General features: G+C 37.7%; 1 protein-coding gene and 1 pseudogene across 1 annotated transcript; one reads left to right on the forward strand and one right to left on the reverse strand.

Moving 5' to 3' along the window:
- Positions 1–20,828: 20,828 nt before the first annotated feature.
- LOC149162226 (cysteine protease XCP1-like) lies at positions 20,829–70,251 on the reverse strand. Its single transcript, XM_089435123.1, has 4 exons — positions 69,774–70,251; positions 67,668–67,879; positions 21,228–21,365; positions 20,829–21,092 (listed from the first exon to the last, which is right to left on the reverse strand). Exons 1-4 carry the CDS (start codon positions 70,249–70,251, stop codon positions 20,835–20,837), a joined length of 1,086 nt encoding a protein of 361 aa, XP_089291249.1. The 3' UTR covers positions 20,829–20,834.
- LOC149162227 (14-3-3-like protein GF14-C pseudogene) lies at positions 26,305–26,806 on the forward strand (annotated as a pseudogene).
- Positions 70,252–144,179: the final 73,928 nt, after the last annotated feature.

Consider the following 144,179-nt stretch of genomic DNA (forward strand, 5'->3'; position numbering starts at 1 on the left):
AATATTTACTTGTTGATTTCCATTGTTCCCTCAGTTATGTTTCACAGAGGGAAATTTGCTGACAATGGAAACTATTGATTCTTACTCCTTCCACAGTTGTGTTTTAGGGGGGGAGTGAGATGGTGACACATAATGTTGTCATTTTTTGTGTTTGATCAGTGTTGTGGTGACAATATTCAAAGAAATTCAAGATTGTTTTTGTGTGTTGTGTGAGTCAAGTTGCCATTGTTGGGTGAAAATATTGTAGTTTAATTCTGTTGTAGTATTTTCCCAACTATTTAATTTGTCAAATCGAGGTTCGTAGGCTTACGAAGCACATGCACTATATATGCAGGACTGAAGTGGAACTAATCTAATCTAAATTACTGAAATCAAATTAATCTAGAAAAGAATTGAAACACTAACTAGGAAAGCAGGAAATTTCATAAGGGAAAAGCAATACAACATGTGAAGAGCTTAATGACAAACAACATATGTGACCTCACAACAATAAAACTATCTCAAATTACATTACAAGAATCAAATGACAAATCATGAAAGTGTAACAATAAAAGAATATGAATCAAAGCTAAGAATTCCCTTCTCCAAATTACAAGACTATCTCTCAAAACTCAAAAAACTAATGAAATGAAGAGAGAGCACTCTCTTATATACATGAAGATGATAGCCATCTCATAATGACAGATCCACTATTCTCTTAACCACTCTCAACTACTTTCCCATTATTACAAGATATGATCCCTTCAAATCCTCCACACATCTCTCACATATCTTGGATAAGATATGCCAACCAAATCCTCCATGATCTTCTTCTTAGGAATAGGCTTGAATAATTATCTCCTTAAAATGGTGGAGGAGATATTTGAGAAGTCTCTTGGAATTAATCCTTCACATATCTCCTACACATTACAAAGCTCACATATTCTTGAGATATATACAAAAACATGTATATTTTCTAATATTTGATCATAGATTTACTTATAATACAAAATTGAATAAAGTGGAATATAAGAAGGTGAAACCCAAATGTATTTATGAAGATGATATGATGAAAGGTTAATGGGATGATGAAATGTAAGGAATAGTGAAGGGAAAGGCGGATGAAAATACGATATTTTTGAGTGCCAACATCCCCCCCAACTAAACTTGTTGCATGTCCTCATGCAACCATGCATGGATCTCTTTAAGAACGTTTGGCATCTGAACTTTGGCTTTACATGATGATGTCTTTTTAATAATGAATGTTTCCAGGATATGTGAAAGACATGAGTAACAACTTATATTTTCTTATGGTTGGTTCTTATGTGACAACCATGAATACAAAGGATGTTGGTTCTTGTGTTAACAAAATTCATTTCGTTCTCTACTCTCCTGCTGCAATAATAATATAAACACTCACTGGAAATCATAAGCTATCAATGTGCATAAGAAAACATCACTTGGCATAAGAAATCCCTTTTGTAATATTCATGAAACATGCCAATATGTATATCAATGTGTATGAAGCAAAGTGCAACAAAGTATCGTTGGAAAAGAAATGTTGGTGAATGGTAAATGAGATAAAAAAATATGGAGTGATAGTGGTGGAAAAATCGAATCATGGTTAGTGAATATAGTCCCCGCCCCCCAAACTAAATTGGTTTCATGTCCTCATGCAACTTGGCATGGGTCATGAAAGGAAAAGGAGCATGGTGAGGGAATTTTCCAAAATATTCAAGTCAACATATAAGGAATTGCATGATTAAAGATTAGAAAACAAAAGACCTACACTTACCCAAGAATGATGAACTATGTAATAGGAATGGTTGTTGCCACTGCTGGATCAAGAAAACGGGACTGGTGTGGGAGCTGCAACTGCAGTGTTGTAACTGCAACTACTGTAATAGAAACTGTTGTAATTACTGTAATAGCAGCTGTTGTAACTACTATAATAGCCACTGTTGTAATTGTTGTAACTGTAACTGCTGGACTGCTATAATAGCAACTGCTGTAATTGTTGTAATAGCAACTGCTGTAACTACTGTAACTGCAACTGCTATAACTGCACTGTCAGGACTGCTAAGGGAGTCAGGGAAAAGTGTATAGCTTTCACCTACTACAAACCTGATGGTACAATTCTAATCATGTGAATGAATGTGTCAATGTCGAGCATGAATAGAAATCATTGGATTACCGTCCATTGATGGATGTCGTTAACCAATGCGAGGCAACTCACCATTGATGCCAATGAGTGCCAAGGTACCTGAGTACATCTTTCGAAGTGCGAATGGATGTGCTGAGGTCGAGCCACTTGCAAGATCTGAAGCTCAAGGGACATTTATGTATTCCCATGATCGTCAGTGAGAGAACTTGCCATTAAGGCATGCAAGCCTCTAGGTACTCAAAATTAACTCTAGTCTATATCACAGATAAGATACTGAGTCGATGGGGTAAGACTTGTTGAAAGGTGGGCCTTGAGAAATCCCACATCAGTCAACGTGAGTTTGTACAAAGAGATTTGGTAGGACTATAAATGGAAAGAACTCATAGGCAAGCAGTATGGATCAGCATGACAAGGAAATGTAATCATGGAAAGGGAATAAGTTTTATTCAGAAGGAAAACTAGAAGGCAAAAAAAGTAAACATAAAAGGATAAAGGAATGTATGCGATTCAGAAAAATAGGCGTGCATGAAGTTGTGAAGGATAAGGCAATGGAAAATGGGCTTCAACACTAGGATGGTCAATCGGCTTTGAAGGAGAAATGTTACAGTGTCACAACATGGATAATGGAAAAAGTGGAAGTGTTGGTGTATCAGCGTGGTTGTTGTGTAACATCAAACATCAAGAGATGCAAAAAGTTTTAAAACGTCATGATGTTTATGATGAGTTATAGCTCCTTCAAGCTATTTATGAAAACATGTTTCTCAAAAAGTTCTATGATCTTTGAAAATCACTTCAGCAGCAAAATGTGATCATTTCCGAAACCTGAAAAAACTTAGTACAAATCCTATATGAAAACTTCGTGAGAGAATTGTAAAACGTAAGATGCGAGAATAAGTACAAATGAGAGCAAAATAAAGAAAGTGTGTGTTAACCTTTCCCCCACGCTGATTTCATCATTGATAGCTGTCAAAGTGACTTCAAGAAAACAAATTCGTAAAAACATGCATTCGTATTGTTTTCAGGAATTTATTGAAAGGTCCATTTGCAATTTTCATGGTTTTATAATTGTTATGGTTTTTTATTTATATTGATAATACACACCAAAAGAAAAGGCAAAAAGAAAAACAAAACAAGAAAAATCAAAGTCGAATCTCCATTCCTTGGCATGCTTTGCAAAGTATAGCAATACTGTCTTGGCACTAGCAAATCTTCAGTTTCTTGTTGATTCATGTCACTAAAGTTCTGAAATTTAAATAGGTTTCTTAGATGCACTTTTAAATTCCTTCAAGTAATTGGAAGTTGGGCAGAGTATGGTTCGCATCAATTTGTTGCTATAATCTCACTTACTTCTCTGCAAGATTGGACCTGTACATCGTCAGATATAGTGGAATATTCAAAGCATTCAATTGTAGCGTTCCTAAGTATCCAATAAAAATCATCAAGCAGACGACCCTGGCATCATGAACATTAGTGTAATGAAGCAGTGTGAAATATGGAGATAGTGAGCATGAGAAAACAATCAGCTTCTGGCATAAAATCCAACATAAGCATAAGAATCGACATAAAGCTCATGGGCCAATTTCCAGTTTCGTTCTGGTGCAAAATCCTTTATGAGTCAAAGATCTCCTCTGAGTGCCTGATGTCAGCATGTCATCTCTAGGCATAAAATCCTGAAAGCAAAATGTTATAAGACAAGATATATCAAAATAAAATGCAACTCGTGGCTTGACTCTTGGCTTGCAGAAGGTATTAGCAATTTCCTCTCCCTATCTTTCATAGTACATTCAGGGCTCTAGACTAAGTTTTTCTTAAAATATAATCCAACCCAATTTACAAGTGCGCCGGACAAGAAAGGAAATATGGGTTGTGTTTTGATTCTCATCGGTGATTTGCATAACGATGCCAAAATGTTCGGTGAAAATATTGTCGTTTAATTCTGTTGTAGTATTTGCCCAACTATTTAATTTGTCAACCTGAGGTTCGTAGGCTTACGAAACACATGCACTATATATGCAGGACCAAAGTGGAACTAATCTAATCTAAATTACTGAAATCAAATTAATCTATAAAAGCATTGAAACACTGACTAGGAAAGCAGGAAATTTCATAAGGGAAAAGCAATACAACATGTGAATATTTGAATGACAAACAACATATGTAAGCTCACAACAATAAAGCTATCTCAAATTACATTACAAGAATCAAATGACAAATCATGAAAGTGTAATAATAAAAGAATATGAATCAAAGCTAAGAATTCCCTTCTCCAAATTACAAGACTATCTCTCAAAACTCAAAAAACTAATGAAATGAAGAGAGAGCACTCTCTTATATACATGAAGAAGATAATCATCTCATAATGACAGATCCACTATTCTCTTAACCACTCTCAACTACTTTCTCATTATTACAGGATATGATCCCTTCAAATCCTCCACACATCTCTCACATATCTTGGATAAGATATGCCAACCAAATCCTCCATGATCTTCTTCTTAGGAATAGGGTTGAATAATTATCTCCTTAAAATGGCAGAGGAGATAATTGAGAAGTCTCTTGGAATTAATCCTTCACATATCTCCTACACATTACAAATCTCACATATTCTTGAGATATATATGAAAACATGTATATTTTCTAATATTTAATCATAAATTCCCCGGATGCGGGTGATTAATTGTCCAAAGGACATACAGGCGGCGTATCACATGGGCAAGTGTCAGCCCACATACGCCACGAGTCAGGTCGCAAGGAAAGGGAGATGGGCCTGCACAAATTCTTTAATGCGGCCATTACTGCGCTCATCCGTCGTCTCGCACGCCGCGTCCTGCCGCTCCTTAAACGCTCTTTGCATAACAGCTTCAATGCATTCCACTGTCGAGTTTTTGCTTCCAGTTCTGGGCGTTTCTCTGAATCACTCTGCAGGGGTTCATAGACCTGTTAATGTGCAGAGTTTGTATGGTTATTGGGAAGTTCCGTTATTACCCAGCTCAGAGCAAGCAAAAATGTCGCGCGAAAGAGTCAGGTTACTGAGCAGAAGAGGGGGCTCCGGTGGTCGAGCAGTCTCGCAGCGATCTTCCGACACTCTGGAACCTGAGCGGCGCAGTCCACCGGCTACGAGGAGCGGAAGAGGAAGGGGTCGTGGCAGATCTGGAGATGCAGTATGTGAACATGCTGCTCACCATACTGCGCGGTATCGTTTCCCTTGCTCGCTCGATAATGCTACTTTCATTATTTCAGTCACTATCGAAAAGCGTGAAGACAACAGAAATTTGGGAGCGGCCCAAGCTGAAGCAACTGCAGAACAACGGACTGTAAATCTGGAGGATCACTTGAGCCCAGTCATGGAGAATGCTTCGACGCTGAATCCGGCCAACCCCGCTGGCCCAGGTGCGTCCGTGCGTGGCGATCCCACCGGCTCGGTGGCTCCTCATTCGGACTCGGAGGACTCTCTACGGTATGGGTGTTTGGTTGTCGAGGAGGCCTATACTACAGATGATGACTAACCTAGCATAATTCTTTGTGTCTTCGTTGCTATGATTTTGGCTCAGGTTCCTGCTTGTCAATGTGTCGTTACTACATACACCAGTTGTTTATGTCTGTCTCAGGGCACAGTCTGTCCATGTTTCTGTCCGTCTCAGGGCGTTGTCTGGCAAATGTAATGGTTTTGTTACTGTTCAAAACTGTAATGTGTCGTAAAAGAAGTTTACACACAACTGAAGATTCCAACTGCACTGATCTTATGTGTTTTTTTGTAAAATGCCATCAACAGGCTGAAATTTCAAGGCCAAGGCCTTGCTGTAACTTTTTGTATCAATAATAGCAATAGTCATATTGAGAAAAAAAAAACATTTAATCATAATTCACTTATAATACAAAAATGAATAAAGTGGAAAATAAGAAGGTGAAGCCCAAGTGTATTTATGAAGATGATATGATGAAAGGTTAATGGGATGATGGAATGTAAGGAATAGTGAAGGGAAAGGTGGATGAAAATACGACATTTCTGAGTCCCAACAGCCATAGTTCTTGTTTGTCGGTTTATGGTGTTGCTTCTATTTAAATCCCTTATCTTGGTTATTTATTGATGCATATTTTCTCTAAAGCATTTTGGGAGAAGTTAACATTGTTTCTCGCTTGTGTGCCTTTGCAGAATTCCTACTTGAGAGATCGACCGACCTCATTAAGGTTTCACAACTCTCATATTCATAATTTTTGTACTTAAACATTCCATACTTCTTATTTGGAGCAGGCCTATGTTCTTTCCATTTAATGGATCGTTATGAGATCTACAATTTTGGCTTCATGATAATTTTAGCACTAGCATATTTCTCTATTTTGAGGGGGAGTTATTTGATAAAGTTTTTTCTCTCTTTCTCTTCTTATGAGAGTTTGTACATGGGTTGCTAATCAGGTCTCATTGGTTAGACCCATTCTTTTTTTTATTTCTTGTTTAGTTACTCCCTCTGTTTCACTTAAGGGGGGTTGTTAAAGTTATGTTTTCCAACACTTCATTTCCCTATGCATTGAGTATGGTGAGTTGTAATCTCACATAGTGACTTGCATCTGTAAAATAATCATAATTATCGTTAAGTGACACTAGGTCTCCTCCATTTCTATATAATGAAGGTATTTTATCTACTTTGAAAAAATATTAAGAGTAACAAAATACTCTTATAAAATAATATATTTTAATGGTGTAGAGATATATAGATCCATCTTAAAAAAATATTTTGGAGTGATCAAATTCTATCTGAATATATCGATGAGCACCACCACTCGAAACAAGTATAGTCTTAGTTGAAGCCTTGATTGTGTGATGATCCTCTATTTAAAGAGGAATTTTTCCATATGTCAACAAATTCCTATGAATTTGAATAAAAAAATAATAATTCAAGTTGGAGATATGTTTTAATATATTTAAATGGCATAGTTATTTGTCATTTAGCAAGTAGAACTATGATTGGGAAAGAATAAATGCAAGAAATATAAATGGATAAGTTAGTTTAGATTGACGAAAGTGGACAACATTTTGGTGCTGGAAGTACACTGATAGTTTTTAGGCAAGTGGCCAAACCAAAAAAATCTCTCCCTGAACGAGCACAAGAATGGAACACGCGAAAAATAAAGGGGAAGTATATCTGGTTAAACGTCTAGCAGATCCCGAGGCAGATAGGCAGATTGTCGTTCATCTTTGGCTGACTGACCACTAGAGACACTTCAGGGAGGAAGCTTGCACAAATAATACATGGGAGCCACCCCCTAGAGTTGAAAACTCAGCGGGGAAAGATCAGTCGATCGATGGCCCAAGTTAACTTCAGGGAGTTTGGGCTTGATCCCACCTCCTGCTCCCTCACCTGCTGGAGAGAGGTGTGGACCACACCCGCCATGAATCCAAACATTGACAACCCCAAAAAAGAGCACCGAAGGGAACGGTATAGTGCCCCCTCTCATTTTTCCACTTGTCATCCCTCCTATCATCTTCCACTATGTGTATACCCAAGCTGACATCATATGACGTCAGATGACTATTTCTCCCTGCCTACAACAACCCCTCTCGTTTAGCTGTTTGAATTTAAATTTGTTCTTCCTATAGCTAATTTCTCCCTCTACTCGCCTTGTCCACGGATGACGTTCATTCAGTGGATTGCTCGAGAGATCTCACCAATGTCGTTCATAATCTCTCATCTAGTCAACCAGGTAACTTTCCAACTTCCCGCGTGCAGTTTTTGTATCCATGCTAAAAATGAAGAAAACAGCCCCAAAGCCCAGGAAGTCAAACTTGCATCTTATGTTGAGCCACATATAGACATGGAGGCACAAATCTTCGACCCATCGTGTCCTTACCACCTATTAGATCTCTGGTTCTACCAATATGGCCACCACGAGTGGGGGAGACCCTTTAAAAGTAATTGAATCAGGGCTCTATTACCAAATTGTGCCTTCTATCTATCATTTCCCTGAGTTGATTTCATTGTTGGTTATGTATTACATGGAGAAGGAGAATTGTTTCATTTCTTCTACTAGAGCCAAAATCTTGGAGGTGAACCTAGAGTTGATTCAAAAATATTTATTATACCTAGTCTATGTTGAGCTAGTAAAATTCACTAACACCACCTTGTTTTACAGTTATGCTACCCTCTCATCTAGGGAATAACAAGACTTCTTGCAAATGATTTTGGCCCCTCCACACCAATCCTTGTCGGTTACCAATACTTTTCAAGTATGTACATTTACAAAGGCAGTGTGTTCCATCCTCACTATAATTTCCCATTTGTTTGGAGAAGATGATGCAAATGTTTCTAATAAATCCACTATAGGTTTTAAGAGAGATATTATGCAGCCACACCATCTATTCGACATACCTTATTTCCTCGCTAAGTCCATCAAATTCTAGTTGCACCACCTTTCTATCACATCGTTCTTCAGATACTATTCCATAATGTTCTACTTGTTCCTCTAGACTCATGTTGATGAATTTGAGTTCCTGGGTCTTAGTCTAATGGATTCAAAGTAGCAGAGAGAGTTTGTCTTTGATTATAATGTTTTTATCAGGTAGAAAAAGAATAATGAGGGCTACTCTCAATTCATATCCTCTTATATGTCTATTGCATATAAAATCATTCATAATGTCTACCCACCAAGAATCATGCCTCAACAAAAATAGATCCTCCATCTCAGTAAGGACTCTAGGGTGGCTGATTGGTATTTGCTTGAGAATTGCACTTAAATCAAAGTTTATGGGTGTGAGCGTACTCCTTATCATCTGCCTATATTCATTCCAATGAGGATATTTTCCCTTGAGTTTATCAAACAGAGCCTACATGTGAAGAGAATCCCACTTTGTCCCTGTTAAGGAAGGATATATGTTCAAATTAGGCAGGCCTATAGGTCCTTTCATTATCAATACCAAATAGGCCTTTTAGTTAACTAAGAATCCGTTGAAAGAAAAAAAAAAAAAAATTGGAGATGTTTGGTATTATGATCCCCATGGTGTCATTGCAAAGAAAATAAAGAGCATCAATGATTCAACCTATGATCATGAATACATTTCAGAGATTGAGCGGAAATATAACTTTTATTCATAGCCTATTAACATAGAAATGGAGATTGAGACTCTAGAAGCAAAGGACAAGACACAAAAAATGAGTGTGGATGAGACCGAAGATGTGGAGATTGAGGACATTCACAGCAGCAAAAGAGCCAAGATCCAATAATCAGAGGAAGAGGAGATTGAAACTAGTTGATGGAGATAAAGCTAGACCAACCAGGCTTCCAGGTGACCCTAGAAGACCCACAACAAGCTTCTTCTTCCTCATATACAAAGGTAACCCTTATGATTTCTGCAGTGATTTCAACAATGATAGAACCGGATCATCCTACAAGGAAGGCAATAGATGAAACTAACAATAAAGTGAGGGAAGAGATGCAAGAACAATTTGCATCACATTCGGTCCCCTTCTAGACTAAACTCTTGGCTACCATGGACCTGGAGAGGAACCCGATGAATTTTTCACTTAACCAGCCCTTGGCACAGTTCCTCCCGTCAAAACTCATAATTTAAGGCTTTGGATGTGTCTCTAGACCTATGAAGTGTCCCTCTACCTGATAAAATCAACTTTTAGAGGTAGGTATCATAAATGCTATATAGTGAGCTAAGCAAGAATGGTATGACCATTAGTAAATTTGAAAATTTGTTGGAGAAGGGTGGAACGAAGTTGAAACAAGAGAGGGCTAACTCTAGAGTCTCACATACAAAATGATAATTTAAACAAATTGATTTTGAAGCTCGGGGTGAATCCAAAAGACAAAGTTATCTTAGAAACTCTTATACAAGGTTCACATGCTGAAATCGAATAACTAAGGCATAAGATGAAAATGCCTGCCAATGAACATGTGTAGTCCAAAGAAATAATATAAGTGGAGGAATAAAACGAGACCCTTGCTAAGGAGATAATATACAAGAATAATGAAGTGGTGTCCCTAAAGTAACATGTACATGATATGCAACACAAAATCAACTCCCACATTTGTGTAGTTCTCATACTAGGGAATCCCCAAAATCCTATAGAAAATCTCACTAAAGCTCGTACTCAGCTGCAAATCTCATAAGGAGATCTCAAGAGTTTCCAATGACATGATTCCATTTATATTTTATGCATGTATTCTTTCCCAATCGTAGTTCTACTTGCTAAATGACAAATCACTATGTCATTTAAAGATGTTAAAACTTATCTCTAACTTTATATTTTTAATTAAAATTCATAGACATTTGTTAACATGTGGAAAAAATCCTCCTTCAATAGATGATCATCACCCAATCAAGGTGTCAATTAAGACTATACTCATTTCAGGTGGTGGTGCTCACTGATATATTCAAATAGAATTTGATCACTCCAAAATAAGTTTTTAAGACGGATCTATATATCTATACACCATTAAAATATATTATTTTTGTAACAATATTATATTACTCATAATACTTTTTCAAAGTACATAAAATAACTTCATTATATAACAATGGAGGAGACCCACTGTCACTTAAGGATCACTGTGATAAGTGTACAGATGCAAGTAACTATGTGAGCTTACAACTAACCATACATAGCTCATAGGGAAATGAAGCGTTGGAAAAGATAACTCTAACAACCCCCCTTAAGCAAAACATATGGAGTAACTAAAGAAGAAATAAAAAAAAGAATGGGTCTGAGCAATGAGACTCGATTAGGTACCCATGTACAAACTCTCATAAGGAGAGAAAGAGAGAAAAACCTTTAGGAAAAAACTCCCCCCCAAAATAAAGAAAAATGCGAGTGCTCAAATTATCATGAAGCCAAAATTGTAGATCCCATAACGATCCACTGAATGGAAAGAACGTAGGCTTGGACCAAATAATAAGTATGAAATGTTGAAGTACCAGAATTATGAAGATGAGAGTTGTAAACCTCAATGAGGTCAATTGATCGCTCAAGTACGAATGTTGCAAAGGCACATGGGCGACAAACACTGCCAACTACTCCCAAAAAGCTGTAGAGGAAATAGGCGTCAGTAACTAACAATGATAAGGGACTCAAAAATAAGCAACACCGTCAACCAACAAACAACCAATGTTGCAACTCGACTCACATAGTGTACAACGATACTCTTGAAGTTATTTGAATATTGTCACCATCATAGTGATCAAACACAAAAAATGACAAAAATACATGTTACCATCGAATCCTCCCCCCCCCCCCTCAAAACACAACTGTGGAAGGAGCGAGAATCCATAGTCTCCGTTGTTATAAAATTTCCCTCTGTGAAACACAGCTAAGGGAACAATGGCAATCAACAATGAGAAACTGATACAAGAGATGGATATGATGTCTGCAAACATTGGTTCAAATTAGGGCATGACGATCCATCGATCCATCCACAAATGATCTTGATGGTCGACATTGGTCCATGATTCATTCTCTCATGTTTCTTTTGTAACAATTAGAATGCAAGACTAGTAATTAACAAAAAAATTTGATGCTTGGGTAATTTCTACTCATGAGGATGTGCAGATAACTCATTTTTTTGTTTTTTCTCATACTTAAATTTGGGTGCCATGAATGAAATTAGCAACCATCTCATCAATATGTTTATCATAATTAATAGGACCACTTTCTTCAAGTACCTAACAGTTGGATGTAGGCGATGAGCCAGTAGCAACACAATATCCAAGAGTCAAGACCTGCTCTTGATGTATGCACTACAGGATTAATATGAGGAAGAATTTTGTGTCCACTCTTCCCAAGTCCTCCACTAGTATATCCCATTTTTCTCAGCATTCGAGACCCAATACTAGTAGTATGCTTTTCAAAATGGGGTGCAACGATTGTGTGATGATTCATGATCATCTATATCATCCTTCTCACATTCAACTTTGTCAAGTGTGGAAGAAGGAGAGTCTGAAACCTTAACATTAACCATCTCCATCTCAAATTTCTGAAGATGACTAACTTCCAATTCAAGTTGATGCTTAGACTCTTGCATCTTTTCAATGATCTCATCCTTCTCGATTATTTATTGTGACAATGCATCATATTTTGTTTCAAAAGTTCATATTTTTTTTTCCACTGGAAAAATCGTAATTTTATTCATTATGAGTACAATTACATGTTGTAGATGCTGAATAGCATATGTTGTAACAAAACTTGTCCTGCTAATCAGGAGATAATAATCAATCAAATAGTCAATCTAGGCTTTCCTACTCTTCTCTTTTTCCACTTTCCGCCAACCTTCATTGTTAGGTGGAACTGTTACAATAATCATTTTTGTTTCATTTGTGGCAGCCATGATGTCCTTTTCAGAATCTGTGCTTGTTGGTGAGCATGCTCATTTGCTGCCTCCTATTTCCTGCTTGGAGTTCTCATATTGCTGCTGAGGGTTACCTGCATTTGTGTCTATTGTTCCTTCAATCATATTTCCATTGTTCTGTAGGTAGCATGGATAGTTTTTTTTGCTGATTTCTGGGTTATTCCTTCCTTCTTCATCTTCTTGTAGATTGCTGGTGGTTTCTGCATTCTTTTCCTCTTCTATATCCTCTTCTATATCCTCCGCCCATGTGGCTGAAAATTGCCATCCTTTCGGCTTTGGTGGTTGTCTCCTTTTCCTATCTTTTTTGTTTTGTGGGCATGCATTCTGAAGATGACCTGTTTGTCTACATATGCGGCAGCGGAAGGCGGTGTTTTCATAATCCAGTGGTTGTGCCCATCGTTTTCCATTATGTATTAGGATAATTTGCTCTGGTAGGCCTTGACTGAGGTCTACCTCCACGCATATCCTGGCAAATGTGTAGATATCCTTGGATAGGCGCTCATGATCTACTTTTAAAAAAGATCCTAGGGTATTGCCTATTCCTTCCAGTACTTTGTAGTGCCAAAAGTGTATAGGAAGATTAAACAGTTTTACCCAAACTGGCATTTTGGTTACCATCATGCTGTTTGGATCGAAATCCGGGAACCAAGGTTTCAAGAAGAGGCCAGCGTTTCCCCAAAACCATGGTCCCTCATTCAAAGCATATTCTTTGTCCTTTATGGTGTCAAATTTGACAATAAATAATCCTTTTGAACAGAGGTGGATATCACAGTTTTCTGTCCATATGGAGTAGATCCATTGACGAAGGGCTTCCGGCTTGGGCCAAAATCCATTGAACCTGCATATCACTGCTTTAGTTGAGTAATCAGTTTGTATTTCATTCACCTCTGGTATGGAGATTGTTAATGCAGGGTTCTGTGTTGTCTGCTCAACAATGTATGCCCCTGGTGCTGTAGCTTGCTGTTCTGGTTTCTTTTGTGGTTCCATCTTCCCTTTGACTGCATCTTTGAAGGAAACAGGTCCTTTTGAGCTTGTGCCGGGGCAGCCTCCGCGCAATCTTGTGCTGAGACAGATGGTAGAGTCCTTTGCTATACCGTATTCCATTAGTTTGAACCCCTCCTGAATTACCTTCCCTGCATAGAGGAGGAGTTGTTTGCATGGTGGGATTCCAGTCTTTTCATGTATCCTCTGTTTGAGGATTTCTGTTGCCTCCCATATCCCTATTTCGATGCATATTGTGTTCCCTCCCATAGATCTAATAAAGAGAGGGCTTTTTTTATCTTCAATCGTCTTTGCCGGTGAGTGTATTTCCAGATCTGACCTGCATAGGGGTAGATCTGCTCTACAGGGGTCTAGATCTGAAAGCCTATGACCCGATCTGTGCCCAAGTACTGTAGATCGCAGAGGATCAGTCTGCCGGATCAAATTCCTGTAGACGCAGGCGCTGCTTCCTATCCAGGGCGTAATCCAAAATGGGGGTCGTTTAACAGTGCGCGGTTCTAGATTTTGGATCTCGTGGCTCGATCTCAGCTCCATGCCACGGATCAAGTAAAATAATGCCCGATCTGGGCTCAATGGCGCTTGCTCGAGTAGGTTTTTAACGAGATCTGCAGCCTGTAGAAACAGATACGGGTTCTGATGTGCAAAATTTTTGAGATTTCTTTTTCTTACCTCCAGGGTTTTGTCGTCGTGGGCTTCTAGTCCTCGGATCTGTATCAGTATACCACTACATATCAAAACGCAGTGATTGAAAGCCCTCCCCTCTGATTCCGGACGTGCTTCGCAGACATTTACGTTGCTAAATTTGTTGGGTGCCAGATCTATTCGATGCTCAGGTCTTGAACTGCGCCGGAAGCCCTCTTTCACCTGTGGAGCGATAAGTAGGTACAGGGTTCTGAACTTATCCGTCGCCAATCTCGCCGATCTCGCAGCCTCAGGATCGAATCTCGCTGTTTTTGCGCCTGCTTTCGCCATCGCCCCGGCTTCAGATCTCCCAATTGGTTCTCTTCGTTTCAAAAGTTCATATTGTTCCAAGATTGTTTCTTTTAAATAATTAATTTTCATAACATGTTGATTGTTTTTCTCTTCTAGTTGCTTCTTCAAATTTGAGTGAGAAAAAGACTCAACTTCCTCCTCCAAGTCATCAATTAGGTCAATGTTCTCTTGAAATTAATCTACAAGAATCTGGAAATGTTTTTCCATGGTTGAATCTAGATATTCAACTTTCTTGATTTTGTGAGCTATTGAAGATTGCAACCTAATTTTAAGAGTTGAATTCTCTCCTTGCAATAGTTGCACAACTTGCTACAATTGAATGAACTCTTTACGAAGCTCATCTATTGCCTTCTTCTCATAGAGCTCCTGCAATTTTTTACCCATCTTGAAAAGACTATGTTGGCAAATTGATTTCCACTAGTCACAAAAGCGAGCACGGCTGCAACAGAGGACTTATAATGGCAACAATAGCTTGAAGCTTCAAATTACCATGCAAATAAAAGAAATTCACTTAGATTTAGATGACTAGCCAACAAGCAAGTCTTTCATAACCCCAACCATAAAGATACCAAGTATATCAACAAAATGCATATGTGGTCATTCTTGAATAAGCATTAATTACAAACACTCTTAATATTAAAAAAAAAATCCTTAAAACTAGGAACTGATATCCCTTTTTAAACTTTTGGCCCAAAATCACTTTTAATGAAAAAAAACTATTTTTTTTTAAATTATTTATAACAAAAAACCAATCATCCAACACCTTCATTTGTTGGATACAACCAAACTTCACACCTAATGCTTTATAATTGTGCCTATACGTATGGCCACATCACGCTACTCAAATTTCGGGTTTGACAAGGTAGTGGTAGTGACTTTATGGGAACTAGTTTTAGAGTGTCTTACCATCCAAGGTTATAAATCAGCATAGATTCATCTTAAGTACTAATTTAACATGAGCCCAGAGGGATAAAATTAGTTCACCTACAATTTTTTAGAATGCAAAATATAATGTGTTATTTTTCATTGTTTAAATTGTATTTTTGAATTCTAGATAAAGTATATGGCACCATATAAAAGATTCAACCATAAAAATTTCATTTGCTTTTCAATATATATATAGATATATATAAAGTGATATCACATAAATTAATTAGTATACATTTTCAAATATTTTGAATAAAATATTTGTGAAAGATATAAAATTTAGAATATATATTTTTTAATTAAAACCTATGTTGCCACGAAACGTGGGTGCGGGGGCGGAGACAGGGAAGGGGACGGGATTTTTGGAAACAAGGTGCGTGGGTTCGTTGGGTAATATAATAATATTAAATTTTAATAATTATATTTTATAAATTATAAATTTATAATTAATAATATATATGAAATTTGAATTTGTATATTTTTTCAACTTTAAATTTTAAACAAGAAAACTTTAATGATAACCATTTAAACATGCATATTATTAATTAATATTTCATATATATATAATTAATAATATATACGAAATATATTAAAGTTGGAAAAATATAATTAATAAATTAATAATATATATGAAATTTGAATTTGTATATTTTTTCCAAACCCATTCTCATAATGCATAAATGGAGTTGCTTACGCAGTTGTCTATAACGCGACTTTTTGGAAGCCTTTCCGGCGGGTTTTTCTGGTCGAAATCCGGCAGGAATTTATTGGAATCGCAAGTTTGATAGCTAGTTTCTGCACAATGAAACCGTCCCAGGGGTTTTCGAGGGTGCTGAATCCAAATATGCAGTTAAAAAACCATTTTAACTGCAAGAAATCAAGATTTAACCTCAATTTCTTCCGCCGGATTCCGTCACCGGAATCTCCAAAAAGTCGCATTATAGACAACTCCGTTGCTTACCATTTTCATCTGATGGCAGTTTGGCACATGCCTTGAGAATAATAGTGAAGATCACCTGGTTTGGATTTATGCCAAACCAAAGCATTTTGCCACAAATTGGAAAGCATTCATGCAACAATTGTGGTCAGCATATTCTGCTGTCATTGAGTTCCACGAAACCGCATACCATGCAATCATCCTATCAAATACAGTTTTGCAGGTCAAACTTGTTCCCTAACTCTATATTGCCATATTAACATTGCAGGCATCATTGTTTGTCATCACACTGCTATAATGTCCATCCTTTTCCATGCTTCCAATTTCTCTTCCTATGCTTATCTTTCATTTTATTTTCCAAATCCAATAGAATTTTAGAGCTTTCTCAATTGTTATGTTCCCTGTTTGACCCTCAAACACAAGTCCCCAGTATTAGCTACCATAAAAAAGAGTGAAGATATTAACTATTGTTTTATACAGACAAGCATAACATCTGTTGCTTGATGCAATTAACTTATTCAATTTAGAGCTGCACCATATTTTCATCCAAAAATGAAACACATGAAATCAGCACAAAGTCAATTATACAGCTTACTGGCAAGCGTCTTTTGTCAAGCCAACATATGGAATAATACATTACAGCTATAAACTATAATTCTTGTGTGCATCTCTCTATTTCCATTAATGTCTGTTCTCTCTATGTCCATTATTGTCTGTCTATGTCTATGCATCGATTTGTGTGCATACATCTACATCGTATATGTATTTATGTGAGATTTGAATTTCAACACTTCTCATCATGAGAAAAAATAGAACAAGAGTGTCTCTAAAATGCCTTTACTGCTATTTATAAGTCATTACCTGAAGCTCCAAGGAAAAAAAAGGTCTCTAACTGAAGCCCGATCCCTATTCTGCCCAGACAAGCTCTCTGCAATCATATATCCAAGGAGGTCGACAGTCCACTCACATCTTTTGTTCACTTGAATATCTTGATGTAACTTCAACCTAAAAATTTTGAAAATACCCATGCTACTTGAAACTTGTTGTATGGGCTCTTGTCCTTGAGAAATGCCCTAGGGAGATATAGCCTTTGGCATGATACATGAAAACAATAAACAGTCCTCAAACCTCCACTCCCTTTGTAGAGACACCAACAGAATAATATAGCACTTCCAGCTAACTTATTTTACTTAAGCCTCAATATAAATCCCAAAAAAACAAAGTTGAGGAAATAATGAAGTGGATTAAATCACTCAGGACGGTTTCCTGCATGGTGACCTCATTTATGAACTTGGCAGAATAGTGGCAATTATGACATATGCAAGTCTGCGCTTTTGATGAGACTTCAGTGGTCTTTACAACTTGCTGAAAAGCACAAACAAAATATAAGCTCTTCCTCTTGTAAAACAATGCAGATTCCCACCACTCCTATTGCACATCATGTGATGATCACTACCACCTGCTTCTGTTTCTTATCATGCAGCATAAAGTGCACATCAGGTACATCCCCTGCTTCCTTCATCAACCCTGTGAGTCACTGCAATTCTGCATAGATCTCATCTGTCTGTGGGTGTGATCTAACTCTTACAACAAATGTATGCACTTTGTTCTTAACCTCAATCCAACTATATATTATTAATTATATTTTTAATATAGTTTTTTTTATGAAGAACCCAAAGAACCCAAGAACCCGTTAAAGGAAAAGAACCCAATTTTTTTTTGAAGAACACGGTTCTTCATGGAAGAACCCAATTCTTCTCGTTCGTCTGGGACGAACCCGTACTTGGGTGCGGGAACCCGGGACAGATTCGAGAACCCCATCCCCGGGTGCGGGTACCCGTGCAACACAGATTAAAACTTATATTATTTTTCTATTTAAAAAATAAATTTTTTAATTTTTGACCTGTCACTCACACACTGACACACAATGTAGAATAAACTGAACTGTAGACTCGTGGTAGAACGAGCCTCTATGCTGAACCAGGATCTGCCCAGAATCTGCAGGTTGCACCTTCTATCTCCATTGAGGGTAGAGGCTTCAGCCCAAGTTCCTTATGGGGATCGATGGTTGCGAGGTTTACGATGACGAGATAGGAAATGGCGCGGGATCCGCCACGGATCTACAAAGGTGGCCGATAGCCAGTGTCGTTTCTCAGGTTCACAATGAAATTTGACAACCTCAGATCTGATGATGACAAGGCCCAAGAATCTAAATACCCATGCAGCTAAGCTAGAAGAAATCAGTCACCAATCTAAATAATTAAAATGGCCCGACTACTTGAATCAAGTAGTCAGAGAAATTGGTGCTACACTTCTCTACAGGTCTCTCTAACGGATGTCCACCAGCAAGACATTGACCCTCTGAATTGATTGTTTCGAAACCCTTGCGCATCAAATTTCAAGCAGAAAAAACCTAAATGCTCGAATCGATCACGTTCGATTTTCCTGAGATTTTGTAGGTTTCTAACCCGCAATCTCATGTTCTTTTGAAACCTTTCTCCTGTGTTTGGCGGATCATTTTCCCACACCAGCACAACAGCATCCCGTAACTTTATGAGAGATGCGCCCTACTAGATGATATTTTCATAACCGAGGGCTACGGATAAATTCATTCATTCCTTGCAGTTTCGAATGAATGGAGCTTAAAGAAAAGTCTTTGGCATTGCTTGGAAGGTCCACATTTATATCAATTGGGTTACGGGAAGAGAGAAGCTTTAGCTCACAAAAGGCCCCGTATTATGTGGACGGCATAACTTTGATCAGTGAAGTTTCTGTGCAGCTCTGGGGCTGGATCTTCCCAAAATCCGGTGATAGAAAGCTCCCTTGGAGGGCATAACTTTGATCAGTGAAGTTTCTGTGCAGCTCTGGGGCTGGATCTTCCCAAAATCCGGTGATAGAAAGCTCCCTTACGCAGGTTCACATAATCAGAAATCCCATTCAAAACATAGATTTATAGAGCCTCCAGACCTCACTGAAATAGAAAGTCCATGCAAGATCATAAAAAATTTACTGAAGTAAAAAATAATACAATAGGATAACAATTTTTTCTATATCATGTAAGAGTATTTTAACATTCAAAATATTTTGTAGAAGACCTCTATTATATAATTCAATACTATAGGAATCTTCCTCTTTGATACCATGTAAGAGCATTTTATTACTCAAAATATTTTGTTAGAGTACATAAAAGACCTCCAATGTATAACAACGGAAAAGACCAAGTGTATGTTAAAGATAACTACTACCACTAGACAAATCCAAGACCCTATGTGAAATTACTATTCACCATACTCATCTCATAGAAAAATGAAGTGCCTGAAAAGACAACTTTAATACTTTTAATATTTTATATATATATATATATGGGTTTTTTTTTAATTTTAATTACTTAAAATTAAAATTAATTGTTTTAATTTTAATTATTAAATATAAAATTATATTAAGACATATATATAACTCATATATTTTTAATATAGTCTACCTTATTTAAAAAATATTATATTTTTATTTTAAGAAAGACATACTTGCACACATGGCTTTCACACTCTACTATCAAATAAGCCTTAGTGTCAATGGAAGAGGATTCTAGAGATAATTTTCTTATTATGCAATTATTTTATATATGTCAAGAGGAAACACAGACTGTAAAGTCATATCCCCACTGGAAGAGGATTCTAGAGACAACCTCTGCCTACATTAAATCATTTTCTTGTTATACAATTATTTTATATATGTCAAGGGGGAACACGGACTTTCTGTAAAGTCATATCCCCACTGGAGCATACAACTCACATAGTTTTCTTGTTATAAAATTATTTTATATATGTCAAGGGGGAACACAGACTTTCTGTAAAGTCATATCCCCACTGGAGCATACAACTCACATACTACGGCCATGTTTACCTATCGTCTACCCTACTTTTTCAAAGTTTGGCTCTTGCGTGAGCTCTCGGTAATCACTCTATCCTCCACCTGCCCATCCAAAGCATTAATGATAACTACATGCTCAAATCCATGAACAGCACAGTCCAGGAAGGTTAAGTTAGATTAAGATCCAAAAATTTTGTATGGAATTGCTGCATGCTAAGCATTAATGTTAACTACATGCTCAAATCCATGAACGAAGGTTAAATTAGAGTAAGATCCATTATTTTTTTTTTAAATGGAATTGCTGCACAACTTGAAATTTGGTAGTAAATAAAATTGCTGCACAACTTGAAATTTTGTAGCAAATAAAATTGCTGCACAACTCGAAATGTCCCACGATAAAATAACGAAATTAGAACATAAAATCTACTTATTAAATAGCAGAATTGGTTTATTTTATGTGATTATTCTTCCATGGAAACTTTTGATGAGAACGCTTACGCTTTTTCGCCTCCACTCGCAAAATATCATCACTACAAATACATAATTGATCTCTAATATATATGTAGAGAAATATTAAAAACAAATGTCCAGGCCCTGTGAGGGCTCGTACAAATATAGCTACACAGCAGGGGCTGGCTCGGGACTGGGCGAGGTTTCCTCCTTGGTGGGATAGGAGGCCATTGCATTGATGGCGCAGACGCCGTATTCTATCTCTGTGTTTCTCTGTATGTAAAAGTATCCATTCATTCCCCAGTCTGTACCCCATGAATTCTTGACGATCCAGTAGTCCACTTCTCCTTCATACGAATATCCGATGATGAGTACCGCGTGGTCGATGATGAATGGATTATTCGAGCAATTGCCGTTGTAAATGCCCTGCCAAAACGTCGATGTCGAATGTTAATAGGGTTTATGTCGATGTCGGATGTTATTAGGGTTTATGTATATGTCGGACGTTGTTCAGACTTATGTATAAATAAAGAGGTATTATAAACGTTGTGAATGTCGTACCCCAGCGTAAAACCGAAAGTCCATGCTCGAGGAGACTAATCCAACGCTGACGGGTTGTCGGGCAACAGCGCACAGAATTGCGCAGTCTGAGCTTGGCACATTGATGTAACCGTCTATGGTGACCATTTTGTTTGTTCCCTGTTCACATGGCCAATTAGACAAGTAATAGTTTAGTTGGAGTAACAATTTATCTAAAACTAGCACACCCCTGAAGAGAACACCTTTAAAAAATTAAAAAGACATTGTACTGTGTGAGAGGATAAATGATGAGCCAAAAATAAGATGGAGAAGTGAATGCAGTAATAAATTTTTCTAATGATATAATATGGTAATAACAAATTATGTTATATGTAAACTTTTTAATTCCAACATTGTCTCTGCCTATTTATTACTTACTCAGAAACAATTTTTAAGAACATTTGGCTACAAGTGTTTGACACGGCATAATTTCAATAATTTGTGGTTACAATATTATTTAAATAAAAAGGCTCATTTAAATATGTGGTTGGTATGCACTTCAGGTTGCAACGCTTGAGGTTGCACATAATAAATTATAATATTTGATACATTTGCAATTTGATCTCTTGATACACGGGCCATGCCATTTTCACAACATTGAGGTGGATCTCATATTTGGGTTTAGATAAGATTGGGTTAGTGTTTACATTGATTACACCAAAACCATTATTTTATTTCGGTTTAGTGTATACTTGTGTTGAGTAATAAATTAAGAAAAAATTATAGGTCATTTTAATCTAACAAAAATATAAAACCATTTCCATTTTTCATTAGAGAAGGAGAGAGATGCACAAGAATAAAACTATTTTTTATTGATCAAGTTGTTTGGACAACAAGTACATTGTATAGGCACACATAACAACTTTTAGGACAATCTAGATCCGAATAATTCGAATCACCAATTCACAACATAAACTACGAAGACACGATTCATGACATATAGACTCAAACACTAACTACAAGAACACAACTCATCAATTCTATATCTACTTACCATTGCGACATTATTCCAACATCCCCCCTTGATGGAGAAATGGATTTTCAACAATTCCTAGCTATTGTCTACATATTTCAAAGTTCATCTTACCAAGAGGCTTGGTAAAGGTGCAAGCTACATTCTCACTTGTATTACAATAGAGTAAATGAATCTCATTTGATTATATCTTTCTCCTTGTAAAATGATGCTGGACTTCAATATGTTTAGTTAGTTCTCGCATGGTAAATTGGATTATTTTCCGGCTTAATGGAACTCTAGTAGTCACATTTGATACTTGTTGGTCCTTTTTTTTCTCAAACATCTTCAAGAATCATCCTTTACCAAATAGCATCACAAGTTGCATTGGTCAAGGCTTTCTATTCTTCTTCTGTGGGTGACAAAGAAACAATTGGTTGTTTCTTTCTCCTCCATGATATGATCCCCGATCCTAAATTGAATGCATATCGATAGGTTGATCTATTGTCATCAGGATTTCCAGCCCAATCTGAATTAGAAAAATCTACCAACTCAACATCACATTCATCAGTACACAAGATACCAACATAAAGTGTTGCTTTCAGATATCGAAGGACTTTTTTTGCTACGTTCCAATGGCTTTTACAAGGCTTAGCAATAAACTCACTAAGAATGTTGATAGAATATACTATATCTAGCCTCGAAGTGCTAAGGTACTTCAAACTTCCCATCAGTTGACAATACAAGGTTCCATTCACCTCTTTAGATCCATCATCACTATACAACTTAGCATTATGTTCCAAAAGAGTAGACATTGGCTTGCATTCACACATACAAAATATTTCAAGAATGATTTTCAAACACACACATGGCAGCAACATAATATTAAAGATAAGCAGGAGAGTACATCTATTACTTGACAATGATATACATTTATAGTACATTCGTGTGACCGTTGGGTTCCACATCCCAAGGTCTCTTGGACTTCCTTAGTCTATTCGGCTTCCACACCAACCCTTAGAGGATTAGGTGTCCAACATTCCCCCCCATAATCCGAAGGGTTATGTATGAGTCCAAGAAGAGAGCTATAATACAAAATGTGAAAAAATGCATGGCAGCACTAGGCTGAATGTGCTGTCTAAAATATTGGTATAAAGGGAGGTGGTTTAAGGATGACCACCAACACTGGAATGCTTAGTGCAGTTCCTGGAACTCTTCCAAGTCTGGCATGAAGCTCAGGTCTTCTGCTAGAGGAAGTGCTCCTGATATTTTGAAGAGGGAAACCTTCAACCATGAAAGGGAGGTCTCACCCAGGATAAAAGGGAGAACCTCAACCTGAAAAGGGAGGTCTCAACCTATGATGGTTTAAGGATGGCCAATAACTCTCGAATGCTTAATGCAATTCCTGGAACTCTTTCGAAATTGGCAAGAAGCTGAAGTCTTCTGCTAGAGGAAGCGTCCCCAGTTCTTTGAAGAGATATCACTGATTGAAGGCATGCTCAGGGGAGCATATTTGTCTCTGGCTACAACTCTGAATTTGGTATGCCAGGTAGTGGCTCAGGCTCGCTTGATGTGGCTTTGAAGCTAGTAGATGACCATCATTCCCCCCCTGTCAGATATAAGGTGAGAAGATGAAGAGATCTCAACTGCAAGACTTTTCAATATTCGAGAACAAATCCTATTGTATGAGAGAAATATCTTCTTAATTGTTGAAGCCCATTGCCAAGAAGCGATCCATCTAAGATGAATCATTGTTCTTGCAGGATGTTTGTTTTTGAAGCATCTGTTTGAAGAATGACTAGTTTTATGACAATGCTTGCATCAATGAAGATCAAAACAGTGACCTTTCAGATGGCCAACTTGGTCATAGTGTTGGCATTTCACAATCTATTGTTGTTGCTGTTGCTGTGGAGGAGGGGCAGAATCTGGAACAGTTGAAGGTGAACTGTCACGAAGGAATTCAACACTCTAAAACTGAATGGGTTTTGAGTAGTCTATAATGTGAAAGAACACGTCCTTGCCATATCCAAGACCAGTTATGTGCTTGTTGTGGACAAGCTCTTCCCAAGGTCTGATGATGGGCTTGGGAAATGCAGGCTGAATTTCTGCATCTGCGTGTAACCTTGCTGCTTCATTGGGTACTAGATCTGAATCAAATATAACATTATTGTCTTGCTGCTTATGGGAGTCTGTTTCGATCTTATGAACAAAAATAGGTTCAGAATGACAACTGAGCTGTTTTAATTCACCTTGCTGGAATTGAGATTCTAGCTGAAAAAATTCAATCTTTTCATGTGCATCTTGTAGGCATATATGAATATTTGTGAGAGTGATTTTGCCAATTTCAACTGTATCATGAACATTGGAGTAGATTAAAGTATTTAGTAACTCTAATAACTCAGTAATTCTGGTCATTTTCTCAATAACTCAAGCTTATGAAATGAGGAGTCTCAGCTTCTAAATGGTGCATATATTGAACATAACTCATTACATGTGATAATGCTAATGTTGATAAGGGAAATGCTAGCCAACAAACTAGTTCAAACTAGCAAATAATCTTCTTATGATTCTTGCAAAGTTACCTTTTAACAGTGAAGCACACAATCCTCTTATGAGAACCTTCACATCTCTTCTATACATGTAGATGCTCTAGATCTGATGGTAGGAGTCAAGATATGGTGGCACAAATCGATGCCCTGAATCGAATTGTAATTTAGTTTGACCAGCTACCACAGCATGGATGAGCTCCTCGAATGAGAATTTGAAATGAGAAACACCAACAATGGCTTTGATATCAATCTTTTGTCCTCTTCATTTTGTGTGAGTCTCTCTGTTCTCCACGCCGCTGTGAAGTTGTTTTGTGGTGCTTCTGATTCTCCAAACTCAGGCATCCGTTTTTGTAAGAGAATTTAGTTCATCATGGGAAAGGATAAAACACATATCAACATTGTGGTTATTAGCCATATCGACTTTAGCAAGTCAACAACCACTGGGCATTTGATCTACAAGCTTGGAGGAATGCGTGTGGAGGTAATAATGCATATGGTATTAATGCATATGGGAATACAACATTTGGAGTATGGTGAATAGACTATGTAATAGTATTACAGTCAAAAACTAGGAGCTGATACCAATGCGGGAGGATAACACAATTGTGGGAGAAAACGCATGCAATGGGGATGTGAGCAGATTATTCTTTGTGCTCAATCCAGGAGTCGGACTGCTGGGAGCACGTCTCTGCGTCCAGCATCGTTCTCAACAAAGCAGAGCATATGGCAGCCAAAGCAGAGCGTATGAGAAAGCAAATGTAAGAGGTCACTATTGGTGATTATAGAGCATTCATTACTGCAACTGACGCTCCTAGTATACAACTGTATGCCTAGATTAAATGGCCAGTGCCAACAACTAAAGTTTTTTCAGTAGGCACGCGGATAAAACTATAACCAAGGACTAACAGAGGAAAGGATGGTTGTTGCTTCACCGAAATACATGAAATACAGTGTCAAAAATGAATACCTCATTCTCGGAAGCCGACCTCGCGACAATACCTATATATCATGCTCTCCCCCGTCCCTCACAACCATTATCACTCAGTTATCTTCTTCGACATACCTCTTCACTTCATTTCTAAGTAAGCGAAAAAATCCACTCTATACACTTTCGGTGACACAAATTTGCACTTTCAGAACTCCTACTTTTACATAACATGGCTGGATTCAATACACTTCTCTGCTTCGTTTTCATGCTGGGATTGATGAGCTAAGCCTCTCCCGCATGGGCACCAGCACCGTCGCCCATTGCAGCTGCTCCCAATATGTCACCGGTTCAATCTTGTGAGATCTCAAGGAGAAGATGAAGAGAATGTGGCAGGAGACGGTGATAGAGAAGATGTATAGGTACAGGGGTGTTATCTTTGTGGTCTCTGTTCCTCTTCTTCTCATTTTAGTGGGTTACCATATGAAATAAATGCACAAACAAATATTATAGTCATCTTTCTTAGCACATGCACCACTTGGCCTCTCATGTCCATGACACATAAAAATGGAACCAACACAGCAACAAATTACAACAGCGCAAACTAACTGAAACTCCACATTATTGAGTGGGAAATGAAGAACACGTTACTATGATAAGAGAATACAGAGGCAAGGTTGAGTCTAAGCTCAGTAATATTTGTGATGGCATTCTACGTCTTCTGGATACACATCTTATCCCGTCATCCACATCTGGTGAGTCCAAGGTATTTTATCTTAAGATGAAGGGTGATTACCATCGATATCTTGCAGAATTTAAAACTGGTGTTGAGAGGAAGGAAGCTGCTGAAAGCACGTTGCTTGCATACAAGGCAGCCCAAGACATTGCGATTGCAGAGTTGGCTCCAACTCACCCTATCAGATTGGGACTGGCCCTTAACTTTTCTGTATTCTATTATGAGATTTTGAATTCACCAGATCATGCCTGTACACTTGCCAAGCAGGCCTTTGATGAGGAAATTGCAGAGCTTGATACTTTAGGTGAAGAATCTTACAAGGATAGCACTTTAATCACGAAGGTACAAAAATGTTGTGTCAGCACTGACAAGCTGACCAGAATGGCATTTTTTTTTTGAGCATATTACTATAGAGAAATGGCTGAGTGAAACGACTAAGAACATTCAGAATGGTAGGACAGAAATGGCACAAATAATGCTGAGTGAAGGAGTGTTTCTCTGCACATAAATGAAATAGGAGAATATATGGACCAAAAGGTCAGAACTGATTGGCAGTGTGGCAGAGAAGGCACAAATATGTTAGGTGAAGGATTGTCAGACCTTAATCAATGCACATGAAGGTTTTCTAACTCAACACTGAGATTTAATAGCAGGCAGCTTTAATCATATTTTTTGATGCATTCAACACACAAATGAAGAGCACCATTTAACACCAATATAGGTCCAAGTCAGCACACAAATGAATCAATGAGCCATACAAAAAACTGATTTCTTTGTCTACAATAGAGCCTTAATCTTCAGCACATACAACGCACATATTAAGAGCAACAACCATCACAAAAAGGAACGACCCTTCCAACCAACGCTCAGGTCTGACAAACACACAGAGAAAGACCACAAAAATTAGTGGCTCAAATATGAGCAGGGCAAGATATCGTCTGCTCTGATACCATATTAAACAAACACATGGCAACAATAGAATATTAAAGATAAGTAGGAGAGTAAATATATTATTTGACAATGATATACATTTATAGTATGTTCGTGAGACCGTTGGGTTCCACATCCCAAAGTGTCTTGGGCTTCCTTAGTCTATTCAGCTTCCACACCAACCCTTAGAGGATTAGGTGTCCAACAATTATCTTTGCATATTTTCTTTGTGTGATGAATGTCTTACCATATTCCCTCCAAATTTCAAGACCTAAGAAGTAATGCAATTCATGAAGATCCCTAATTTTAAATACCTGTGACAACTGAATTTTAATTTATTCAATCAAATTGAATGCACTCTGTGTTATGATAAGATCTTCAACATATAAAGATATCAAGGCAATATTCCCATCTTCCTCTTTCCTGATGTACAGGTTATGATTACTTTTGCTTCTCACAAAACCTTTTTCATAAAAGAATGAATCAATTTTCACATACCAAGATATTCGTGTTTGCTTCAAAGCATACAAAGGTTTATTTAACCAGCAAACAAGGTGCTCATGTCCCTGCTTTACAAACCCTTCATGATGAACCAAATAAACTTCTTCTTTTAATTCACAATTCAAAAATCCAAATTTGACATCTAACTCATGCATTTTCCAATTTTTTTTGTAGTTAATGCAATCATGATTCTAACAGTATTTAATTTAGCTATAGGTGTAAAAATATCTTCACAATCAATACCTTCTATTTATGAATAGCCTTTTGCAACCAATCTAGCTTTATACTTATCAATACTACCATCAACATTAAACTTACGTTTGTATAACCATTTTCATCCTATGGGAACTTAATTTCTAGGAAATTTTGTTAATTCCCATGTGTCATTCTTCATTATTGAGTTATATTCTTCATTCATTGCATCTCTCCATTCCTTATATCCTTTAGCTTCTTCATAACTTGGGGTACTACAACATTCATTACATGAGACACCAATGCATAATCTTTATACCTTATAGGTGGTTGAATTTGACATCATGCCTTCCTTAGATTTTTACTGCTTTGATCATTCTTTATGCCTTGTGGAGGCTCTTGAACTCTTCTTGGAATGCCATGAATGCTAGATGCCTCCTACTCTTGATCCTATACATGTTCTTGTACCTATTGTTGTACTTGTTCCTGTTCTTGTTCAACACTTGCTTCTATTTTGACATAATCATCAGTTTTCCATGCACTATTATTATTTCCGTCATTTGAATTCTCATGAAACACCACATCCCTACCTAAAAGTAATTTAAGTGAACTTGGATCAAACTACTTGTATGCTTTTTTATCATCACAATAAGCAACGAATGTTCACTTAATTGATTTTGCATCACGTTTTTGTCTTTTATCTTTTGGAATACGAGTAAATTTATTGCATCCAAAAACTATTAAATTATTCACTTGTGGTCTATATCCATAAAATGCTTCAAAAGGTATTTTCAAGTCTAAAGTTTTGGTTAGACTTCGATTTTAAATAAATAGTAGTATTAATGGCTTAAGCCCAGAAACCAATAGAGATATTTTTTTCCTTGAAGAATCTTGCTGCACATTCCACTAATGTTCTATTTTTCCTCTCAGCAACTCCATTTTTCTAAGGTGTATGACACACTATAAATTGTTGTAGAATCCCATGAATCTTACAATATTGATTAAATTATCTTGATTTGTATTCTCCCCCTTATCAGATTTGATAATTTTGATGTGTTTTCGAGTTTGTTTTTCCACCATGTTTTTGAATTCCTTAAAGTATTCAAAAACATCACTTTTCTTTCTTATTAAAAGACCCAACTATATAGATAGTTCTATCATAAATAATAAAAAAATACAATGCTCCACCAAGAGATTTAGTTTCAGGAGCTCCACATACATCAGTATGAATCAATTCAAGTATTTCTCTTTGCCTTTTTTCTTCATCTATAGGAAATTCCTCTCTATGTTATTTTCCAAGTCCACATGTTTCACATTCAACATGATTACTTTTCATAACATGAATACCTTCAACCACTGTTTTTCTTTCAAGTAACTTTAAATCATTGTGATTTAAATGCCCATACCTTTGATGACATAACTCTTCTATTAACATCGTTGTACATGCCAATGCTTGATGCCTTGTCGTGGTCACATCCATCTTATACAAGGCTTGAACTTTGGTACTTGTGGTAATAACCTTGCAACGATTGTGGATATATTTAACAACTCGCCGTGATTTATAAATTCCACCTTTAGATCTTAATTAGCAATAATATAAACATAAAGCAAGTTATTTTTGATACCAGGAACATACATCACATCATGGATCTGTCTTTGTTGTCCACCAGGCCACATCACACCTATTATTCCATAAAATTGAACTTTAATGGATATTTTATCTCCTATATAAACACATGTTCCATCAACATTCTCATGATATTCATCAAACCAATATTTATTACAAGACATATGGACCAATGCATGAGAATCAATGAACCAAGCATTCACATCATCAGTCTTAGTAGACAATGCATCATCAAAAACAAACAATTTGATATTTTTAAATCCATCATTGATTGAGGTGTCTTTGTGCACAAAATCACCATTATGTCTTCTATTTCTTTGTTGAGACTCATTATATTTTATTTTATAGTAATCTTTAGTATGATGTCTAGGTTTTCCACAATAATAACAATCATCATTTCTCTTACAATGAACTGGAAATTTAGATTGTGCCATACCTGTGTGCTTTTCTTTAAACTAAACTCTTTTTCTTTTGTCCCATGGATTTCCTTTGTATGGTTGCTTATCCTTGGATACCAATGCCAAATTTGAGCTAGTAAAGCCCAAATTGAAGTTATTAATCCTTTCTTCCTCTTGTAGAAAAATACCTTCTAATTCATCTAAGGTAGGAGGCTTCTCTCTAGCTGAAAGACTTAAACAAAAAATTGATAATCTTGCACTAAGCCATTCAATGTGACAATGACCAAGTCATTACTAAACACTTTTTCACCAATGTTTCCTAACGTATCACTTAGCTCTATAACACACGAAACAAAATTTCTTATAATGTCATTGGTTTCCATTTTAATTGACAAAAGCTTCATCTGTAAGAAAAAATATTGTTTGTAAGAAAAAAATCTCGTTGGTCTTAGATGTTTCATAAAAGATTTTGAGAACATTTGATGTTTCTTTGGATGTTTTACAATCCCTTATATGAGGAATAATGGTGTCCTTAACGAAAATTCGTAACAACACCTTTTCTTTTTGTTGTAGCAGCTACAACCACCCTCCAAAATTTTGTCTTGCACCAATTTTGGAACCTCCCTTGAAGAGTTTCACTTCATGACTGCACACACTTGGGTTCACTCCATGAGATTGTGTGAGTCTTTACATCCACCTTTATTGTTTATTGCATTCAATTCCCTGCATGTTGATGTCTAAGTCATGCTTGTGACCATGTTCTTATTATGCTCAAAGTCTTTGCTTCATATGTGTTTGTTATGTTCACCATGAAAGCATCTGTCACACTCACACACAGAGTCACATTCACTGTCTCGCAGGCATCGTCTCAATCAGGAATGATCATTCATGTGTGTCACGCTTTTCGCTTACACCATCAGTCAGTCATGCTGAACATGTGTATCTAGATGGTTTGTTCGTTTCGTCGTCATGTCATGTGAGTGTGTGTTCATATGATCACCTACACATCTTTCGACTGTTCACACACTTACTCGTTTTTGCTGAAGTTATGATGACCAGTCTCATCACTAACAACTAAACCATCACCCTACTTTCGACTCGATCAACTGTCAACAAGAACAATGCAAAAGCACCAAGCTAGTCCTTTCAAGTTACGCTACCCACAAGCAACTCAATCAGTACTCATGCTAGCCACTCAAACAGTTGGACTCTCCTAAAACATTGCGAGAGGCCATTGGCCTTACCCACTCAACTAACTGAGGAAATTAAGCAAACAGACTGGATAGACACCAAGTGCCCGTCCCTGTCTCCTTCAAAAAATTGCGTAGTTCTCCCAGTCAGTCATCCAGACAGTCGATTTACAATTCATCTCAAAACTTTTGTAGTGCTCATGAGAAGGACTTTCGCTGCCCATCAGTCAGCTCAGCTCAAAAATTGTGCAGAGATGGTTAGCAGGCCAACCTCCAGACCTTGGTGCAGATTTCCCAGCCAACAGCTCCTAGCAGCAGACTGCATGTTCCCTCGAAGAATTTCACAATTTTTGTTGTGAGTGACTAAGTAGCCAACTACGAGTTCACTCTGGGAATTGCATAGTTTTAGCTGCAAGTGATCCCAGCATCCAACTGGAAGTTTCCTCTGGAAATTGTATAGTTTTGGCTACCAGTCCTGTTATGAAATTGCCACAAAAAGATAGAAAAGATAGTGGCAAGTTTGTGGCAAATTCTTCCGTAAAAATTGCCTAAGTGATAATTTGTTTACGAGAGAAAAGCCATTGATACCATACAAACTGATTTGGTTCCAAATATAAAGTTGCAATACATACCTTTTGTGTGTTTTGCACATTATTGAGATCGAAAAATTGCTCCATCTGTAATATCCATGTTGCGGGATCCCTGCCATCAAACTTCCTCATATCGATTTTTGGAATATGGTGGGTCTTCGATCGAACATTAGATTCTATGAAATCATGATTAACATTTCTTTTGTTCTCATCATGAGATTCCTTTACTACCCTTTCACCATTACTAAGCATTTCTTGTAGAAAATTTGTCAAATCTTTCTTCAAATCTTCCATGCCTGTCTTTAAACAATCCATCTTAGCTCCTACACCTTTCTTTAAACCATCCATATTAGCTTCTACATCTTTCCTTAAACCATCCACCTTAGATTCTGTTACTTTTTGTGCAAGTGACACTTGTTGCACTTGGTCTTGTAATTTTGATATATCATGTTGCATTTCTTCCTCTTCTTCATGAGTCATGCTAGAGCTTTTAGGTTGCTTACTAGGCGTTTGCACTTTCTTTCCTTGGGTCATCAATTACTGATAATAATGCTTTACTATGCCCTTTTAATTCCTTCAAACTAATTTTTCAAACCAAGCTTATGCAAAAATTTAAAAAAAACTACACACCTTTTTTCACTTTGTAGGAGCTTGATATTGAATCTAATGTATGTATGTAATTTTGGATCATCCAGTTTTGAATTTGTGATCTATGGTAGCCCTCTACGTCCTCTTTCCAATGCCACCAGTCTAATCCAAATTGGATTCTCTAGGGAAGAGTTATGCCAAATCTCCCACAGTGACCTGATTATAGACTAGTTCAGTAGAGCGAACTTGTATGACATGCCACAAGTCACTGTTTCAGCCTTTGGCTCTGAATAATATATATAAGAAACTACAATCTATCCTCTTTCTGTACCTTCTTATGAAATTTCAATCCAATGCTTAGGGAGAAAGTTATGACGATTTTCCCCAAGTCACCTATTTGGAATGTAATTCAGGAGTCTGCAAAAAGACCAATTTTCTCAGATCATATCTCCGCAAATATAGTGCAAAAAGCTCTAAAATTTGGACCCGAGGTACAATGCGATTTCGTATCAAATGGGATTTTTTTAGCTTCTGAAATGTCGTAGAAAAAATTTATAGCAAACATTCCACGATGACCTATTTGGAGCAGCGAAACCCTAGAATCCAAAGCTCTTATTCCAAATGTTATGAAACCAGCTCACAAAAAGATAGAAAAGATAGTTGAACGCCTTAGAATTTAGCCTCTTCGAGGGGGCACCCGCATTTACATTACACAAATGAACAATTTTTGGATGATTCAAAAGACAAAACCTCCTTTCTATATATAGGAGTCTAAGGAGTCACAATATAACGCATCCGACCTAACAATAATAATATAAAGCCATAAAAATAACACTAGAGGGATTCTATGGGGCACAGTAATAACAACATGGGGATAATCGGGGCACAACAATATTAATAAGGGATACAACTACAATAGTAATTGGGTAATCACTAGTATTATAGGGACCTAACAAGTCCCCTGTAGTAGTTCCCCAAAAAAAATATGCAATCCCTGCTTGCTGACCCTTCATGGAGCCCGACTTGTTCCTCTGGAAAATTGCACAAATTCAGCTGTCCAACCCCTCGTGACTGTTCATTATAGAAAATGCGTAGAGCATGCCGACCTTGCCCTCGTGTAGCCTAGACTGTCCCTCCCAAAATTTGCATAATTTTGCCTCCCATCTAAACTAGACCTTGCAGACAATCACTATTGACTCAGATTGTCTGTCTCCATCCCTCACAGACTCTTGCACAGTTTTCATTAGCAGTTTCCTGGAGCCATCACCCTGCATCACAGCCCTACTGCCTCTTCCAATCACCTGCATCTGAATGATCATGTGTCATGGTAGACTAGGAGATTTTGGATTTGATGTCATCTTGTCATGAGTGATTACACGTACAGGTACACCAACAAAAATGTCAAGATGACAAATGGGATGAACGAAGGGAGCACATGGGGATGGACAGGTTCACCAATGGACGAGTGAATGAAGCATGCGAAGTGGACGAATGCCATGAACATGTGGAAGTGAAGCTATGATACACTATGAAGACATACATCACTTAGCAGCACTGTAGCTCAACATGCACTCTAGCAGCAGCACGAATGTACCAACATTTTCATGTCAAGTCATGTCGAGTGAAGTCATGATTCATGTTGCCCACATCTCCATTATGGGCCTGTTGTCATTCAATGTGATGTAACATGGAAGTCCAAGAGACCCACTTGTTGAACATAGAGTCATGTAAGTCAAAAAGTCATGGAAGTCGAACAGTCATGAGGGTAGTCAAAAAACCACAAGGGTAAGTTTCACCCTTGGCTATAAATACCCCTCTCATTTGTACATGAAAGGAATTTTTCACCTCAGCTCCTCCCACATAGAAAAGAGAGTCTATAATCTTTTCTTTGAGGAGTAAGTAGTGGCTCCAATTCCCCACTAACGGGGTTAGTGATGTATGGTGTAACGATGTGTCTTGGAAATTTCACTTAATTCAGAAGCCTGTTAACAGGCCAACACGTTTTCACGCATGTATTTTATTTATTGTAAGACTAATCTTTAACGCTTGTAATGCATGTTTCTTTAACCTGTGTTCTACATCTGAACACATTCATTTGTTGTAATGCATAATCTATTAATGGAAATGTGTTGTATATGCTATTAATGTTGTCCCATCCATGTCAACTACTCTACTAGACATCAGACAAACCTTTCACATGAACCTTGCTGTAACAACCGTTGCACTCGTGATCCGGATTTAAATAGGAACGCAATAGATTACAGAGATAACCATAAATACAGAGATGCGATAACCATATACACAAAGATGCAGCGGAAATAATACTTCATTTCATTATTGTAAATACTGAAATATGCTTACAAACAGAAATGGAAAGAAACCAGCTAGGGCGATGGTAGCTATCTCTGAGAAGAGATGTGCAGCTACATGCCTCTGAACTGTTCTGAACTGTATTACAATGAGGCTCGAAGGCCTATTTATTGTTGAGAAACAATGGAAAACCCTTCACATACCGAAACCTAACCCTAGAAGATGAAATGCCAAATTGTGGGCCCCGTTTGGGTAAATTGGTACATCAATTTCCCGGGGTCGTAACTTTGGCATACGATCTCCGTTTGACGCGTACGATAGCTCGTTAGAAAGATCTATCCGAGTACTACCACTTTGGGAGTCAACATAGGGCTCAGTCGCCCCAGAATTCCAAAAAAACGTCGTTTAGGGCCTCAAAACGGCTCCGGAAGTTCAGGACCCGAAAAACTGCTAAAAATAGTAAATTGTGCTACAATTAAGGAAACTGAAAATGCTGAGAGAGATAGTTGTGGGGGTCCAAATGGGTTGGTGGGTGGCCACCAACATCCACCTGGATCATTCCTCCCCCCTTAGGAAGCAATGGTCCCCATTGCGTTGAGTTCCTCCATCTGCTGAACTTGGTCCCTGGTGAGCTGTTCTGCAATCTCTGATGTGTCCAGTGATGGTGGGAAGCATGGTCGATGACGGTACCCATTGAACACTCGGTGCAAGTGAAGGAATGGAGGAATGTTGTGCTCCAAAGCATTGTTTCCCGTAGCCTTGGTACCGGTGTAAGGACCATGTCGGAGCGGTCTGAGTTTCTGATGGGTTCTGGTAAGGCGTTCTCTCTGCATATGCAACCAGACTTTGTCGCCCACTTGAAGCTTTTGTGGTACCCCTGTGCATGAGAAGTTGTTCCTGTGTTCTGTCATGACCGTATCCCTTTGCTGCTGCTGCTGCGTAGAGGAACCCTTTGCAGGGGTCATGGATGTAGCAACAATCTTCCCCTTACTTTGGGAGTGAACCAGACATATGAATTTCCTAGTCTGTGATATGAGCTTGCTGCCTTTCTTGGTAGTGATCAAGGATGTGGCAGTAGGTGGGGCTACCTCCGGTATCCTGTATAATGAATTATTCAAAGAAATAATGACAGCACGAGGCCTGGACTCATACACAGCATGTCGCCTCTACAAGTATGGTTGGCCTAATAATACATCGCAAACATCCAGAGGTGTAACATCACACAATACCTCGTCTGTGAAGGGCTTGATGCTGTAGGGAAGGCGGCACTGCTGGCGAACTTTGAGATCTCGTCCTTCATGAAGCCACCCGATACTGTACGGCTGTGGGTGTGGTGTAGTCGGTAGGCCCAACCGCTTCACGACCTCTGCTGAAATAAGGTTCTTTTGGCTACCACTGTCGACAATGAATCGCAGCGGTGAACCCTTCACCCACATCTGTGAGTGGAAAAGACGCTCCCCCTCCTCTGGATCTTCGGGTTCATTTTTCTTGATCTTGGCGGTGGCAACAGTGGCACTGGGATCTGCATCAATGATCTGCTTCCCTTTGCCATTCCCCTTGTCGGGTTCTGGCTCAGGATCGGAACATACATCTGATTCGGAAGCCTTCAACTCGGCCACCAGCGACTGCTTGGTCCGGCACTCACTTGTGTTATGAGTGGGACTCTTGTGGAACTCACACCACTTTCCTGTGTCCTTCATCGGCTTCGTGGTGTTGTTCTTTTCTTGCGAATTTGGCGGGTTGTCTTGGGTCACCCCGCCTTGGCTTTGTCCTTTGGGCTTCGGATTTGCAGATCCAAAGTCTCGCTTCTTCTGTTTGAACTTTTGCTCGATTTTGACAGCGTATCGGTATGCTGTGCCAAGTGAGGAGATGTTCAAGAACACCATCTCTTCCTGGATGTATCTGTGCAGGCAGCCACGGTATTTGAGTACCAGATGCAACTCAGAATCTTTGATACCCAACTGTGTGCGAAGGGTATGAAAAATGTTTGTGAACTCTGTCACATCTTGGTCTCGTCCCTGCCGCAGTGTGGTCCATTTGATGTACTTGTCCTCATAGCTTCCGACAGGGTAGTACTGCTCCTTGATGGCATCCCGGAAGTCATTCCAAGTGGGTGCGGCTGAAAATAGTGAGCCTGTACTTTCATCCTTCTGCTCGCAGTAGGTTTCCCACCAGTCCTTGACGTGGGGGGCTGCTTTGAGAAGAGCAAAAACAATCTTTTCCCGACTTGAAAATTCATGAACAGAAAAATACCCATCTAGCAGATTTAACCATTTATTTACGGCATCTGCGTCTATTTGACCCTCAAAGATGGGGATTTCAAAATTAACTTGTACCTTGAAGGGTGTGGCATTTCCAGAGTCGCTGTTGGAAGCTGATGCGTCGCCTCTGGGTAGCCGCTGAAGGATCTGCGCAAAGCTATCCATCATCGCGTTCCTTTGCCGCTCGAGCGCTTCTTCGAGCAAGATTTTGATAGGATCTCCTGCCCCCTCGTCTTTCTTCTCATCCGCCATGGGAGGCTGTCGGGATTTGCGAGGCTGATCTTGCAAAGGTTCGACCAGTTCAAGCCCTAACTCCTTATATCCCGACCTCGTTGGGGACATGCAAAGAAAAAGCAGACCGCTTTGATACCACTGATCCGGATTTAAACAGGAACGCAATAGATTATAGAGATAACCATAAATACAGAGATGCGATAACCATATACACAAAGATGTAGCGGAAATAATACTTCATTTCATTATTGTAAATACTGAAATATGCTTACAAACAGAAATGGAAAGAAACCAGCTAGGGCGATGGTAGCTATCTCTGAGAAGAGATGTGCGGCTACATGCCTCTGAACTGTTCTGAACTGTATTACAATGAGGCTCGAAGGCCTATTTATTGTTGAGAAACAATGGAAAACCCTTCACATACCGAAACCTAACCCTAGAAGATGAAACGCCAAATTGTGGGCCCCGTTTGGGTAAATTGGTACATCAATTTCCCGGGGTCGTAACTTTGGCATACGATCTCCGTTTGACGCGTACGATAGCTCGTTAGAAAGATCTATCCGAGTACTACCACTTTGGGAGGCAACATAGGGCTCAATTGCCCCAGAATTCCAAAAAAACGTCGTTTAGGGCCTCAAAACGGCTCCGGAAGTTCAGGACCCGAAAAACTGCTAAAAATAGTAAATTGTGCTACAATTAAGGAAACTGAAAATGCTGAGAGAGACAGTTGTGGGGGTCCAAATGGGTTGGTGGGTGGCCACCAACATCCACCTGGATCAACTCGTTCAGACTGTTTCGTGAGTGTTATACGTGCTATCTTACCTTGTATTTTGTGACTACCACATCCAAGTGGAATACTCTTCCAGAAGATGTGTATGTCCTTTGTGTTGTGTGTTCCTAGCTGAGTTTTTCAACTTGGAACTCACCTTCACATTATTCCCCTCACAATAGAAGAACCATTGACACAAGTACACTTACACTCAACAAGCATGCGAACCTCCCTTCTCGAAGACAAAGCGAACCACTTTGTTGCGCTGACAAGGAAGAGTTGAGGAAAATTCTTAAGATAATGGCAACTGGGCCATCATACCAAATGGGACTCCCACACCAAATGGTGTGAGGTCTAGTTGTGACTTCATACCGGGGTGATCCCTTGAAAGTTGACGGGTCTAGCACCATCAACATTTGTGGCACTAGAAGGAGGGAAGCTAGTTGTACAGGGCTGAAATTCCCCTCACACTAATTCAAAAAACATCTGGTCAAGGCAGTAGCTCGCACTCTCTCTCACCTACACGCGACTCAGTGATTACTCCTCACCTCCCAGTGTTGAGCATGAAACTTCAGATCAATACCTTCGCTCCATTCGTCCCATCACTCGCTAGTTCGCAAAAGCAGTCAGACTGATCCCATCCATACAACATCTACCAGGCATAACAAGGAATCCAAAGGCCACTCCCACGAGTGTTTTTGTGTCACCAGTGGAAGAATAAACCCTTGCCACACTTTAAGGTCTAGGAGAAGCTATCAAACACGAAAAGAAATCTCCCATCCTCCAGCAAAGTGAAAAAGGAACTATTGTGATCTTAGGATCAGAATTTGGTGTAGGAGGCGGAGAGGAACGCAGCAGAGGAGGCAGAGGTGGAGGCAAACCAACAAACTCAGAGTTGGAAATATTAGATTCCGAAGGAGATGAAGAGTGTGAAGAAGATGAACAGGGCACTGACCCATATCTTCAATGGATGAATCAGTGACCATTGGCTCTCATGGCCATCTTGCATAATATGCCGAAGCGAGCGGAGAGAATGAATGTCAAGTTCAATCCTGACAACACAGTAAAGGGAGTAGACCACCTAGACAACTTCTACCTACAGCTGCAGACCCTCGAGGTGCATTATGATGATGTCGCATGTAGATTGTTCCCATATACCTTGGTTGGTCACACAGCTCCTTGGTAACACAACCCTCCACTGAACTCTATACACAACTGGGTCGTATTCAAACACATGTTCCTTAATAATTTTTCTGATGACAAGACTTCAGCCATGCTACTCAAAGAGTTGGGAAGCCTCAAGATGGAGAGAAAAGAGAAAGTGAAAGATTTCAATCACAGGTTTACATGTATATTGAACAAGTTCCCAGCAGACAATAAGCCTCATGGCTCCATCACCACTGGTTACGACACGTCTGCACTCCCAGCAAGCATTGCGCAGTTCATCAAGTGAGCTGCGAGACCGATACTATTGGAAAACTATGAAGATTCTATCATTGTTGAGAAATACATGCATACATTTGGAGTTATCAAGGATGATGAATCGGAAAAGGACTCCAAGGATGTGAGCAGGATGTCCTAGGGAATGGCGAGAAAGGGTAGAGACAAGGAAGCAACCGATATTGAGACCCTCACTCACCTTTTCAAGAGCTTGACCATTGAAGTTTCCCTGTGATACCCGTTAATTCAACTTCCTTTCCTTCCGAAAAAATTTTGATGAAAAGTTCTTGAAAATTAAAATTTATTCTATGCAAGGATTGTCGCCATTGGACTCCTAGTACAACAAACACCACCCATTGGAATGGAAAGCATTGGGCTACTCAGTACATATTCTCCCATGGATAGCTAGATATTATGGAAATTTTCAGACAAATTTATGGTTCCTCCACCTGCAACCATCACTTGACACTCTCGTGCTAGATATAGGAAGTAATTCAATTCCTTGGCTAGCTTACAATGAATAAAATTATGGGTACTAACCGAATCAATCAACACTATTACCTTTTTATTCTTGATATGTCCTTCTATCGTGATAGTTTGAGGAGTGGTAATTCCGTCCAATTCATTACAATATATGGTCGGATTCATTTCTTCTTTCGCTAGGGTTTCTTCTTGGTGTATATCCTCTTCTTTTAACTTTTCCTATTCCTTTTCCTCCCCCTCTTCACAATCTATGTAAAATAATTTCTTCTTAGCGCACTTATCACCTTTAGTGTATTTTCTATCACAACTATAACAAAGCCCTTTTGCTCTTTTTTCTTCCAATTGTTTTGGTGTCAACGTTGTAGGTTGTGGAAGGCTAGGGGTAACAACACTTCCATCTTTATAGTTGTGAGTGGTAGGCTTCCTTGTTTCCATAATTTTTCTTTCAAATTTCCTTGCCAACATGAATGCCTTCTCCAATGAATCAAGTTCCCAAAGGAGAACATCATGTTGGATGTTATCCTTTAAAGTCCCTATCAACACATCAATCATATGCTTCTATGGAATTTATTTTACCCTTATATTCAATTTTTGGAAGTCCTCAATGTGCTCCATCATTGAACACTTTTGTTTGAGATTTATCAATTGGCTAAAAAAGGTTTTTATTTTTTTATCCTCATAATGTGCTATCATTTATTCTGTAAACATTACCCAAGGGACAATTTGTTTATGAGAGAAAAGCCATTGATACCATACAAACTAATTTGGTTCCAAATATAAAGTTTCAGTGCGTACACTTTGTGTGTTTTTCACATTATGGAGATCAAAATATTATTCCATCTGTAGTATCCATGTTACGGTATCCTTTCCATCAAACTTTCTCATATCAATATTTGGAACGTGGTGTGTCCTTGTTCCAACGTTAGATTCTATGAAATCATGATTAACATTTTTTTTGTTCTCACCATGAGTTTCCTCTACTACATCATGAAATTTGACAGATCTAGTGTTAAAAAGATAGTAAAAAACATTAAGAAACTGAGAAAAGAAGAAACCCTAAGCTAAAAATTGAAGTTCACCGAGGTCTCTACATCTGAGGTAAAAACCAGTGGAGTTTCCAATTTTGTTTTACTGTTTTCTCCTCGAAGGTGTATGAAAAGAAAACACTTAAGACTGTGGATGACAAATAGTCTCAACAATGTAAATGCCTGCTAAACATTGTAGATCTACAGAAAATGATAGAAGAAAAACTTGTCAAAGTCCTAATCTATGCCACAATCATTGTTAAACAACAAAATGAAATAGCAATAACTCCAATAATGCAATGGAAACCACATATACAAAGAATAGATTTTATTATAACACTTGTGAAGGGAACAAATAAACGTTATGAGTCCCCCTCTATGGGATGGGTTCTTGGCTATCCTCAAATGTCTTCAAAATTTTTAGTCTCTCTTGTCTATAATGTGTAAACCCAGCAAATAAAAATTTTGAGCTCAATGGGAACTAAAATAGAAGAAAAATGGTGTGCGAGAGTGATAATAATTAGAGTTACAACAATGAGTGTAACTATTAAAATAATCAAAAGTGAATAATGAATGGAAAACCCTTCTATTTATAACAAAATATTGAGTCATCCTAGAATAATGAGTAATAATAAAATATTATTAACCCCATTCTTGGAATAACCACCTGGAATATTTTATTAGATTTGGTTAGGAGGGGAAATGTATTTAAACTTTTTTATAGAAATAATAAATAAATAAATGATTTATTTACCATCTCAAGAAATATGGTTAAGGAATAATAATCATATAATGATTTATTTAATTATTCCTAAGGGATTTAGTCGAACTTGACAAGGAATAATAATTAATTAGTGATTAATTAATTATTGCTAGAGAAAAATAAGATAATTAATATTTATCTATTTATTTTTCATAATTGGGTCAAATATGACAAGGAATATTAATTAGAAAGTAAGAAAAAAAATGCTTCTAGAATATAAGGCCTATTGTGAGTTGAAGGTATTTGAAATGCGGGAGAGTTGAAGCGACTAGGGTTATAGAAAATTGCAGGGATCATCTCTAATGGAGGGTGGCAGAGGAGGGAGCTCGGCTCCCTCCTACAAAGATGATGTTGCCAGCAGAGGTAAAACACCGATGGTGAATAGCAAAGGTTTTGCAAATGAAAGGAATATGGATAATGAAAAGGAGACAGATGGGACCAAAACCAAGGAAAACAGCAGCACAAAGGACAAAGAGGAAGAAGACAAAAGTTAGGGTTCAAGAGACAAAAAAAAAACGGACCTTGTAAACCAAAAGTAGAAATCACTCCTAGAGTAATATTAAATGATCCTACTCTGCAGGTGCACATGGAACACATGGGGACCTATGCCATTATCTGTAAATTCATGGGACTATGGCCCACTGAAAGAGATTTACAAACGTGGATCAATTATCACTAGAAACCCAAAGGAAGCATTGACCTACGTCTTGGGTCAAAGGGATTCTTCACGGTGGTGTTCTCAAACATCGAAGATAAAGACAGAATATTCGAAGGAGGACCCTACTTTTTTGCAGTAGCCAGTCTCTATATGAGGCCATGGAGGACGAAATTTGTCCCAGAGCGGGAGACGTTCTCTTCGGTTCCAGTTTGGGTAAGGAGATATTCTCTACCTCTCTATTATTGGCAAACAGAATCGCTAGCTACCATTGGCAATAAACTAGGACATTTTTTCAAAGCTTCTGAAGCCACAAGAAGAGGAAAATATACCTCCTTTGCAAGGATATGTGTGGAAATGGATCTATTAGGAGCGCTTCCGGATGAAGTTATCTTGGAAGTTTTTTATGAGGAGTGGGTGCAGACAGTGGACTACGAGCATATCCCATTCAGATGTCGTAGATGCCATGAACATGGACATCTGTTCAGAGACTTCCCTCTTAGTAAAGCAGACAACAAAAGTAAACTTAATACAACGAAGGACACTGAAAGCTTTCAGAAAGTGGCAAGTAGAGGAAAAGGAGGAAAAAAGGGGCTAAAGAAACAATATAACGAGGGGCAGAAGGTTAGTCAGAACAAGTTTCAAGTGTTGGAAGAGAATGAAGAAATCACAAGAGAAAACCAATATCAGGAGGAAGGTACTAATGAAAAAGAGAAAGAAGAGGACAACACACAATCTCAAGATATTGGTCCTCAAAAAGAGGTGATGATAAGTGAAATAGAAATGGAGGGACTAGGAAATGAACCAAAGTGAAACAGATCTAGAATACCATGAACTACAAGAAATTCCCAATAAGGAAAACGTAGATCGGGAAGGATTCTTGATGCAAGGAACCAAAGGAGAAATAGATTCACTGCCTCAAGAAGAATGCAACAGAATGCAATAGTTGTTTTTATGGAAAAATCAGGAAAGAGAACTGGATAAAGGTAAAAGCATTCACAAATATGAGCACAGAGGGGTGAAAACAATGAAATCAACTCCAGGATTAGCGACTAGAAATCCAGGAAAGAAGAGGGGTAGGAAAAAGCAAAATGAGCTCTTGATGGAGTGTGGAAAGCTAATGATAGATTCGGGTAAGATGAAAGATCTACCCAGTTACTCCTTTACAAATCTTTAATTATGAAGCTCATATCTTGGAATATCATAGGTCTAGGTAGTAAAAGAAAACAAAGAATGCTAAGTAATAGAATGAAACTGGCAACGCTGGACATAATCTTCATTGAGGAAAAAAATGCTCCATTTAGCAATTAAAACAAATCCATAGAAAATGGCGTAATAGATTTGAGTTTATAGAAGTTAAAGCAGAAAACACAGCTGGGGGCATTCTCACTCTATGGAACCCCCAAAAAGTTAGCATAATAGATGCGGAGGCATCAAGAAATTATTTATCAGTAATTATTCAACCAGTGGGGGTTTCAGACACCTTCCTAGTTACTAATGTTTATGGTCCTCAACGGGTAGATCTTAGAAGCAGACATGAAGAAATACCTTGGGTCATGGGAGGATATTTTAACATGATTAAATCTCTTTCGGAGAAAAAAGGAGGTACCAGAATGCTAAGTAAATATTTAGTAGTGTTCCAATCCTTCACAGAAGATATTAAACTGGTTGACTCTAAAACGCACAATGGCCTTTTTACTTGGAATAACAAAAGAGGAGGTGAGGCCTAGGTCACCTCCAAGTTAGACAGATTTTTTATCTCAGAGGAGCTGATGCTCACTAATAGAGAAATAACTACTAGTGTTCTCCCCTTTGGAGGCTCTGATCACTGGAAAATTCAATTAGATATCAAGGGGATTGATTCTCCAAGGAATAGACCCTTCGGATTTGAGAATATCTGGCTCTCCCACCCAGATTTCATCAGCAACATTGGAAAATGGTGGTCTGAAGATCTGCAGATCTAGGGCACTAAAATGTTCCTCCTTCATAAAATAGTAAAGCACATAAAACTCAGACTCAAAGAATGGAACAAGAAGCATTTTGGTAATATTTTTGTAGACAAAAAATCAGTGGAAATTAAACTATAGGAACTAAACCAAGCATTGATCATAGATGGTTTTGATAAAGTCAAAAGTGAGCAAGCTGATAAACACAACCAAGAATGGGAGAATTTATGCAAACAAGAGGAAATCTTTTGGAGACAAAAGTCTCGAGTTCAATGGCTCAAAGAAGGTGAATGAAATACCAAATTTTTCCATAGATCCACCATGGCCAATAGAGCGCACAATAGAATCTCTTCGATATTGAATGAAAATGGGGAGCTCCAGACCTCTCATAAGAATATAGAAGTTGTGTTGGTTCAGCATTTCAGAGGCATCACTAAGGAAATTAATCTAGACAGAGAGCAATGCATTAAGGAAATTACAAAAAATATCCCTAAAATGGTGTCTAGAGAGGACAATTTTAACCTAAATAAACCAGTAATTGAAGAGGAAGTCAGTGAGGTTATCAAAGATATGCAGAATGGAAAAGCTTCAGGACCAGATGGTTTCAATGTAGACTTTTTTAGGGCCTACTGGAATGTTTTCAAACAGGATATTATGAATGTTGTAGAGGATTCTAGAAGAAACAAGACTATTCTGAAAGCCCTCAACACCTCCTTCATCTCCCTGATCCCCAAACAGGATTCTGCCTTGACTCCTGATAAGTATAGACCCATTTCTTTATGCAATGTGGTATATAAAATTATATCCAAGATTTTGGCTAGCAGACTCAAACCTCTTCTTCCTTCTTTAATTTCAGGGGAACAATCTAGTTATGTGGAAGGAAGACAAATCCTGAATAACATTATTGAAGCCCACGATGTAGTTCACACGCTAACCAACAAAAGGTAGGTTGGTATGAACATGAAATTAGATATTGCCAAAGCGTATGACAAGGTGAATTGGATTTACATCAAGAAGGTCCTTATTTCTTTTGGGTTCGACAACAACTGGGTCAGTTGGGTTATGGCTCTAGTAACTTCTTCCAACTTTTCAATTTTGGTCAATGGCTCGCCCTCAAAGATCTTCACTCCTTCCAGAGGCCTCAGGCAGGGAGACCCACACTCTCCCTTTCTCTTTATCCTCGTGATGGAAGGACTGGGCAGATCCATTATGCAAGCCAAAGCCTTAGGAAAGATTAAGGGCCTCCAATTAATGGAGAATGGTCAGGCAAAAACTCACCAACAATTTGTGGATGACACCATGCTGCAAGGTACTACCACAGTCAAAGAAGCTTCATCGTAAAAACAAATCCTAAATGACTTTGCCCTGGCCACAGGTATGGAAGTTAATCTCTCCAAATCAAATTTTTTTTCTTAAATACTAGCATTGCAATTCAGAGGAATATCTCCAGAATTCTGGGCTTTCAAAGGGATTCCCTCCCTTCAAAGTATTTGGGAATTCCCCTTACAGCTAGACCATTGCACAAAAGTATTTGGGAACCGGTGATCAACAAGATGCAAGACAAAGTCAAAAAATGGACTTTCAGATCGTTGAACCTAGCTGGTAGGTTGATTCTAACAAAGGCCATTTTGCAATCTATCCCTGTTTTCTTTTTATCAACCCTCCCAGCTCCCAAAGGGGTCTTACAGCAATTCAAGAATATCCATAGAGACTTCCTTTGGGGCAAGGAGGAAACAAGGAAGAAATGGGCCCTTGTTTCTTGGGATAAAATCTGTAAACCCAAAAGTCACGGAGGTCTAGGCTTGGATGATCAGGAGATTCTAAGTAACGTTTTAGGAGACAAGCTCTGGTAGAGATGGGTTAAAGAACCAGAGGCTCAACGGGCTAAAACCTGGAAAGAAAAATATGCAAGCTCTTGGCAAACAAGTGATCTTATAAGAATGTCTGGAAACATAAAAGGCTCTTACATCTGGAATAAAGCCTGGGAAAACAGAAGCCTAGTACAAAAAAATAGTTTCTGGGAAATCAGAGCAGGAGATCTAGCTCTCTTCTGGGAAGACAAATGGAAACAAGAACCAACGCTGATAAGAGAGGATTTTATGAGCCTCAAGTAGGAAACAGACTCCCAAGGATTAATCAAAGTTAAAGATTTCTGGAATCTTCCTCATGACTCCGGAAAGTGGAGAAACTGGAGAAGCATAGACTGCAGAGAGGACAGCCACATAAAGATAAGAGCAGAGGAACTCATGAGCATGTTAAAACAAAGGAAGATCTTGGTAACATATGGGCAGGATCAATTAAGATGGGGCCTCAATAAAGAAGGTACCTTTAATATTAAGGAAGCAAAAAGAATTATCTTGAACCTAGATCCCTGTGTTTTGGCGAAATCCTGGCAACAACTTTGGAGCCACCAAGGGTGGATGAAGATCAAGCTTTTCATGTGGTTAGTTCATCACAAGAAAATCTTAACTTGGGACAATATTCGGAAAATGGGGGTTATTGGGCCTTCTAGATGTTAGTTATGTGAAGATCAAGAGGAGACAATGGAGCATATTATCAACAACTGCACCTACACCACTTGGCTGTGGGATTCTTTTGAAACCATTTTTCAACAGACAGACAGAGATAAGGGAAGTATCATTAATACCCTAAACAAGTGGAGAAAAAACTTTTCGGAGAATGAGATCCTTAATTTGGCCTGGACCTTTACACCAAGCTTCATTAACTGGAATGTTTGGAAAGAAAGGAATAAAAAAAAATTCAAGGAAGAAAACACCACTCCTCTTCGCCTGATGGATCTAATCTTGAAACAGATTAAGGAGACAGTTTCCACCACTATTTGAAATTATCCCAAGAATCCTCCCACAAATAATGAATTGAGAACTCTCAGGCATCTGGGAATGCAAGAGATCATTCACCATGGACTAAACAAAAAGGAAAGAGATTTGGAAATGGAAAAGGAGTTCTGGCATCCTCCACCGAAAGGTTATCTGAAATGCAATATTGATGGTGCTTCAAAAATAAACCTTGGAATAGCAGGTTATGGGGGATGTTAAGAGATGAAGAAGGAAATATAATCTTTATATTCCACTGCCATTTAGGCACAACCACCAACAATATGGCTGCATTAATGGCAATGGAACAATGTCTAGAGCTTTTAAAACTAAATCACAGCTCAAATGTCGTTATCGAAGCAGACTCAGAGATCTCTATAAATGCGGTTAAGAGAATCAGTTGTGGAACAGCGTAGGAGAGGGTCTCAAAACACTGGAGACTAATATCAGTGTACCGAAGAATTCAAAAACATCTCTTGCATTTCTGAACTGTTAGTTTCAATCACGTTCATCAAAAAGCCAATAAACTAGTGGATATACTGGCCAACCAAGGGGTGATTAATTCAGAATGTAGGATTGAGATGAAGTGGCAGGAGATGCCTTAGAGCAGATTAAAAGCTCCCTGTAATGAACAAGCGGTAGAGGACAAAGAAATTTTTAGACATTGGGCCAAAGGGAAAGGCACGGAATGAAGCTTTCTAAGCAAGCTCAAACACAGTACTTTGGTTGGTACCTTGAAGAAGGGAAAACTCAAAGCGGTTACATAATCCTTTGGTGTAAGTTAATCAGTCTCCTTTTTCCTTCAAATTGCAACACAAGGTTTAATTTACAGCCAGCGGATGTATCCGATGCGAGTTCCGAAGCAAGCTTTCGCGGGAAGGGTGGCTGGATCTTTCTAGCGATGGATATTCTCCTGCATTCCTCTTACGGAATGGAAAACCAGACATTAAGCAGTTTCCAGGTGATCGCTGGGCTTTTGAATGGTAAGTGGTATGGGAATTTTGAGAGCGATTCCACTAGGCTCTCAACACGTGGCAAGGGTGTGGTAAGGAATACCACCCTCCATCGCGCTTTAATGTTCGAGCATCTTGGCTATGCGATTTTTCTCCGAACCGTTCAATTTTGAAAAGGGAATCAATGGTCAGATTTGGCCGTGCTATTCTGTGGGGCTGCTTGTCCTATCAGGCTATTCGAAATAGTGAGGTGAGGGTTAGCGAAGTTTGACTTTGGGTTAAAAAATCATAATGGTTAACCGAAGGTACTATTTGAGAGGTCAACTTAACTTTTTGTAGAATGGAGGGTCATTTCTATGGCAAAATGCCCTTGATATTTCCGGAGTCCATGTTGAAGTTAGGTTTTTTGTATATGCTATAACATTAATTTTGGTTTATTGGAATAGAAGGATCATCTCTTGCTTCAGCAAAAAAAAGATAAGGAATATTAATTAATCGATGGTTTAATTAATTATTCGTAGAAGAAAATTAAATAAATAGTTATTTATTTAATTATTCTTCATAGGTTTAATTATAAATTACATAACAAATGTGTTTTATTATGTAATTTCTCATAGTCAAAGAAATTTTACTATGGTAAAATTCACCTTACATGGTGTAGTTTGATCCATCTAGTAAATTAGGCTAGATGATCAATTTTTTGGTGATAACAAATTGCCTCCAAACGTACGAGTATTAGGAGCAAATCGTATGACCAAAGTACGTTGTAAAGACATAATCATTAGACAACAAAGTGCAGTTAGAGAGAGACAGAGAGAGACCAATAGAGCTAAATCGAAAGAGGATAGGGATAGAGGGGGTCAGACCAATGCAAGTCTCATTTTATGTTGTGGTACTAGACCTCAATGAGGCAAGGGAGGCATACCTATACCCGTCGAGATAACTTAGTACAAAAATAATGATGTGCCTATAAACATAAAAATGAGAAATGAAGTACACGTTGAATGGTACATGACATGATCGCATAACTGAGCCAAAAAATAAACCAATGTGTCACATATACATAATGCACCTAGAAAAAACATGAGCCAATACTGAATACAATATCTAAGTACATGAGATATAATGGTCCTTCCCTCAAAAAAAGGGTGGGAGAGGGGATAGAACAACCAAGGAAGCCCCGCTGAATAGGGAAGGGATCTGCAAAACTCAATGGAACATTTGAAGGAGACGAGCTTGCTATGAACACTCCGATCAATAGGAACTAAACCCAACAAATTTGTGGCACTGCATCTGAGGCTATAGCATAATATGAAGACATCCAGGCATGTGGGGGGCTACCGAAAGGGCCATCCCCTCATGAGGTCTGAAACATCTCACACACACTCGGGAATCACTGGTACAATCTGCTACATTAATGTACCATCAAGTGTATGAATCAGGAGCATGAAACAACCAAGTCAAAGGGAAATAATGAGTCCCTCTGCTTGATCCAAGGTACTGAACAATAATGGATACTGGAACCAAGATATACTGCCCTCTAGGTCATTCTTCTGGAATAAATGAGCTGATTTCGACGGAATAGGGCCCGCGATAGGTGAGGAAATGAGGATCCTCAACTAAGGCACAAGGGAAAATAGTAATGTGAATGATGGACTGACACCAGGGACAATGGATAAAATGGGACTAAGGGATAAATAGATGACTTCCCTAGTCAGAGCATAAAGTGCATGGTTGACTTGAAAGTGACTGACTCGACTCGGAGGGGATGGGGGTCAGTATGACTGGAGGCAAAAATGGATAACATAAGATGAATGATATGCAAAAATGGATGGAATAATTTGACATGATATAATGTGACATGAAATAGACTCCATGGATGTAAAGGTGACTCATCACAGATGCTCTGAACAATGGTGACTCGATGACGTTGCCACACAAAATAGGTCCATCGGGGACCATGAAAGCATGAGTAAATAATGGTTACACATGATGATAATTGACATGTGAGATGACAAGAATTAAGGGAAGGTGGTCCCTAAGGTACAAGTGTCGTATATGAAGAAATTTGATTTTAAGAGGCGATGAAGTGACCCTTCGTGGAAAAGAGGATTCCTGGTGAAGTGTCAAATCATCAAAAACTAAGAAAGACCCATTATAGTACTTGATGAGAGAATTCCAATGGTGCTAACATTTCATCAAACATGGCTACGGTCTGATCACAATGGGCGACAGAAAAAAACTATGGGTTTTTCTATGAAAGGGCGTTTTCTCTCCTATTTGAATTCATTTTCTAAGTGAGCTGTGGTGAATTTGGAGAGGAGGAAAAGACACTAAATCTTGTCGAGATTGTAATGTACAAACCAGCCATCAGAATTAGGATCTACAACTTTCAAGAAAGTGGACTTACTTGTCTAAATATGGCCTTAATGCTTCTTGGAACAATGGTTCCTAATGAAGAATTAAGGGAAGAGGGAAACAAGAATGAACTAGTAGAGGAGGTCTAGAATCATCCTCACCCACTAAGTAAAACATTGGGACTATGTGGACATAAAGTAGAGTATTTGAAGATATGGTATCAAACGTCTAATATACACGATGTGAATATGGCTTGCCGGAGAGGCTGGTAGGACAAACTATCCAAGAGATCAGAGGATAATCGACCATACCTATATTCAGTGGGATCTCGGTCGAGACTTATATTAATCAATTGAGAAGATGGGCAAGGGAAAACCATCATGCCCCCAAGCATGGGATGCTACCCACAATCATATGTGATAGAGGGGATTGATCTGGTATGAAAAGGTGGGAATGATGCCCCCTATTAGGATGAGTTTGTGGAGCACCATTATGTTCTCAGTACTCGAAAAAGGGATTCAAGCATATCAACCCAACTTGGCACAAGATCCTCTAAAGGATGATAAGGAACTATAGGGGTAGTCATGGCTTCCATGATGTCTTCATTGGAATGGAACATTGGAGGACGGGAGGAATACTGACTACATGATGCAGCAGCGGTACCTGGTGCATCAACCTGAGAGAGAAGGTTCACATACACATCATCTTGAATGGTAGATGATGAGCTAGTAGATGGAGTATCTACAAATGTTGAGACTTGGGATTCTGTCGAAGGAGGTTTGATAGAAGCACGCATAGAAACCTCAGAAAGGTTTTCCTACGAGGAACTCAAGGATGATGAAAGGTAAAGGACATGGCCTGTGGAGTCCATCATCTCGCATTAGGGGGAGGGATCACGATGGAGGGACTAGAGTCCCTGTGTTCTGGTTTACCAGTGGTACTAGAATCCATGGGTAGAGAAGTGGGTGTTCCTCTATGGGTGGTCTCGTATTCGTGAAGCGCCTCAAGGCAATCACGGAATTTTTCAAGAAAAGGGAAACAATGGGAGTAGTGACCATGACGATCGCACAAGGCACATGGGTGATTTGTGCATAACATTATGAGTTTCGTGGTCATACCTGGTAAGTTAACATGGAATTCAAGGGTATTTGACTCAGGGCATGTTTCATGAATCAAAGCTTTGAGATGAGGAAGCTCAGGACAATTACTGGTGGCATGCCCAACAACTTTACACAAAGCGCATGGAGGTGGCAGCTTTGGGGCCTTGGGGACTGGAGGATCTTGGGGACCCTTGTCCTTCTATTCTTTCCCCTTAACTTTGTCCCCCTGTCTAGATGTTATCACAAAAGAAGTGGGATCTTGTTGAGTTTGTGATGAAACTAAAGCAATGGCAGGGGCCATGGGGACCAGTTGAACTGGGGTCAAAGCATGATATGGTCTTAGTTGACCAGGTGGAATTCTTGCAGGGGGATCGATGTACCATACTAGGATCCCAAAGTCATGTTAGGAAGGACAAAAAAATATTCCTGGAGGGGGAAATAAGAAAGGTATCTGGCCTACAAGGTAATGCCCCAGCGCAACAACTCTTGGATGGTTGAGACCTGGAGGAACAGTTGCTTGTTGGAACATCGGAGAGGCACCCACAAACATAGGAGGTCCTAGGGGGTGGATCTAGATGGCTCAGCTAAGAGGGTAACAATAGGGTGCTAAGGAGCTAGCTATTGATCGGATGTACCAGACTTCTTAAGAGGAGCCCGTGACACTTCTAACATCCAAACGCTCAAAGAGTTAGGCTCTGAGATGAGAGAGGGGGGACCAAGGAAAGAACCCAACAACGAGGAATATTTATAGACTTCAGGTGAAACAATGGTGAGAGGAGGTGAAGACTGCTTATCTGACATTAACAAGATAATGGAGTCAATGGAGGTCACAAATGTTGGCTCGTAGTAAGTCAACTAATCGATGGTAACAATATTCCCTTCATGGGGAAAGCACATCTTGTGGAAAACAACAAATGAGATGGCTGGCATTGCATATGTGTAACTATGACCCAAGATAATGTCGTAATATAAAGGGGCATTAATAACCTCAATGTCTACATGGACATTCTTGCCCACAAGAGTCACTGGACAGTGGCGGTACATGCCAACGGGATGGGAGGAATGACCATCCCAAGCACGAAAAGTGATGGCGAATGGGGAAAACTCAGGTTGCTAAGTTGTTTCCAAAAGGAAATTCACATCACATAGGTGGATTCACCTTCGTCGATAATGTATTGGGATATGATGGCATTACGGACTCAAACTGGTATCTGTAAAGCAATAGATGAAGGTAATGGGGGATGTTCTAATGTATCAACTGTGAAGACAATCAAACGATCATCAGAATGATCTAATGTGCCCAAAGAAGTTAGTAGAGCTTCCTTTCGATATGGACACGATTGGATTACATCCAATGTCGACATGGCGGTAGGTGATTGCACCAAGTTGTCTAATATATTGTATGTATGGGTAGCTTGGTTAGAAGTCACATTACGACGTACTGGTCCCTTTGGGATCTTGGGAATTGCCCTCAAATTTAGGTTGAGGGATCAGTAACAGACCATTTGGTGTTGTAACAGGCTCATTAGATGCTTTGGTTTTGTACTTAGTGGCGAATGAAGTTGATGGCTTGTCATATTAACGCGATCGAGTTTGGCGATTGATATCAGAGCGAGTAACCTCATCAGAATTCATCATGAGGAGCTAAGAGTCACCAAGACTCGAAAGTTTGAGGGGGTGGGCTACTTGACCTGATTGAGGTTGAGAAGAAACAAATACTTTCTGAGGGAAAGGATTTGTAATCACCACCGGTTGACATGGCATAGGACTCTGAGGTGATTGTTGACCTCTATAAGCTCCTTGAACTTCCCACATTTGTCACATCTGTGGTAAGAGAGGACACTCATGTCTATCATGACCGTGTACACCACAACATGCACAAGGCTTGTTCGTACGAATAGCCTTGTTCTGCTTGGGATGACTACCCTGTTGTTGGTTATTAGTGTTAGGCTAGTTCCCCTAGGGTTCACTAGGTTAAGTACCTTGATTACCCTTCCCCATATTATTTTGCTTTGAATTTTGGAGATTGGTCGCACTCTTCTATGCAAACACTTGACCCTGAGGGGGTGGTGGTTGTTGGGGTTGAGGATGCATGGAAGGCTATGGTGCTAATGCTTGAAGGGTTGGAGTGATCGGTTGTGCATAGGGATAATATGGTGGAGGAGCAACAGTTTGATAGATAGTCTAATCATTAGCTGGTCCTGAAAACATGTTTCTACCAAGAGGGGCATAAGTGTTGGAGGAATTGGTGCCCCTGCGCGGATAGCCATAACTTTGCTAAGTATATGGTGAAGGATGTGAAAGGGTTCCAATGATATCATTGGAAGCGTGAGATTCCCTCGGTGCATTGGCACCTCCACGCCGGGGGAGGTCTGGAATGATGGTATAGACATAACCAGATTGCGCGTAAATAAAGTCATATCTTAGAGCAGTTTGGATAGATTCTTCCTTTTTTTGAGGAAAATGGGATGTGGCATCTTTGGCAATGGGCGATAAAAGTCTCCTAAGAAATGAATCGAGGTAGACACGGTCTTCAAAGGGAGGGGCATGACATGTGGTCCTCCTTATACACCATTCTTGAACATGATCAGAAAGACGAGTGGCAGAGGAATGAAAGAATGTGGTCAAGAGCTCCACACCAGTGTTGTATCAGAGAGGTAACTGAAAATATGAAAGGAACACTTTAGCAAGCATCGTGAAAATGGAATAAGAGGTGGTGGATGGTCTACATACCATTTTTCATCATCTCCAGTGAGCGTGTGTTTGAAAAACTGAAGACAAATGGATTCATCGGTAATGGAATTGGATGAACACCATATAAGGAAGGAGCAGATGTGATTGGTAGGGTCCTATCTAGAATTACTCTCAAACTTTGGGATGTCAGAGGGAAGCTTAGTCGGCATAGTAGGCCAACCAACATCATGGTGTATAGGATCATTTATCAACTGGCTAAAATACAGGAGACTTAACCGAGCCATAAAAGAGAGCATGGGGGCTGTTGGAATGGTTCTTAAGATTGTTCCACTAGATGTGACCACTCGAGTAGAACCGAAGCCAGCACCAAGTTGGGTTCCTGCACCAGTTATCGGTCTAAACATGGTAACGATATGTGGTGAAGGAGGCTCAGAATCATATGAGGAATTATATGAACTAGGAGAAGAGTTAGTATGGGGACTCGGGGGACTATGAACTTGAACCCTACGGGGAGGATTAATATGCCTAAGTTGAAACTAGGGATGAAGGCCTAAGAGTCTTTGTGACAAATGCCTTCGTGACACAATGGTGTTAAGACACAAGTGACATGGAAATGGTGAAGGGAGATCAAAAATATGCCTTTGTCTCTGAGTGGGGTGATAAATTAATTATGTTAAGTCTTGGCCTGGTAGTGTAAACGAGGTGCCCTTCACCTAAGATGTGCTTGTGTATGTAAGTGTGTTTATTAATTAAGCCCAGATCGTGTTTGAAAAAGGAAAAAAAATTATTGAAAAGAAACTGAAATTAAGAATAGAAAAATGAACAAAAAATCGGTTAACTAAACCCCACCCAAACTGGGTTTGCAAACATTGTGCTGGTTGGTGGTGAAATCAGCTGAAAACACACTAAAAAGGTCAACATATCTAATTTTTGGTGTGACTGGGATCAAATGACACTAGGTGCCGGAAAGTGGTGTAGCAACAACAAAAAACCAAAGAGGAAGATCACTGCAAAAAGATAAGGAAATGGGTGGAAACCCTTGGAAAGCCAGTGGGACCCTAAGGCAAATGGCCAAATAAGGTATAAGATGAAACTTTTGATGGAAATAACCTATCTTTGGAGATCTTAAACAAAAGGGTACATATCTGGAAAATACATCTGAAATCGTTGCAGAAACTTAGACTTCTTACTCAGCTAAACTCCTCCTATACAGGTGGAAGCGTACTAGAATCCCTATGGTGATAAATTCCACTTCGACGAGTAAATCTGAGTAGATCTAGGCCTTATAGGGTTGACACAGAGGTCAACCAACCGAGCAAACATCTCTCAACAAAACACAGAACAGATCTGACAAAAACTCGAAAACCCTAAAAATTGCAAGTGTTGACCTGTTTTTAGGGATATCTCAATTTTTGGGCTGAACAGTGTGCTCTGTACCTCTAGATCACACTTTTTGGGAAAAAAAGTGTGATTTATTCTCCTTGATTCCCACTCAGCGAGTCTCGCAAAAAATTGTCGTCTCTGTAGTGACTTGTTCCCGTGACCCGCGGAAAAGACTAGAAAACTTCAAAAGTTAGAAATTTGATATATCTAGGGTTAAAATGTTAGTAAACAAAATTAAGAGACTAAAAAAAGAAGAAATCATAATCTGAAAACTGAAGGTCACCCAGGTTTCTGGATATCAAGTAAAAACCAGTGGTGTTGCCAATTTTATTGTAGTCTTTTCTCCTCGAAGGTGTACGAAAAGAAAACACTTAATACTGTGGATGACAAACATTCTCAACAATATAAATGGTTGATAAACATTGTACATTTGTAGTAAATGATAGAAACAAAACTTTCCAAAGTCTTGATCTATGCCACAGTCATAATTAAACAACAAAATGCAACAGTAATAACTCCAATAATCAAATCGAAATGAGATATACAAAGAAAATATTTTATTATAACACGTGTGAAGGGAACAAATAAATGTTACGAGTCCCCCTCTATGGGATAGGTTCTTGGCTATCCTCAAACTTCTTCAGCGTTTTGATAGAATATCTCTCCTCTATAATCTGTACACTCAACAAATAGAAATTTTGAGCTCAGTGGGAACTCAAATAGAAGAAAAATGGTTTGCGACGGTGATAATAATTAGAGTTACAACAGTGAGCGCAACAATGAAAATAATCAAAATTGAATAATGAATGGAAATCCCTTCTATTTTTAACAAAATATTGAGTTATCCTTGAATAATGAGCAATAATAAAATATTATTAACCCCATTCTTGGAATAACCACTTGGAATATTTTATTATATTTGGTTAGGAGGGAAAAGGTATTTAAACTTTTATTTAGAAATAATAAATAAATAGATGATTTATTTATCATCTACATAAATATGGTTAAGGAATAATAAACAAATAATGATTTATTTAATTATTCCTAAGGGATTTAGTCAAATTTTACAAGGAATACTAATTAATTAGTGATTAATTAATTCTTCCTAGAGAAAAATAAGATAATTAATAATTTATCTGTTTATTTTTCATAACTAGGTCAAATATGACAAGGAACATTAATTAATCAATGGTTTAATTAATTATTCCTAGAAGAAAATTAAATAAATAGTGATTTATTTAGTTATTGTTCATGTTTAATTATAAATTACTTAACAAATGTGGTTTATTAAGTAATTTATCAAAATGAAAGAACTTTTACTATGGTAAAATTGGCCTTAAATCGTGTACTTCAATCCATCTAGTAAATTAGGCTAGATGATCAATTTTTTGGTGATAACAGAAATTTTTACAACAATTGGATCTTGTGGTCTACTTACCACTTGGGTGGTAGCCCATTAGGCTCTTGGAACACTACCTTGTATTCTTATAACAAATATTGATGTTTTTATCTCTATATCTTATAAGTACACCCCTCCAGGGATACCTTTATTCTCATTGACTCTTTTACAAATTGATTTTCTCTTAAGAATAATCAAACATACTTTTTAGTGGAACTCATAAATTTATTGCCCTAATTAGCATTTATGAGTGAAATATTTATCTTTCCCTTATGCACATTGATGAAGAAGAATTTTATTTCCTTAATGAGGCAATATTAATTGGGTCTCCACATGTATATATTAGTACTCACAAATACAACTCCACATACATCATTTAGAACTACATCCAATTTTACTTCATCAACAAATTCAACATTATTAGGAAATTTAACTTTACATTATTTTGTTACCATTATCTATCTTTCCTTGTAGACCCATCCCAATGGATATGAGATCAGATGGTCATGAAACTACAATATAAGTTCATTGACCATATCCATTACTATCAAATATTCATATGCACCTAATTCATATAAATCATGAAATATTTCTCATTTTGGTAAGTATCTTTATATGAAAGAGTTTGTCCATCTCCTTCTCTTCAGGTTGCTCATGGTTACCGATGCCAGCCTAAGCTAACTTTACCCACAGTATGCATATAAATGCATAATCTATTTTGTCCCATGAATTTTAATTTCCCTACCTAGTCAACCCTTCACAAATTAAGGATTTAGGGTTCTTCATTAATCTTCATGCGGAAATGTTTTAATAACTATCGAATAGTCTAAACCTTAATTAACCTTTCCAGTGGAATCTTATTCAACCCTTCCTAAACTTTGGTTAATTCTATATCCTGCGTATATTAACCAAACCCCATACCATGGTCTCCGACTTTGGTTAAACTTTACTTAACCCATAAAACCTTTATCTGTTGTATTTCTATTATTACCTCATATAATAGAAATACACATAAATCACATTTAACCTTACCTTTCTGCCCTTCCACAACCTTTACACATTTTCCGATGCTCATCTTTATCGCACTCAACCTTCACCATCGATCTCACTCCATCACATCTATGGCTATCGCGCGATCTCCAACTTTATTCCATTCACCCAACGGAACTCAAATAAACTTAATGAGCATTGATAAACACATAAGGTCCTCTCAATATATTAACCTGCGCGCACTTTTCTGTGCGATTACCATCCGATCCCTCAACCAATGGATGGTCTTGATCACCGGATCTCAACAAATATTTAACTCCATTGTATAAACTCTCATCAAGTCTGATTTCCAAATTAAACCTCGTGCTTGTTTGCACGCGATATGTGTCTGGTCACCCTTTCAATAGACGGTATGATCACCTCCAGAATTCAACTAGATTAAGATATGGTTCATAACTTCATCGGGTCCATTTTTCATTTACCACTTATGGTTTTGAGGCTGCACGAAAACAACTTCCGCCTACAAAAACCGCTCTTCTCTCCCGCTAACTTTTAGGTTTAGTTTCTGCCATTCATCTCATTCACTTTATATTGCGTGACTTAATCTTGGCCACCCATCGCCTTCAACCTTGTCCGTTGATGTTATAAATCCAACGACTCCTGTGCATCATCACTTAATTTCTTCATCATTCCCTTTACTTCATTTTTATGTCATTTCTCAGTGTTCTTCTGTGGTTTCGGGTTTATCCAGGGTTTCTGGTCTCTGGTTGTTCTGCAACATCACTCCCTCTCAGACTTACTTTGCATAGTCTTAAACACTGTCAATCTTAAACCTCAAATGTGATCCTTCAAATGGATTCAAGCGATCCAACACGATCCTTCATCCTCACTTCTTCTCTGTGTTCTGCTCAAACTCCACCTGTATACGTATACTATGCAGAATTACCCTAATTCATACACCATCCATAACTCCATTAATCAATACACACCAAAAAATTCAGGAATAGAATTCTCTGTATTGATAAATAAATATTTACATAAGAGTCTCTCTCTCTGTGACCTAATTTTCTAATCAGTGGCCTCTGTTTTCCTACCTGCCCATAGGCTTACAATCAAACCCCTAATTCCTAAATCTCTAACTAACTGACTGACTAGCTAACCCCTAACTATGCCTTTTAGTCTTACATTTATACAAAAGGATTCTATAACCAATTCTTGGTTTAGATCCATAAACTTCTCAAAAAAATCCTAAAATCTCTTCTTTATCCCTAAGGTTCCTCTATAGTTCTTCAAATCATGAAACCAACTCCTAATCTAAGATTTACAATTGATTCCCAAATCTTTCAACTATCCTAAATCTCTCATGTTCTCCAACATTCGAGAAGATTTACAAATATTCCTCACAATACTTAATTAATTCCTATTCTTATTAAAATCACTCAAAAGCCTAAATAATTACATTAATTTAACACTTAGGAAACCAAGTTCCTTAAAACACAAGACCCTCTACGTATACTAAAATACAATGATTTTTCTGAGCTAAACGCTCCTGCATTAGACTCCCAAGGTAGAAAACATTTGTGATCTCCTGATCATGTGTCTTCATATGTTGATAGAAAACCTCGAGGGTCCCAAACTTTAGTTTGTAGTTGTCTAAAAGCTCTGCACCTTCGTTGTTTTTGTATATTTGCTATCTTCTATTTCATCTTCCTCTCCTTATCAATCAGGTTCAAATTCTGATTGACCATTCTTCCTGTTGTTGTCAATCTCTTCAATCTCGACTGTTTCATCATTAACTGCCATAATTCTTCAATTTCTATCTCCAACACATCATTGGGCTAGTCCTTACTCTACCACTTATTGCTACCTCTTTCTCTTTGTCTCAGGTTGTTATTGTTGTTCAGTAACTCTTCAAACTATTTTTCTTATCTTTGAAGTTGTCGGATTCTCACTCTTACTTCCCTTTCATCCTTACCTTCTTTAATTATTATCTCTTTTTGCATTGAATCCTGACTTTCCAACATTCTTTCCAGCAATTGAACATCTTTGTTCCATGGATTAAACTTTTCCAAAGAATCCTTTTCTTCCATCTTTACTTGACTGCTCATCTGTGCCAGATTTTCTCCAGCATCTATAACTAAACCTGCACTCATAAAGAAATTGTTAAAATAAAAATCATAAGGCTTCTATGCCTTTTCTTCCTCTGGAAACACCTCAGTATGTTGCTCTGATTTCTCCTCCTCTATCAGCACATCAGTATGCTAATTTAAATTGTCAAAAGAATTCATGAGACTGCCATCTAGTCTCTCCTCCTCATCATCTACTTCATTGATTTCTTCCTCCTCTTGTCCACTATATTGAACTCCTTCCTGTACAATCACACTGTCATATTCTAACTTTTCCAGCAAATACTCCAAAAAATCAATTTCCTTGTTAAACTTCATAAGTACTTCATCATTATTTATAATTCCTACATTTATACTTAAATTATCAATTTGAAAATTACAGAGTTCAACAGTCTCAACTGTTGTTTCACATATCAACTCTTCAGACTGAATTTCATCTCCTTTCACAAGAAATTGTTCCTGTGTTGTCACAACATCAAACATCAATTTATTACTAAATTCTTTCTACTATAATAATTCATTGCTTTTCTCATTTAAGAGACATTCTCCATCCTTCTTTACTTCAGAGTATTTATATTCTGAAAGATACTCTTCCATACTTTTGACAGCTTCAAAATATTGCTCATCCTCTGCAAAACCTATAATCACATCAGAATTATTAGATTCAAATATACAAGGTTTTACATCCTCCTATTGATCTGAATTTTCCCAACAATTCAGAAAATCATAAATAATTCCTTCCTCAACAAAGTAAACTTCTTGCTATCTTGAATCCTCAAGATCTTTCACAGATCTCTAATCTTCATCTTCACCTAGAACCTCACCCTGTTCTGGTTCACAAATGGAAACTTCCATTTCTAACTCAGCTTCTCAAAGTTTTTCCATCAGCCACTTCACCTACCTCTGTTGTAGCCTTCTCTATAACTTAGACCACTTCACTGGCTTTTTCTTCAAGACCCAACCTAGTCTTTGGTTTTCCTCTAGTATCATCCTCAATACATTGAGTTGTTCTTTTAACTCAACAATCTCTTTGTCAATATCCTCTTGACTCATTCTCTTGTCATTTACCTTGGCATTCTCCTTCTTCACTTTGTGGCTTTTCTCTGAACCTCTACAATGACTATCAGTAGTCATCTTCTTCTCCATCTCTATGAGTTCCTCATTCACTACTATGAGTTGCACAAGTCTCTGCAACAACATGTCCTCCCTGCTGCATGATACCTCACTAAGCTTCTCTCCTCTGAGCTCAATATTTTGGCATCTCTCTAATTCTCTCCTATGGAACCATATGAGCACTCCATGCTCTAGAATTCAACTCATCTGCACTTTTGAAAACAAAATTGTCCAAACACAAATGGAATACTAGGTTCTGTCACTCTCTCTCAGAAACCTTTACTGTCTTCTTTCATCACTGCTCTTCAGGCTATGATCTTCTTGCTAAGATGCTTCACTAATTGTTGTTACCTGCATATCCATGACATTCAAACCAAAGATCATTCCAAAGCTTTAAAAAGATTGCTGCTCAGCTTCCTTCTAACAACACCCTTGTCCTCTCTGTCCAACCTTCAGTTGGTTCTTCAGGTTCACTGCCACTTGTTTGTCCAGTCCTTCATTCACTTTGTTCTTTAGAACATATACAAATTTATTTTTTTGTCTTCTTCTATCAATCTTTACTTTGTCTTTAACCTGCAAAACTCAAACCAGAGTTAGATAAAACAGTACCTGTATGACTTCACAAGAAGTCTCTATCCACTCTTCACATTCGAGTGAATCTCCATTTTCCTCAAGAAAACAAACAGCTCTATGCTTTCTTTATGCTTCAGCAATCCCTTCTTAAGATTATTACTTACTCTCATCTTATGGCATACCTTCTACTTATCATATTCAAATAACCTGATCTCCTCTTGCCTGCATACACATCTTTAAAACATAACACAACATTTCCTTATTCTGCTCTGATACCAAATGATGTCAGCCTAAGCTGACTTTACCCACAGTATTCATATAAATGCATAATCTATTTTTTTCCACGAATTTTAATTTCCCTGCCTAGCCAACCCTTCACAAATTAAGGCTTTAGGATTCTTCATTAATCTTCACGCATAAACGTTTTAATAACTATACAATAGTCTAAACCTTAATCAACCTTTCAAGTGGAATCTTATGCAACCCTTCCTAAACTTTGGTTAATTCTATACCCCTCACATATTAACTAAACCCCATACCATGTTCTTTGACTTTGGTTAAACTTTGCTTAACCCATAAAACCTTTATTTGTTATATTTCTATTATTACCTCATGTAATAGAAACAGACATAAACCACATTTAACCTTACCTTTCCTTCTTTCCACGACCTTTACACATTTTCTGATACTCACATTTATCGCGTTCAACCTTCATCATCGATATCACTCCATCATATCAACAGATATCGTGCGATCTCTAGCTTTAATCTATTCACCTGCCAGAACTTAAATAAACTTAACCAACATTGATAAACACATTGGGTCCGCTCAACATATTAACCTGCATGCACTTTTCCGCACAATTACCGTCTGATCCATCAACCAATGGACGGTCCTGATCACTGGATCTCAACAAATATTTAAGCCCGCTGTATAAACTCACATCGAGTCTGTTTCCAAATTAAACCTCGTGCTTGTTTACACACGTTATGTGTCCGATCACCCTTTCAACGGACGGTCTAATCATCTCTGGACTTCAACTCGATTAATATATGGTTCATAACTTCATCGGGTCCATTTTTCAATTACCACTTATGGTTTTGAGGCCACATAGAAACCACTTCTGCCTATGAAAATCGCTCTTCTCTCCCGCTAACTCTTAGGTTTAGTCTCCGCCATTCATCTCTTTCACTTTATATTGCGCGACTTAATCTTAGCCGCCCATTGCCTTCAACCTTGTCCGTTGATCTTATAGATCCAACGACTCTTGTGCATCATCACTTCATTTCTTCTTCCTTCTCTTTACTTTGTTTTTACGTCATTTCTTAGTGTTCTTATGATGTTTCAGGTTTACCCAGGGTTTTTGGTCTTTGGTTGTTCTACAACACAACTCCCTCTTGGACTTACTCTACGTACTCTTAAACATTGTCACTCCTAAACCTCAACTGTGATCTTTCAAATGGATTCAAGCGATCCAACACGATCCTTCATCCTCACTCCTTCTTTGTGTTCTGCTCAAACTCCACTTGCATACATATACTATGCATAATTACACTAATTCATACACCATTCATAACTCCATTAATCAATACACACCACACAATTCAGGAATTGAATTCTTTGTATTGATAAATAAATATTTACATAAGAGTCTCTCTCTCTCTCTCTCTCTGGCTTGATTTTCTAATCAATGGCCTCTATTTTCTTACCTGCCTGTAAGCTTACAATTAAACCCATGATTCCTAACTCTCTAACTAACTAACTAACTAGCTAACCTATAACAAGCTAACCCCTAACTATGCCTTTTAGGCTTACATTTATACGAAAGGATTCTATAACGAATTCCTGGTTTAGATCCATAAACTTCTGAACAAAATCCTAAAATATCTTCTTTATCCCTAGGGTTCCTCCCTAGTAACTCAAATCATGAAACCAACTCCTAACCTAAGATTTACAACTGATTCCCAAATCTTTTCAACTATCCTAAATCTCTCACGTTCTCCAACATTCGAGAACATTTATAAATATGCCTCACAATACTTAATTAATTCCTATTCTCATTAAAATCACTCAAAAGCCTAAGTAATTACATTAATTTAACACTTAGGAAACCAACTTTCTTAAAACACAAGACCCCCTATGTCTACTAAAATACAATGATTATCCTGAGCTGAATGCTCCTGCATCAGTTACTCAGATTCAACCCTTTTTATATTGATGTATTGACATTATCATCATCCACATTTGAGCTACTTTCCACTTGATCACGGGAATCTGTGGCTATGATATTTTTCTTCTTTTTGTCCTTCTTTTGTTCTTTGAGTTGATCTCTATATGCAATTTCGAACACTTCTCCTCTATATGGTCTTCAATGTTGTAGTGGTTCTTTATACAGTAATGTGCTATGCCTATGATATTCTTGTCCTTCCCCACTTTCCAATTCTTCCTCCTCCCTTAGAAGCTTCCACAAATTCCTTTTGTTTTAAATGACTTCACTGCCCTTTTTCTTGGCTTATTTTTTCCAAGTATTGTTCCTATACAGAGGCCTCATTGATTGTTCTCTATTTGAACAACATCACTTTCTTATGCATATGGTGAGTAGAACATAAAAATACTTGTGTACATATAGTTTCTTGGGAGTGATGCCCAACACTATTTCCATCTTCCTCAACTACATAGTGTGCTCTTCTACACTACGCCCCTATCTTTTCCTTAAGTAATGTCATTGTATCTATTGTGCTTTACATACCCAATAAGGTAGATATGAGACTTTATGAGATTTTTAAAATCCTCCCACTTAATTATTGGAGGGTCCCCTCTATCTTCATCTTTTTCATGAGGCTTTTCCAATAGGTTATGCCACGCCCCTCTAATTTGAAAGGAGAAAATGAAATTTTGTGTTTGTCCTTTATATGGTGAATAATAAAATAAACCTAAAAATGTTGTAACCAATGATTTAATTTCAAAAAATCTATCTCACCTTGGTACAACTTCATATCCAACATTTCTTCCATCTTGAAGAGAGACTATGAGTGGTTCATGGAACTTGAACTTGATTTCTCTTCTTCATGTTTCATGGAATTATTATTTGCTTCTTCTCAATCCCCCAATTTATCCTCTATTCTAACCTCTAAGTTGAAACCTTTGTATTCTCAAAAAAACTTGGAACTATAGATCAGGGCCACCACATGGAGGCTCAAATTATGGTTTATATCTATGACTTACAATTCCAACCCCACAATCTTCTCTATCACATCTCAAGGGCTATTATAAAGTGATTCATTAATCATGGCTAGGGTTTTAAATTTTTTGTCTTAAATTGAGTTTTCTTATACCAATATGACATGTAATTGTTCTAAATATTCCATTAGATAATTCATCATAATAGATCTATGAACATAAAATGAAATCCATACTATTAAGGATTAATTCATTTTAGATTCTAGATTTGTTATTATTGTTTTATTTTTTATGCACGCATAGATAATTTTTATAAAATAGAGAATACGTAAATAGAATCACTCAATAATAACAATGAACACCAATATATGCTCTAGTAAACACTTTTGGGAGAAAAATATGGGGGATTTTCCTTTTTTACCAATATATTACCATGTTCATTCATAAACAAAATTTTTAAATTAGGGAAGAAAGAGTCAATATATTTTAGCTATTAGGGTGGGGGGTGTGGGGTACAAGGGTATTATAGGTATTTGGGGGCTACTAAAAGGGGTATTCATGGAAATAGGAGATATTTATTAAAATTGGGGTTACTTTTATTAGAATTATGTATTTAGAGGGGTTTAAACTAAAGGATTTTTGAGGTTTTTATCAATATTTTGTGAGATTAGGGGTATTCTTTAACATCTCACAAACACAGTTTCTATGACATATGTTGACTAAGTGGAGACCCCACGTAAAAAATATAGTTGGAAGGTGAGGTTGCTTTGATTTCTTTTGTCTAGAATGAAAATGAAGAAAGTATAAAGGAGAAGTAACTCTCTGCAGAGTTTCTTGAGACCTATGGCTTGTGGGATGCTACTGGAAAAATAAATCCCTCTGTTATGCTCTATCTATCCACACTTATCTACTCTACTACTATGGAACAAAATGCAAGAAATTAGAATGGAAGGACTTTTTATCTTAGTGGCCTAGCTATAACATAAGCTAATAGCCAATTAGGGTTTATATTTTACCCATTCAACACTCAACATGAGTTACAACTCAACCCTTTTAGAGTATTCTTCATAGTCCCCACATGGATAGCCCCTTCTACATGATTAACAAGGGTTAACATGACATCCTTTTGAGTTATTGTGGTCAATCATGATAAGTTGACTTCTAGGATGCATAAATTTTTCACATGAACTCTAATTAATGTGATTCTTACACCATTAGAAATGTGTTCATTCGTAGAAACAATGTGGACCCATCCTTATGTGAGAATTTTTTACCCCAAAAAAAAATCATCTAAGGCCTCCAAATAGACTAAAAATATTTCAAGCTACAATTTTTCAAATTGGGTCCCACTCATAAAATTGCTTCTATAGATTGATTCTTTCAATTTTTTCCACTCTAAAAGCATTGAGATGGATAAAAAAATAGATAATTATCCAATCAAGATTGAATCTCTTTAATCTTTCCCACCATAAAAATAAAAGGTAAAAGTATATCTATTAATTTCTTATGAGAATTTTAATCTTTGATAAACCAAACAAAAGGTTATATCAAAGTAATTAATAACTTATCATTATGTATATCAAATTTAGTTTTAGTATAAGATATCCACTAATTTTTTATTCTCTTAACACATACCACGATTCAATTTTCCATAAACATAAATAAATTAATGAAATTAAATATATATTATATATCACTTTCACATAAAATTACATTGATTCCAACAATTAAATAAATAAAAAAAGATATAAGCAAATCATCACATCCATTCCCTAAACCCAAATAATCAATTGAACAAATCACAAATCACATAACATGTTTTGATATTCCATATAAAGGAGAGGAGAATATGAACAAAATCTCAAAATAAAGAGAAAATAAGAATATAAACTAAAAATCAAATGTATTGATAGAGAAAAATAATATACAACTTTATTTATATAATAATTATAAAGTAAAAATAAGGTACAATAATTCACAATAGAACTAATTGTTTATAACTTTTTATAAATAATAAGTTGTGTTCATGTGTGACAAGTTATTTCTAAATAAGTGGAACTTTTTCTCTTATAAGTTGATGTAATGATTTAGTCCCAAGGGTTAGCTCAGTTGGTCAAAAACCATGTCTCGCCATCGGGAGGTCACAGGGTCGAATCCACCCGAGGTCACAGGGTCGAATCCACCCGAAGCCCTTGGAGTCAGGTCTTGCAGTAGGCCGAGGGGCGATTTAGCCTAGCTATCACCCAGAAAAAAAAAAAAAAAAAAAAGTACTTGGTTTTTTTTTTTAATTTTAAAATATCTTAAGATCTAAAGATATTAGAAAAAAGTTATTAAGAAAGCATATGAAAAATATAATTATGTAATCTTAAAAATAAATAAGTGGAATAATAATTTACTATATGAGCTAAAAAAATATTATATTAATATTAAAAAAATATTTAAATAAGTAGATTTTGATATGTCTGAAACAAAATAAAAATAATAAACTAAAATGAAGTACATAATTGTTTGCTAATTAATTCTTGATTTATCTTTGACAAAATATTGTATAATAAATTAAATAAAGTACATAATTATTTATGGAAACAAATTAACAACCCACAACATCACAACAATGTAAATTGATCTTATAAAAGACAAATGTGGTTGACATACCTTTGGAGCGCTACAGTTCCCATTCTTACTAATGTATTGATAAATGTTTTGCATCACCCATTCAAATGCATGAGTCATATAGCCTCCCATACATCCATGATTTGCTGAAACACAATCAACTAATTCTTGTTCAGACAAGCTTATAAGGTCCCCAGTTGATATTGCATTAATCCCTTCTATTGCTCCTGTGGACGAGAATGCCCAACAACTTCCTGCACGAACAACATTCAACCAATATCATTTATAAATAAAAAATAAAAATAAAAACTATAATTTCATTACATGTTATATTTATAATAATAAATTAATTATATTTTTTACCATTTTATTATTTAATTTATTAACCTACTTTATTTTTGAATTATTAATCAAATATTTATAAAATATTGTATAATAAAAATATAAATATTAAAATACATTTTTAGAATTATTCCAAATTTATTATATAAATTAATTATTAAAACTTATACCAAAAATAAAAATAAACATAATAAAACAAGATATTTTAACTTATAATTAAAAAAAACAAAAATATCAAAATAACTTAAACAAAACAACTCAATAAAATAAAATATAAATAACTATGGTAGAATTTTAACTAAAATCAAATGAACACATGTATTTCACTACCGTAGAAGTACAATCCAAATAAAATCAAGTCTGCACCTATCTTTTATTAGTGCAGAAGTTGATGTATGGACTAAAATCAAATTTCAATAAATATAAATGTAAATAACTTTATTCATCCATGTAATATTAGTGATAATTGTAATTGAATGAGATTTAACACTATAAAAAGTTAAATTAAAATTGTATAATGAAAAGTTAATTTATAATAAATAATATTTAGTAAAAAAAAATTTGTAATTTATAGATTATTTGTATGGATAATTTAATTTATATATTAAACCGACAAATAATATATTAAAATGTAAATGTTATTTAACAAGAATATTTTTGGACAATTTTTATTTTTTTCAATTAAAGATATTTTAAAATTTTATAATAGAGAGTTAATTGATAATAAGTATGACGTGGATAAAGTTTTATAAATTATTAGTACAATTTAATTATTTTATCTTTTTTCATTTCAATATGAAGATACAAATTTTTATCAAATTGTGAAATTTATTTATGTTTTTGAATTTATAAATGAATTGAATAGCCTATAGTCCAGTCTTACAATTCCTATAAACTTTTAAGAAATAAACCAAATAACTTAAACTCACATTTCCAATAAATTATTGTTAAATTTTAGGTAAAATTAGTCAAAAAATACACCCAAAAAAACCAAACAAAATATAAAATTAAATTACTCCTAATTATCTAATCCCAAAAAATATTGTATATATGAAAAAAAAAGAAAAATATTATATAAAAACAATATATATCCTCCCTAATAAAATAAAATGAAATGAAATATCAACATTATAAAAATTAATCTAAAAACTTGTAATCTATCTCACAAAATGTTATCTCAGCAAATGTTATTTATATGTTATCTCAGAAAATATTATTTATATGTTATCTCAGAAAATGTTATTTATACAGATATTTTCAACCCACATCTTGAATCTAAAAAGGATAACCCAAAGATATCGAAAAAAGATAACACTAATATTCCATGTAATAGTTTATCCCGGCAACTAACTTGTTTGGGTTTATGTTAATGGTAAATTCTAGCATTCAAGAGTAGGAAAGAGAGTCAACCTCAAGAGTTTACTTTGCTCCATATCTCCTGAATAAATGAAATTTACAATCTACATATAAAAAAATACCTCAATAAAATCTTACTCAACCTTTTCTCATAAGATTTTGTTTTACAATTTAATGAAAACTAACAAACAAATTAAGTAATGTAAATTTCAATGTTTTTTAATAAATGTAAACCTCAACTTTTTAATCCATAAAAATCGTTGGAATAATGAGGTCTATTTCTTGTGAAATATTCTACAATTATTCTCTCATTAAATTATCCAATATTTGATTTCAGTGGACGTTAACCATCATCATCAATACTTCAAGGTCAAATAAATTCACTTACTCCCATTGAAATTACAACGTTCAAATCCCATGATTAGTAAAACGAAATCTACGGAAACTCACCACAATTCCCTTGATTCTTCACTCCTGTAACAACGCCTCTCTTTCTCCAATCAAGAGACGAAGGAGCATCGCACGTATCAAGCAGGGGCCGCGCATTTTGCGAAAGAAAAGTTGCGGGCTTATTGAGCTTGCTGGAATAAATAGCCTCGAACTCCTCATTTGTCAGATCGGCGAACTTATTAAGACCCAACCAGTGGCCGGAACCCTCCTTGCTTCTTATTCTCTTTCTGTTATAAGCATCAATGTACTTCAGATTACTCCCGAAGATTTCCAGCTTCTTCGCTTTCTGTTCCAAGCTATAATAAAGCTTTCCATGCCTCCTCTGCCCTGATTCAAATAATTTCAAGAATCTGTATTCAGAAAGGAGGTCCTCAGCCTCATATCCCACACTTGAAAATGAATACCATGCATCCACTGACCAAGAAGAGGCCAGGAGGAGGAGAGGCACCAGACTGCACAGATAACAACTATTACCCATGATAACTTGTGTGTTTCCAATGAGGAATACAAATAAGCTGGATATGGCTTGTATAAGGACTTCATGTACATATTTATACTCTTAATAATTTTTTGGGTCAATTTTTGTATAATTGGAAATTCTAAAAGAATAATTATCTTTATTTAAATGTTAGATTTTTTTTAATATTTTCAAACTGTGAGATATAAAAAGGAAATCAATTAATTAATTTCATTCTTCACAATTTTAAAATATTATATATATATATATATAAAAAAGTACGTAATTTTTAATCTTTAAACGTATAAAGCATGATAAATAGAGCCTGTGTTCTGGTTGACACGCATAGAATACAAACTGTGTGCCTCTTACCATACATAAAAATATAGACTGTGTGCTTCTTGCTGGATATAAAATATATATGAATGAAAGCCAGATGATGTATTGCGGATCGATAATATCATATTATAAATGAAATGTATTTTTATGCATGAACATTATCTTTTGTATATTTGTATATGTATTATAGCAATTATGTTTGTGAATTGATTTTAGTTAATTTTAATGCATGGTTATTCTTTTCAAGTATATCATTGAAATTATATTTAATATATGAATTAGTTTTAATTATTATTATTTCTATTATTATATATGATATAGAGATTATAAATATTTATTACTTAATTTTTTTATATATATTTTATGATAATTATTATCTTAAATATTAATTTAGTTGTAAATTTAGTATTATGTAATTTTATTTTTTATATATATGATGATGATAATGATTAACTTTTTTTTAAGATAAATGTGCTTTATCAGACCTCAAGAAAAGAGAGTTTAATTATCATTTTTCAAAATCTTGTTTCTATTATCAAAGAAACACAGTGTTCCAAGATCTTTATAGTTGGGCTGACTTAATAAGGCAAGAAGATTGGAAGTGTGGCTCATGAAAGGGAATTGGGAGCGGATGTGGACAAGAACTCGACACTCTAAAAGAAAGGGTTTTTCATCTTCCACCTTCTTAGTATCACAAACCTCACAAATTCTATCTTCCCGCAAAGTCTTGGGAGTAGACCACCCCTCAGGTCTCACTCCAAAGATCATGAGAGTTAATTCTAATCCTAGAGATGCTCATTTTCTTCTTAGTGCTAGTCAACATAGATAGATAATCCTGGTTATCGAGGGTGGGGTTGATCACCTCTTTATAGAACAATTGCTTCTTTTTAACCTCAAGCTCCTTATCATCCCACATCCTATCCTTAAAACTGGGGTAATAGTATCTTTGATATTGTCCTTGCTTCCCATGATGATCTCTTCCTTAATCCCCCAAGGTTAACCCAAGACTAAGCATGGTGATGCCACCCATGCTTAAGGCAAAAGTGGGGTTTTGACTAAAGCTAGAGGCAATTTTTGAGAACCTCTCTCATTTCATGTTGTGAAACTTTTTCTTAAACATAAGATATCAAAAAAACAAAATAAGAAGTATTTTTTTTAATCTTGAAATTATATATATATATATATATAATAATTATATTTAAAATATATATTTATATATATATCATATAGATCTAATCTTTTGAATATCTCAAATTACAATAATACGTAATCATTAATTTAATTTCAGTATTAACTTAGCGAAAACACACACTGATAATATTATAATGCAATTGTTATGCGCAAACTCTTTTTTTGGATAAATTTGGCAGGCATAATACTTCTTCGTGGCAAGTATAATTTGAATGCCTCTGTCTTGCTTTATAAGTATATATGAATGAAATGTTAAGTAAATCAGATAGTCGATAATTATTATTTTATTATATTGGATTATTATTATTAGATATTGATTTCGTTCTAATTTTTTATTTATATTTTTTTAAGTTGTAATTTTTTATTTATATTATTTTGTAAAGATATAATATTGATAAGTATAATTTATTATATTTGGTGTAGATATAGTATTTGTATTTAAATTTGTTTTGATTGTGTATTAGTTTGTTTTTACCAAAATTTATGTCTTTTATCTATAGTTTAATCTCGAGAATTTATTTTTTGTTATCTTTCATTATTAGTTAAATTTTTTTATTTTTAAGGTCATTGGTTGAGGCTTTATTATGAGGTCTTTAGTAACTTCTATTTATATTAGTTATTAATTTTTTGTTTTTAGTTTTATTTATTTTTTATTTAACTTTTTATTTTTTTCTCTTTTTTTTTTCTATTATTTCCATTTACATGAATTATAAGTTTTTCTTCATGTTTTCAATTTAACATGGCTTATTATTATGTTAAAAACATATTTTTACATGAATTATAATTTTTTCAATTTAAGACGACTTATTATTTTCATCTTATCGTGACAATGAACCACACTCGATAATTCAAAACGCATCGACAAAACTCTTATGCTATGATTTTTATGGACATTTTTCGTATTTTATGTTGTAGCATTTTCTATCTCCTGTCACACAAGTGTTTCAGAAGATATAGAAGCCTCTTAGAGACAACCTCTAGGTTGATAGGAGACTAGTACCTAGGGCATCCGAGAGGAGTTCTTTTGAACATAATCAGTAGAGCTTTCTGCTGCACTCCATATGCTAGGTAGTTTGAAAAGAAATAATTTGGGGGCTTGGTTCAATAGTCCTTCATCAAGGTAAACTCAGGAAAACATATATATCTAAATACTCACGGGTAGATATGGCTAATCTTAAAGAGAAATGTCTTGGTTCTGGTGGCCAACACACAACAATATGCATCTTAACATTGTTGTTGTAGAATAGATGAACAAGAGAAAGGAAAGGAGGGGAATTGATGCAGAGAGATGAACAGAACACAGAATCCTAAGCAATAATATCTAGAAAAAATTTGGAAGAGTGAGGAGATGAAAATGCAGAAAGAGTGGAGTGTGAATTAAGATATCAAACTCTATGCCTCATGAATATATTTGTCATTAAACAAAATTAAATAAATTTGTTCATATACAGGTATTGTAGGCTATTAAATAACACAAGTAAATATGTGTTAATACGGGTACTTTTCACTACTTAGCAACAAGCATACAACCATAAGGAGAGTGATACCAGTAGCTTGATTACACTATTTGAGAGGAGGAAAGACATACATGAAGTGATAAACAAAGGGGAAACATATTGTGCATTTCTCTGATTAAAATCAATAAAATAGTTTCATTAATCCTTGAAGATGGAGTCCAAATCACCACTGGATTACATTGAGCAATTGTATCAGCCCAGGGACATGATGGACAAGAAAATTGAACCAAAGTGGAACCACAAAATTTGGGCCTCTTGGGTGAAAAATTATGGAACCTCTCTTAAGTGTTTCTTCCCTCTTTATAAGGAGGGGGAGATTTGAAAGAAGTTACAAAATATCTCATCTGAGCTCGAGCTGTCTGATCGACTATCTCGGCATGTGAAGGTCTGTTTCCCAAATCATTACAAAGGATTTGATTCATCTCTTTAAAATGCAAAAATTACATGATAAAAGAAATAAGGAAAATTGAATGATGGTTGAGGAATATATCTATGTGCCATTACTGGGATGGCCTATGATCAAACAACGTCTATACCACAATGTTCCTCTTTAGATATTCGGTTAGTTCGCCTGTTTCTTTCCCTTTAATAGCTTGAATTTCCCAATTTCTAGAGCTGAGAGCGATCAATTGTGATAGCCTTAGTGGTGTCACGAAATTGAAACTGCCAACTCATCCATCTCTCACATATCTGTGTCACACTATCGGAGCTTAGTATGTCCTGTAATATTACCATAGTGATATATCGAAGCTTTTCCTTATCTAAACTTTATTCTTAAAATACATTATGAAAACAACGAGTTTCTATGCCCTTGGCCCTTTTTGTTTAGACCCTTTCTATTTTCCTCCATGGGAATGGCTGTAGTGACCAAAGGCTTAACCGTAAGGCACTAGGGAATTGTGTTCCTGCCTCGAGGTCGATTTTCCTTTGTTAATAGCTTTCTGCCCCTACTTCTTTAAGTTCTTCTAGACCATGTGCTAGCCCAAAATCAAAGCCCCTCTCATCGGAACTTTTCAATTTCCAACTGTTATAAACTGTCGACATCCTCAACCTCCAATATGGGATCTCCAATATGACCTCATCACTTCGATGTGGCACCTCATGAGTGGCAACACATGTCACCGAGATTCGCCCCATAGGCCCCCTCAAAATGAGAAAACTACCTGCCATGTGTCCTTCCATACCACCACGTCATGCTGACGTCAAGAGCCACTGCAGCTTTATCGAAACCAATCATATGTCACCACGTGTCGTGCTAGAGTAGAGAAAAAAGGGCCTGCCCACATTTGGTTTTGCGATGAAATCCTTTATTAATCCTTATCGACATTCCCCAACGATTTTTAATGCTATCCAAACATTTAACAATATCGCAACTTTTTAAAGGTTTTCACTTTTAGAACCTCTGATCCTCCGATTGTCAATGGTGTGATCTCCTCTGAGCTCGGATGTTATGATCTTTGATCTTCGATGTCTTTGGACCTACGATATGTAATGCATCGATATTCCTGATAATCTGATGTGCGATTGCCAATATGTCTGATGTCACTAGACCTTTGTTGCCATTGGACCTATGATATGTGATCTCCAATTCTTTGGACCTTTGATATTGCGATCTCCGAAATTCCTTTTTTCCTAAGGCTTCAAATCCTTGAAACTTCGGGAGACCATATCTTTTGATCTAGGAGTCCTTTTTTGGAATTTCACATATCATTGGAAATATTTTTTAGAGGACTTTCCAATGCAGAGGGTCCGATGTAGGCTTTGAGTCCTTTTGTGGCTTCAAAAATGACTACAAACTTTTCTTTTCTTCAGTAAGTGACAACACTTTTCATAATATAGATCGCAGAAGGCTAAATTCAATTATGACTTTCTATTATATTAAAAACATACTTTAATAAATTTAGTTATAAAAATTATATATTAATAAAAGATAAAAAAAGACACATTATATGTTAATATAAACAATATTAGTTAAGCATATTTCTTAATTTTTGGTGATAACATTCAACATTAAAATATTTTATTAGTTGTTTTACCTTTGGATGAAATCTGTCTTTATTATTTTTCAGTTTAATTACACTATATTTAAGCTAAGTGGCACGTACTACCTACCATGTATCCCTTGTTAATTTATATGTTTCTTCTCAACACATAATTAATATGTATGAATGAATAAAAATTACATGATAATATATTGAAGAAGATGATAATAATAACCTGTTACAATGATAATATATTTATATATTTATGAGTGCATTTTATTTTTTCAATATGTGTATATCTCTCCATGTAAATGGTATATTATAATAAACATATTTTTATGCATAATATTATGTTTTAGATATGTTATGTAGCAATTATATTTGGGTATTGTCTAGGTTGTAATGTAGCAAGGACATTAAGTTGGATTGGTTTTTTTCAGAAATTCTCAACAAATTTAAAAACAAATATTTTTCACTTTTTAGCATATTTTGTTGCTAGATATTTAAGCATGGGTAAACTAGAAATGTCCTAAATAGTGCAACTATGTCAAAAACTACTAGCTACAACCCTACACCTGAAACACATAAGCTTACACAAAGTGTGAAAATATTAAAAAGACTCTATCGATGAGATAATTCTTAGGGCTGAACTTTTGAGTCGTTTGTTTTTCATAAATGAGTTTAAATAGCGTGATTCATATTTTATGAAAAAACTTAAACTTATAATATGAAAAAATTGAAATTAAAACTAGTGAAACAATTCGTATATAAATATTATAAAATTTGATTCTATATGATCCATGTCCCACAAGCAAGCTTGAATAGCGTGTATCATCCATATGGTATGAACTATCTCCCATTAATGAGCTTGAATACAATCATGACCCATCACCCAAGAGAAAGCTGGAATATAATGCATAACCCATTTCCCATCAATACGCTTGATTAGAAAGTACAACCCATCTCCCATGAGTAGGATTAATTAGAAAGTATAACCCATCTCCCATGAGTGAGATTGAATACGATGCATGACCCATCTCCCATGAATGATTTCGAATAGAATTTACAAGGGTGTGAAACTAAAACTAACATTCAATAGTTAAGAGCAAGTGTTGAGTGAATCTTCACTAAAATATAGTATTTTACCCTAGGCATGTGAAATAATAACCCAAATGGAATTAATCTAATGCAATAAACTACATGTAGTGACACTAATCATTATGAAGTAGTTTCTAAACAATACACTAAGTTATGTATCTATATGAATTCCCTATGGTAAAATGAAAGAATGTTGTATTGGAAATAATTCGTAGGAAGTCCTAATGTAGAGTTAAAGAGTGTCATATGGAGACATTAAAGAGTGTCATATGGAGACAATTTGTAGGATGCCCCTAATGTATAGTTAAAGAATGTCATATGAAGAGTGACCCCATCTAAGCAAGCTAGTGAAACTAGCTAGAAATACCACAAATGGAACTAATGGAATTGGTAAGATAAATCTAATGACAATGCTGGCATCTAGTGTTGGGGGAGTCATGGGGGGGTTAATTGTCATCCATGTCAACAATTGACTCCAATACTACTAGTTGAGTTCATAGCAGTGAGGTAAGCAATGTGACTCTAGCTATCCCAATAATACCTCCACTAAATATTGAAGCATTTGCATGATGTTTTGTACAATTTCCATTGAAGAGAGGATAAAATAAGGAAGTTATTAAGTGAGTTGACCTAGAGGGTCATTATAAAGCTTCAAATTAGATAACAATAATCTGTTGAAGGAGTAACAAACATCTCCAGTGAGATTAAACAACAAAGATAGATATCCCCCCACTAGTATCCTTTGAGAGTGTGTTAAATAATGCTAGACCTATCCACTTTCATGACTAAAAATTACTATATGAACAAATGTTCAAATTGAAAGGAAACTCGCAATGAGAATTAGGGTCTTCAAGTGTCTTGGAAAACAAATCCATCCCATGTTTGGATCCTTTAGAGATAATTTGTATAACTTTTGTAAGCAACCATAAGTCAAATGAGAGTTTATTGAGTCAACCAAAATAACTATAGATGGATTCAACCAATCTAAATAGTGTGAAATTCAAGGAAAAAGGGCTAGAGATTTAGTTGTTCTTAAGGTCACCAAGGTTAACAACGTCTTCCTTATTTTATGGGAGACAGTTATGCTTTGGATTATATATAAATAACCCTATGGATAGACTCTATCATGATCTAATGGCATATTGTTGGGCACAACCTAACTTGGCCTAGTTTTTGGTGAAGACTCTACATTTTTTGGAGCGGAATGCAAAGTAAAGAATGTAACGAAGTGCCAAGTGGACTGCGCAGTAGATATACCATGCATGATATAGGTGGATATTGTTGGCCACCCACCTATTCTACCTAGACCCCTCGGTCAGTCTCATTTGTTTCCTTGTTCATTTCAGCATTTATTATTTTTAGTAATTTTTTGGGTCCTGAACTTCTGGAGCAGTTTTGACACCCTAAATGACATTTTTCTAGGGTCCACATTAGGCCCATCGCCATAGGCATGAGCCTAGTTGATACCTTTAGTAATCTGTAAGAGATTTCCAACAAGGTATTATATGTGCCAAACGGAGATAATATGACCAAGTTATGACCCCGGGAAGTTGGGTGCCCAACAAATCCCAACGGGGCCCACAAACTCTTGGTGTTACATCTCTTGGGGTTAGGGTTTTGGGTTTTTAGGGTTTTCTCATGTTTTCCCATAATAACTAGGCCCTTGAGCCTCATTGTAACACATTTGAGAGGCATGTAGTTGCCACATCCCTTCTCAGAGATAAGCTACCATCGCCCGATATATCTTATTTCCATTTTGTTTCTAAGCATAGTTCAATATTTTCCTATTAATGAAATGAAGTATTTTTTATTATATCTATAAGTTGTTGCATTCCTATTTAAGTTCGGTTGAGTGGTATCAGAGAGGTTTTCTCTTTCTCTGGTCTTTTTTGCATGTCCCCAACGAGGTCACGGTATAAGGATTTAGGGCTTCATCTGGTTGAACCATTGCAATATCAGCCTCACAAAACCTGACAACCCCCCATGGCAGAAGAAAAGAAATATGAGGGGGCAGGAGATCCTTTAAAAATGTTGCTCGAGGAAGCCCTCGAGCGACAGAGAGATGCGATGATGGATAAATTTGCCTGGATCCTTCAACAGCTACTCACAAATGATGCCTCTTCATCCAACAACCACTATGGAGGAACCACTCCTTTTAAGGTACAAGTTAACTTTGATATTCCCATATTTGAAGGCCTGATAGATGGAAATGACATAGATAAATGCTTAAATGTGTTGGAAGGATATTTTTAAGTTCATGATTTTTCCAATTGGGAAAAGATTACTTTTGCACTTCTCAAAGCCACCCACATGTCAAGGACTGGTGGGAAACCTAATGTAAACAAAATGACGAGAGTGAGCCCTCATTATGTTCAGCTGCACACACTTGGAATTCTTTCCAAGACGCCATCAAGGAATAATATTACCCTGCCGAGAACTATGAAGACAAATACATAAAGTCGACCACACTATGGCAAGGAAGGGACCAAGATGTTTGATATTTCACAAATATTTTCCATACCCTTCGCATGAAGCTGGGTATCAAGGATACTGAGCGGAATTTGGTGCTCAAGTATCGTGATTGTCTACACAAGTACATCTAGGAAGAGATGCAGTTCCTAGACATTTCCTCACTTGGCACGACGTATTGGTACGCTGTCAAGATTGAGCAGAAGTTTAAATATAATAAGCGGGACTTTGGATCTGCAAATCAAAAGCAAGGAAAAGGCACACCCAAACCATAGAAAAAAGGACCAAGCTAAGGCGAGGCTACCTAGGCCAACCCACCGAAGACGCAAGCAAACATTAACACCACAAAGAGAAAGAAGGACATGGGAAAATGGTGTGAGTTCCATAAGACATCCACTCACAATACAAGTGAGTGTCGGGCCAAGTAGCCACTGGTGGCCGAGCTAAAGGCTTTTGAATCAGAAGCAGGATCCAAATCTGAATCAAAAGCCGATAAAGGAACTGACAAAGGGAAGAAGATCATTGATGCGGAGCCCACTGCCACCGCGGCCACCACCAAGATCCACAAGATTGAGCCTGAAGATCAAGAGGAGGGAGAACGCCTCTTCCACTCACATATGTGGGTGAAGGGTTATCCACTACAATTCATTGTCAATAGTGGGAGAGAAAAGGACATCATTTCAGCAGAGTTTGTGAAGCGGATGGGCTTGAAGACTACAACACATACACAATCATACACCATTAGTTGGCTTCACCAAGGATGAGATCTTCGCGTCAACCAGCAGCGTCACCTTCCCTACAACATCAAGCCCTTCATGAATGAGGGATTGTGTGACGTTTCTCCTCTTGAAGTTTGTGATGTATTGTTAGGAAAAACCATACTTGTGGGAGCGACATGTTGTATATGAGTCTATACCTCGCTCTATGATTATTACTTTGGCTAATAAGTTGTACATGATATTGGAGGTAGCCACTCCTACCACCATCTCTTTGATCACTGCAAAGAAATGTAGCAAGATCATTTCCCAGACCAGGAAATTTGTTTTCCTTATGATTCTCCCCTAGGGAAAGAAGAAGGTTGTGGCCACGACTTCGAGGCAGGGCTCCTCTACACAACAACAACAGACGGACAAGGTCGTGGAGGAGTAAAGGGATATTTTCGCCTCACCCACACGGGTACATATGCACATTCAGGTCAAGCACTCCATCGATATGACCCCGAGTGCACTAATGCCCAATGGACTTACCTATCGATACTCTATTCTAGAGAACAATGAGATCAAAAGGTATATTCAAGAACTATTACACAAAGGGCATATCAGGCCAAGCTCATCACCTTGTGGGAGCCCGATTGTATTGGTATAGAAGAAGGATGGGACTTGGAGGCTTTGTATTGAGTATCGGGCATTGAACAAGATCACTATCTGGAATAGGTACCCAATCCCATGGATCGATGACCTTTTGGACCAGCTAAAAGGGCCAAATATTTTAGCAAGACTGACCTAAAGCGAGGTTATCACCAAGTGCATATTGAACCCTCCAACGTGTGGAAGATTGCCTTCAAATCCAGGGAGGCCCTTTTCGAATGGTTGGTCATGTCGTTCGAATTGACGAATGCACCTGTAACCTTCATGAGACTGATGGATGACATCTTGCGACCCTTCACCAATGAATTTGTAGTGTTGTATTTAGATAAAATATTGATCTTCAACGAGAGTTGGGAAGAGCACTCCACCATATTTGACATGTCCTTCAAACCCTGCGATAACACAAGTTTTGTGCTAACTTGGAGAAATGCACCTTTGACCTTACCCATGTTCAATATATGGGATACATCATTGATTAGAAGTGTGGACATGTGGACCCATCCAAGATACAATTCATTCGGGATTGGCTAGCTCCAACCACTCTAACAGAGCACTGTAGCTTTTTGGGTCCTACCAATTTCTACCGTAGGTTCGTGTTGGGGTTCTCTCTTATCTCTTGGCCTTTAAGTCAAGTCACCAAGGGTGAAGTGAGAGAAAAAAAAAATTGGTTGGAAACCCAACAAAAAGCATTCTCTGAGTTGAATAATCACCTCTGTTCTGCACTAGTGCTCACATTACCAGACCTACAACAACCATTTGATATTGAGAGAGATTCTTTCAACTATGTTATTAGTACGGTTCTTACTGAGCATGGGCATCCAATGGCTTACCACAGTGAGATATTTTTAGACACAATTAGAAAGTGCTCCACTTACAACAAAGAAATTTATTCCATTATACAGGCCTACCGTCAATGGAAGCATTAAATTCTAGGGAAGGAAATGCTCATCCACACAGACCACTAACCTCTATAGTTCATACAGATACAAGGGAAGTTGCATAATTATTGCCATAAAAAATGGTCCACCTATCTGCAACAGTTCCATTTGAACATTAAGTATAAGAAGGGAAGCACCCATAACGTCAATGATTGCCGTAGCCAACGACTGGTCATGGTGTTGATCATTGTGCTCGACTCTTATGGACGCGAGACATTGGGGTGGCCACATCTTTAAAAGAGTGATCCATAATTTGGCAACATATACCAGACACTCCAAGAAGGGAAGAAAATTCCAAATTTTCACCTTTAGGATGCACTGTTATGCCATCTAGGACACATTTGTTTCTTCAAGTGATTATGCCAAGATGATTTGGGAGGTGCACTAGAGTCAGTTCATTGGACATTTCAGAGTAGAGAAAATAGTGGTGATATTGCAGAAGTATTTTTATTAGCTGAAAATTCATCAAGATGTTGGGAAGTACATTAGATCCTGCACTTCCTACGCCATTTCCAAACCAACCATCAAGAAGAAAGGCATGTAGACTCAACTACCTACTCCTATCTAGCCTTGGGAATCTCTCTCCATGGATCACATGTCGGGCCGTCATTCTACTAAGAACGCAACGATTGCATTTTTGTGGTCATCGACAGATTCTTTAACATGGTTGTCATGGCGACCTGCAAGAAGAGAATCACAGCAGAGGCCACTGCTAAGCTCTTCTTTGAGTGAGTGTGGGTACACTTTGTCATCCCATAGTCCCTTGTATTAGATCGGGATAGCAGATTCTTGAGTGCTTTTTGCTCAAGTCTCTAGTGAACGCTGGATAAAAAACTTACTAAGTCCACGACTTTCCATCCCCAAAATGAAGGAAAAAATAAAGGTTGTCAACATGATGATCATACACATTCTGCGCATGTAAAACTCGAAGCATCCACGCACATGGGATGAAAGTCTCCCCTATGTCCAACATAGTTAGAACATATCTCTCCATAGCTCAACAGGCCATAGCCCCTTTCAGGTAGGGCTGCAATTTCAACCATTGTACCGCATTGATGTGGACATACCATTTGTAGCTACTCAGGTAGATTCGGCTCATGTTCAGTCCAAAGTTGAAAGGGGTAACAGCTTCATTGAGTGCATTCAACACATCGGCCAATAGGTCCATAATATATTGGATAGAGCTAATACTAAGTACAAGTAGCACCATTATCAACATCGAGTGTCGCGCAAGTTCCAAGTGGGTGTCAAAGTTTGGCTACATTTTCAGAAGGAGCACTTTGCTAGACCCCACTGCAAGCTTCATCTGCTCTAATATGGGCCATACACCATGTTGTAACAGCTACAACCACCCTCCAAAATTTTCCCTTAGCTTCATTTTGGAGCCTCCCTACCAACTTTTCAAGCAACATGTCTTGCCTTGTCAAGTACACGAGCTTCAGTGATTTTCTTGTAGAATGACAGTGTGTCCATCAAAGCTTGTTGCGTCACCCTCACAGGCTACTTCACCGGACTTAGTCCAGCTCCAGGCTAAGAAGATCCCTCAATAAATTGCACAATTCTAGAGGGGAACCAGCCTTCCCTCCAGAAATTACGCAATCCAGTCTGGCAGCCTGCTGGGCTATAGAATTGTGCAAATCTCCCTATCACTATTCACTGGAAAAATTACACAATTCCTCTGAGCAAGACTTCTTAGCCTAGAAATTTTGCAATTATGGGTAGCAATCTGCTGCACTACCCAGAAATTGTGCAATCCCTCTCAGTAGCTAGCCCATCTCCCTCCCAGAAATGCGCATTTTTTCTCCCAGTTGAGCAGACTGTTGCATGTGTAGTTGAGTTGACCGGCTCCCTCTGAGACCGAGAAAAATTGATTTTCATGCATGGGTTGCTCCTCCCAAGGTAGCATGCAAAGGCATCCCTTGATTTAGGGATCTACTTTAAGCAGTTAGAGGTTGCATGCAAGGATCATTTCAGAAACCGCCCACCAAGTGTCGCTTTCCCTAGATTTGTGGCATGCGTGTTGCAACCTTGATTTTATCGAAACTCATCAACCGAATGATGTAGAGCTCATTCCTCACATCAATTTTATAGCTCTGACATCCAACATTGCATCTAGGACTTGTTGTCATATTCAGCACAACTGTTTTGGGGTAAACCCACTTTTCATGTATTGCACTACGTTTCTGGCGCTTTTTGTGTTTCATTTCATATGAATGTTGTCTGCTTGATTTTAGTGAGCACTTGCTATCATTTTGATACATACTAGCTTGTACTAGCACTGTTTCAGTTTTCATTAACATCTCACTGTTGTCGCATGCATGACAATATTTTGCACGGACGTTTGCCATTGTGGCGACTCGCTTCACACACATGCATGCTTTCTCGTTTTCTGAATCCTTCACTTGTTGTTTGCATGAATTATCATTCACTCTTGTTTTCACTCATCTCACCATGAATTCAAACTTCTCATGTTTTCAGTCACCCGTCGACTGGACTGGGCTGCCTTGGCTAGGACTATGCCTTGCCCAACTAGCACTGTGCATTTTCAGAAGTGAAGGATCTCCCTTCCCTCCAGAAATTGCACAAGTCTAGCCATGCACTGACCTCCTAGCTTGCATTGTGCAATTCTTAGAGGCAGCGTCCTGTTGGCCTAAAAATTATGCAATGCAGTTTCCTGATTGCATGTCACTACTAACTGAAATTGCGCATTGCGCAGTTTCAGTCCTCAACAGGCCAGGCTGGATTGTGCATTACACATTTCTATCAGTCAGTCAACCTCCTGAAAACCTGAACCATGCTTTGCGTAGTTTTTCCATTCATTCTCCTGACCTCTCGGTGGAAATTGCAAGACCTTCATGATCAGTCACACAGGTATGTTGCAAGTAAGTTCTCAAGATCATTTTGGTTTTCTACTGATAGATTGCTTGCCATGAGTGTTGCCATGTCTCTAGGTATCGCAGGTTTTCATCTTCCTCTCAGCAGTACAGGTACAATGGTTTCCAGGGAGCAGAGTCCAAGACACCATTCAAAACACACTTGGGGATGAATTCAATCAAGTGTCTATGAACTTGCCTACCCACGAAGACATCAGGTTCTTCGTAGACAAGGACATCAAGATATGATGGAAATAGCATCATAGCAAGAAGCACCATGAACAGCAGCTAAAGGCAGCACACCAGATGCAGCAAATGTAAGAGGAAGGTTGTTGACAACACAAAGGTGAAACAAAGTTGCAAGCTCAAGCATATCAACTTGTGATGAAAGAAACTTTGGAGACTCAGGCTATGAGGTGATGACGTGACATGAAGATCACATGAAGACAGAAAAGGGAACAGAGAAGGAGTTGCATGTGTTGAAGCAGCAACTCAAGGAAGAAAAGGAGTTGCATAAACGAGAGAATGAGTTGGCGCAGGAACAGGTAGAAAGTGGGCGCAACATGCACTCACGGATGAAACTGTGCCCGTACAAGTTATAGATCCATCCCAGCAGTTGGCACAGAGCAGACATGGTCAGCAGTGTTGTTGATCACATGCAAAGGAATTCAACAAAATGCATGTCACTGTGTGCATGCATGTGATCCCACCCATTCAGCACACTCACTGAGGCAATGACAAGAAGCAAGTCTGACTGGAGCTGAGCATGCAGTTGACAGTTCATGTGTATGACCACCAGCACACACTGGAATATCAGCACAGACACTATGCATTAGAGTGTTGCCAGTTTAGCTGTACCCAAGAATACCATGCACATACTAGCAGAAAACATGGATGGAGGAGCCACACCAATGCACCCAGATGCAACAGAGGAAACAATTTGCTTCAACAATATGTCACCATTGAGTGCATGTAGACCATCACAAACGACCAAGATTGGCATCAGATCACCACCTTCACCATCACAAGCATGTCAAAGAGTTGGTCTCATCACAATGAACCGAGTGTCAGTGATATTTTGCATGGATTTCTCAAGCCATTATTGTCTCACATGGGCACATGTCCATTTATAATGTAACATCTTGTCAAGTGGAAGTTCAAGTGTCGACAGTTGGATGTAACAGTGATACAGTAGATGAAGAGTCATGAGGGTAGATGAACTGTCACAAAGGGGAATGTCAAGGGTCACCCTACCCTTTGCTATAAATAGAACCTCATAACTCATTGTAAAGGCTTTTGGTCAGCCAAGCTTCTGCTAAGACTATCTTGGAGAGAGCTTGGAAATTATTGTAACGAGCCTTGTGTTCTCCACTGCATAAAGCTAGTATATCTCTTTGGAGGAGCAAGCAGTTGTGGTTGTAATGTTCCGCTATAGGAAATAGTGGTTAGACATGGATGTATTGTATGATTGAAACTTACACTTCTTATTATAAAAAGAGTCAACACATTTCATGCATATGTTGTATTGTATTTCATCTATATGTTTACTCTAAATGATATATGTATTTATTTACTTACACATGCATGTATAACTATTTCTATGTATTTGTGTATGAATCATTCTGAAATGTGTTGTTGGTTTAAACATCACTTTGGATTGCTAGCTAACATTCCTTCCATGTTGTGATGCATCTTTTCTTGTGTGTTCCCTTCTTAACTCTGTGCTATCACAGGTTTCCAAGGGGTGCACTCACCTCAACCCTCATGTGTTAGAACCTCTCATGCACCTTCCCTGGCTCACTGCATATGTCACACCCTTGCTACCAATAGATTTATCTTACTTTCCTCTGTGCAAAATCGTGGTCAAGGCATTACCATACGACCCACTACTTGGAATCCTACACCAAATGGTCTGAGGTCTAATTGGGACTTCTTACCAAGGAGATCCCTTGACATGTTGGCGGGTCTAGCACTGTCAACATTTTGGTGCTAGAAGGAGGGCCAGATGACAAGATGATTCCTCACATCTATTTTGAATCTCTACATATCTATCATGACTAACTATAGAGTTTCTCTTTCGGAGTGTATGTCTTATGAAAACGACTTCATTATCTCGGAAAAGCTCTCAGATAACTTGTCAAATAAAACATTTGATGGTGGAGGCCATGTACCCTTCGTTAGCCACGTGGTCAATGGTGAGCTCAAGTATCGCAGCAATGATGCTGCAACTCCTAGGACTCCCTTCTTTACTTTTATCAGCCCGATAGTTCGTAACAAACTTGGAAGCGATGGTGCTGTATGCACAAGTACTAGCTCTTACTGTAGGTTGTCACTTGATTAGCTGGCACAAGTTTGCTAGGAGCTAAAGCCAACTTATATGAGTTCTCAGAAGAATCTTTTAATTGTGATGGTAGAAAGCTAACTCAAAAGAGGCTATTCTACTTTCAGAAAGAAGATGAAAGCTGAAAGGAAATGCAAACCCTAGCAAACCCTAGTTTTACCCATTAACCCTACCCTTGCAAGAAAAAGAGGTGAAACTACTGAAATTGATGCCATGGACTACTATCATTATAAAATGCATGTACTTAAGCTACTTCTGAAGGAAAATGTGGAAGAACCAATTTTTTGTACTTTTGAGCAATTTTATGCAAAATTATTATGGTTGTGTTTTAACTGTTTGACTGTGCAGAGGTTTGGTGGCGAAAGGAGATAGATTTGGCTATTGCAGATGATGAGGAAGGTGTGGAGAGGACCTAAGGATTCCCTAGCACACTTCTGGAGAATTCCATGGTGATCAGATCTCAAAAAATTTGCTCGCATGAACTTCTACAAGAAGTCTGCACGAGATCTATAGGAAATTCTACAGGAAGTTCTACAGGGGTAGGCCGAAAGTGATTTTTTGCAGGTTTGGAGGAGGAAAAATGGTGGGAAAAGGAAAATTAAGGTTGGATGAGGGAGTTAGAGGGTCTAGGACTCTGTAAATGAAGATCAAACATGAAGGTGATGGTTGGTTTGGTTCAAAGGATAAGAAAGTGATTTTGCACAAAAACGTAGAAATTAGGGCTGTTTGGGAAAGTGTGGCGAATGAGTGAAGAAAAAGTTGAGAAAGAAGCTGGAGCAGGTTGTATGATGGAAGAAGGATAGGTTGGAGTGTCTTACAGGTGCTCTGTGCACTTCTTTTCAAAACAGACCCAAGAAAAAACTATGAAAACAGAGTTTTACTTATTTTTGACCTAATTCTGACCTAGAAACTAGAAAAGTGTTGAACATAACTCGATGGACAGGAAGTTATGAAAGAAAGCTATGGAAAATGAGAAAGAACATATCTAAGCATGAAAACACAAATGATATCAACTTTTCCAACTCGAAATCTAACACTAGCAATTGCATTGGAAAGCAAAAACAGTGTTTTGGTGGCAGCAAGAGTGCTTTGGTCTCAATTCATGGTCTCAAGGAGGGAGAAAGGAGCTCAAAGCCTACTTGGTGGCCTTTTTGTGGGTATTTTCTATTATTGCAGCAAACTAACTAATCAACCTGAAGTAAGAACAATGGTTCTAATCATCAAAAACAACCTAAGCAATAAAGCAAGATTTAATCTAGATAACAGAAATTATTTCATGAATGCAAGAAAAACAAATAAAAATACAAGAAGGAGGTACTAGGCACTTTGGTTGGGCCCAACCCCAAGAGCTATAGCCCCCTTAGAAATATCAGTTCTAGTTCAAGGCTAAATTCATCTTCATTGATCAAAAAATAATAGTCATGTCACAAAACTGTTTAAAGAAGGAGCTTGAAAATGAGCTGAATGCAGAGCTGCACTAAAGTGCGAAAATAAACTGTTCAATAGCTAACCTACTGAGGCCTGAGGCCTTCTTATTTATACAAGTTGAGGACCCCAACAGTCCTCCTAAACTTTAGGAACTCGGCTGCCAAAACTTTCAGATAACAAGCACTTCACTAGACCTACTCGGCTGCCCCTTGAAATCATCTTTGGTGGGGTGTTGAACTCCAAGATGTTGGTGGAGAACTCGAGGAAGGGGTCGTTTAGTGTAGGAGACACCCCTCCTATAAATCCTCAGCCTTGTTTCTTTGAATTTGGCTGCCAATCGGCTCATAAATGCCTGATCTTGGTCCAAAAATGTCCAAAAATCTGCAATAAGCATGTATTAGACTTCGTGGTAAAATGACTATCCCCATTCACTCAATTAACATAAATATATTCAAAAGCATGCATAAAACTATGGAGAATGGTGGATTAAATGAGAATAATAGGCAAAATGAGCCCATATAGTTACCCATTTCTAGGGCTCATCATCACCCCCCTGCTGAATGGGTTGCTCATCCTCTGAGCAACTAATCTAGTTCTTCATCATTGATGGCCTTAAAAACTTCCATGACATCCCATGCTTCTAAGGTGATGTCCTCTTCCCTATCATGAAAACCTGCCTTTCTGTCTACTTCCTCCCATTGCCTGTGTTCTTCTTCTTCCTTGACCCCTTACATTAGTCCTAAGAGTAGTGGAGGACTAAATTTAAGGCCAATCTAGTTGGGCCTCAGGTTTTGCATTGATTGTTTGTACAAAGGAACTCTCACCAAAGCTTCCCTCATTCTGGTGGAGGGGTGATACTCCCTTATCTTTAGGCTGTGGGACAATGTATTTCATTTTCTTGTGCAAGCATGAAGGAAATCATCACCAAATAATCTTTCCATATCTTCAGAATGGCCGATAGCTTGTGCTTGCCTTTCGACACAATCAGGAAGAGCTTGAGGGTTGTTGGCAAGGTGTTGATGAGCATATATGAGAGCTGAGGGGTCTTCTAGCTCTGCCCTGATTAGCAGGGGCTGATTCAGTTCTTTGGCCATGATTTGTTGAACTTCCACTGCCCTTCTTTCCTCATGGCTCATCCAAGAAGCCATAGCCATGAGTTGTACATCTCCCAATGTAGCATTGGGGTCCCAAAAGTTCATATCAGGGAGTGCCATATTATTTAAATAAAACTCTGCTAATTTGGTCTTGTCCTTAGCCGAACTAGTGTCACACAGATGCATAAATTGACCATAATGTTGGAAAGGGATTGTGCCCCTTTGGTCCAGTGTTTTGATTTGAAACTGAAGCCATAGGTCTTTAAGATACAATGCATAAGATCGGTTGTCTACATTGCAAGGCTTCCATTGCCTAGCTAGCCATGCAAGCCATCTGGGCTTCTCTTTCCTGCAACTCCTGTTTCAGCATCAGTATTTCAGCTGTTGCCTGAGACTCCCTCTCTTGTTGTTGCTTTATCAATATTTCCATATCAGGCTGTGTCTCTTCCCTTGGCTGCTGTTCCTGTGCTATTTCCTGTCCTGCTAGGGGACCTTCCTGTAGTTGTTGTTCTTCAAAAATTTGTGTCATGTCTGCCTTTTGAGTTTGTTGTTGTTGTAACTGCTTTTTCAGCAGTGCATTTTCCTCCTGTAGCTGGGCTCTTTTACTGCTCTCAGTGTGTCTCACCATTGCCAACTCTCTTCTTAATTCTTTCAGTTGTTCTTCCAGGTGGCCTATGTCTGCAACTCCCTTGGATTTAGCAATTCTCATCCAAGTGTGGGTCCTAACCCTTTCTTGTTCCAATGCAAAGAAAAGTGGTACAGCAAACTTCTGTGGGATGATCTTCCCACCTTCTAACAAGTTGTAATATGAGCCCAAACTAGGCTAAGGGCTTGGTTCAGGTATCTCCTCGGTCTTGTCTTCTTCTTGTGATTGTTTCGCTGCCTCCTCTTCTAATTTTTCAACCTCCTTTAGCTTGGACAGTGTTTCCTGTAGAGAATTCTTAGCTTCCTGTACAACTATTTTGGTGTCCATCTGTCTTATTTTCTCCTTCCAGGTGGAAGTTTTGGGACTTCCCCTCTCATAAGTGATTGATATTTTGGAGGGGGATTCCTCCTTCTTTTCAGTAGGTGTATCTGTGATTATGATAGGTTCCTTTGGTGGAGGTTGGATCTTGGCCACCTTTATCTTGGTGCTCCTTCTGGCTTTAAAATACATTGATGTTTCCCTTTTTCCTTTTCCTTTTTGTTTTGTTGGAGTGCTTAATGCAGCTAGCACAGCTGCTGCTTCTTTTACCAATGTCTCAGGGGATGTTTCTTCTTGCTGCTGCTCCCCTTCATCTTCTGCTGTCTTTTTCGTGCCTGGTGTTTTTGTTTGTGTTTCTACTATTTCTGGCAATGGCTTCTCTTTTTCTTTCTGGGTTCCTGTCTTGCTTGTGGCAGTCCTCTTTTGGACTTTCTTAGGCTTTTTCTTCTCACTTCCTGTTCTTTTCCTTTTCTCTATCTTTGGGGTGTTCTTCTTTTTTGCTGTGGGTTTTTCAAGTTTCTCTTCTGCTTCCTGTTCCTCCTTTTTTTCCTGCTTTTCCACTGTCTGCATATGTGGTGTCTCTTCATGCCCTTCTTCCTCAATTTCCTCTTCCTCTTCCTGACTGCCAGATGGGCTGATATCCTCAGCCAAAGTTTTGATATCATCATCTCTAGACATATTTCTGAAAATGTCCCAAGCTATGGGAATGGTATAGGTATGTAAGGCATATTCTACCAATAGTTTGATGATCCCATGGTGGGCCAACTGGTTTGGGATTCCTGCGTTTATCTTGGTACTACATTCTATTAGGGACTGGAGGAGGAAATATGGGAGACTCAGCTTTTTAACTAGAGGCAGATCCATCCCATACCTCAATTCATGTAGTAACCTGAAGTGATAACCATACACAATGTTGAACCTTCCCTCACAAGTGATATACTTCATTATTTGGTAACTAACTTCATTCCATGGAGGAGGCAAGCTTGTCCTCCTGACCCCATTTTTATCCTCTATAGGATACTCCCCCGTTTGAAAAAATGTCTTCTTGGCCACCTGTCCCAGTGCGTTTTCCTTCTTACTCCAGGGGAGCCCAGGTGGGAGGCCTATAATTCGACTGATAAAATCAAGGGTGAGTTCTAGGGAAAAACCCCTAAAGCTGACTATGGCATGAGTTTTTGAATGGGGTTGTAGGGCCATCAGAAATTCTTCAGTTACCTCATCATCATATCCATGTATTCTATCAAAGAAGATCATCCAATTTGCCCTGGTGAAAAGGGTGACCACCTCAGGGTGCTCATGTAATTGGTTGGAGTCCAAGGGCTCCTTCCTCATAAACCCTCCTGGCATGGTGTTGATTGGTATCTGAAGTGCTTAGGTGAGGAGAAAAACAACAATTTCAAAGAAAATCAGAGACAGAGGGACAGCTGAATTTTGTTTCTTTTTCTGAACTGTAGGAGGAATTTCAGTGTGCTCCTTCTCACAACATCGAATTGCAATATTTCCCTTGTTTCAAACTGCTATTACCCCAAATTTGACTTTCTGTTTTTGAAAAGAATTTTTTTTTTTTTTTTACAGAACAGAGGATAAGGACACAGGTTCTTTTTTAGCAAGTAGATAGATATGCAAATTCGTTTCTTCTTTTCACACACACAGGCTAGCCTCTACTGTTGCATGTACCTTCCTTACAGGAGAATTTGAAAAAGGATGAGGAGATTTCGGATGCAGAGAAGAAAACAGAAATGGTGTAGACTCAGGAAAAATATACAGGCAAACTTTCACTTTCTTTTTCAGTATGCAGGCAGACTCACTCTCTTTTTTCAATCTAATGTCGTGTTTAATTCAGAGAGGTTTTCACGAACCTACCTCATTTTGAGCTTGAATTTCGATGACAATCCCGGGTTTTCCTTCTGCAGATCTGTTCTCTGCCTTTCCTATGGAAACCTTCCTGTAGAAATCTCCTGGCTCCTATAGAATGAAACAATGCTCCTGTAGAGCCCGATAGGCGGGAGGGTTTTAAAAAATAGCAAAGAACTGACGGAGGACGACTGGTTAGCTGCTCTGGAAGTGGTCAGTGTGTACTCCAGTCGAGAACATCATGAATGCAAACTAAACAAAGGGTTGTGAAGGCCTCAATTGAGCTGTCTTTTAACTGTTGGCGTGATTCGTGGTGAGGCGATGAGGTGGCCAGATGGGTACGTTATCCCCATCTGGACCATTGGTCCTATGTCACGGTCATAATATTTCTGCATGCCATCTGACCACCATCACCCCCCTTACACCTGTTATCTTCCGCCACCACTACCAGTCCCGAATGTTTTCTCCTAAATGGACATACCACATGTGCTGGCTGTGTATCTGATCGACAGTTTTGAATTTGACGGGGCTCGTTTGAATTCCACGAGGATGTGTAACTGAACAAGGGTGGCCAGTTAACTGGCCACCGATTCCATTCAATCGTAACCATTCCCATAGTCATGCAGCCTTGAAATATGATTCATGTAATTGAGGAATATGTTTAGGAACTTACCTGCTCAGTCGCAGTCGTGTTATGCATATTTCAGATTTTTGAACCCATTTCTTCACTGCTATTGCTGCTTGCTCTTTGCATGCTCGGCCTCGGGATTTTTCTAATGTTCTCACGTTCAAACAGAGCTCCTTGCATGTTTCATATGTCTTACTTTGCTGACCCTATTTTCATGCGGAAAGAGTCAATTTTGCGGACAAAACCGACCTCCCTAGAAGCTAAGGCTTTCTAGTGACAAACAAGACAATCAAGCACTATCTTTCCCTAAATATGCATTTAAAATCAAAGCAACCAGGTGTTTAAAGCATACCTTTAGTCCAACGTTGTTTGTAGCAGCCAAGCCTCTCTGATCCAGATGAGCTCCTCCTTCTCTTTGAAGCCTGCATTCACTAACAAGCAAACGATTACGTAGCACCTGAATAACTCATATAATAAAACATATTCATCATAAAGACCAAGGAGTTTATGAAACAAATTATATATAACAACTTGTTGAGAAAAATGAACTTAATTGTATTAATTGGAAACAAGAGAAACCTTACAACCAGTGCCTTGGTGTTGTGCAGGTCCCTCCCAGGGTCCAGCAAGAGTTCTCCTTTACTTTGATCAGCTCACCCACTTCCAAATGAAGCTAAGAAAGGATGGGAATCTCTCCTCTCAAGCTCTAAAAGGGAGTCCTAATTTCAGCAGCATCTACCCTTAGGAATGTTCAGCTTTCAACCCCCTCTCCCTCTGGCCCAATGCCTGTATTTATAGTGTTTTGGAGGAAGTTAATCAGGTCCACCATGAATGGGATAATCCCCTCTTTCAAAGAGATAGCTCCCCTCTTCATGGGATAAGTTCCTCTTTCATTGGGATGCATGAACCATCTGGAGGCGCTCAATCCACGTCAAACCATCTTCTAGAATACTCTAGAATCGACCACAAGTAAGTTTTTTGAAGTAAAACTTGCACCTTTTGACCTTTACAGGAGTACGCACCCACCCCTTTACAGACAGAGCGTACAAGTACGCAGGTATTATGAACTTGAGGTGCGTACACGCAGGTAAGGGTAAGAGAAACTGCGTAACCAGAGTTATATTGATTTTTTAAAGACTTTCTCTCTTTCTTGGAGTTTGACATGAGGAGCAGAGGTATAAGACTTGCCAAGGAGGACAGTATGACAATTGATGGAGCCATATTGACTGCAAATAGTCATGGTGACAAATTTTAGTGTAACAGATTGCCCCCTAAAGTGCGAAGTCTGTAGTAGATTAGGGTTTCATATCATCTAGGAAGGGTGAAGCAATTTATCATTTCAAGGATTATCTTGTGGAGAGCCCAGTCGGAACTTGCAAATATTCAACACAAAATACATATATGAGATCATATCATCGCTGAGGTAGGCATTCCCATACTCAGATCAAAACCTTTAACTAACAAACTAACTACTGCTCTGATACAGAAATGATTTCGCAGTACATCATAATCATAGACTCATGTAGACACAGTATGGACGCAGCCATCTGTTTATGATTAGTCTACTATATAATGAATACAAAACTCCTCGCAGCCTGGATGGTGGAAACTAAATACAGGGTCTTCATTTCTACTTCCCGAAATAGTACGATTCTATCCATGCGAATAAATGAGTTGATGTCGAACATGGTAGAAACCACTTGATTACCAGTCGATGATGTAAACTGTTAACAAGTGTGAGAGAGACCACCAGTGATGTCAATGGTTCTCAAAGTACCCAGTACAATCCGTGAGATGTGAGTGAATGTGTTGATGTCGAACATATCACGAAATCCTTCGATCGAATGTCAATGATGTAAACTATCGTCAAAGGCGAGAAACCTGCCATTGACGCATGCAGATCTCAAGGTACTGACGATTTCTAGATCATCTTTCTAGATAATGTGCTGATGTCGATAGAAAGCGACCCGTTGCAGGCAAGCCCACAACACGAAATCATAGATCAAGTTGAAGAAATGTAGCTGTAAGGACTGACTCAGGGATGGTCAAGATGGATGACAGGTATTTTGCAGATGAATGGTTTATTTGCAGTGACCTCTTGAACACATAACGACACAACAGATGGCTTGGTGACAATTGACCCAAAGTTAATACCCAGAAACCGGCTGAAGACTTTCAATGTGGTTTGATCAACTATTAGGCAAAGGATTTCCCAACCCAGGTGAATGAAAAGTGTCGTGTTCAAGAGTGGTGATAAGGTTTTTCCGAGACAAAGTATAACAAATAGGCTCATTTTCCTCTCTTTTCCCCCACCATTTCTGGCAAGTACCTCTTTATTTTTTACAAGCTTGAGGAGGATAACATTTGCTTGATTATAAGCTCATCCTTCGGATGAGTCCAACTTAGTTTAGATTCGAACCCTAAAAAGGAGTGGTTCATTCCTGTTTGTAATTGAACAGGTCCTTTACTGTGAAATTTTAATGAGTCCAGTATAGGAGAAACTCGGTGTTTTTCAATTTTAGAGAGTCTGAAAAAACTTAAGAAGACTCCAGGGTTGACCTTTTTCGTAAATTTGTGTCTCCTAAGCCCGAAAAAGTATAAAATAATACTTGAGAGAACCGCTTGATCTTTACGACCAAGGAGTACTTTCATGATTAGTGTCTCTGATCTGAAAAGTAGAAAGCAATCAAGGACACGTCGTTTTATTTCCAATATCGAATTTGAAACGACAAAAATCCGGCAATCTTTTCATGTTTTTACGGTCGGAAAAGAGCTGTAAGTAGACCGTCTTTTAATTCCGTTTTAACGAGTGTAAAAGAAACGCTCGACAATCTTTTCATATTTTAGGAGTTTGAAAAGGGCTTAAAGATGACTCTAAGGTTTCACTTTTTCGTAAGTTTTAACGAGTTCGAAAAAATGATGAAAATGTACTCATGGCTTTCACTTTTTCGTAAGTTTTAATGAGTTCGAAAAAATGATAAAAATGTACTCATATGGCCGACTTTCAATTTTATTTACGAGCAATAAAAGACGGAAAGAACTCGGCATTTTCATTTGTTTTACGAGAATGAAAGATAGCAAAATAATCTCGAGATTTCCATGAGTTTAACGAGTCTTGAAAATAACTGAAATTGACTCGAGATAGGTTTCATTTTTACAAAAGCTTGAAACAGAGAAAAACTATGCTTCAAAGTAGTTTCATTTTTACGCAAGCTTGAAACAGAGAGGAAATTGTGCTTGAAAATAGTTTCATTTTTACATAAGCTTGAAACACAGATAAAACTATGCTTCAAAGTAGTTTCATTTTTACACAAGCTTGAAACAGAGAGAAAACTGTGCTTGATGCCCCCTAAGCGTAACTGCTAGAGCGCATGCCCCCCCAGCTTCATTTCATTCAACTATTTACATTAATTAATAGCTTGATGGAATGAATGTTGAGTTACGAGATCATTTGAAAGACTCGACCTAAAACTATAAGAAAATTATGCAAAAAACTGAAATAACTAACCTAAATATACAACTTAACATTTATGAGATCTAGTCAAACTCTCGACTCAATTAGAGGAGGATTTGTTTCATTTTTTAACGAGCTTGACACAGGAAAAGAACTATGCTCGGATTCGGTTTCATGTTTACACAAGCTTGAAACGAAAAACTATGCTTGTTATAAGTTCACATGCCCCCAGCATAATGACGCAAATCAAGGTACATGCCCCCCAAGCTTCATTGCATTCAACCAGGTGGATGAAATGAAGGTTTAATTTCGAAATCTTGGAAAGACTCAAGGGAGTTGTTTCATTTTTTAGTGAGGTTGACACAGGAAAAGAACTATCCTCAAACCCTTGTTTCATTTTTTAAACGAGCTTGACACAAGATAAGGAACTATGCTCATAACTACTCTCTACAATCTACCTAACAAGGAACTATACTCTAAAAACCTTGATTCATTTTTTAACGAGCTTGACACAAGACAAGGAACTATGCTCTAAAATCCTTGATTCATTTTTTAACGAGCTTGACACAAGACAAGGAACTTTGCTCATGACTACTCTCTACAATCTACCTATATAACCTACCCTTGTTTCATTTTTTAAAGAGCTTGACACAAGACAAGGAACTATGCTCAAGACTCCTTGTTTCATTTTTTAACGAGCTTGACACAAGACAAGGAACTATGCTCCAGGAGTTCGCATGCCCCCAGCATAATGCTGCAAAGCAAGGTACATGCCCCCCAAGCTTCATTGCATCCAACCAGGTGGATGGAATGAAGGTTTACTTTCAAGACTTTACTCGAAAAGGGAGTTGTTTCATTTTTTAAGGAGGTTGACACAAGAAAAGAACTATCCTCATACTCACTGATTCATTCTTTTTTAATGAGGTTGACACAGGAAAAGAACTATCCTCATACCTGATTCATTTTTTAACGAGGTCGACTCAGTAACAGGAACTATCCTCTAACCAACTGATTCATTTTTTTAACGAGGTTGACACAGGAAAAGAACCATCCTCAGACTCACCGATTCATTTTTTAACAAGGTCGACACAGTAAAAGGAACTTTCCTCGAACAACTACTTTCTACAATCTACCTATATAACCTAAAACCTACCTGATTCATTTTTTAATGAGGTTGACTCAGTAAAAGGAACTGTCCTCATACCAACTGATTCATTTTTTAATGAGGTTGACACAGGAAAAGAACTGTCCTCGTACGCACTGATTCATTTTTTAATGAGGCCGACACAGTAAAAGGAACTTTCCTCGTAACCCTTGTTTCATTTTTTAAATGAGCTTGACACAAGACAAGGAACTATGCTCAAGATTCCTTTTTTCATTTTTTTAATGAGCTTGACACAAGACAAGGAACTATGCTCCAGACATCCGGTTTCATTTTTTAACAAGGTTGAAACAGGAACAAACTATCCTCGTACCTGATTCATTTTTTAACGAGGTTGACTCAGTAACAGGAACTATCCTCATGGTAGCCTGTTTCATTTTTTAACGAGGTTGATACAGGAAAAAACTATCCTCGCACCCTGATCATGGCTTCCAACTGGAAGAAAGACATGTCGATGGACACACCTTGATCATGGCTTCCAAAAGATCTTCTTCAGAAGGAAGAATATTTCTCTGGAAGGAACACATGTCAAGGGACTCAAAAGGGATAAGAACATCGTGTTCAAGTAATCCCATAGAGTTTTCCATGTCAATTACTGGATATAAATCAAAGGAAGATGAGCAAACAGTGAGAGGCTCACTTACATCGGTAACTGAAAGCATGGGACCAGTTGCCACATAATTAACCAGTGGCAGGGTAGATACCACTTTAGAATCAGGAACATTTAGGGGTGTCATATTATTGGTAGTCGAAACAAGGCTAGGGAACGAAAGCTAGTCTATAGTCACAATACTGCCATTGTGAGGGAAAGACATCACGTGAAAGAGTGTCGATACGACAGCTTTCATTGCATAAACATAGTCTCGCCCAAGGAGTAAATTGAAATCCAAGGGACCTCGAACTACCATAAGATCAATACAGACAGTTTTACCTTCCAAGGTAATAGAAAACTTAGGAAGGATCCCTAAAGGTTCACTAATGGTTCTGTTAAACGCTTTCAGATGCGCAACCTGAGGGGAACCCAAAGCTTTCCAAACAGTTGAGGATAAAATACTAACAGAAACACCTTCATCTACCTGAGTACGATGTATGTCCCTACCACTAGCCTTGACAATGATTTGGAAAGGGATGGAGGAAGGAAGACGAGGTTCTGTCAGTCTATTCCAATCAAAGGAAAAGACCTCAGTACTTGGAGGGGGTTCTGTATGAACAGGTGAAATGCCCCCCGGCATGGAGGAATCTGATGTAACAAGAAGAACCTGAGCGGTATGAAGTTCACTCTCTAAAGGGAAAGTGGGATCGACCGAATGTGAAATTGAATCGACCACTAGATCAACTAATGGATCATCAACCTGAGTGACATGAGTTTCACTCTCCAATGGAAGAGTGTGATCGACTGTACTTGAAATTAGATCAATCACTCTGTCAGTTGACGGTAGGTTGGGAGAAAGTTTACGGTAACCAGTTGGAAATTCTTGCTGTGGAACAGTAAGGTTTTCCAACAATGTTGAGGCTTCATCCATGTGAGGGAAAATGTGAGTTTGATGACTCCCTTTGGATAACTTACAAGGAAACCTAACTTTACCCTTTTTCCCAGGAACCTGAATATCACTGGTTGATGGATCAATGGAAAGTTGATGAGATTTTTCTGACCACACTTCCAAGACCTTTGGAATACCAGGACAATTGACAAGGAAGTGGTCACCCTTACAAAGCCTACAAGGGTATTTGGGTTTATGATGCATGTCGGAGTTTTCCTCAACACAACTAACACTTACAGCCATGGTTGGTTGGTTGGCTTCTTTTTTATCTTGCTTCTTCTTCTTCTTTTTCTTCTTCCCTTTCTTCTTCTTCTTAGCCACTTGGTTACTAGCATCAAGACTTTTACCAAGCGAAGAGGAAGAAATGGAGGAAGAAAAATTAGGCGAAGAAGGTAAAGGGTCAACAGAAGGTTGGTGATGTTGAGATGGTGAACTCTGTTGAGGTGAAGCATTCGGTTGAGGTGGAACAATTGGACTATTTGGGGCCAACGAAGTTGAAAATAACCATATCGGTAAACCTATTGTAAATCCAGGTAATGGCAAAGTAGCCATATAAGGAGGACCAACATTTCTAAAGTAAGGAAAAGTACTAGGATTTTCGTTAGGAGGGGTTCCTAGGTTGGTAAATTCCAGAGCATTTGTCATTATATTCAACTTCAGTGAATTTTATTAACAATTTAAAACTAAAATTAACAATTCACAATTCACACCTAACAATTAAAATTCACAATTCATAGCTATGGTCTCTAAAAGTAAAAACAACAAATTAACACGCGCTATCAAATCTAGGAGTCAAACCACACACAAACAGTAACCTTCCGGACCGAAAACACTAGTTGGTGATGAAATCCAACATCGCAGAATTCAGTACAGAAGTGGCGGGTGGAACAGTTACCCTGGCAACCTGCTTAATGAATAGACTGGACCAAGTTCCTCCACTTTAACCGTCTCGAGTGAAGTGAACCCCCCAGAAAATCCAAGTGAGTCTAGCCGACGTCTGCTCCAGGTACAGTGGGATCTTCCCTGCACCGTCACCTTGGGTAGAACCCTAAAGATAATAGTCACTAAGGTCACCAACAGCAACAAATATACCTGGGGGAACAATCTACGATCCGATAGGACGCAAGGGCAGAGTAACAAGCTCAATCCCCTTGCCGGCTCCTTGACAATAATCCAAGGTTTACCGACAAGTGACCCCAGGCTCCTCAAAAATGGTTAATCCGATGTTTACCGTTTGTAGTACGTGCATATCTAGCGTCGTTCCCAATGAAGGAGGATTGATTCCCTCACTGGTTCGGACACGATCTCGTGCTTCTCCTTTAAGAGGAGCTTTCCCAGAGTATAAATGTAACAGTTGGATTTATCCTACCGCAAGATAAGCTACTTGTTTGGTTTTACTGTCTTGGAGAGTTAATTACTCCTTACTCCAAGACACTAGCCTAAGCTATGTTGGTGTATCAGAGCCCTAGAAAATAAAAATATTACTAGATGAATTTTAATTAAGCGCTGTGTTATTTTAGGCTATTATTACTCAAAGGGGTAAATGGATACGAAACCAATGGTGTTATGACCCGACTCAAAACTGAATGCAATCGAATATGATAATGTAATCCTTTCAATTCAATGAATCCTATCTAAAGTAAGGAGAGAGTTTCCATTCACTTCCAACAATGCAAAGATTGATCACTAAGAGAAAATATAACAAATTCTCTAATGCACTAATTTCATCAAGAAAAACTAATGCAAATCAACTCCAAGATATTTTTTTATTTTTATTTTTGTGTAAATTCAAATCAAAGAAAACTGATCTAAATCTACGATTGAGTTTTCAGAATGTAAACTATGCAATTGTAATCTATGCACAATTCACTTGAAAAGTATGCAAATGTAATCTATGCACATTTTTCATTCATATTCTGAAAATGAGAATTCTAATTATGCAAATGTGATCTATGCAAGAGAATTCTCAAACACAAGACGATTCTAATGTAATCTAAGAACCAATCAAGTGCAAGTCGAGAAAATTGGGTGAGAGTTCCAAAGATCAAAAAATAAAAACACTCAAAGGCAATTGACACTCATACACAATTTACCCCCCCCGGGCGAATGAGGGGGAAATGTTTTTGCAAAAACAAAAGCAAAAAGATGCAAAATTGTGAAAAGACTGAGACAAACCTCCAAGTAATGACCAAAGGAAATCAAATTAAGAATTTCTCAAAAAGAAACTCAAAACACCCAATTGCTAAAAGCTTAAAGTAGGAATGCCAATTAAATTAACCAAGGAAAGTTTTTTGACAGGGAACAAGCAGGTCTGGGCAATGGCTAAAACCTATAAACAAATTCTAAACTGATAAAAAAGAGAAAAATTTAAAATTTTCAAATTTTTGAGAGGGTACGCAGGAAACCTGTTTACACAGGTGCGTCCACGCTCTGTGCACAAAGAAAAAGTGCGTATAGGTACGCACTGTGCTTAACTCAGAGGGTGCGTACCTCTCCCAAAACTATGAAAAATAAAAACTATCTCAAAATTAACTAAATTCACCCAATCCCACAATCATCAAGTCAAAAACAGAAACAAATCAACGTTTCTCAAATCAAAGTATCAATCAAAAGAGAAATCAATCAAATCCATGGATTCCCCAGTGGAGTCGCCATTTTGTCATGCGGAAAGAGTCAATTTTGCGGACAAAACCGACCTCCCTAGAAGCTAAGGCTTTCTAGTGACAAACAAGACAATCAAGCACTATCTTTCCCTAAATATGCATTTAAAATAAAAGCAACCAGGTGTTTAAAGCATACCTTTAGTCCAACGCTGTTTGTAGCAGCCAAGCCTCTCTGATCCAGATGAGCTCCTCCTTCTCTTTGAAGCCTGCATTCACTAACAAGAAAACGATTACATAGCACCTGAATAACTCATATAATAAAACATATTCATCATAAAGACCAAGGAGTTTATGAAACAAATTATATATAACAACTTGTTGAGAAAAATGAACTTAATTGTATTAATTGGAAACAAAAGAAACCTTACAACCAGTGCCTTGGTGTTGTGCAGGTCCCTCCCAGGGTCCAGCAAGAGTTCTCCTTTACTTTGATCAACTCACCCACTTCCAAATGAAGCTAAGAAAGGATGGGAATCTCTCCTCTCAAGCTCTAAAAGGGAGTCCTAATTTCAGCAGCATCTACCCTTAGGAATGTTCAGCTTTCAACCCCCTCTCCCTCTGGCCCAATGCCTGTATTTATAGTGTTTTGGAGGAAGTTAATCAGGTCCACCATGAATGGGATAAGCCCCTCTTTCAAAGAGATAGCTCCCCTCTTCATGGGATAAGTTCCTCTTTCATTGGGATGCATGAACCATCTGGAGGCACTCAATCCACGTCAAACCATCTTCTAGAATACTCTAGAATCGACCACAAGTAAGTTTTTTGAAGTAAAACTTGCACCTTTTGACCTTTACAGGAGTACGCACCCACCCCTTTACAGACAGAGCATACAAGTACGCAGGTATTATGAACTTGAGGTGCGTACACGCAGGTAAGGGTAAGAGAAACTGCGTAACCAGAGTTATATTGATTTTTTAAAGACTTTCTCTCTTTCTTGGAGTTTGACATGAGGAGCAGAGGTATAAGACTTGCCAAGGAGGACAGTATGACAATTGATGGAGCCATACTGACTGCAAATAGTCATGGTGACAAATTTTAGTGTAACACCTATCTCTGGGGTATGCTTTTCAGAGGGATCAGCTGCTACAAGAATCTTGTAGGATTTCCTGTAGTTGCTTCTCCTTTTGAAATTCAAGCTAATATCTAAGTAGGGCTACAACTGTTGATGAGGGTCTCATCTAACAAGGAATCATAGATGGAAGGTATCAGGTAGGGTGAGTGAAAAGGTTGTTGCTTTGATTTGTCATAGAAACTTTTTTTTTTTGCAGCATGAAGGAAACAAAATTTATGTGTGCGACTGTGCAGGTACATACAAACGAGTGCAATGAAGGTGTGCAGAGATTGGAAGGTGATATAGGGCAATGGATGGAGGCAGGGAGGTCCACAGGCCTCATAGACAGATTTCCAACCTTCGGGTCCTCCTCTGAGATTGATTTTGGCCTTTCTGTAGTTTCTACAGGATCCTCTTGTAGAAGATACAGAGTTTCTTGTAGGATGCGAAATTTCAGACCAAATGATACCAAAACTTGGGAAAGAGTAATGGTGATGGAGGAATGGACTGTCAGGGATGCATGCAGCCTGGTCATGTCCTTTGTCTTTATCTTGTGCGATCCTCCTAAACCCTGCAATGACTTTCCTGCAACCTACAATTTATTCAAAAGAAATTAGGTTCATTTTTTCTTTTTCATTTTTCTTTTTTTTTTGTCCTTTTCTCTTCTTTTTTTTGAGACAACTGGGGTGCCTCTAAGAGGTTTTCACCCTCACTTCCTGCCCTGGGTGCCTCTAAGAGGTTTTCACCCAGGTATCTTTTATTTCATTCTCTTTTTTTTTTGTTTTTTCTGTTTTTTTTTTTCTGTTTTTTTCTTTCTTTCTTTTTTTTTTTTTTTTTTTTGCTCAAGGTGTGGGTGGAGTGAAGACAGGGATCTGCTCCACTACCAGCACTGATTTACCTGGAGTTTCAATTAACTCTTGCTTAGAAGGGGCTTCCTGTAGATTTTTAATTGATGCCCATTGACGCGCATGGGGATGGCTTCTTCATCAATGGTCCGAATAAGGACTGAACCATTGTCATTGCATGTTTCCACTGTATATGGTCCCAGCCATCTGGTTCTCAGCTTGCCCTTGAAATCCTTGTACCTTGAGTCATACAGCAGTGCCCAATCTCCCGGCTGAAATTGTTTCTCTCTGAGGTGTCGGTCATGCCATATTTTTCTTTGAAGCTGGACTACCTCTGAGTGGAGAAGGACCTACATTCTCTATTCATCTAATCCATTTAGCTGAAGCAATCTTTCTTTTTGTGCATGGCTGAGGTCTAGGTCTAGCTGAGCTACCAGCCTTAATGTTTTATATTCAAAATCTATGGACAACAAAACCTTCTTTCCACAGACCAGCTCATAGGGTGTGAAACCTATGGTAGTTTTCCAAGTAGTGTTATAGGCCTAGGTTGCCTCAACCAATCGGTCTGCCCAATATTTTCTGCTGCTGCTCACTACCTTAGTCAAAATCTCCTCCAAAGCTCTGTTAGTGACTTCCACCTGTCCATTTGCTTGTGGGTGATAAGGGGTGGAAGTTTTGTGCTTAATCTTATGGTTTGTGAGTAGGTCTTCAACTAATTTGGAGGTAAACTAACTCCCTTGATCTGTAACTAACTCTCTTGGGTAGCCAAACTTGTATAAGATATTTTCCCTTAAGAACTCAGCTACTTTTTCTTCGGTTGTTGCTTTGATCGTCTTTGTTTCAGCCCACTTTTTTAGGTAGTCCGTGCACACAATGATGTAAGACTTCTGCTTTGAAGGAGGGTTGATAGGATCCACAAAGTTCAAGCCCCACTTCTCAAATGGCTTGAAAGTCACTTAAGGTTGCAAGGGCATCTCATCCCTTGGAGTCGGTTTCCCCATCTTTTGACATCGGTCACATTGGTTGATGTATCTCCTGACATCTTGATGAAGAGTGGACCAATAGTAACCTTCCTACAAGATCTTGAAAGCAGTCCTTTTCACTGCAAAGTGGCCCCCACAAGGTCCATCATTACAGGTTAAGAGGATGTCAAAGACCTCCTATTCCCTGACACATCACCACAAAATCTAATATGGGCCAAGTTTGAACAGGTTGCCCCCGATCCAAGTGAATGGGGCGCTTTTCCTCATGATCTTGCTCTTCTCTTTTGAGGACAGGTGTGGCGGAAACTGTGTTGAAACCAAGTAATTTGCTATATTAGAAAACCATGGAGAGAGTACTGAAATAGAAAACAGGTGTTCATCTGGAATTTGATCATCCACCAGTCCTTCTTCACCTGCAGGGAGATCTAGTCTAGACAGAAAATCAACAACAACATTTTCCTTACCTGGCTTATCAACAATATTCAAATCAAATTGCTGCAACAAAAGTAACCATCTAATGATACGAGCATTTACATATGGTTTATTCATCAAATACTGAATTGCAGCATGGTCAGTGTGTATGAATGTATGATAACCTGTGATGTAGTTTCTGAACTTGTTTCGGGAATGACCGACAACTAGGATCTCTTTTTCGGTTACAGTGTAGTTTAATTCTGCCTTGGATAGGTTTTTACTGACAAAATATATGGCATATGGTAACCTCTTTTCAACTTGTCCTAGGGCTGCTCCTATAGCTTTGTTCGAGGCATCTGTGTGAATGTGGAAAGGTAGGGCCCAGTTTGGACCTCTCAAGATTGGGACAGTTACCAGCTTACCTTTCAAAGCACCCAGAGCCTCTTGACAGTTGTCAATCCATATAAACTCAGCATCTTTCCCCAAAAGACCAAACAATGGAGAGGCTAGCTTGCTAAAATCCTTGATGAATCTTCTATAATACCCTACTAAGCCTAGAAAACTTCGAACATCTCTTACCTTTTGAGGAGGTGGGACCCTTTGGATGTTAGCAATCTTGTTGGGATCCACCTGTAATCCTTGCTGAGAAATTGTATGACCTAGCACGGTCCCTTCAGTCATTAGGAATTTACATTTTTCAGGATTGAGGGACAGGTTCATTTCAATACACTTGGCTAAAACCAAGGACCCGGTAGGCAAAGGTACCCCATGGACAAGTGAAAGTGGTCTTATCTTGGTCTTATGGGCTGATTTGGATCTGGTTGTACCTGCTAAACCCATCTAAGAAAGAAAAAAACTTCTTCCTTGCCAGGCCATCTAACACTTGATCTATGAAAGGCAAAGGGAAATGGTCCTTCTTGGTGGCTTTGTTCAGTTCACGGTAATCTACACAGATTCTCTGCTTCCCATTTCTCTTTAGCACTAGCACCAAAGGAGAAACCCATTCACTCTCAGAGATGGGGTAGATGAATCCTGCATCCAGCAAATTTTGTAGTTCTTCTTTGACAATGTCCTTGAGGGATGGATTCATCCTCCTTTGAGGCTTCTTGACTGGCTTACAATATTCCTTCATGTAAATGTGATGAGTACAGACAGAAGGGTGGAAACCCTTCATCTCCTTATAACTCCAAGCAAAAGCATCCAAGTGATTCTTTAATAAGATACACAACTCTTTCTCCTGAGAGGTGGATAGGGTTGGGTTGATCCTCAGGGTTCTTTCTGGGCCAAATTCCACATTCTTAACTCGGAGAGAGGTCGGATCAGCCACACAGAGATCAACTGAAGCATTGGCTTGGGTTTCATCCACCAACTCTTCTAATGGAAATTCACTGGGGGGTGGATTCTGGATCAAGTTTTCAATAATATCATCCTCGGTTTGTGGACCCCCTATGGTATTTCCACTATACACACTGGTGTGAAGTAGATTTCATCCTCATCTTCCTCCTCCAACCAGAGGGGTAAATCATGTTCCGGGAGAGGTTGGGCGGGAGGATAGAGGACTAGCTACTTGGACATATGCCCATTCTTGATTGTCATACTCCCAGCTCGACAACTAATGTAAGCATCTACAGTGGCTAACCAAGGCCTTCCTAGGATGAGAGGATACCCAGTGAGCTTTGCCTTTGGCTAAAGAACCAAGAAGTTAGTAGGGTACTCCTAGGAATCAATGGAGACCATGACATCTTCCACGATCCCCTCAGGGGTCATGGTGGAGCGGTTTGCTAACTGCAGTACTGTCGAGTTCTTTCTTAGGGAACCTTGAAGGTTGAGTTTGAGCATAGTGTCCCTGGTCATTACATTAATGGCAGCCCCTAGATCAATCAAAGTGTGGGGGATTATGGTGCCATTGATGTGGACATCAACTACAGGACTCCCAGGGTCCAAATATTTTGGACAAATTACCTGTCTCAACATCAAGTCGGATAGTTTTCCTATGACAATGATAGTTAGGGCATCTCTCTTGTGCCTACCTGGGTGCCTGAAGCACTTCTCTTTGATCAACTTGTTGTAGATTGGTACATCTTTTATGGCCTGGAGAAGTGGTATTTTTACACATAACTGTTTTAGTTCTCCCAGAAGTTCAGTTTCTTCTGGGGTTGGTTGTGTGGTTCCAGTTAGTCTCTCAGGAAAGGGTGGAATGGCTTTTGGTTCACTTTCCTATTTCTCTTCTTCATCCTCCTTAGGAGGAGGTTGGCTGTCTAGGAGGACCTTCCCAGATCATAGGTTGATCTCCTGAATCTCCACAGCATAGGTAGGGCATGTTGTTTCTCTAGTATATACCTGCTAGGCCTGTTTGTTATTAGGGTTCAGGTTCGGTTGAGCAGGTATTTGGGGTTGTCTTGGAGGAGTAGGAGGTAATGGTTGTGGTTGAGCAGGTGGTGGAGGCAAAAGAGCGGGAGGAGAGTTGTATTGGGGCCTCCACCCCTGATGAGGTGCATTCCACTGAGGTTGTGGCTAAGCATGAGAGTGGAACGAATGAGCAACAGGTTGAGTATGGTATTGAGATGGATACGACCAAGGAGGGGTTGTGGACCAGGAAGGATGAGCAGGGGGATCCCAAAAAGGTATGTGAGTGGATTGATTGGGGTTGTAATAAATTTGGGATGTCCCTTGCATTCCCTTCTGGTAAGGTCTAGGTCCATGTGGCCTCCTTTGGTTCATGAAGTAGAGTGGTTCATTGGCCCCTTTAGCCCTGTGGTACATAGCTTTAAATCCGGGTAAGGATGGGCACTGATTCGTAGGATGGTCTTCTTCACAGACAAAACACACCTCTACGGAGTGCAATGGACACTCGTTCCTAGGATGATTTCTAGTGCATTTGGGACAAAAGATGGCCAAAGCCCTCTCAGCTTCCTCTTTCTTCTTTTGGATTCGCAAGGTATCCATTTGCATGGCAATGGTCTATCTCATCTCACTTTTGAGGCCTTCCATCTGATTTGAAAATTCGTTTCTAGATAAGGGGGCATTGGATAAAAGTTGACTTTCCCTACCTCTTTTTCTACCTGCCCTAGAATGGTTTCTAAACACGGTCTTTATGTCATCATAAGGTAGCTGGTAGATGTCTCCCCTAGCCAGCAAATGGAGGGTATCAAGAAGGCCTTCAGTGATTCCTCGGAGCAGAACCAACTTCAGAGATTCAGGGTCAAGTGTGCACCTGGCCCTTTTATAACTGAGTTGGAACCTCTCTTCATAGTCTTCTAAAGATTCATCACTTCCCATGGTCATCTGAAAGATCTCTTCCTTTGTTTCTTTTGACCTACAGTAATCCCGGTATTTGTTGTTAAAGGCTTGTTGCATCTGAGCCCAAGTTGTGATATTATTTCCAAGTAACCCCATGAACCAACTTAGTGCTACATCCTTGAGGGTAGAGGGAAAGACTTTCAACTTTTGCTCATCCTCTGCATAGTCATAGGTTTGACAAAGGACAGCAAACTCAAACAAGAAGGTATTAGGGTCTTCAGTGGTCAATCCATGGAAGTGAGGTAAGGCTGAGGGACTTATGTTTTTCATCTTTGTGTCCCCATTGGTCTCTCGGATGGGAAAGGTACCTTCTATTCTCTCCCCATTTCCTCTACCGTTTCTGTTTTCAGCCATGGTCTCAAGAGGAATGTTTTCTTGCTCTTCTTCTGTTATAGGATATTTTTATATCTCTGGAGGTTCACCTATAGGTTCTTCTGGATCACTGCCACCAAAGAAGAGAGAAGGGTGACTTAGTGATGTGTTGGGGGTGTTGGGTAGGAATTTTCCTGAATTGTCTCTATTCCTACAAGGCATGAAAGAGAATCTCTTTTTTAGGATTTTTGTGGTTCTTTTTCTGCTTGTACCTACAAAACTGAAATTGACTGAACAACAAATTGCAACTAACTACAATAAACCTTGCTGAAATGAAAATTGCAGAATTGAAATGAAAGTGGGAAATGACTAATCTATGTTGCTGAAATGAAATTGCAGAATTGAAATGCTAATCTACACTTGTAGAATTGAACTTGCAGAATTGAAATGCTAATCTACGCTTGCAGAATTGAAATGCTAAGCTACACTTGCATAATTAAAATTACGGAATTGAAGTGAAAGTAGGAAATGTCTAGTCTACGCTTGCTAAAATGAAATGAAAGCAGGAAATGTCTAATCTACTTGTGCGGAAATGAAATTGCAGAATAGAAATAAAACAACTACTCTACTCTTGCTGAAATAAACTACTTAGCAAAATGTTGTAGTAGAAAATAGAAGAAAAGAAGTAATCACAAATACTCTGACGCTTCCTCGGCAATGGCACCAAAAAGAATGGTGAGCTCCAGTATCGCAGCAATGATGCTGCAACTCCTGGGACTCCCTTCTTTACTTTTATCAACCTGGTAGTTCGTAACAAACTTGGAAGCGACGGTGTTGTATGCACAAGTACTAGCTCTTACTGCAGGTTGTCACTTGATGAGCTGGCACAAGTTCGCTAGGAGCTCAAGTCAACTTCTATGAGTTCTCAGAAGAAGTTTTTAATTGTAATGGAAGAAAGCTAACTCAAAAGAGACTATTCTACTTACAGAAAGAAGATGAAAGCTGAAAGGAAATGCAAACCCTAGTAAACCCTAGCTTTGCCCATTAACCCTACCCTTACAAGAAAAAGAGGTGAAACTACTGAAATGGATACCATGGACTACTGTCAAGATAAAATGCATGTACTTAAGCTACTTCTAAAGGAAAATGTGGAAGAACCATCTTTTTGTACTTTTGAGCAACTTTATGCAGAATTATTATGGTTGTGTTTTAACTATTTGACTGTGCAGAGGTTTGGTGGCGAAAGGAGATAGATTTTTCTGTTGCAGATGATGAGAAAGGTGTGGAGAGGACCTAAGGAGTCCCTAGCACCCTTCTAGAGAATTCCATGGCGACCAGTTCTCAAAAAATTCGCTCGCATGAACTTCTACAGGAAGCCTGCAGGGGATCTACAGGAAATTCTACAGGAAGTTCTACAAGGGCAGGCCAAAAGTGATTTTTTGCAGGTTTGTGTGGAGCGATAAAAAGGTGTCTTTTTAACTCCTAATTACCTTCACATTAATTGTCAACCCAGGGACGAATTTTTATTTCAAGAGTGTACTCAGTCTGAGGCGGCTATTTACTCAAGAGTAATGTTTTGTAGTATAGTGCTTAAAATGCAAAAGTAAATGAATGCTGGAAAAAAAATCAACATAAACCCAAATGCTCTGAAATCCAACTATTCACTCAGCAAACATCAATCAAGGATACAGTAGCAATAAGTCATTCCTCTAGAGATTGATACAATTGAAATAAAACTAGAACAAGACAATCAATCTGAGAACAAGGAAGCAATAACCAATGTTCTCTACAGTTGACATCCCTGCTGCACACCAAAGCAATCAATAACGCAAATAACAAGAAATGGAACAGCAGTTAGGAAATGTAACAGCAACTGAATGCAAGAAGCAACAACACCTTAGTCTACAAGAATAAATGCAACAATCGTGTTCTACGGAAATCAAATGGCAATCCCCTATCTTTAAAGATGAATCGAATAGCACACGGTAAATAGAACAGCACTGATTAATGATAGAATATGGAACAACGCTTGAAAGCCAAATGCAAATGCATAATAACTTAACACACAGCACACCTTAATAGTAATCCGATCTTGGTAATCCACTTATCAGTCTTAGTTATAAAGAATACGATTGTATTTTATAATGGAACAGCAACATCAACAGATTCAACAATCGCAAGGAAATAAAATCTCTAAGATGAATTCAGTAATACCAATTAAAGAGTGTTACAACACGGTTATGCTGTAATTGAATAGCAATAACATTTTGTAAGGATCAGCAACGTTATATCAATGATTAAAAGAACAGCAATGCGTTACCAAGTCAAGATGAATCAATACGACATTCATGTCATAGAGAACGATATTACTCAGTTGAACATAAATCGAATATAACAGAACCATGATGTAAAATAACAGAACATACCAGATTACCAAATAAAGCTAATAATGAAAACCACGCATGAACTAAAGCTATAATATATAGCAGCAGCACAATCCACCAGAGGCTGGGCCCTTAGCCGCCAACGGATGCTGCTGGCCTACTTCAGATCAAGTGAATAAACAACAACTCCCAACTCATATATTAATCATCAAATTGTGAAATCATTACAACAGCAAAAGCTTGAGAATTACAACATGCAACAACCCCTTCTTCCTCCTATCCTATCATGAATAATCCATCATCATTCTTGAATTTCTAATTCTGAATCTTTAATTCTCCATCTTCATTTTTCCATTATTTTTCCATCCCCCTCTCTGATCTCTGTTTTCATTTAAATAGAGAGAGATCAGAGAGAAGTTACAATAGAGATAACTACAACATGATTTCTATTACAAAATTGGATTGTTTCCAACCAATTGATAAACAAGAAAATATATTTCCATCCATCTTTCAACAAGAGCAAGGCGAATTTGGCTTTGCAGCTGAGATTTGGGAAACGGCCACACAGCAAATCTGAGAAAATCGTGCTCAAAGAACCCTGCATTTCTCTCAATACAAGTCGAATTTGGGCAAACCGATGTCTACTAAAGTTAATTTGGTCCGTTTTTGACAAAACCCATGTTCCAGATTTTCCAAATTCTTCTTCATTTGCTCAGAATCGCAACCGCAAAACTGTCACTTCTTATTCCAGCGAATTTCTGAGTTGGCACATTTAATGATCAAATCTTCAATTTAGAAATTATCTTGGAGGTTTAAAATGGTGAATAATGTTACAACCAATTTACTAAAACTATCATTGATAAAATCATGCATAATCATCAATTTATTAGAAATAAAGGAGAATAAATAATATTTTTATATAAGAGCATAAATCATCATAAAATGGATTTATATAATAAATTATAATAAATGACATGATGAAGAATAGTAGAAATTGGTGGAATAAGTGTTCAAAAGTGATAATGATAATGGCATATTAACGGCCCAACATACCCCAACACTCAATATGTTGCATGTCCTCATGCAACCCAAAGACAAAATTCATGTGTTAACCAAGCAATAAAAATTTTTGTTTATCTCAGCTCATGAAATGGATAGAACAAATGAATTCTTCCTTAATTAACGAATATTCAATTTTTGGCAATCTTGATGAAGGCATAACAATTTTTACATTGACATTCAAGTTATGTGCATATGAAGTTGCAGCAAAGTATGATATAAGTGACAGCAACCTTCATTAACCATTTTCTCAAAAACTACAAACCAACTTTTGTTGGAATGTTTCAAGTAAATTTATAATATATGAATGCCTCTATGATCCAAAAATCAGATCATTTTGATGCATGAATCATGAGATATAAACAAAATGGTTGTAGGTGACAGTGCATGATTTCCGAAATTTTATGAACCAATATTACTTGAAATTGTCTGGGTTTGTATTAATGATACGTCTGTGTTTTCCAAAAATCACAAGAATTGAGTTCATAGTTTTTAAAAATATTATGGAAATCAATTTCTGCACTGTGTAAAAATGAAATTGTATGCCTTAAATGAGGAAGAAAGTAGAAAACATCCATCATGCGTAGCAATTCCTCCCCCTCTCTAAAGAATTAGCATGCCCTCATGCGATGCTAGAAAACAAATAGAGGTGGTTGCTACCAGCTGTTGAATTCTATGCTTGGTGTAAAACAACATGGAATAAGGGAGGTGTTGAGAAGGAATAAGAATAGCAATGGATGATAAAGAATATGAATGACATGGTCATAAGAAATAAATGAATGAAAGCAAAACTCCCCCAAACTGAAAGATGATAGGCTGCTAAAAAGGGGAAGTGGCAAAAGATGTGGAATGAAGGATGATAAATAATGCTCAAAATGGATTTCATTAAATTCTCCTAAATTCATAATAAATCAGAAAATTATGCTATTTTACCTCAATTTTTACCTCCAAAAAGAAAATGTGGAATGACATATATGGACTGGCAGTTGTTGAAGCTGATGTAGGCAGATTTGGTGCTGAAAGTGATGCAAAAGGTGGAATCCAGGTAAGAACATCATGTTTGAAGAATTGTTCACATTCGCGAATTGCTCGAGCCTCTTCTGTTAGTTGCAATAGTGTGGCCATGCTGTGAATAGAATTCTGCCCATACTTGTTGTTCTCCTGCAAACAAATCACTATGTTTCATACAACGTTCTTGAATCCATAGTGTTAGTTTTGAATAACAACAGATTAATATGCATGCAAAAATTTCAATCAGAAAAACTTATGTATACATGCAATACTAATATTTTGTGAAATCAACAAGTTATGGCAGAGTGCATGTTATCTCATGATGCATACATTCCCTCCTCCAATTGGAAAAGGGATTCCACAACCATAAAGCATATGAAAGGTGTTATGCTGACGGCAAGGCACGGGAATGAACAATATAACAGTAAATGAAGCAGAGTACACATATTAATGATAGGACATTGAGAGTTATGGTTAATGAGAGCAGAGTGTGTAAAGATAGTTATGAAAAAAAGATAGGACACTTTGGATTGATGATAAGTTATGTAAAAGAGAAAAAGGACAACAATACACCAAAAAGATACTTTGCTGACGGTATTCTAGCTGAAAATGATGCGATTGATCTGAAAATAATTTCTCATGCGTAAAGGTTCAAAATAGGGAAAAAAATTAAGGAAATAACTTCTCTGATAAAAAGAAAAAATAAGAAAAGGGTATTATAGTAATAATTGACGATAAGATATAACTTCAATACCATAAGCAGAGCCTCTGCTGCCAGCAGGCATCCATAGCCTCGGCAGGGTTGCTTTTTAACCCATATGAGCCAGGATCCTCAATTTATAAATGGAGAGTTGCAGTGCTGTTCTACAGAAGAGATCAGTGCGTTGGCGTGGTAACCAGATAACCACACTGCCATTCACTGGGATGTAACAAAAGTGATCAGGTCGGCTCATGATGAGACCTCCTTTTCCAAGGATAATTTGGCTATCCAATGGATCATAACCCTGGTGTGGTGGCCATAATGGGAATGTCACTTTGTTACAACCTTATGAACGTGGTAGGTTGGCTCATAATGAGACCCCCTATCCTCCATCTGCGAACAGAATTTTGTTGTTATTACACATTTTTATGATAAAAAGAGGGAGGCTCAATACTCCTTAAGAGTAAGGATGGTGGAAGAAGTTGAACATGTCAATAGAAAAAAATATACCCATAATCTCATTTATTACAGACAGAGAAGATTATAACCAGGAAGGGTGGAACCAGCATGGTATTAAGATAATCAATCAATATCATGTACAGCAGAAAACAATGCAGTAAAATAGTATATAAATAATTTTGTCCGTTTTAAAAAGAATCTTTCATCAAGGATCTGTCATGTTAAAGATCATAACGTGAATGATATTAACTCACTTCAATAGAATCCATAATTCTTGTCCTCATAAAAACAGTGTACTTCATGCCATGAAAGGGAATCAGTAAAATGTGGTTGAGATGAACTACGAATAATCCCACAAGAGGTATAAATGATTGCTCTCAAAAATACTCCCAAAGTGTTGTTTCTTTGAAGGAACAGCAAAAACACTCAAAAAAGTGGTGTTCCGTGTAGGGAACAGCAAAGGAAATGCACACCAAAAAGCAAAAATACACACGAAAAAGTGTTGTTCCCTGTAGGGAACAACAAAAAAATGCATGTGAAAAAATGTCGTTCCTTAAGAGGAACAAAAAAATGCGAAAATGTTGTTCCTTTGAAAAGGAACAGCAAAAATGTGAAAGTGTTGTTCCTTAGCAGAGGAACAGCAAAAATGTGAAAGTGTTGTTCCTTCAGAAAGGAACAGCAAAAATGTGAAAGTGCAAAAGTGTTATTCCATTCAGAAAGGAACAACAAAATGTGAAAGTGCATAAGTGTTGTTCCATTCGGAAAGGAACAACAAAACCTGAAAGTGCAGAAGTGTTGTTCCATTCGGAAAAGAACAGCAAAATGTGAAAATGCAGAAGTGTTGTTCCATTCGGAAAGGAACAACAAAAAGTAAAAGTGCAGAATTGTTGTTCCATTCGGAAAGGAACAACAAAAATTGAAAGTGCAGAAGTGTTGTTCCATTCAAAAAGGAACAGCAAAACATGAAAGTGCAGAAGTGTTGTTCCATTCGGAAAGGAACAACAAAACGTGAAAAAGGAACAACAAAATGAACCGTGGAAAAGGAACAGCAAAATGGAAAAGGAACAGCGAAATGAACCGTGGAAAAGGAACAACAAAATGAACCGTGAAAAAGGAACAGCAAAATGAAAGTGAAAAAGGAATGGCTGACACAAAATGTATTGTTATTTTGAAAAAGGAACAGCAAATCGAAAATGTTGTCCCTTTGGAAAAGGAATAGCAGAAACAACAAAAGTGCACACAAATGTTGTCCCTTCAGAAAAGGAACAACAAAATGCACAAGCATAAAATGCAAACAGGAAAAGAATGAATTAGTTGTTCATTGTATTGATGCTGAGGATGGGTTACAGTTTGAATGAAACAACACCTGAAACACAAAATATAAGAGAGATCATAAAAGAAACAGCATTTTGTTTAAAAATAGTATGTAAATAAATAAAGTAAGTTACAGCAGTTATGATGTTATGTCAAAAAAAAATGACTCTTTGAAAAATGTTTTGGCAGCAAAGACATGACATGAATCTTCAAATGGAAATCAATTATTCATTTCTTCTATTATGAATCCGTTGGGTAATGAGTTGGATGAAATTCCTTTGTTTCATAAAATTTCTTTCATAAATCACTCATCCATAAATTGACCTTCTTTATTTTCCCAAGACTTGCAAAAAACGAGTGTCTACCTACGATAAAACATTAAATCATGGAGAAAGAGAGGTGCATGGGCTCCCCTAATCCAAGAATTATGCAAAAAACTAACAAGTAGTTACTCTGTATAACAAATCCACGAAGAAAATAACAAAGTAAAATTTATTTGTCACCTGCGGGAGAGCAGTGGTCGACCATACTAACCAGCAGTGTTTTAATCATAACTTCTTTGTTTTTCGTCGAAATTGAGTGATTCCAAAGCCATATGAGAGCTAATACAAAGGTGTATCTTCAATAAAAACAGGTTTTAAAAATTCAATGATATGATATGTCAATTTTAGTTAGAACAACCTGCATAACATAGTCATTTTCGATTACCCCATTTAGAACAATAGTGAATGTTTTAAGCATAGATTCTTCGTTTGATGTCGGATTCGAATGATTCAAATTGGAAATGAAAGTAGATTCATTTATTTATTTCCAACAGAAACAAATTTTTAATACAAAAGAATTGATAGGTCAAATACTCTAAGGAACAGTCGGAAAGAGAGAGTTTTAAGAGTGCTGATTTACGATAGACAGTCAGTATTTTGGTCATAACTTTCTCATACGATATCGAAAATGAGTGATTCAAATCACTTTGTAAACTAGATTCATAGTGGAATCTACCATAGTAACAGGTTTTAAAAATTCAAATATTTATGCCTCCAAAAATTAACTGTCCCAACTGTGTTTTCAGAAATTTCATCAAGCCCGCAAGCCAAAAAAATATTATATTCAAGCATTTTTTCAAATTGGTGATAAAAGTGAATATGAGTGTTTATAGAATGGTTATTTCCATTATTTTTCATCTACATACACAAATGAATTGAAATATTTATCACCGATATTGATTTTGATAGCATGTTGCAACAAAAAACAACTAGTTTTACATAAAAACAAAATGCATTTATTTATTCCCTTATTTATTTTATTTTCTACACTAACCTATTTTGATTTGAAAAATGAATATGACTACGTATATGAGTACTTCCAGTGGAACCATTTTCGAAATAGGGCTTCATGTATGCAAATACCCAAATTTGAAAGATGCATATTAATGAACATTAGGGTATGAGAAGCCAACTTCCCTTGAAAAAATGGTATCAAAAATTGTTGAAGCATAGAGTGATGTTGCAAACAAATGATGGAGTGAAACCAATCTTCAAAGTATCTGTTACTTTCTTGATTTCCTATAGCCATCATATCATGAAGTTCTTGAGCTTTTAAAATGACTTGTTGATGCATACTAAAAGAAACCTCATTTTCTTCCATAGCTTCTACAATTTTTGAATTTGAAACATTCTGAATCTCATTGTAAGTTTTCTCCATTGGTGCATGTGAGATAGAATGGGTGGGAAGGGTAGGGAAATTTTGCAGTTCAACATTGTAAGCATGTTGTACTGGTTTATTGTGGTGAAGGTGTGGAATTAGTTGAGCAGGAAATTGTGTATGGAATGGAGCATTTTGATGATGTGGTTGATTGGGTTGTGTGAATGGTTTTGATAGGCAAGCAAGATGTTGTGGAAGAGCTGGTGGAGAATATGGAGAATGTGCTTGTGCTACAAGATGAGGGAGAGTAGTCATGCAATCATAAGGTGAACCGTGTCCAACTTGTAGACAAGATTGATGGTTATATTGAAATTGACATGGCTGCCCTAACACATTAGTATTCCATAGTGGATTATGCAAGTAAGAGAATGAAGAGGAAGTGTTTTGAACCATACCTATTGACCTTGTTGCAGCTTTCCCATCTCTTTGATATGCCACTTCCAAATTAGATAAGGAAGAACAACCATCTATGGTATGCTCCTTTCGTTCATGCGTGAAAAACACTTCATCAAATTCTTGATTTTTATGAACCTGCAAAACATCCAATTTTGCATTTAGAGAGCTAATAAAATCAACTCTAAAATTTTCAAACAAAAACATTGATTTCATCTCTTATGTCTCCTATTCTTGTAGCAGATTTGGAAAAGAAAGAACAAACATCTCTATAATTCTTACCAGCCTTGGAGATTCCTCTTGAATACCTTATGCACAACTCACAAACATCATCATATGATAACTGAAAAACATCACCTTTTCCTATTAGATTTAAAAGTTATAAAAATTCATCTTTGATTCCTTTAAGAAGAAGTGTTTTTAAGATTTCTTTTTCCAAATGCTTATGTTTTAATTTTTGAAGATTGTATTGAAATCGATCTACATAGTCCTCGAAGCTTTCATCTTCCCCTTGTATCATATCAAAAATATCTTCATTGGCCTTGCAATAGTCTTGGTATTTCTTCAAGAATATGTTCTTCATGTCCTCCCATGTTTGGATGCAGTTCCCACCTAGGCTCATGAACCATCGGAGAGTTGCTCCTGTTAGAGTAAGATGAAACACTTTCAACCTTTGATCATTAGTACAATAATCATATCCTCTACAAAGTATTTTGAACTCAAATAAAAATGTATTTGGATCTTCATTTGCTAAACCATGAAAATTTGGTAGAGAAGATGGGGGAATTATGTGCATTTGTGTCACTTCTCCTAGATCTTTGATAGGAAATTCAAAAGTAGAAATGTGAGTCATTTCTTACCATAACAGAAGATGTTCTTCATGTGTTTCTTCGAAGCTCATTATTCAAATGTTCCTTTCAATTAGTTAGTGAAATGGGTGGTTCTTACATCACCACTTGAGTGAAATCATGTGATTCATTTTTCAAATTTTCTATTTTTTTCCTAGTCATTCACACAGAAATTCAAACATCTATTTCTACTCTAAGTTCTTTAACATTCCTGTTGGAAATTGGACGGGGGAGCAAGGCTTTTGCATGCTCCCTACGCAGGTTCTTACCTTCCATTTTTAATACCCAATTCTTTCCTAACAGGCACTCATCAAATGCACACTACTCCTTAGAAATGCCTACACTCTCCCCGGCAACGGCACCAAAATGTGGAGTGATAAAAAGGTGTCCTTTTAACTCCTAATTACCTTCACATTAATTGTCAACCCAGGGACGACTTTTTATTTCAAGAGTGTACTCAGTCTGAGGCGGTTATTTACTCAAGAGTAATGTTTTGCAGTATAGTGCTTAAAATGCAAAAGTAAATGAATGCTAGAAAAAGAAATCAACATAAACTCAAATGCTCTGAAATCCAACTATTCACTCAGCAAACATCAATCGAGGATACAATAGCGATAACTCATTCCTCTAGAGATTGATACAATTGAAATCAAACTAGAACAAGACAATCAATCTAAGAACAAGGAAGCAGTAACCAATGTTCTCTACAGTTGACAGCCCTGCTGCACACCAAAGCAATCAATAACGCAAATAACAGGAAATGGAACAGCAGCTAGGAAATGTAACAGCAACTAATTTCAATAAGCAACAACACCTTAGTCTACAAGAATAAATGCAACAATCGTGTTCTACAGAAATCAAATGGCAATCCCCTATCTTTAAAGATGAATCGAATAGCACACGGTAAATAGAACAACACTGATTAATGATAGAATATGGAACAGCGCTTGAAAGCCAAATACAAATGCATAATAACTTAACACATGACACCTTAATAGTAATCTGATCTTGGTAATCCACTTATCAATCTTAGTTATAAAGAATACAATTGTATTTTATAATGGAACAGCAACACCAATAGATTCAACAATCGCAAGGAAATATAATCTCTAAGATGAATTCAGTAATACCAATTAAAGAGTGTTACAACACGGTTACGCTATAATTGAATAGCAATAAAATTTTGTAAGGATCAGCAACGTTATATCAATGATTAAAAAAACAGCAATGCGTTACCAAGTCAAGATGAATCAATACAACATTCATGTCATAGAGAACGATATTACTCAATTGAACATAAATCGAATATAACAGAATCGTGATGTAAAATAACTGAACATACCAGATTATCAAATAAAGCTGATAATGAAAACCACGCATGAACTAAAGATATAATATACAGCAGCAGCACAATCCACCAGAGGTTGGGCCCTTAGCCGCTAGTGGATGCTGCTGGGCTACTTCAGATCAAGTGAATAAACAGCAACTCCAAACTCATATATTAATCATCAAATTGTGAAATCATTACAACAGCAAAAGCTTGAGAATTACAACATGCAACAATCCCTTCTTCCACCTATTCTATCATGAATAATCCATAATCATTCTTGAATTTCTAATTCTGAATCCTTAATTCTCCATCTTCATTTTTCCGTCATTTTTCCATCCCTGTCTCTGATCTCTGTTTTCATTTAAATAGAGAGAGATCAGAGAGAGGTTACAATAGAGATAACTACAACATGATTTCTATTACAAAATTGGATTGTTTCCAACCAATTGATAAACAAGAAAATATATTTCCATCCATCTTTCAATAAGAGAAAGGAAAATTTGGCTTTGCAGCTGAGATTTGGGAAACGGCCACACAGCAAATCTGAGAAAATAGTGCTCAAAGAACCCTGCATTTCTCTCAATACAAGTCGAATTTGGGCAAACCGTTCTCTATTAAAGTTAATTTGGTCCGTTCTGGACAAAACTCATGTTCCCGATTTTCCAAATTCTTCTTCATTTGCTCAGAATATCAACTGCAAAATTGTCACTTCTTATTCCAACGAATTTCTGAGTTGGCACATTTAATGATCAAATCTTCGATCTAGAAATTATCTTGGAGGTTTAAAATGGTGAATAATGTTACAACCAATTTACTAAAACTATCATTGATAAAATCATGCATAATCATCAATTTATTAGAAATAAAGGAGAAGAAATAATATTTTTATATAAGAGCATAAATCATTATAAAATGGATTTATATAATAAATGACATGATGAAGAATAGTAGAAATGGGTGGAATAAGCATTCAAAAGTGATAATGATAATGGCATATTAACGGCCCAACAGTTTGGAGGAGGAAAAATGGTGGGAAAAGGAAAATGAATGTTGGATGCGGGTGTTAGAGGGTCTAGGACTCTGTCAATGAAGCTCAAACATGAAGGTGATGGTTGGTTTGGTTCAAAGGATAAGAAAGCGATTTTGCACAAAAACGTAGAAATTAGGGCTGTTTGGGAAAGTGTGGCGAATGAGTGAAGAAAACCTTGAGAAAGAGGCTGGAGCAGGTTGTATGATGGAGGAAGGATAGGCTGGAGTGTCTTACAGGTGCTCTTCACACTTCTTTTCAAAACTGACCCAAGCAAAAACTATGAAAACAGAGTTTTACTTATTTTTGACCTAATTCTGACCTAGAAACCAGAAAAGTGCTGAACAGAACTTGATGGACAGGAAGTTATGCAAGAAAGCTATGGAAACTGAGCAAGAATAGATCTAAGCATGAAAACACAACTGATATCAACTTTTCCAACTTGAAATCTAACACTAGCAATTGCATTGGAAAGCAAAAATAATGTTTTGGTGGTAGAAAGAGTGCTTTGATCTCAATTCATGGTCCCAAGGAGGGAGAAAGGAGTTCAAAGCCTACTTGGTATCCTTTTTGTGGGTATTTTCTATTATTGCAACAAACTAACTAATCAACCTGAAGCAAGAACAACAGTTCTAATCATAAAAAACAACCTAAGCAATAAAGCAGGACTTAATCTAGATAACAGAAATTATTTCATGAATGCAAGAAAAACACATAAAAATACAAGAAGGAGGTACTTGGCACTTGGTTTGGGCCCAAGCCCAAGAGCTACAACCCCCTTAGAAAGATCAGTTCTAGTTCAATGTTTAATTCATCTTCATTGATCAAAAAATAATAGTCATGTCACAAAACTATTTACAGAAATAGCTCGAAAATGAGCTAAATGTAGAGCTGCACTAAAGTGTGAAAATAAATTGTTCAATAGCTAACCTACTGAGGCCTGAGGCCTTCTTATTTATACAAGTTGAGGACCCCAACAGTCCTCCTAAACTTTAGGAACTCGGCTGCCAAAACTTGCAGATAACAACCACTTCACTAGACCTACTCGACTGCCCCTTGAAATCATCTTTGGTGGGCTGTTGAACTCCGAGATGTTGGTGGAGAACTCGAGGAAGGGGTAATTTAGTGCAAGAGACACCCCTCCTATAAATCCTCAGCCTTGTTTCTTCGAATTTGGCTACCAATCTACTCATAAATGCCTGATTTTGGTCCAAAAATGTCCAAAAATCTGCAATAAGCATGTATTACACTTCGTGGTAAAATGACTCTCCCCATTCACTCAATTAACATAAATATATTCAAAAGCATGCATAAAAATATGGAGAATGGTGGATTAAATGAGAATAATTGGCAAAATGAGCCCATATAGTTACCCATTTTTGGGGCTCATCAGTCAGCGTTGTAGGCTGATGCGAAAGACATGGAATCATTGAAGAATACATGACCTGCACATTTTTCATCTACACGCTTTGAGGGAACACAATGCACTGGTGTGCCACGCTACCTGAAAAATCTATTCATTCTCTTTCTCATCTGGTCCAAGAGATAGACTGCGCTTTCAATCACTTTAACTATAAAGCACTTGATCTAGAAATTCGGAAATTATGGAAGATTTAACTATCTTCTTCGCATATCAAAACCCCGCTCATCACATTTTGGTGATGGAGCTGCACAATCACAAGCAGGCACAGTTGTTGTCACAAGTGATTGTTCCCCTTCACCTCATCAAACAACTCCACCACCGCGTAGTGATGTGGGAGATCATGCACACACATTTGTTGAACTGTCACATGTTGGTTGTCATGTGGATTTATTCCCTCAATCTGCATCCCCGCATTTTGTTGATCCTCCAGGTTGTATTATCTTGTGTTCTTCCATTTCGAACTCCTCACCTGCTGTGAACGAGCATCAATTTGTCGACGGAGTTGGTGTTATGCTGCCAACCTGTGCCATCATTCATGATGAGTGTGTGTAGGAATCTAAAGAAGAAACCATGGTGAAGGATGACTCCCTTCCATCCACTCCTCATCCACTTTATCCTGACATCCCTTGTGATTCTAACACTATTGATTTCCCGTGTGAAAACCCATTTCCAGATGTTTCTACTTCTGATCATTCACAGGACACGTCAAATGTCATTCTACCATCATAATGCGAAGAGGACACATCTTCCTCTGAAAATACATCTAATCATTCGTCTATCATTTCTGAAAACATAGAGGGTGAACATCTTTGCTTCTCATCTACCCCTCCACCCGCTTCATCAAATCATGAGGATGCCGACAAACATCCTAAATTTTCTGATATTGGTTGTTGCGATCTCTCTACTTCTTCATCTAATCACGATGTTGATTCAAAAATAGTTAATATCTCTAAGACACTATTCTATGATGAACATCTGTCAACGAAGTCGAAACCCCGCAGACTATCGAGGCACTTCATCCCCAGCTGATGACTATGTCAGGCCCTCGTTGTCCTGAGGTTGGTTTCACTTCTGGTCAGGAAATTGTTGAAACACTCAAGGCTCCTCATCACTCTCTGCTTTGCATTGAAGATAAACCAAACACCCAGATTTCGCTTCCTCCACTCGAACTACATGATCCCATCACTCATGCATTGGAGGAATCCTACATAGCAAGCACACATGGACAATGTAAGTTGTCTACCTTCCTCATGTTTGGTTTCATGTCACAGTCAAGAGAATGTATACACTTGAGATCTGCATGCATTGTAGCACAACACCATGGCAGCTCCACAGAGTGCATGTCATGTGCTTTCACTCATTTTTGTTTTGTGGACGCTTGTAAGCTCGGAGTGTGTCTGTCTTCATTGTTGTATCTTTCACATATACTGGTTCGCAAAACTATGTTGTTCGCGACCATGCCTTCACTGACATGGGTCAACCAATGCGCCAGTGGGTGCATTGGAAGTATCACTTCTCGTTAGATGACCCATGCACTGTTAGCTTAGGATTAGTTGTAGTGTTTTCTTTTGAGCTTTTTTCTTGCATACATGTTTTCTGCTTTCTTTATGTGTTTGTTTTCTTGATTGTTTCTTTGATTACTCGCTTTGCTTCCACATTTTCTTCTGCTTCTTTCTTTTCTTTTTGGTTTGTTTCCTTGTTATTGTTTGTAGGTTAGTTTCGCATGGACTTTGTGCGACTCTTGAAACAAGCTGAGTAAATTACAAGAGTACTTGTACAACTATCAACATTTGGTTATCTGTTTTCTGCTCTCTTATGTAAGAAATTGTTGTCTTCATTCCAGATATGTCAATGGAAAATATGTAATGTTCAAAGTCAACCTTGGTGAAGACATGATGCTTGCGCTCTAACTAGTATCACATACTCTAGTCAACTGTTTTTGGGTTAATCTTTGTCAGCTCAGTCAAGTAGATTAAGGTGAGGGGGGAAATATTAACAAGCACATTAGACGTATACATAAACTACTTCTTTGAAGGAACAACTCTTCTTCTCTCAATAAGTCAGGATCCCTCTTCCGCCTCTGAAATTAATAAGTGCGATGCATAGTTAGGAAGATGAAAAATGAAAAAGTGAAAAAAAATTTGAAAAAATGAATAAGGCGAAAGAAGAGAAAGGCTTCCTGCATAGACGGGTGATGCAAGTAACTCCGTTAGGGTGCTGACTAGGCTCACTCGCAGTGAAGCCATGCTTGTGTTCCTATGTGACTCCGTCGAGGCACTGTACAGGCCTGCTAGGAGCCGAGCAATACTAGAGATGAAACTAAGACTCTAACAACTATACTACTTGTGCACCAATATACCCCTCAACTCTAATCGAGACAACTATGTTGAATTGGCTTGGAATGTGTGCCAATCGACGAAAATCTTGGCTGATGCTACATCTTACAATCAAGCAAGTGTGGAAACCAAGATGAACTGAGAATTGAAAAATACTTCCGGAGGTGTTAGACTTGCTTTTCTCAAACAAGGTCCATTTAGAAAGTTGGATTTCTACCAGTGTGTTGCAAAGTGTTGTCGCAACTACAACCACCCTCCAAAATTTTGCCTTAACTTTGTTTCAGAGCCTCACTACCAACCTTTCACAGTAGCATATCTTTCCTTTTCAAGTACACAAGCTTCAATGATTTTCTTGCAGAATGACAGCCTACCCATCAAAGCTTGTTGCATCCCGCTCACAGGGTGTTTCATAGGACTTAGTCTAGCTACAGGCTGAGCAACTCCCTCAAGAAATTGTGCAATTCTGGAGGGGAACTAGCCTTCCCTCCAAAAATTTTGCAATTATGTCTGGCAGGCTGCTAGGCTCCCGCATTGCGCAAATCTTCCTATCACTGTTCATTGGAAAAATTAAGTAATTCCTCCCAGCAGGACTGCTCAGCCTAGAAATTACACAATTCTCGATAGAAATTAGCTGCTCTGCCTAAACATTGCACAATCCCTCTGGGTAGCCAGCCCAGCTCCCTCCCAGAAATGCACATTTTTCCTCCCAACTTAGCAGACAATTACATTTGCAGTCGAGTTGACCAGTAACCTTCGGGACTATGCAAAAATGATTTGCATTCATTGGCTACTCCTCTCAAGGAAGCATGCAAATGCATCCCTTTGTTGAGGGATCTATTTTTGGCAGTTGGAGGTTTCATTCAAGGATCATTTCAGAAACGTCCCACCAAGTGTCTCTTTGCCTAGAGTTGTGGCATGCATGTCACAACCTCGATTTTATTGAAACTTATCAACTGGATGCTGCAAAGACCATTCCTCACATTGATCTTGTAGCTATAACATCCCACATTGCATATAAGAGTCATCACCACATTCAGCTCAATTGTTTTGGGGTAAGCCCACTTTTCATGTCTCACACTACATTTCTGGAGCTTTTTGTGCTTCACTTTGTTTGAATGTTGTTTGCTTGATTTCAGTGAGCGCTTGTTGTCATTTTGATACATACTAGCTTGTACTAGAACCATTTCAGATTCCGTTAACACCTCACTTTTGTCGCATGAATGACACTTTTTTGCATGGACGGTCGTCATTGTAGTGACTCGCTTCACACACATGTATGCTTTCCCATTTTCTTAATCCTGCACTTGATTTTTGCACTAATGATCATTCACTCTCATTTGCACTCATCTCACCATGGATTTAGACTTCTCATGTTTTCAGTCGCTCGTCAGTCAGACTGGGATGCCTTGGCCCAGACTATAGCTTGCTCAGCTAGCACTGTGCATTACTGGAAGTGAGGGCTCTGCCTTCCCTCCAGAAATTGCACAAGTCTAGCCAGGCACTGATCTCCAAGCTTGCATTATGCAATTCTTGGAGGCAGTGTCCTATTGGCCCTAGAAACTGGGCAATGCAGTTTGTTGGTTGCATGTCAGTGTTGACTGTAATTGCGCATTACGTAGTTTCAGTCCTCAGGTGGTGAGGCTTGAACTATGAATTGCACAGTTCCAGTAGTCAATCAGCCTCCTGACAGCCTAGGTTGTGCCTTGCATAGTTTTGGTAGTCAGCCTCCCGAACTCCCAGTGTAAATTGCGCAACCTTCGTGATCAGTCACACAAGTATGTTGAAAGTCAGTTCTCAAGTTCGTTTTGGGTTTTGACTGATAGATTTCTTGCCATGAGTGTTTCCATGTCTCCAAGTATCACAGGTGTTCATCAGCCTCTCAACAATATAGGTACAATGGTTTCTAGGAGAGCAGAGTAGAAGATACCATTCAGAGCACACTTGGGGATGTAGTTGATCAAGTTTCTATGCACTTGCCTACCCACGAAGATATCAAGTTGTTCATAGACAAGGACATCAAGATATGATGGCAACAACATCATAGCAAGAAGCACCATGATAAACAGTTGAAGGCAACACACTGGATGCAACAAATTCAAGAGGTGTTGGGTGTGGATCCTAATTATCTTCTTTATTCATAGGTATCACCACATTGGACCCCAGTTCGTAATGTGGCAGAAACACCGCCCGTAAATGTGCATGGTCAAAGGGGTCCAAGGGGGTGTGACGATGATTATTTGGAGCCCCCCCTGGTGGGCAATCCGAGGTAGCACCCCTGAAGCTAAAAATAGATGTAAAAGTGCCTTGTAAAATGTTGTAATTTCGTAGTCAATCTAGTTCGTTCATTAGGCAGAGATTTGACGGTAGAAGTTATGCTTAATTTAGGGTTTTTTGCCCTAGAAGGCAACCCCTCACTATATATAAGGGGATTTTATTGCATCTATGTAGATCTATATTCTGGGTGAGAAAGAGAGAGGAGACTATGTGAGAGCGAAGAGGGAATTACAACGGATCTGTTGTAGGTTGTATCTCTTCAATTTGCTGGATAATAAAAAAGGAAGGACTAGTTGTTTCTCCGTGGACATAGCCTAAATTGGTTGAACCACGTATATTTGTGTCTCTCTTTTTTTATGTGTTTTCTATGTTTATATTTCTCCAATATATTTTATGTGTTCCATTTCTCTGTAATATATAATTTTCTAACAAGAGGAAGGTTGTTGACAACACAGAGGTGGAACAAAGTTGCAAGCTCAAGCAGATCCACTTGTGATGAAAGTAACTTTTGAGACTCAGGCTATGAGGTGACAACGTGACATGAAGATCGCATGAAGACATAGAATGGAACAAAGAAGGAGTTTCATGTGCTGAAGAAGCAACTCAAGGAAGAACATGAGCTACATAGATGAGAGAATGAGTTGCAGTAGGAACAGGTACAACAATGGGCGCAACATGCACTCATGGATGAAACTGTGCCCGTAAAAGTTATAGATCCATCCCAGCAGCTGGCACAGAGTAGACGCAGTGAGCGGCATTGTTTATCGCATGCAAAGGAATTCAACAACATGCATGTCATTGTGTTCACACATGTGATCCCACCCATTCAGCACCCTCACCGAGGAAAAGACAAGAAGGAAGTCCGACTGGAGCTGAACATGTAGTTTATAGTTCATGCGCATGACCAGAATCACACACTAGATGATCAACACAAACACTATGCATCAGTGTGTTTCCGTTTTAGCTGCACCTAAGAAGACCATGCACATGCTAGCAAACGAGTTGGATGGAGGAGCCACACCGATGCACCTGGATGCAATGGAGGAAAGATTTCTATTCAACAAGATATCACCATGGAGTGCATGCAAACCATCATGGACGACCAAGCTTGGCATCAGCTCACCACCTTCACCATCACAAGCATGTCAAAGAGTTGGTCTCATCACAACGGACTGAGTGTCAGTGATGTCTTGCATGGCTTTCTCAAGCCATTTTTGTCTCACATGGGCACATGTGAACTGTAATGTAACATCTTGTCAAGTGGAAGTTCAAGTTTCGATAGTTGGATGTAACAATCATAGAGTAGATGAAGAGTTATGAGGGTAGATGAATTGTCACAAAGGGGAATGTCAAGGGTCACCTTTCCCTTTGCTATAAATAGAACCTCATAACTCATTGTAAAGAATTTTGGTTAGCCAATCTTCCACTAAGACTATCTTGGAGAGAGCTTGGACAATATTATAACAAGCCTTGGCTTCTCCGCCGCACAGAGCTAGTATATATCTTTGGAGGACCAAGCAGTTATGGCTGTAATGTTCCGCTGTCGAAACTAGTGGTTAGACATGGATGTATTGTATGACTAGAACTTACACTTCTTAATATAACAAGAGCCGACACATTTCATGCATATGTTGTATTGTATTTCAGCTATCTGTTTACTCTAAATGATATATGTATTTGTTTACTTATGCATGCATGTATAAATACTTTTATGTATGTATGTATGAATGATTATGCAATGTGATATTGGTTTAACCATCACTTTGTATTTCTATCTAACTTTCCTTCCATGTTGTGATGCATCTTTGCTCATGTGTTACCTTCTTAACTCCGTGCTATCACAGATTTCCAAGGGGCGCACTCACCTCAACCCCCGTGTATTAGAACCTCTCATGCACCTTCCTTGTCTCACTACATATGTCACACCCTTACTACCAACATAGTTATCTTACTTGCCTCTGTTCGAAATTGTGGTCAAGGCATTACCGTATGACCCATTGGTGGGACTCCTACACCAAATGGTCTAAGGTCTAATTGGGAATTCTTACTAGGGATATTCCCTGACATATTGGTAGGTCCAGCACTATCAACACACCATCACCAAGGTCGTCGGTAACAAGGCCTTCGAGTTTAGCATCCCGCAATTCCTTGGTCTGCACCCAGTATTCAATGTACATCACATTTTTCCATACTTTCCACCATTGTTGGACACATCTGACATTGTAGAACATTTCACACCAACAGAGCTCAACCGGAACTGCATGGAATAGGCCACAACTAATCAGGTCATGGACACACATATCAATAATACTCGCTAATAGAGGATACAGTTATATTGAGTTGTCAAAGCATGCCAACGCCTTCACCAGGGCAAGTGGTTCACCATGGACCAAGCTCAATAGAAATTTCCTCACCTCATGGAGGATTTGCACGCAATGGGGACCATTGCTTCCTAAGGGGGGAGGAATGATCCAGTTGGATATTGGTGGCCACTCACCTATTCCACCTAGACCCCCTAGTCAGTTTCATATGTTTCCTTGCCTGTTTCAGCATTTACTATTTTTAGCAGTTTTTCAAGCCCTGAACTTCCAGAGCAGTTTTGACCTAAATGACATTTTTCTGGTGTCTGCGGTAGGCCTGTAATTATAGGCACAGGCCTGCGGTGAAAGCTATATTACTTGGAAATACCTTTCCAACAAGGTATCATACGTACCAAACAAAGATAATATGACCAAGTTACAATCTTGGGAAGTTGGCTGCCCAACTAATCCCAACGGGGCCCACAAACTCTTGGTTTTATCACCTGGGGTTAGGATTTTGGTTTTTTAGGGTTTTCTCATGTTTTCCAATAATAAATATGCCCTTGAGCCTCATTGTAACATAGTTGAGAGGCATGTAGCTACCACATCTCTACTCAGAGATAAGCTACCACTGCTTGAGCCATCTTATTTCCATTATGTTTGTAAGCATAGTTTAGTATTTTTCTATTAATGAAATGAAGTGTTTTTTTGTTGAATCTTTGTGTTTATGATTATATTTGTAAGTTGTTGCATTCCTGCTAAATTTCAGATCAATGTGGTATATGGTTTCAGGGTGGGCCAAAGCCACTCCATTTTGCAAAAGAATGTAATGTTGGAAAAGATCAATGGTTTTCAAACCATAGTAGCTTGTTAGGGAAGTCCATGGTATGTGGACCATGGTATTTTGATGATATATCCCTTGATGTAATAGTACATATAGGGATCAAATAATAAAAATAAGAATCATCTTTATGGTCCAAATCTATTTTTATGGTCAAATTATTGTGATCTACAGCTTATGGTGAAGAAAAGGCACTGCAGCTGAGTGCGTAGAGGCCTAAGTCTATAGCTGAGTGCAAAGATTACCTGGAGCTTAGTGGGAAGGTAAAAAGCTATTTTTTGTACAAGATTCATTGTTATAAGAAACAATTCTTGTGGACATAGTCCCACATTGAGATGAACTACGGTAACATCTATGTCTTTGTGTGTATCTTTGCTTATTATCTATCGTAGCATAGCAGTTTATTATAGTGCATTTTATTACAGCACAGTGAAGATTATGGCTTTATATGATAAGCTTATGTGATTAAATGAATGTGGTGAAGTAATTTATGTATGAATGTGGGGATAATTTTCATCCATGTCAGCTATTGGCTCTAATACTACTAGTTGAGTTCATAGTAGTGAGGTAAGAAATGTGACTCTAGATATCCCAATAATATCTCCACTAAATTTTGAAGCATTTGCATGATGTTTTGTACCATTTCCATTGAAGAGAGGATAAAATAAAGAAGTTATTAAGTAGATATTATTTTTTCTTAATTACGTGAAAATAAGTTTAGGGGCACTCTCTATCCTAGTATTAAAGAGATGTTATAATGTTTTGTCCTATCATATAAACAAAAATAATAAAAATAAAATTAACCATAAGTTAAAATAAAAATAACATATTCAACAATGGTATTAACCATGGTATTGACCCATGGTATTCATGTGGAATATAGTCTATTTAAAAGGGAAAAGATTGGCGTAGATACATTACATTTTAACTCTGGATCTACAAAACACCAAGAAGTATCAAATCTCTCATTTTCAATAACCTAGAAAAATCAAGTCTCTTTTCACTCTAAAAGAAGTTTGCACCTTAAGGAAATTGATCCATCTCAACACTTAGTAAATCTGGTTAAATAGATATAAATTGATTTTAGTTAAAATAAAAAATAATTTGTAAATAAATTTTCCTCAATTAAAAAAAAAATAGAATTTATAATACAGAAGGATTAAATTTTTTTCTTAAAAACATAGTATTTCCTTAAATTTATGATTTATTTTATTTTTTTCTAATTTTAATTTTATGATTTTGTAGGTATAGTTTTAGGCTTTTATTCTATTATTTTAAAAATATTGTAATTTTAAGTATGAAAAAAATATGATATTAATAATAGCATCATTTTTTTTCTTATTTAATGATAAATTCTATGATCTTATATGCAAGCATCTCACCATTATTTTAAAAAAATTGTAATTTTATCCCCAAAAAGAGGGGCATATTTTTAGGAGCATCATTTTTTTATTTTAATATTATTTTAATATTTTGGTGGTAACAATATCAATTGTTAAAACCATGGTTTCAAAGTAGTTGTATTTTTAATCAGGAAAAAAAAGAGATATTATTGCTAATGCATCTTTTTAATTGGGGGATTCAAGGTTTCCATTGAAAAATGTTAAGAGGCTATTAATGTCATGGTTGTAAAATAATGCATCTTTTCAATTGGGGGGATTTAGGGTTTCCATTGAAAATGTTAAGAGGCTATTAATTTCATGGTTGTAAAAGGTGGCAGTTTTTACCCCGAAAAGAAAAAAAAAGGTGGTACCTATAGCACCACTTTTAAATTTGAAGGTTGATTTTAGTGTTTTTGACACAAATATGTGGGTTTTCAAGGTTGGAGTTTTCATTTTAAGGTATGGTCGAGTTGGTAACTATGTTCCATGAGAATTATGTGATCCCCTTATAAGTAATGAGATGAAAGGTAACAAGGATAAAGAATTAGGTCAATTGTTAATGTAAATTAAGTTAAATAACATAGATTATTTTTGCTAGTTAGTTATATAGTTGATATATTTATTGGCTATTTTGTGCAATAAATGAAAATGCTCCATAACTAAAATAAAGAACTAGCCATTACTAGTGACCAATGAGCTCGTATTATCTATTTGTATTACAAATATACTATATAATGATGGTATTAATCATCTAGAGGTATAGCTCATTAGGCACGACCTAAGTGGTTGGGAGTAATAGTGATAATGTTCTTTGCCTTGGTTCAAATTCTAGTTACACTTGCTTAAAATGGTTTGTGGATTATTATATCAAGCCAAGGGGTCATATGGAAATAGTGTGGTATGATCCCCAGGGGCATATATGATTAGATATTCTTGTCATACATTCCCCCTTGATATAAAGTAAAGAGAGGAGAGGAATCCTTTAGAGGTATCAAATATCAAGGTCTAAATTTTTTTATCATTCAACAAATCCAAGTTTAAGATGGATTTAATCTAGTTTAATTCATTTTTATGTTGTCATATACATATGTATATGTAATGTCACTTTCCTCACATCATGTCCCCCATATGAAATGCATAACACCTTTTCAATGCAAAAAACTTAACAAGACTACTATCCAAAAGTTGGAAAGAGATCCAATGACACAGTTAATGTCTTTGGTGGAATTTTGATAAACTTTTGAGTGAATGAAATATAATTCATTATAATGCTTTCTTCACTTGAATGCAATAGCTTCATTGAAACCTAAATAAATTTAAACTTTTGTTGTTCACATAAAACCTTGTTGAAAAATACTTTCACGGGCTATGTGAATCTTTTTCTAAAGATAAGATAAGGAGGCACCTTGTAAAAGAATCAAAACTATGACCAATAGGTTTAATGCATCTAGTCAAGCCTTTTTCTGGTTGTGTCATGCCTCCCTCATAGTTGATCCAAATATGATAATCATATCATTTCTTGTTTATCTTGATATTGTCTAGGTGGAAAAATTGGAGGAATTGGCATGCAAGGCTCATTTTAGTGGTAGATCCAAATTTGGAAAATTGGGATCTCTAACCTTGATGAGACATCTTAAGGCATAAAACGGTATTTTTGGTGTCAAGTTTTCATGAACATACATATCACCCCATCGATGATTTTCTACAATTTGAGAACTTTCCAACAGTATAAAAATCGCCTCAATAGGAGCTTGTACACAAAAGCTATGTTTCTCACAAGTTGACCTACCTTGTTTATCAACATAGTATAAGTGGATGCCACGTCAACCCCCCATTACTCACACATGTTAGACTAGAAATGTGTAGAAATTCAAGATTATTATAGAAGGTTTGAAACCTTTTTGAAATTCAAGGTAGAGGAAGTTAAAATTGTACCCCTATATGACTATCTAGAGGAAGTTTGATTTTAAAATGTTAACATTGAATTTCCATGTCATAATGTAAGCCAATCAAAATCGTTTAAAACTAAAAAGAGATACAGGTGTGACTAGGCACTATTTGGTCAATTTAGTGTGTCCTAAATTGCTATATAAATTGTCAATCCGGGAGTCGTAAACTGTCGAAGTGAAGTGCACTATATATGCAAGACAACCGATTTCTTACTTCTTTGTCGTTTTTTATTTTTGGTTTGTTTTTGGGTTTATATTTTGTTGATTCCCTAATGTGAGATGGCAAAATTAAAAGTCAAGTATGGATATAAGTGTTCAAGGCAATGGTGACCTCTAAAATAATTTCCAAACTTCAAAGTTTTCAAAAAGGTTTTCAAACTTGCAATGATGAAATCAATTACTAAGAGAAAATAAAAATGTACCTAAATTCTAATTAAACCAAACAGTGAGCTAGTGACTATGAAACCCAGTATCCTTGCTGCTGTATAAAAAGAAAACTGAACTCAAAGCAATTCAAAAACTGTAAGCAAAGTAAACTAAATCATATTACATCAACTCATATTCTGACCCCTCACCATTCGACTCGCTCTGGCTATAGGAGGTAATCATAAAAAAATTGAGTAATCTGATATCTAAATTGCATAAAATGAAACTAAGATCAAACTACACATTCATACTTCAATCCCTCACCATTCGACTCGCTATGGCTATAGGAGGTAACTGAAAATGACATGAGTAATCTAACCACTAACTTGCAGAAAAATAAACTAATATCAAACTACGCATTCATACTTCAATCCCTCACCATTCGACTAGATCTAGCTATAAGAGGTAACTGAAAATGACATGAGTAGTCTAATATGTATCTTGCAGAAAAGTAAATGAACAAAACAAAACTGAAAGAAATAAATAGTGCTGGAATTAGAACTAAGAAAATAGATCAGCAGAAGGACAAGATAATTTCATGTCATTAGTCATTAAAAAGTTATGTGCAATTTCCCGGGCTGTCTATTAGAACCTGAAAGAAAACATTGATCAGTTAACAGTCATTAGAAAGCATAAAAGAAACTATGGACAGCAATTAACATGAATACCATAAACAGTGTAATATATACAAGCAAACGATTATGGCATCAGTAACGTAAAGGAAGAAAGCATGAAACTATACAGTAATTACAGAACCTTGGTGTACAGGGGCCCTCTGCAACCTCGGCTAATCAGCAATCAATCACAAATTGAACTTAAGAACACTGTCTTCTCATGTATTAAAATGCAGTCATAACATAAGGATTAAGTCACGGCACAGTGGGCTCATAAAATAGTCAAAATTACATACACAAAAGCTAACTAATATGCGTATGATAATGCGTTATTTATAATTGAGGATGATACAACTACTTCCTAAAATCTGCGCTGATAAACAGACACGTGAATAACCATGTCCGGAAATCTAGCAATATGGTAGCCATGACAATTAAATCCAAGGAGGGTGGCTGTTAGATTTGGTTCATGGAGCAGTCCATAGGTGTTAGCACACCTCCTGAGATTGAGGAATTTGCCATGCAAGTCTTCAAGTGGTGAAAAATAGAGTTCTGCCACCGTAAAACTTTTAGGTTGACCATCGCTTTGACTGTCCTTGACCATGGCCTTTTGTGAGGGATTCGGCTGAACCAAGGGGACACGTTCCATGTCCACATCATTTGCAGCTTTCCCATGTGGCTGGATTCTCCAGTAGACACCTGTAACATAGACTTCAACAAAAAGGTTGCGGAAAGTTGAGCTGGCTGCAAAAAGTGACAAGATTCCGCAGCTGACTGAGCAAAAATCTAGATCAAACAGCAGTCACAAGACATAGTTAGGAAACCATTTTATATGCTCTTTTTAAACTAATATGCAATGATTTGACAGCTTGGTGGTTCAGGTAACTGAAAAAAAAGGCTAAAAAGGTGTATAGGGAAGATGCAAGTTTGGGACTCAACATACCCCCACTATGAAGGTCTTGCATGTCCTCATGCAACCAAAATTTTAGTCATCCCCCTTTAGTCCATATGTTCTGAAGCCTCTGCTAGTACATCCAGTCCTCTTCTCTTCTTTCTTGGTGCTACCACCATCCTGGGTTTCCTTATCAAACATCTGAATTTGAGATTGATTAATTCCCTGCTCAACTTTCTGCACTTTTTCTTTAGTTTCTTGTTCTTTTTCTGCCATAGTCCCAAATGTAGCATAGTATTATCATGAATGATTTTGTCCACTTTGCTTTGCTCCTTTAATGCTTCATTTTCTTGTTTAATGTGCCTGTTTAGAACCTCCAATTCAAACACTTCTTTTTTCAAGGATTGGACTTGTGCATCTTGTGCTATGTGAGGTAGAGTGGTTGATGTGCTCGGGCCTGTAGCTGTCTTTTCTAAGGATTCGAGGTAATCATACACCTCTTGCTGACTTGGATCTATTTCGGGTGTTTTCCTTGGGCTAACTTCACAGTCTTGTTGAGGAGGAGGACTGTTTTCTAATTCTGGCCGAGAATGACTTACATCAATATCTGGAGGACTGGTTTCAATATTTGGCTAAGGATGAGGTGGACTACGGCCAGCTAGAGGTTTCTCGGGTGTTTCCCCACCCAAGTTGATGAAGTGGGGTCCTTTTACTTGTATTTTCCTCCACCTTCCTCTAAGCCTGCTGCTTCTTCTTAAATACTTTGGGCCAGTACTCTCTTCTTCCATGATCTGTTTTCCTTTTTCTTTCTTCTTGGCTGTAGCAGCCTGTTTTTGAAGATGCACTAGTCTATCAGACAATGTTTGATAGTCTTCCTCTATAGATGGCTCTGGTGATTGGTAGACATCTTCTAGGTTCCTTTTTCCTTTCAATTTCCTCTGTTTTTTGTCCTTAGTTCTTTCTTCCTTCTCTTTTTGACCAACTTCTTTAGTTTTGCTAATAGGAGAGTCTTGGATTATGGAAATTTTTTCTTTTCTCCTACTCCTTCTTGGTGTCTTTGGTGTACTGCTTTCAGGTGCCTCAGATGGCTCTTGAAAGTAATTTCTTACTAAGAACTGTTCCCAGGTATCTTTGTTTTTCTTCAGTTGGTCTTCAATGAGAATCCTTACAAGTCCATGATGATATAAATGAGGTTCTATGTCTCCTATGTTCTTTTGGACTGTGGTGCTCATCTTTTTCAAGCTCAACAGTAAGAAATAGGGCAGATTAAGGGTTTGATTCTCTAAAAAGTTCATCAATAACCTAGTATGATACATGTACGTTGCTCCAAAGCGGCCTTCACAAGTGATGAACTTTTGAATGATTAACAGTAAGCTGGCCCACTCTTCTTTTAATGCATGAACAGGAATTCCTTTTGTAAATACAATAATGTCCATACGTGGGTTACGTAATATAATTCTCCATGCTTGCTCGTCCAAACTTTTGTTTTTAAACCAACGCTCACCTTCTTGGGGAAGGTCTGTGGCAGTTGCTATTGATGCTTCAGTGATCGTGAACTTCAGGTCTCCAATTTCCACCATCTAGCCGTTGAAAGGCCTTGCAAAGGCTTTTGTTACTTCCTTATTGTGGCCCTTAAATTTTTGAATGAAGCGTAGCCATTTTTTCCTTCCTCGGCAAATCTTTTACTTGAGGGTAACCTTCTAAGAATTTAGGTCCTTCCGGTTCTGCCCTTAATAATCATCCCATCCTTTCCTCTGTTTGAAATTCAACTGAAATTCAACTGCGTGTGAGGGTTTAGCAGAGGTAAGATGGCTAGGTTGCAGGGTTTATGGCAAAAAAACAGTGGCTGCAATTGGAAGATGGATAACAGGTAACGGGAGTGTTTAGGAACTGTAAGCGGAAACAGAGGATGAGCAGCCGAGGTGAGTTCACAAAATGGAGTGGAGACGTATGTGAACGAGGTGGTAATGTAGCCATGGCTTTAACCAAATGGTAGGGTAGTGAAGTGAAGACGGAATTTTGAATTGAACGGTTGTGTACGAGATGTTACACGCTTATGAAATGGCTGCAAAAAATGCGGTGGAGAGGAGCCGTAATGAAATAGGTCACATCTCATGATTACAAATGGAGTGTGAAAGTGCAGTCAACTACGAGTTAAACCTGAAAATTAATCATGAGATCGTTTAAGGAATAAATGCATGGTTTATGGAATAATGTTGTGGAATGGTAAGGGAGCTATCGTGATAATCATTGCATATAGTGGAGCTTTAAGGTTTAATAACTATGCAAAATTGTGCCTTTGATTGCTATTTGAAAAAAAAAAAAACTCATACCTTGGAATCCTTGTCATTTGTTGTCCATTAGCCTTTAATCAACTGCTCCTTATTGATGTCTGTAGATGCTCCATGTCTTCATGGCATATGCTCAGTCATACCTGCATTTTCATGATTATTGCACTAACATCTTGACTGTAAATTTGAAAAACAGAGTGGTGGCTGTGGAAACTGCTTTTGGCTGCGGAAACTGACACAGCACCCACTTGGCTGAATAAATATAATTAGATAATAACTAACTGAATGGAAATGGTCATGAAAGAGACTTTTATTGATGAAATGGAATGAAATGGATGAAATGGAGTGAGATGAAGTGAGTGGAGTGAAATGAAAATGAAATGGAGATGGAGTGGGATGGCAATGAAGTGAAGTGAAAATGGGAAAGAAGGAGAGATTTTTTTTTGGAAAATATGGAGTGTCAGGTGTCCTTGATTTTCAGTCTACATTTTCTGTATAAGACTGCCAATCAGTGATTGGTTTTCAGACTTATACATTTTTTTTTTTTTTTTTTAAGAACAGAAAGGAACAAAGGTTAGGCTGGTGGGAAAGAAAGATTCTTCTTCACCAACCTTATTGCAGAATTCTCTTAAAACATTTTGACAAATTCCTCTTTTGAGAGTGGCTTATGATAAATCTTTAATCTATGGAAATTCACAATAAGAGGAGTTTGAAATTCATCAATGGTCTTGATTCTTACCGCTCCATTGCTAAAGACTTTGTCAATCTCATATGGCCCAAGCCAATGGGTCTGAAATTTACCTTTGAAGTCTTTAAACTTGGAATCAAATAGTAATGCCCAATCTCCCTCTTGAAACTTTTTCTCTTTGATGTATCTGTCATGCCACTTAGCTCTTTGATGTTGAACTAGATCAGTTCTTAGGATTGCTTCTTGTCTGATCTCATCTAGCTCATTCAGCTGCTCCATTCTGTGCTTTTGGGCTTCTGATAGATCCATCCCCAACTGAACTGCCATCTTGAAGGTTTTGACTTGAAACTCAATGGGGAGCAGAACTTCTTTCCCATAAACAAGTTCATAGGGAGAATATCTTGTTGTATTCCTCCATGTAGTTCTGTAGGCCCATAAGGCTTCAGGAAGCCTTTCTGCCCAATCTCTTCTATGTAGATGAACAGTTTTGGTGATGATTCTTTCAATAACTTTGTTTGTAGACTCCACTTGGCCATTTGCTTGCAGATGGTAAGGAGTAGATTTTCTGTGCTTGATTTTGTATTCTTCCATCAGCTTCTCCATCATGTTGGATGTAAATTGACTTCCCTGATCTATCACAATTTCTCTTGGGACACCAAAGCGAGTAAAAATATCCTCATAAAGAAAACTAACAATTGAATTTTCAGTAGCATAAAGTAATGCTTTGGCTTCTACCCATTTAGTGACATAATCAGTGCATACCAATATATACTTCTTCTGTTTAGATGATGGATTAATGGGTCCAATGAAATCTAAAGCCCATTTTTCAAAGGGTTCGATGAGTACCTATGGTTGTAATGGAATTTCATTTGAAAAAGTTGATTTCCCCACTCTTTGGCAGTTGTCACACCTTTTGACATATTCCTTTGTATCTTTGAAGAGGGGAGGCCAATAATATCCTAAAGAAAGGATTTTATAGGCCGTCCTTTTGTCAGCTAAGTGTCCACCACATGGTTCATCATGACATGCCTTAAGGATGTCAGGAATTTCATCTTCCCTAACACATCTTCTGATCACACAATCTAGCCCTATTTTAAACAATTCGTTAGAAATCCATGAATATTTTGAACTCTCCTGAATAATTCTTCTTTTTTCACTAGGAAATAGATGTGGAGGTAGTTTCCCTATAACCAAATAGTTAGCAATATCTGCATACCAAGGAGTCTTAGTAGTTACTGCAAATAAATATTCATCTGGAAACTTATCCTCTACAGGAGAATCTTCGTTAGTATTTTGGATCCTAAACAAGAAATCAGCTACTGTATTTTATTTCCCTAGTCTATCCACCATAGTAATATTGAATTCCTGTAAAATTAAGAGCCATCTTGTAACTCTACCATTAGTAACAGGTTTTTCAATTAGATATCTAATGGCAGAATGATCAGTATGGACAAAAGTTTCATAGCCTGTTATATAATGTCTAAACTTATTGATTGCATGAACAACAACTAAGAACTCTTTTTCAATCACAGTATAGTTCAACTCAGTGGGAGTCAAATTTTTACTGGTATAGTAAATGGCATAAGGAACTAAATCCTTTTGACTCAACACAGCTTCTAGAGCTGTATCTGAAGCATCTGTAGAAATATGGAAAGGAAGTTTCCAATTTGGTCCTCTCATAATGGGTGCTTCAAATATTCTTGTTTTCAAAGTTTCAAATGCTGATTGGCAATCAAGATCCCATTTGAATTCACAGTCTTTTGTAAGCAATTTGAAGAGTGGAAATGCTATTTTGGTGAAGTTTTCTATAAATCTTCTATAGTACCCAGTAAATCCCAGAAAACTTCTAACATCTTTTTGACAATTTGGAATAGGAAACTTGGAGATGACTTCAACTTTTGATCTATCAACTTTAATCCCATCCCTTGAAATGTGATGTCCCAAAACAATACCTTCAGTAAACATCATAAAGCATTTTTCATGACTCAATGAAAGGTTTTTTTCTTTACATCTTATAAGGAATTTTTCCAAATTCTCTAATGTCTCTTCAAATGAATCACCATAAACCGTAAAATCATCCATATAGACCTCTACACAATCATGGATTAGATCAGAAAAGATTCCTAGTACTGTCCTTTGAAATGTTGCGGGTGTATTACATAATCCAAAAGGAAGCACTCGGTAAGAAAAAGTTCCCCATGGACAGGTAAATGTGGTCTTATCTTGATCTTCAGGTGCTACCTGAATTTGATTATAGCCACTAAAACCATCCAAAAATGAAAAGTACTTTTTGTCTGCTAGAGTATCTAATACTTGATCGATAAAGGATAAAGGAAAGTGATCCTTCAAAGTTGCTTTATTCAATTCCCTGTAATCAATGCATACCCTCCATTTACCATTCTTTTTAGGTACTATAACCAAAGTAGAAACCCATCGGTTATCTGAAATTGGATAAATGAAGTTTACATTAAGTAGTTTTTGGAGCTCTTCTTTCACTATCTCCCCAAGGTTTGGATTCATCCTTCTCTAAGGTTGTCTGATTGGTCTACTATTTTCCTCGATGTAGATGTGATGAATGCAAGTATTAGGGTCAATACTTTCATATCAGTATACTCCCATGCAAATGCAGTAGAATGTTTTTGCAAGATTTTGGTTAGCTCTCCCTGTTGTGATTTTTCCAAGTTTTTGTTGATATTCAATGTTTTACCTAGAAAGATATCAATGGTGGAACTACCAAACTCTTCCATAGAGTAAAGAGACATTTGTCTAGATGATAGATACTCAATGTTAGAATCTAACTGAAATTGTGTGTGGTCATATTCTGAAGATGTTTCAAAGTTTTCTAATGTGTTCAGAATTTGACTATCTTCACTGATTTCAGAAATGGTAAAGACAGGTTGTATAGTGTCCTCATCATCGACCCATTCATTATCTCCTACTTCTATAATTGCTTTTGCTGGAGGATACATATTGAATTTCTTTGTTGAATTACCATCAAAAATATACATATCCCCAAATCTACAACTGATAAAAGCATCAGCTGTGGCTAGCCAAGGTCTTCCTACGATGAGTGGGTGTCCTCCTAGATTACTTTTGGGAGTTAAAATCATGAAATCTACTGGATATTCCCAAGAATCTAAGAAGACCAAAATGTCTTCTAATACACCATCTGGTTTGATAATTGATCGATCTGCAAGTTGCAGTAGAGTAGGTGTAAAAAGAAGATTAGGAAGTTTTAGTTGTTCCATAGTCTGTCTACTCATAATGTTGATAGCATCCCCTAAATCAATCAAAGTATTTGGAATTTCTACCCATTGATATGTGTTTTGACAATTGGACTACCAAGATCTACGTACTTCTGCATGGTAATTTTTCCCATCATGATATTTGCAATTTTTCCTACCAGGTGGATCCTTCTTGTATCTCTTGGTTTCCAACCTGGTCTTTTGAGACTCAACTCCTTTATTGTTTTTTCTAGAATAGGAATCTCTCTAATGGCTTGTAGCAAGGGAATCTTGATACAGACATTCTTTAATTCATCTAGGAAATCATAGTCAGGCAACAAGATTTGTTTTTCCACTCCTTTATCAATTTGTAATCTTTCAGGAAAATGAGGTGTGGATGAAGATGCAGGTTGCTCAACTATAGGAGTTGTGGGGGTTGAATCTTTTTCTTTTTCTTTTTGAGTGCTTGGGTTTTGAAGAGATGCTTCAGAACCTTTATTGGCTTCAAGAGAATCTTCCTCAGAAATGCTTTTCTTTTGAGCATCTATAGAAGGCTTGTCTAAAACTCTACCAAATCTGAGTTGTACATCATTGAGAGGAACAATCATATAGGTAGGAAATTGTTGTCCTTCTACCATGTAAGCATTTTGAGGGTTTTTATTATTGGGATTCGGCAATGGCTGGGAAGGTATTTGATTTGTCTTTTGTTGGAATGGAAGCAAGAGTTGGGAATTTGGATTTTTTTGAGATGGTTGTTGTTGTTGTGGAAATGGCAATGAAAGTTGTGGATTTTGATTTGGAAGTTGTGGAGCTTGTTGATTTTGAAAATATGGAGGATATTGATAAAATTGAGCAAATCTCCCATAATGATTTTGCATACCTTGTACCCATGATTGAAATGGATTTTGAGGTTGGGACCATGGTTGTTGCCAAGGATTCCAATTTGGTGGGGATTGAAAGTTCGTGGGGTTGTTAAACCCTTGATTTTGTTGCCCCTGCCAAGGTCTCCTTGAAACAAAACAAAGAGACTCAATTGAATTTGGGTCTTCTTTAAAGACAACCTTGATCCCAAGAATTGAAGGACAATCCTTGGTCTCATGGCTTTCTGAACAAATCACACATGTTTCTACAACTTTTTCATCCAAGGGGCATTCCCTTATAGCATGTTTCTTCCTACATTTTGGACAAAAGATGGCTAAGGCTTCAGCTTCTGCTTTCTGCTTGTTTTGTATCTTAAGGGTGTCTAGTTGCTCACTAAGACTCCCTAAAATATCAGTTTTGAACTTATCAAGCATGTTGCCAATCTCAGCCCTACTTACTGATCCAGTTGCAGATTTGTTTCCTCTAATGAGAGAAGGATCTCTAGGCCCTTTTCCAGTTTTAGATTTTCCCCTTAAGAGATGGACACATAGCTTTGCTATATCATGAAGTGGAAGTTGAGATGTATCTCCTTTTCCCATCATGTTCAAAATATCTATCCATTCATCTCTAATGGCTTTTAATAGAAGGGCTTTCAAGGTTTCCTCATCTAAGTTATTCATTTTTTCTCTTTTCACGTTGTATTGAAATCTTTCAAGTAAATCCTCCAAGTTTTCATCTTCTTTTTGCACCATTTTGAATACCTCATCCTTATGATTGGTGGGCATACAATAGTCCAGGTAGCTATCCAAAAATGTTTGTTTCATATCATTCCAAGTCCTAATAGATTGAGTGATTAATCCCATGAACCATTTTAGAGCAGCTCCCTTCAATGTTGAAGGAAACAATTTGAGTTTTTGAGAGTCTTCCATATAATCATAAGTTCGGCATACGACTTCAAACTCAAATAGAATTGTTTCAGGATCCTCACTTCGCAACCCATAAAAGTTTGGGAGGACATATGGTGAGATGTTTTTCATTGTTGTTCGAGATTCCTCATCAACTATAGGAAATCCAAATGAGTTATCTCCATCCCTATTTCCCCCATTGTTACCTCTACCTCCTCCATTGTTTCCTCCTCCTCTACCTCTACCTCTACCTCCTCCAAATCCGTTTACTACTTCCTCTGTCATGATAGTTTCCTCAGAGATTTTAGAGTCCTCTGGTTCTTCTACTAATGGCGAACGAGGAGGAATTTCTCCCTCTTCTTCTTCAGGTGATTCTACTTCTTCAATTACAATGTGTTTCCTGGTAGAAGTAAAGAAAGGGTATTTTCCTAACTCAAATTCGGTGGATAGTGTGGGAGAGTCTCCTAATTCAGCTATTGCCTCTTGAATTCCAGGAATCCTAAGGCTAGGAGTGTGAGTTGGAGATGATGGAGGTGTATCTTGTCTATACCTTGAAGTAGATGGAGTTGTAAAAATCGAACTCTTGGCCCTAGCTATAAACCTTCCCCTAGAATCTCTTGCTCTATGCATGTCATTTTTTTATTTTTCTTCAAGTCGGGCTAATAATTCTCTTTCTGATCTTCCAGATCACTCTAGGTGCAAGAAGAGAGCATACTCAAGAAATTATTGAACCAATAACTCTCTTTTCTGATCCTCCAGGTCACACTAGGTGCAAGAGGAGAGCATACTTTGAGAAGTTATCAATTTTTACCTTCCTTGAAATTTTCTTGTTTTTTTTTTAAGAAATTGGCTACCTAGTTTCACTTCCCCGGCAACGGCACCAAAATGTTTGGTCAATTTAGTGTGTCAACATGAATACCATAAGTAGTGTAATATATACAAGCAAACGATTATGGCATCAAGAACATAAAGGAAGAAAGCATGAAACTATACAGTAATTACAGAACCTTGGTGTACAGGGGCCCTCTACAACCTCGGCCAATCAGCAATCAATCACAAATTGAACTTAAAAACACTGTCTTCTCATGTATTAAAATGTATTCATAACATAAGGATTAAGTCACAGCACAGTGGGCTCATAAAACGGTCAAAATTACATACACAAAAGCTAAATAATATGCATATGATAACGCGTTATTTATAACTGAGAATGATACAACTACTTCCAAAAATTTGCGCTGATAAACGGACACGTGAATAACCACATCCGGAAATCTAGCAATATGGTAGCCGTGACAATTAAATCCAAGGAGGGTGGCTGTTAGATTTGGTTCATGGAGTAGTCCACAGGTGTTAGCACGCCTCCTAAGATTGAGGAATTTGCCACGCAAGTCTTCACGTGGTGAAAAACAGAGTTCTACCACCGTAAAACTCTTAGGTTGACCACCTCTTTGACTGTCCTTGACCATGGCCTTTTGTGAGGGATTCGGCTGAACCAAGGGGACATGT

Source organism: Pinus tabuliformis, chromosome 5_2 (genome assembly GCF_031772625.1).
Source record: "Pinus tabuliformis cultivar Carrire ecotype Pingquan chromosome 5_2, CPIR1, whole genome shotgun sequence".
Lineage (NCBI taxonomy): Eukaryota > Viridiplantae > Streptophyta > Pinopsida > Pinales > Pinaceae > Pinus > Pinus tabuliformis.

What these genes read in the sequence shown, in the direction of transcription:
- LOC149162226 (XM_089435123.1), bottom strand. Translation starts at nt 70,251, where the DNA reads ATGGGTAATAGTTGTTATCTGTGCAGTCTGGTGCCTCTCCTCCTCCTG. An exon ending in GAAGAATCAAGGGAATTGTG is followed by an intron (nt 67,880 to 69,773) that starts GTGAGTTTCCGT and finishes TTGTTCGTGCAG; the next exon opens with GAAGTTGTTGGGCATTCTCG. An exon ending in ACTTTCGGTTTTACGCTGGG is followed by an intron (nt 21,093 to 21,227) that starts GTACGACATTCA and finishes ACGTTTTGGCAG; the next exon opens with GGCATTTACAACGGCAATTG.